The 133212-nt window shown below is 55.6% G+C and overlaps 12 protein-coding genes, 1 long non-coding RNA gene and 1 other non-coding gene across 20 annotated transcripts in view; 6 read left to right on the top strand and 8 right to left on the bottom strand.

The window, feature by feature from the left end:
- The window catches only part of SH2D3C (SH2 domain containing 3C), a 19862-nt gene extending 8249 nt beyond the window's left edge, over window positions 1-11613 (top strand). The window contains exons 1-10 of one of the 2 annotated variants that reach the window (XM_088527950.1): window positions 240-325; window positions 5466-5594; window positions 5899-6347; window positions 7635-7759; window positions 8057-8634; window positions 9382-9497; window positions 9615-9786; window positions 10495-10606; window positions 11072-11278; window positions 11419-11613. In XM_088527950.1, the coding sequence (XP_088384076.1) occupies window positions 245-325; window positions 5466-5594; window positions 5899-6347; window positions 7635-7759; window positions 8057-8634; window positions 9382-9497; window positions 9615-9786; window positions 10495-10606; window positions 11072-11278; window positions 11419-11594 (2145 nt within the window). In that variant the 5' untranslated portion in view covers window positions 240-244 and the 3' untranslated portion in view covers window positions 11595-11613. Of the gene's footprint in view, window positions 1-239; window positions 326-5465; window positions 5595-5898; window positions 6348-7634; window positions 7760-8056; window positions 8635-9381; window positions 9498-9614; window positions 9787-10494; window positions 10607-11071; window positions 11279-11418 lie in introns of those variants that run through there. The other variant, XM_088527951.1, reaches the window with a different exon arrangement.
- Window positions 11614-12011: 398 nt separating this feature from the next.
- On the top strand, window positions 12012-16150 carry TOR2A (torsin family 2 member A). The gene is made up of 6 exons (XM_088528001.1): window positions 12012-12024; window positions 12332-12514; window positions 12935-13200; window positions 14379-14554; window positions 14905-15032; window positions 15640-16150. The coding sequence occupies exons 1-6, from the start codon at window positions 12012-12014 to the stop codon at window positions 15882-15884; spliced, it is 1011 nt and encodes a 336-aa protein (XP_088384127.1). The 3' UTR covers window positions 15885-16150.
- A 2261-nt stretch (window positions 16151-18411) lies between these two features.
- On the bottom strand, window positions 18412-21980 carry TTC16 (tetratricopeptide repeat domain 16). Its single transcript, XM_088528034.1, has 10 exons — window positions 21802-21980; window positions 21481-21571; window positions 21254-21400; window positions 21084-21184; window positions 20882-21011; window positions 20256-20470; window positions 19936-20177; window positions 19437-19578; window positions 19205-19370; window positions 18412-18612 (listed from the first exon to the last, which is right to left on the bottom strand). Exons 1-10 carry the CDS (start codon window positions 21969-21971, stop codon window positions 18412-18414), a joined length of 1605 nt encoding a protein of 534 aa, XP_088384160.1. The 5' UTR covers window positions 21972-21980.
- Window positions 21981-22726: 746 nt separating this feature from the next.
- PTRH1 (peptidyl-tRNA hydrolase 1 homolog) lies at window positions 22727-25237 on the top strand. The gene is made up of 5 exons (XM_088528054.1): window positions 22727-22762; window positions 23416-23635; window positions 23761-23860; window positions 24579-24624; window positions 25046-25237. The coding sequence occupies exons 1-5, from the start codon at window positions 22727-22729 to the stop codon at window positions 25235-25237; spliced, it is 594 nt and encodes a 197-aa protein (XP_088384180.1).
- Window positions 25238-31055: 5818 nt separating this feature from the next.
- On the bottom strand, window positions 31056-36765 carry CERCAM (cerebral endothelial cell adhesion molecule). Its single transcript, XM_088527953.1, has 12 exons — window positions 36654-36765; window positions 35001-35111; window positions 34245-34362; window positions 33954-34088; window positions 33568-33772; window positions 33360-33479; window positions 33067-33143; window positions 32767-32873; window positions 32490-32622; window positions 32289-32416; window positions 32015-32218; window positions 31056-31295 (listed from the first exon to the last, which is right to left on the bottom strand). Exons 1-12 carry the CDS (start codon window positions 36683-36685, stop codon window positions 31058-31060), a joined length of 1608 nt encoding a protein of 535 aa, XP_088384079.1. The 5' UTR covers window positions 36686-36765; the 3' UTR covers window positions 31056-31057.
- Window positions 36766-48621: 11856 nt separating this feature from the next.
- On the bottom strand, window positions 48622-63956 carry URM1 (ubiquitin related modifier 1). Its single transcript, XM_088527948.1, has 5 exons — window positions 63848-63956; window positions 61323-61393; window positions 50526-50607; window positions 49453-49501; window positions 48622-48739 (listed from the first exon to the last, which is right to left on the bottom strand). Exons 1-5 carry the CDS (start codon window positions 63880-63882, stop codon window positions 48671-48673), a joined length of 306 nt encoding a protein of 101 aa, XP_088384074.1. The 5' UTR covers window positions 63883-63956; the 3' UTR covers window positions 48622-48670.
- Window positions 63957-70724: 6768 nt separating this feature from the next.
- On the bottom strand, window positions 70725-79562 carry SLC27A4 (solute carrier family 27 member 4). The gene is made up of 13 exons (XM_088527947.1): window positions 79514-79562; window positions 77032-77198; window positions 76074-76468; window positions 75186-75344; window positions 74742-74811; window positions 74548-74639; window positions 73952-74061; window positions 73326-73535; window positions 72949-73075; window positions 72583-72720; window positions 72208-72372; window positions 71608-71754; window positions 70725-71264 (listed from the first exon to the last, which is right to left on the bottom strand). Exons 2-13 carry the CDS (start codon window positions 77190-77192, stop codon window positions 71107-71109), a joined length of 1932 nt encoding a protein of 643 aa, XP_088384073.1. The 5' UTR covers window positions 77193-77198; window positions 79514-79562; the 3' UTR covers window positions 70725-71106.
- Window positions 79563-79833: 271 nt separating this feature from the next.
- TRNAR-UCU (transfer RNA arginine (anticodon UCU)) lies at window positions 79834-79923 on the top strand. Its single transcript is given in 2 exon segments — window positions 79834-79870; window positions 79888-79923. It is a non-coding gene; the product is annotated as a tRNA-Arg (tRNA).
- Window positions 79924-81973: 2050 nt separating this feature from the next.
- COQ4 (coenzyme Q4) lies at window positions 81974-87020 on the bottom strand. The gene is made up of 7 exons (XM_088528016.1): window positions 86957-87020; window positions 86418-86582; window positions 85822-85918; window positions 84160-84262; window positions 83762-83891; window positions 82757-82850; window positions 81974-82144 (listed from the first exon to the last, which is right to left on the bottom strand). The coding sequence occupies exons 1-7, from the start codon at window positions 87018-87020 to the stop codon at window positions 81982-81984; spliced, it is 816 nt and encodes a 271-aa protein (XP_088384142.1). The 3' UTR covers window positions 81974-81981.
- Window positions 87021-87051: 31 nt separating this feature from the next.
- On the top strand, window positions 87052-90429 carry LOC104572822 (pseudouridylate synthase TRUB2, mitochondrial). The gene is made up of 8 exons (XM_088528033.1): window positions 87052-87157; window positions 87265-87390; window positions 87467-87541; window positions 87805-87866; window positions 88366-88447; window positions 88869-88941; window positions 89461-89597; window positions 90146-90429. Exons 1-8 carry the CDS (start codon window positions 87052-87054, stop codon window positions 90427-90429), a joined length of 945 nt encoding a protein of 314 aa, XP_088384159.1.
- A 3098-nt stretch (window positions 90430-93527) lies between these two features.
- LOC148594084 (DNA repair protein SWI5 homolog) lies at window positions 93528-95825 on the bottom strand. The gene is made up of 5 exons (XM_088528015.1): window positions 95774-95825; window positions 95060-95151; window positions 94803-94924; window positions 93745-93839; window positions 93528-93654 (listed from the first exon to the last, which is right to left on the bottom strand). The coding sequence occupies exons 1-5, from the start codon at window positions 95823-95825 to the stop codon at window positions 93590-93592; spliced, it is 426 nt and encodes a 141-aa protein (XP_088384141.1). The 3' UTR covers window positions 93528-93589.
- Window positions 95779-113326, top strand: LOC104572819 (golgin subfamily A member 2). Its single transcript, XM_088527946.1, has 28 exons — window positions 95779-95871; window positions 96548-96670; window positions 97062-97142; window positions 100220-100354; window positions 101007-101050; window positions 101210-101273; window positions 101736-101795; window positions 102263-102343; window positions 103120-103158; window positions 103661-103723; window positions 103970-104063; window positions 104741-104847; window positions 105441-105499; window positions 105777-105918; window positions 106370-106459; window positions 106650-106757; window positions 106858-106945; window positions 107470-107816; window positions 108584-108697; window positions 109080-109304; window positions 109511-109610; window positions 109698-109786; window positions 110372-110525; window positions 110656-110723; window positions 111146-111248; window positions 111501-111607; window positions 111966-112134; window positions 112239-113326. The coding sequence occupies exons 1-28, from the start codon at window positions 95824-95826 to the stop codon at window positions 112484-112486; spliced, it is 3150 nt and encodes a 1049-aa protein (XP_088384072.1). The 5' UTR covers window positions 95779-95823; the 3' UTR covers window positions 112487-113326.
- Window positions 113327-116466: 3140 nt separating this feature from the next.
- Window positions 116467-128834, bottom strand: LOC148594083 (dynamin-1-like). 6 transcript variants are annotated; one of them, XM_088527945.1, is made up of 6 exons: window positions 128775-128834; window positions 127363-127533; window positions 126981-127222; window positions 126368-126586; window positions 122317-122353; window positions 116467-117088 (listed from the first exon to the last, which is right to left on the bottom strand). In XM_088527945.1, exons 2-5 carry the CDS (start codon window positions 127495-127497, stop codon window positions 122332-122334), a joined length of 618 nt encoding a protein of 205 aa, XP_088384071.1. In that variant the 5' UTR covers window positions 127498-127533; window positions 128775-128834; the 3' UTR covers window positions 116467-117088; window positions 122317-122331. The 6 variants fall into 6 exon arrangements, with proteins under 6 accessions (XP_088384071.1, XP_088384068.1, XP_088384070.1 ...); XM_088527944.1 differs by lacking the exon at window positions 116467-117088 and adding an exon at window positions 117842-118459 and having other exon boundaries at window positions 128775-128833; XM_088527943.1 differs by lacking the exon at window positions 116467-117088 and adding an exon at window positions 117842-118456 and having other exon boundaries at window positions 128775-128833.
- A 1077-nt stretch (window positions 128835-129911) lies between these two features.
- LOC148594082 (uncharacterized) lies at window positions 129912-130474 on the bottom strand. The gene is made up of 2 exons (XR_015913572.1): window positions 130367-130474; window positions 129912-130020 (listed from the first exon to the last, which is right to left on the bottom strand). It is a non-coding gene; the product is annotated as an uncharacterized LOC148594082 (long non-coding RNA).
- Window positions 130475-133212: the final 2738 nt, after the last annotated feature.

Genomic DNA, 133212 nt, shown 5'->3' with positions numbered 1-133212 from the left:
CCCGCAGCGTCGCGGTGCCGGTGGCGCCGGGGCCGGGGCGGCGGCGCGGGGCGGGCCGGGGGCCGGGCCGGGGCCGCGGCGCCGCCCCCGCTCCCGACAAGGGATGAGGTAATCGGGGAAGCGGCTGAAATTGAAGCGCGGCGGCGGCGGCGGCAGCGCGGGCCGGGCCGAGCCGAGCCGAGCCGAGCCGGGCTGCGCCGAGCCGGGCCGGGCCGAGCCGAGCCGGGCCGCGCCGCGCCGCGCCATGACGGAGCGCTGCAGCCTCTGGAGCGCGCTCTCGGCGGCCGCCTGCTGCTTCTACCGCGGCTCCTTCATGCAGGTGCAGGTGAGCGGCGCGGGGGGTGCTCGCTGCGGGGGGGGGGGTCCCTGTCACCGCCGCCGGGGACCCGCACGATGGTGGCGCCGGGACCCTGCGCGTGTCCCCTCCGCCGGCCCCGACCGGGCAGCGCTGACCTTGGTGCTGCGAGGGGGCAGCTCTGCCCGGAGTCCCCCCAGGGGGGGTCGCGTCCAGGCCCCAGGCTCCCCCCGAGGTGACAGCGCCGCTTGTCCCTGTCCCCAGCGCCCCGTCGCACGGGTGCTGTGCCCGCAGCGGCGGCGCGCAGCGAGGTGCGCTTGGAAATGCAAAGCGAGGATGCACGAGGGTCAGGGGGCAGAGGGGAACCCGCTGCAGAGCCCCCCAGGGCGCCCGCCTGCGGCACCGGCCCCCGAGCCCGCCTGGAGCCGCGCGTCTCGCCGGGGCGGCGGGAAGCGCCCGCGTCTCTGAGGGGAGGGAGCCCATTCGCCGGCACCGGAGCACGTGCGGGAAGCCCTTGGCTTCCTCCGAACCCCCCAGCGCGGCTCCAAAGGTGATCCGAGAGCCAGGCACAAAGGAGGGACACGGACCCGAGCAGAGCGCAGCCCCTCGGCCCTTCGCCCCCCGTGCGGCACTGCACAGCTCTGACTTCGGTTAGAAAGAGCTGCCACCCCATTGTCACCTGTGCTGTGACCCTTCCCGCACTGCCTCGGCACCAGTCTGGGTCTCCTGTTTTTGGCCTCCTGCGGTTGCACAGGTTGAGGAAGAGCGAAACGCTGGGAGCCGGCGGCTCCGTTCCCACGCGCACCAAGTTAGAGCTCAGGCTTGTGCGAGCCAAGCAGCTCGGGTCTGAAGCAAGAGCCACCAACACGCTGCAAGTTAAGTGGGTGAGCAGAGCGCAGCGCAGGCAGCCAAGGGAGCTGGCAGCCTCCTTGCCTGCCCCTGCTCCGCGCTGGAGGTGCCGAGCCGTGATTACACCGGGGAGGACGGAGCCCAGAAGCGGCGTTTCAAGTCTTGTCATGATTGCTGCTGAGCTCATGGGGAAGCCGGGCACTTTGGCTGCTAGTCCAGGGGAGGAGAAGAGCCAAAGAGCTGGTTCTGGTGGTCCAAAGGCCACCAAGGAACAGAGCGTGAGGCGCTTGGCAGCGCGGGGGTTAATAGGGTGCTTGCGACGAGCTGCTGCTGCCGGAACAAGGGCTAGACAGGTGGGTGCCTGGTCCTCACGCAGGGATGCTGGTGGGGACGGTCACCCTGGCCACAGAAGGAGCCCCAGGCGGAGCCCCGCGTGCTCCCCTGGCCCCACCGCACCTTTTGCCACCTATCTGTGCCCGAGCGTGCCCAGCAAACCCACACCGAAGTCGCCGTGAATGACTGGAGCGCTTCCAGCTGCCAGCCGCATCCCTGCTCGCCGCCAATGGCAGAGCACCCAGCCTGGGAAGCACTGACATCATTTCTGGCCAATAGCAGCTCCGAAAAGGGATGCAGCAGTCGCGGCCGCCGTCTTGGAGTGAGATAACTAACATATAGATGGATGGAAACGTGTGTCCACGCACGCCCCAGCGCTGCGCCACAGCCCCGCTCCCCCCGGGCAGCCTGGGCTCCGCCGGCCGCGCTCCTTAGGGGCGCTTGTCCCACCTTATAGCGCCCTATGGCCACCAGCACCCAGCTGCATCCCACCTCGGCAGCTGGGCTGCCCCGAAGGGTCGAGATGGGGAGAGGAGGGACCCGCTGGGGAGCCGGGGCCAAGCCCTTGCATCAAGGGCTGCCTTCACCAGGGAGCAGTGGAGGACACAGGATTTGGTGATCCACTCTGGGGATAGATGGGTTGGTGCCTCCTTGGGGGCTGTTCAGATACCCCAAGTCATTGCAAGACAGGACGGAGGGACAAACTCCTGTGTCCTGTAGGCCCCAAGAGAGGTAGGACTGGCTGGTTCGCAGGGACCAAGAGCAAGCCCGTAACAAGCAGCGCCTTCACGGCACCTGGTTCACGCTGGGATTCCCTTGTCACGGTCACTAGATGGACACATTTAGCGCTTCCTGGGCGCGTGGAGAGGTCGGACAGAGCCCAGCGGCGGCTCAGTGAGCGGGGCACCCTCACAGCGGGTGGCACATGGGCCGGTCACCGGATTTGCCAGGACACTGGCACCAGGCTGTCCTGTGAGACATGACCAAATCACGTAGCCTGTGGCCACTAGCCAAGAGCGAGGGGGAAGATCGAGACCCCCATGCCCGATTCGGGCGCTTTCCCTCTACACCAGCCCCGGTGGCTTCTTCCTCCTGATTCTGCTTTCTGGGCCCTGCGTCTGTGGCCAGCAATAAGTCAGGAGGAAAAGACCCTCAGGAGGGGCTGTGGCCACCCTGGATGATCCCCCGATCCTGGCGCTGCGATGGAGCAGCTCTCCGTTCCCGGCCAAGCCACCTCGGCAGCCGCTGGGATCCCTCCAGCAGCGCCTGGCACGGGCAGCCTGCGAGCTGGTTTGGCTGGTGGGGCTGGTTCGGAGCGCTGCTCTGCTCCCGCTTCTTCCCACTCACCTGGAAGAGGCCTCGGGGCTCTGTGCGCAGGCTGAGCTCGCGCCCGGCACCGCGCGCCCGGCCTGGGTGCTGAAGGCAACGAGTCCCTTCGCCCAGAGCCGCGGCTCCTCCGCAGGGCCCCGCGTCTTTTCACGTCCTCTTGGCACAGCGGCGAGCGCCAAGTGGCGCCTTTTGAGCCCGGCGCTCCGACATCCGCTGAGCCGCTGTGAGCCGGCCCGCGCCGCCTTGCCGCGCCGGGGCCCGCGCGCCGGCTCCCAGCCAGCTGGCACCGCGGCCCCTCCGAGGCGCTGCCCAAGGCTGGAATACCGGAGCATCCCTCGCCAGCGCATCCCTATCAGCAGCTTTGGGCCGGCTTGGCTCCCGCACGGAGCGGCCAGGCAACTTAGGCAGTGGCTCTGTGCGTTGGTAGAGCACTAGGAACCCATCACGAGCGGCATCGTGCCCAGGGCTCCACGCAGGGGCTTTTTGGGGACTCTCGCTCCCCAGCTGCAGGGATAGGGACCCTCCGTGTGGCTGGGGACAGCAGCTCATGGCACCCTGTGCTCCCCGGCATCCTCCGTGCCCGGCAGCGGCTCCCGTGCCTCTCCCCAGCCTCCCCTTCCCTCCCGCTCCTTTAGCACCTGGTGCTGGCACCGCTGCCATCCGGCTGCTGCCCAAATCCTGGCTTGGAGATGCCAGGCTCCGCTCAGCTGGTTTTGTTTGTTATCCTGCGTATTTGCATGGGGAGGATTTGGGGAAAACCCAGCTGTACAACACAGCGGAGCGGGCGCTAATCCCCTCTCCGGGGGCAGCATGGGGGGAACGGTGGCTCCCGGCCGCTCCGGGCTCAGCTCAGGCAGCTTTCACTGGAGCAGACCAAAGGGCACGAGCACAAGCTCTCCCGGAGGCAAGAAAGGGAACTGAGGCAACAGCAGCCGCTCCAAGCCCAGACTGTGGTGGTGCGACCGGGGCTGGGGACCCTTCCCCGCATCCAGCCTCGGAGCCGCTCCAGGGGGAGCGCAGCTCCTCGCGGGCGCTCGCCGCAGGGGACGGGCCCACGGAGCGGGGAGTTGCTACAGCAACAGCCTCCGCTCGGCCCCCCGGGACGCGGCTGGACCGCGGCCGCCGGCACCGTCTGTGTGGGGGGTTCCGTGCGCGGCGGCGCGGGGAGCTCCCGGGCAGCAGCGTCGCCGTCCCCGCGGGCGCAGCGCTGTGCGAGCACCAGGGCGCCCCGCGGCCTCGTGTCCTCCCTAGACAGGGGGGAATCCAAGAGCTCCAGGGTCAGCGGGTGCCCCGTGGAGCAGGGATCGAACCTGCTGAGGGACTTCAACCAAGTCCCTCGGGAAGAGGAGCAGCCTCTGCGAGGCAAGGAGCCATGTACAGGGCAGGGGACGTGCGGATGCTCCAAGGGTGCAGAACGGGGCCTTGTAGCCCCCGATGCTCCAGGGCAACCAGCCCCAGACCTTTGGCAGCACCGCAGCGGTGTCCTCAGGAACTGATTTCAAACCAGTGCCCGTCCTGCTCAACGGGGAGCTAAGTTGTGGGTCCATCCTCGCGCTGGCAGCGCCGCAGGGTCTCCCCAACCCTCAGGAGCGATGGGTGGACATGAGCCCCGTACACGCGCTGAGCGACAGCACTGCCCGCGAGCACGAGGGGTGCAGGAACCCCAGGGCGATGCTCAAGGTCCTGGACAAGCATCCAGGACTTGCTATCCAGGGAATCCTCTCCCATCTCCGTGGCGGGAGCCGCCTGGCCCTGGCCGATGGGGACATGGTGCCATCCCTGGGCTCTCCGGGGGAGCAGGGAGGCGAATGGCCCCCGTAGGCTCAGGTGCACCCGTGCGGGTGAGAGCTCCTCTGGATGCAGAGGTTCCCTTGGTTTGTCATTACTATTCAGGGCACCAGCAGGCAAACGCGGCCGCGTTAACCCCTCGGGGGAGTCGCTGTGGCAGATGTGTCCAGGGGGGAGGTTTCCTCCTCGCTAGCTCCTACCGCCGGTGCTCGGGGCAGGCACAGGCTGGACATGATCACGAGCAAGAGGTTTAATCTGCAAAGCGAGGCCCACGCTCAGCCCCAAGCTGGGGCAGCAGGAAAGCTCGTGGGGGAAACGGTGCTCGGGCGCGATGGGGACACACCGACACGTCCTGGAGCCAGCGCGGGGGAGGCTCCTCCAGGTGCTCCCGGTAGCAGGATCCGACCTTCCGCCGTCACTGCCCACCCTCATCCTCTGCCGTGATCAGAGAGCCCACGTGGCAGAGATCCTCCCGGCTCCAAGTCACCCATCCTCTGGGGAATGCACCCGGGCCCCTTCCCAGTCCCCACTCAAGAGGGGTCCCCGCCGGCCCACGCGGGATCCTGCCTCCCGCCGCTCCCCCCAGCTCCCTGCAGGCCCCATCCCGGCTGGAGCCGCAGCCCGCCCGGCAGCAGAGCTGCCAGCGCGGCCATGGGGAGCGTCATGTGGGGACCCAGGAGACACGTGTGGCACCGGCAAGGGGGAGCGCCGGCGCATGGCTCCTTCCCGAGAGCCTCGTGGCCACCCCAGCCAGGCTGGCCTGGCGCTGCCTCTTGCCACCTTCCTGCGGCGGCGATGGGGTCCCACAGGGACTGCGATATCCCCCCGGGAGAGCGAGGACCCCACCTGACGCTCTCTCCCTGCTCTGTAGTTCTCCAAGGAGAAATACATCCTCGACTCATCCCCGGAAAAGCTGCACAAGGAGCTGGAGGAGGAGCTGAAGCTGAGCAGCAGCGACCTGCGCAGCCACGCGTGGTACCACGGCCGCATCCCCCGCGAGGTGAGGGCGGCCGCGCGGGGCGCTTCGGGCTCCCCAGGAGAGCGCCCCAAGGCCAGGGCGCCTTCCTGGAGGGGCCTGGCACAGGCACCATCAACCTGGCATGGGCACCACTTTGGTGCGTTTGTCATGGGCCACCAAAAGAGCAGGTCACACAGGCAACAACCCTGAAGGCCTCTGGCCCCTCATACAGGGACGAGTGGCTGCTCCAAGTTACATTTTCCTTGGTGGGACGCCCACCTTGCCCCCTACCCGGTCCCCACACAGCCCCACGAGTCACCTCTGCACTGGTGTCTTGTCCCACCAGGTGTCGGAGAGCCTGGTGCAGCGAAACGGCGACTTCCTCATCCGCGACTCGCTCACCAGCCTGGGCGACTACGTGCTGACGTGCCGCTGGCGCAATGAGCCCCTGCACTTCAAGATCAACAAGGTGACGGTGAAGTCCAGCGACAGCCGCACGCGCATCCAGTACCTCTTCGAGCAGGAGAGTTTCGACAACGTGCCCGCCCTCGTCCGCTTCTACGTGGGCAACCGCCGGGCCGTCTCCGAGCAGAGCGGGGCCATCGTCTACTGCCCCATCAACCGCACCTTCCCGCTGCGCTACCTGGAAGCCAGCTATGGACTCAGCACCGGGAAGCACGGCGGCGCCCACAGCCCCACCACGCAGAAAGGGGGGCACATAAAGCGCAGGAGCATCACCATGACGGACGGCCTCACGGCGGACAAGATCACCAGGGCCGAGGGCTGCCCGACCAGGTGGGGAGCCGCGCTCAGCCCGGGGTAGCTGGGCCTAGGGACAGGCCCTGGGGAAGGGGCAGAGCCAGCAGCGCCCCTAGGCTTAGGGATGGAAACTGCCACAGCTCGGGCACAGAAAGAGCAGGAGAGACAAGCAGGGAAGGCGCTGGTGCCCCGGGAATGCCTCCCGGGCCAACCGTGAGGAGCCACCCAGCAAGTGCGCACAACACTGGTAGCCCAGGCCAAGGGTTTTACAGGCACCGTGTCCAGGATCGCCCGTTCGCTGGGGCTCATCAGGGCAAGGGAGCAGCTGTCCCGGGTGGACACGAGACCCAAGCCAGTCCTGGCCACCAAGGGCTGCATCCCCGTCCGGGCATCGCACCCCGGGGCCAGCTACGGGAGCAGGTCCTGAGATCAAGCTGCCTCCTCACCCTGCCCCAGCCTTCCCAGTGCAAGGGCAGGGTAAAACACCCCCAGAGGAGACACCCGTTACTGAAAGGGCAGGAAAACCGCTCAGGCTTCCAGAGAGGCACGTGCGATTCCAGCAGGAGAGCCCGGCACCACCCGCCTTCCCTCCCGCTTCCCCACAAGCCGCCTACAGCTGGGGCTGCTCCCCGGCCTCCTCCGCTGCAGGGAGGTAGCGCCCGAGAGCCACCACGTGCCACTGCCCCCGCGGGGGCTCCGGGGCTCGGGCCAGGCCACGGCCTCCCCGCGGGGCTGCCCGGCCACCTCTGCTTTCCTCGGGAGCCCCATGCGAGCCCTGGGCACCTCTCCCAGGCGTTGGGAGCTGCCGCTCTGGGGTGTCTCAGACCTCAGGTGCCAATTCAGCCGCACAGCCACAGCCAGGCAATGCAAAAAGAGGCCTGTTCCCAGCTGTCCCTTTACCCAGCCCATGTCCCCACAGCATCCCCGAAAGCCCCATGCCACCCCTAGCACCCAGCAGTAGCAGCACCCACCACCTCCTTCCCTCCCACTGCTCCCTAGGTACCTCCCAGGCTCATGTGGGCTCTAATTTATACAGGCCCAGCCTGTCCTGCCCCAGCTGCGGGCAGCCTCGCTCGCTGCTCCAGCTGCACTCGTTGCTGCGGCACCATCGGCGCCGCCGGAGCCCAACGCCAGGTCCCCCCTTGCAGGGGGAGCGCCCTGAGGCCCGGCCCAGCCGCAGGTCCCGCTGCGGTGGCAGGTGGAGGCCCACGATGGCCCCAGGGGGTGGAGGGCAGCGAGCTCCACGGCAGCCCCTCGGCGCGGACCCGGTCCCGCTCCCGCTCGTGGTGCCTCAGCCGCCCCCGTGTCGCCCCGTCTCCGCAGCGTGTCCCTCCCGCACCACAGAGACATCATCCGCAACTGCGCCGTGAGCGTGGACCAGATCCAGGACCTCCACTCCCCGATGTCCCCCATCGCCGAGAACCCGGCGTCGCCCGCCTACAGCACAGGTAGGGAGCGCCCCGCGGCCTCCCGGGGGGACGGTGGGGACACAGGCCAGACTGGACATGGCGCTGGTGTCTGGCAAGGCCGAGTGCCAGGCACGAGCGCTGGCCTGAGCACCCGCTCCGGAGCGCTGCCCGCTGCTTTGTCCCCAGCCTGTGCTTGGCCATCCCGGCATGGGGACGGCGCCGTCCCGGCCCCAGCTGACAGTCCTGTCACAGGGACCGCTCGCACACGGGGTTCCCTGCTGGCGTCCCCGGCACGTCTCCGAGCCCTCCCAGCAGCGTCTCTCCTTTTCCCCACAGTTACCCGGCTAAAGCCGCACGGCTGCCAAGCAGCCGGGATGGCGCCCGCCTCGCCGGTCATCCGGAGATCCAGCGAGCCCCAGCTGTGCGCGGGCACCCACGGCAAAGCGGCGGCGGAGCTCGCGCACAGCTCCCACTCCAGCCCCTGCCACGGCTACGCGCGCGCCTCCCCCTCGCCCTCCGTGAACAGCTACAGCGACCCGGACACGGGCCACTACTGCCAGCTGCACCCCGGCTCGCCCGGCAGCAGAGAACGGCCAACTCAGGACGCCAAGCAGCTCCCTGCAAAGAGCTATGTGGAGAGGCTAAAGGTGGAGGAAGGGCAGAGAGGGACTGTGGAGAGCGGCCCCGGCGAGGCGGAGGCCGGGCAGCGCCTCAAGGGAGAGCTGGACTTGAGGGCCTTCGTGCCCCCCGCCACGGAGACGAGCTCGGCCTTCAACCCTGCGGCCTTCCGCTCGCTGCTCATCCCGCTGGAGAACAAGCCCCTGGAGATGGCCGTGCTCAAGAAGGTCAAGGAGCTGCTGGCAGAGGTGGACGCCAAGACCCTGGCCAAGCACATCACCAAGGTGGACTGCCAGGTACGGTCGCACGGAGAGCGGGCGGCACTGCCCAACGGGGCTCCAGTGCTGCTGGTGGCTCTGGAACCTAGAGCTGGTGGCAGGGCTAGTGTGGGAGCGGGGCATCCCTGGAGTGCATCCCTGGGCATGGAGCATCCCTGGACATGCAGTATTCCTGGGCATGGAGCACCCCCCCACACTCAGCATCCCCAGGCACTGAGCATCCCCCACCACGTGCAGCATCGCCGGGCATGGAGCATTCCTGGGCATGGAGCATCCCCGGGCACCGAGTATCCCCCCGCACTCAGCATCCATGGGCATGGAGCATCTCTGCACATGGAGCATTCCCCCACACTCAGCATCCCCAGGCAGTGAGCATCCCCCCGTCACATGCAGCATCCCTGGACATGGAGCATCCCTGGACATGCAGCATTCCTGGGCATGGAGCATCCCCCCACACTCAGCATCCCTGGGCAGTGAGCATCCCCTCCCACATGCAGCATCTCCGGGCATGGAGCATCCCCGGACACCGATTATCCCCCCGCACTCAGCATCCCCGGGCATGGAGCATCCCCAGACATGGAGCATCCCTGCACACGGAGCATCCCCCCACACTCAGCATCCCAGTGTGTCTCTTCCAGGCCTGGGTCAGCCCCAGGCAGGGGGAGGCCGGGCTGGCGGTGACGCAGGAGGGGATCAGATGCCCGAGGCCCCTTCGGCCTCTCCTTCATTAGCAGAGGCCCTAATCTGCTTCCTCCTCCTCGCCAGGTCGCTAGGATACTGGGGGTTACCACGGAGATGCAGCGGCTCATGGGGGTGAGCTCCGGCATGGAGCTGCTCACCCTGCCCCACGGCCACCAGCTGCGGCTCGACCTGCTGGAACGGTAGGGCCAGGGGATCCCTCCGCGTGGTCCCGGCTCCGGGAGCGCTGGGACGCAGCTCGGAGCCGGCCCGGGCCCCTCCGTGTCCCGGCGCCGACTCCTGCTCTGTCCCCGCGGCAGGTTTCACACCATGTCCATCATGATCGCCGTGGACATCCTGGGCTGCACGGGCAGCACGGAGGAGCGGGCGGCCCTGCTGCACAAGAGCATCCAGCTGGCTGCCGAGCTCAAGAGCACCATGGGCAACATGTTCAGCTTTGCCGCCGTCATGAACGCTCTGGAAATGGCGCAGGTACTGGGACGCTCGGCCTGCCCTCAACCCCCTTGTCCCCAAATACGTCCCCATCCCAGGATCCAGCAGGATACGATGCCTCCCCGCCGGGGAGGGGGAAGAAAATGTCAAGGGAAGGGCGTGGGGCCACATCCGCCGGGTTAGCAGAGAAGGGAAAGAGCTGTCCCCTCCTCGGAGCGCGGCCCTGTCCCGCCGGGATCCGCCTGCTGTTTGGTGCCGGGTTTTTGTTCTGCACCGGGCTCTGTTCCTGGGCGGAAATGAATCTGCCCTCCGGTACCGCACACATGGGGCTCAAGGCCGCGGCGGTGGCGGCGGCTCCGGGCCACGCTGCTCCCTTTGGAAGATGAAAGGAGATGAAAATCCCGTTTTAAAAGGAGCCCGGCTGGGAAGTGTCGCTTCCTGCCAGCACAAAGGAGCAGGAAGGGCTGCCCTCGCCTGCTCCCTCCCCACGGCTCGTCCCCAAGGTCACCATGACGGGGAGAAGCTGCCGTCCGGGGCCAGCGAGGGGCAGGAATAGCAGAGACAGCCCCTGTGGAGGGTGTGCGGGTCCCTGTTGCAAAGCCGGGGTGCTGGGGGACGAGGAGGATTGGGGGACGAGGTGGATTTGGGCGCTGCTGTGCGCGCGGTGAAGGCGATGCCGGCAGCCAGGGCTGCGGCGCCTGTCGAGCGCTTCCCATCCAACCCGCTTCCCATCCATCCCGCTTCCAGATCGCGCGGCTGGAGCAGACGTGGGTGGCGCTGCGGCAGCGGCACACGGAGGGCGCCATCCTGTACGAGAAGAAGCTCAAGCCCTTCCTGAAGAGCCTGAACGAAGGGAAAGGTACTGGGAGCGACTCCCCCGCTCACCCACCTACAGCCTTGGGGACACGGGGCAGCTCGAGACGCCCCAACCCTCTCCCAGCCAGAGCCAGGTGCCCTCAGAGGGCAGCCGAGGTCGCCCAACAGGGCCAATGGGCCTGGCAACGGCTGCCCTCCCTTCCCCAAGAAGCGTTTCATAACTAACTGAAACCAGCGGCTGGGCACAAAGCGAGCCAAGCGCCTCCGCCTGCAGGGCCACCAAGTCTGGTCCCAATTGCAGCGTGTGCTGCCCAGGCTGGGAGGAGGGACCGGTGCCCAACGCAGTGACGGCCCCGGGGAACAGAGCAATGTCCAAAGCGCGTCCCGCTTCTGGGACACAGCTGGGGCTCCGGAGGCGGCTGGGCAGGGACGCGCGGGGACACGGAGCAGGGCAGGGACACGGAGCAGCTCCCGCCTTGCCGGGACACATGCGCATCTCTGTCCGCAGAAGGGCCGCCGCTGAGCAACACGACGTTTCCTCACGTGGTGCCCCTCATCACGCTCCTGGAGCGGGACACCGCTCTGCCGGAGCGCGCCGAGCCCTGGGAGCAGGCAGACAGCGGCGTGGAGGTGGTCATGGCGCACCTGGAGGCGGCGCGGACGGTGGCTCACCACGGCGGCCTCTACCACACCAACGCCGAGGTGAAGCTGCAGGGTAAGGAGCGCGGCGGCCCCGCAGCCCTGGCCCCGTCGTGCCCGGGGCGAGGAAGGCACCCCGGGTGCCTCTGCCACAGGCCACGGACCCCGTGGGGTTGAGCCCGTTCATTCAACCCCTCCGTCCCGCTCCCTGCGCAGGTTTCCAGGGCAAAGCGGAGCTCCTGGAGATCTTCAGCACAGAGTTCCAGCTGCGGCTGCTGTGGGGCAGCCGCGGGGCTGAGAGCGGCCAGGCCGAGCGCTACGAGAAGTTCGACAAGGTGCTCACGGCGCTCTCGCACAAGCTGGAGCCCGCCGTGCGCTTCAGCGAGCTGTGACCGCCGTGACGGCGCGACCCGGCCCCGCGCCGGGCGCCAGGAGGAAAAGGGGCCTCCGCGGAGGGCGCCGGGACGCAGAGCAGCGGGTCCACAGGGACTCTGGAGGGGCCACGTGGGACCGGGCTGCCCGCAGAGCGCGGGGCTGCCGGTGCGGCGCCTCGCGGCCCCCCGGCCCGTCCGCTCCGCTCCCGCTCAGTTCCTGCGTGGGAACAGGTCTCCGCGGTGGCGGCGCGCGGCACAGACCCGCGCGGGGTGTTTCTGGGTGTAAATAGCAAGGCCCGTGCGCGCCTGCCCGTGTAAATACGTGTACAGAGCTCGCGGGTGCCCGCGGACAATAAACTTTTATGCTCTTCCTCGGCAGGGTGGTCTGTCCTGGGGGGTAGCTTAAGGGGGGGGGGGGTGGAGCCACCTCTCCCCATGGGGTCCCCTCGTCACCCAGGGCTGGGGCGGGGGCGGAGCCCCGAGTGTCCCCACAGCCGCCTGGGCCCCGCTGCGGGGAGGGCGGGAACGGGGGGGCCCTCCCGGCCACGCCCAAGGCGCTGGCCACGCCCCATACCATTAGCCACGCCCGCTGTCCCTTAGCCACGCCCCTACATCTTATCCACGGCCTTTGCCTCTTAGCCACGCCCCTTGTCCCATGGCCACGCCCCCGTCTCTCACCACCGTCCTTGTTTCTTAGCCACGCCCCTGCCCCTCAGCCACGCCCCCCACACGCCACCCGCCCTGATTGGGCGCAGCCTTAGCCCCGCCTCCCCGCGCCGCCGCGGGGCGCGCCGGGAGCTGTAGTGCGGGCGGCGCCGCCATGGCCGCCGCGCTGGCGCTCGCGCTGTTCGCGGCCGCCACCGCCGCGTGGGACCTGCGCGCGCTGCGCTGCGGCCTCGGCGCCAGCTGCGAGTGCGGCTTCGAGCCCGACCTGCGCGGTCAGCGGCGGGGACGGGGCCCCCGGGAGCAGGGGGGCGCCGGGAGGGGTCCCCGCTGAGGCGCGAGGGGGGACAGGGCGGCTCTGCGGGAGACCCGTTCCTCGGGGGCCCTGTGGAAGCTCCCGGCCCTGCCGGGGATGGGGCAGGAGGTGGTTCCGGGAGAAGGATCCAGGGCCCGGAGCGGGACAGGGTCCCGGAAGGGCTTGGTGACTGTCGGGGGCCCCATGGGTCGGTGCCCGCGGATCGCCCTCCGCCCGGGGCCGGTTGCCCTTCCTGCCCCTTCCCGAGGCAGCTCTCAGGCTGGCGCACAGGGATGGCGCTAAGGAAGCCCTCGGAGCCAGCGACAGCCCCATCACCGTGGCCACAGGCCGAGGTAACGGGTATTGAATCTGCGTGTTCTAAATCTCCGCTTTCTTCCAGGCCTGGAGTGTGATTTGGCCATGAACCTGGTGGGGCAGCCCCTGGTGAAGCAGCAGGTGATGAAAGCCATGAGGGAGTTCCTGGAGCAGCAGAACCCCACGAAGCCCCTCGTGCTGTCCTTCCACGGCACCACGGGGACCGGCAAAACCTACGTGAGCTCCATGCTCATCCGCCACCTCTTCCGCGACGGGCTGCGGAGCCCCTTCGTGCACCAGTTCTCTCCCCTAGCACACTTCCCTCACCACGAGCAGCTGGAGCAGTACAAGGTAAGGGCTGCCTCTGTCCTACTTGATTTTCTTTCGCTGTCTCTGCCTTGGCAATCAGTGGAGATGCATTAAGCCTCTTTCCTGCAGTGCAATAGGAACAAAGCTCTGTGTTTTACTCTCTCAGACAGACACGGGGAAGCGAGTGGCTCTGTGAACAGGCTGGAGGATTCACTAGGAACCGTGATACCTCCTGGCACGCAGTTATCACTTCCACCTTCCCCACCACAGTCCTCCCTGTGATCATGGTCCCACTCTTTAAATATTGACACAGCCCTTTGAACACACATATGCATGAGCGTGCTTCATGCACTGGCTTTCATCTAAAGTTTTCCTATCGCTTTCCAAACAGCTCAGTAGCTGTGAATACCTGGGCATCACTAGACTTTGTAATTCCCTCCCCACACAGCGAGTAGGTTCCTAAATCCAGTACTAGCTCCACACTCCTGACCCTTCCCAACACATCTCCATCCTGCGAGAGGCCAGAAATCCAAACATGAAGATTGGCTGATGAACTCTTAACAGAGTAGGGAATCAGTGTCCTCAGATTTTTTTTTTTCCTAGGCATTTAGAGAATTTATTTTTCTTCTGAATCTGTAGGAAAAAAAACATTGAGTGCAGTAAACCTCACACTGAGGAAAGTGCTTCAATTAAGACTGATAGAGGCCTGTAGGAAACGTGAATATTTATGCACAGGTTGGCATCTGGACTGGAGTAGCTTCAGCCACCACAGAGCCCCAGCTCTTCCACTTCAGGGGAGGCTGCTGTTTGTGCAGCAGAAGGGGAAGGGGCAGGAAGCTCCCCTGGAGCACTCAGTAGCTGAGAGCTGATACACAGGGAAGGAGAAAAGAACATGTAAAACTGTAGGAGTCTCAATACTCAACTTTAGTTCGCTGCCTCCTTCATACTGCTTTAAAACTGTAATAAAAGCTCTATAATGGGCTCAAAAGCAGGTAACAGTTACCATGCCAAGTCTAAAATAGAGGAGGCCTCCTCACTCCTGGCTGTTCCTGCTCTGAGTAGGTGGTGCTACGCCGGGACAAGCTGCTCCCAGCCATTCCTGTTTTCAGCACCATCAGCTCAGCTTGAGCTTCTGTCTCAGCTTCTGCTCTGCGGTAGTTTGAGCCTCCCTCGCCCTCAGGTACATCAGTGCCTTATGCTTTGCTGGATATTTTTCCTAGGAGAACCTGAAGCACTGGATCCAAGGGAACTTGACAACCTGTGGGCGATCTGCTTTTCTCTTTGACGAGATGGACAAGATGCACCCGGGGCTGATCGATGTGATCATGCCCTTCCTGGGACCCTCGTGGGTTGTTTACGGGACCAACTACCGCAAAGCGATTTTCATTTTCATAAGGTAAGAGAAGCCCCTCTGTGTCCAGCACAGCAGCATCACAGGGTATCCCAGCACGAAGCTTCTGACTTGTGCAGAGGTTGGTGCATACTTCAGTGCATGCTTCTGTTTTGCTTCTCCTTTGCCAAGCCTTGAGCCTCTGCAAATGCCCAAAGACCCTATTTTGCTGTAAATAAACAAGGAAGAGAGTCTGAAAGCTCCTGTTATTTGGCTGCCTTTAGAGGAGTTGCTTTAGGCCAGGCAGCTGCGAGGTCCTAGAGTGCACACATGGCTGTTGGGAAAGTCAAATGCTGCCTCTGTTCTGCAGCACCGTTTTCCTGAATATATCAAAAAAGCACCTTGTTCTTTTGCAGCAATGCAGGAGGAGAACAGATTAAGAAAATGACCCTGGATCTCTGGCATGCACACAAGGATCGTGAGGAGATCAGCCTTCAGGACATGGAGTCGGCCATCTCCAAAGCTGTTTTTGAAAACCCTCAGAGTGAGTGTCCCCACAAGCTCCTCTCTGCAGGGAGCAGAGCCCAGCAGAGGGAGCCAGGTCCCTTCCACACAGTATCCCAAGCAGGGGATCCCTGGCACATCCCGAGCAGGGAGAAAGGGCTGGGCGTTGAGGAGAGGGAACTGTGACAACCTCAAGGTTTCCTGGTGGAGGGAAGGAAGAGCCCAAACTCCCAAGCCAGCCTCCCAGCACCAGACCTAGCTAAGTTCTTGGGACGGGAGGTGCATTCACAGCCAGGAGGATGGCAGGCTACATGCTCACTGAAAAAGTACCAAGTACCACTAATACCCACTGCCTACCTAGAGCTCCTTGCTCTGCCCTTATCCAGGCAGGATCCAGGCCCTCTCTGTCACAGGGAGGGGAGCTTGAAGCCTGTCTGCTCAGGCTAAAACCCACCATTCTTGGAGGACAACAAATCTGTTTTGCAGTGGGGAGCAACAGATGGGTACAGCTCTTGCCTTATACAACACAAGCAGCAGGTCTGTCTTCAGCTGAGTATTCTGGCTTCCCACAAAGCAGCTCTTTGAATTCCAAGGTCTGCAAAAACTCTCTGAAGGTAAAACCTTTTCTCTGTTCCTTTGGTTTGCAGGTGGATTCTGGAAATCTGGGATCATTAATGAACATCTCATTGATTTTGTTGTGCCCTTCCTCCCACTGAAGCGCCACCACGTAAAGCAATGTGTCACCAATGAACTCCTCCAGCAAGGCCTGGAGGTACGGCAGGATGTCATCCAGGGAGTGGCCGACAGCATTCCCTACTTCCCAGAGGAAGAGAAAATCTTTTCATCAACGGGGTGCAAAACAGTGTCCTCTCGGATTAGTTTCTACTTCTAGCACTGGCAAGGACTCTCTTCTGAAGCTGCATGTAGAGCCTATAGCAGATGTGAATAATGCTCAGGAGACAACCTGCAGCCTGCTCAGCTTCACACCATTTAGGATGTATATCAAGTTGCAGAGCCCAGGGCTGGAGGGATAAGCACAAGGAGCTACCTGTTACTTCCCAGGAACATGAGTGCTCTCCCTGCTCAACTCTCCTGCCCCAAGGAGGCAGCTGCAGGACACAGTTATGGGAACAAATGCAAGCAATGAGCCTTAAAGCACTTTATCTATTCCTTGGCCAAGTGGTGGCGGATACTGAACAACCCAGTACATCACCCAAGACAAGCTGTGACAAGGGAGGAAGATACCAAGAGGGACAGTAGTGAGGGACAGTCACCTGTTCCTTCTCAGAGATGGCCATCAGTGGCTCTCTCCTCTCCTAGCAGCTATTGAGATCTAATCCCTCAAGATTCTGAGCCCAGAAAAAGCTTTTTTAAAAAAAAAAAAAACTACAACATTTTAGCTATATATATATTTGTGTGTGTGTATGTGTATTTTATTGTGACTGTCTGCCTCAGTTCCTTGGCACAATGTGAAAATGCTGGTGTTCCAACACCTGCAACACACACTGGCCCATGAAGACCTCTGAAAATACAGTGAAATGCAGTGAAAAGTGCTTTTCAGGAAGTTTTGAAGGCAACTTCTTTCCAGTTTCATTTCACTGTGAATTGGTGCTTGCCAAGTCCAGCTACAGCCTCAACCAGAATACGGGTGTAAGGAGGGAAATGGCAACAACATCTGACCTGCCGGGACCAGCTCTTCCCAACGTCGCCTTGTCCATCTTCCCTGTACAGCCTAAAGGATCCCCCTGCAACCTCCAAAAAACTGGAGTCCTACCTCGAGAGGACACTGCCGTGTTGTTAAGTTTTGAATGTTCTTTTTATTCAGCGATGATTTTTCCAGCAGGCTGAGACATTGTTGCAGTGCTGGACTACTGAGCCTCTCCACATCCTTCTGCTCCAACCCCACAGGCTTTGGATCCATTCGGCTTCTAGGAAGTGCCCCTTACAGCGAGTGGACCTGGGGGGACATGGAGACGATCAGTACTGTCAAGCACTGGGCAGGCAGCGCTCACTGCTGGCCGTTGTGCCCTGTTTTAATCCTCCCAGGCAGACGGTTACAGCGGTACAGGTCAGAGGAAACGGAATGAATCCCTCTGTGGGACCAAACTGCCTGGTGGAGGGGTGAACAGGCACATTTAGGAAGGTCCCCAAGCTCCTCCTCTTGGGCCCTGGGTCTCTACCCCACTCTGAAAGGAGCTGCCAGCACTGGGGACCATTCCAGCCTCCTGCTGATGCCAGAGCTCAGGGGACAGCGATGTCAGTCACTATCCAAATGCTGCCTGGGAGCCAGTACATTCAAATATCCTGCCTCTTTTAAAAATGTGATGTGTTTCTAATTTTAAAATAAATCCTTTATGAAATAAATGGTTGGGGAATAGTCACTGACTTGGATTACTGACTGCAGCTGGTGCAGAAGGACTTCAAAGACGTGCAGTTGCCCAGAAACTGCTGCCCAGCGTGCTGGGACTTTGGGGATTTAGAGGAGAGTTGGTCTCTAATTAGTAACTAGAAACAAGCCCTTTCCCCGGGGAGGAGCGAAGTTGCAGCAGGCTGGGGAGCTGCGCTCTGCCGAGGAGCTGCTGTAGGTCCAAGAGAGCCGCTGGTGTCTCGACCACAGCGACACCCAGAGCCCTCTTCCCTGCAGGGCACAGCCCTGCGTCTCACAACGAGCCAGTGGCCACCTCGGAGCAGGGGGCCAAGGCAGCCCTGAGCCCCACGGGCTGAGATCGTTTGTGGGCAATGTCAGCCTCCTGCCAGGAACGAGAAACCAACAGCTTCAAAAGGCTGTTCATTTACCACTGGCTTCCAGGAGGAGCTGGAATAACCCCCAGGCAAATGCAGTTTTGGGCAGAATTAGCTTGCTTTCTCCAGAAAATCCGGGCTATGCCAGGCAGGACTAGACCCTCCTAGAGCCTTACCCCCATCTTCACAGGCAAGGCATGAAAACAGCACAGGAGTGCACCCTGCTGTCCCCACAGCCCCTACCCTCCTGCCACCAGAGCTCCCTGCCCGCCAGCTCACTCACCCGGGCCGCTGTCCCTGTGCATGTGGCTGGCTCCTCGCACAGCTCGTAGTCCCACGTGGCTCCCCTGGCATCCACCGCTTCCTTCACGTCATCCTCCAGGGTGACTGGTGGCCTGGGGCAAGTACCGATGCAGAAATAACACTGTAGCCAAAGGGCAAGCACTCAAAGAGGGACATAATACAAAAAGGACTCAGTAGGAACAAGACGCCTGGCTTGGGAAGAGTTTCCAAGGCCACAGGTGGAAGATCTGGCAAACTGTTCAGGAGCAAAAAGGGGTAAAAATGGCAATTTCGAGAAAATATAGTTCATCTGTTGGCTCTGAAGGCAGCAGAAACATGTCGCTTCCAGAATAAACAAAACCTTCACCCTCACAACCCGCTTTGGAGTCACTGCATTAACAAACTAATGGCCAAGACCCCCCTGCCAGCACGCACCTACTGCGCCCGCCGCCGCGGGTGACGCCAGCCAGAGCCGGGAGCCCTGCAGGGCCCTGCAGCGTTTTGTCCAAGGTGTCCTTAGCGAGGCGCCCGGGCTCACTTCTAAGCACAGCTTGGACTGTCTTTCTTGGAAAGAGGTAGCGCACGAGCGAAAGGACCTGCAGTGGCAACGAGACGAGACCTGCACCTCCTCCCAGCACGCCTGCGCTCATGGAAAAACTCTTCTCCATGGGCAGTGCTAAGCACTGAGCCGCTGGGCTGCCGCTTCCGCGGCCATCGCCCGCCTCACACCACCGGCAACGGCCTCACCGGGACCTGCCCGAAGGGGAAGCCTGGGTTTCAGTGCAAAAAAATACCAAATTTGTCAAAACCAGGCATGGAAAACCATGCTGCTGCCCTCAGCAATATTGCAGCCAGTGACAGCAGTGTGGGGACATGCTCTCTTTATCACAGCCAGCTGCTGGAGGGTTTCTGCCCTGAGTTAAGTTCAAAGAAACAGGAAAGTGACAATCTGCAGGAAGAAAAACACCTTCCTAGTGTCTTTAATGCAGAAATGTCATTAAAACCCAAGCTACAAATGCAGTTGCTTGACTTGGACCTGTACCCTGGCAGGACCTTTGACCCCAGCTGCTGACTCGTGATGCAGAACAGAAGTGTCACTCTTGTCCCAAGGTGTCTTACGGACAGATAAGGGCCAGGAGAGCTGCCCACAGCCCAGGGGGGCATCGGGAAGCGGCGCCAGGGTCCTACCTCGCTGTTAGTGGGGTCGAGCCACAGACTCAGCGCGACATCCTCCTTGGCGTTCCTCACTCTGCCCTGACACAGGCGGCTCCTGGCCCGGCCCAGGTAGTACAGGGGTTTGCAGGGCTCGCACTCGATGGCCGCAGAGAAGACAGCTTCTGCCCGCGGGTACTGCCTGCGAGGGCACACGAGGGTGGGCGCTGCAGCCCGGCTCGCCGCAGGGCGCCGGCCTCCCGCTCACCTGGCCGCCAGGTCCCGCTGGCCCTGCTCGTGCAGCGCCGTCGCGAGGCGCCTCCGCACGCGCCGGTCCCCTGGGCTCAGCTCCAGCGCCTGCTCGTAATCGGCGAGCGCCAGGGGCAGCTCGCCCAGGCGGAGGAAGCAGTCTGCAGGGAAGCGGCAGCTCGGTCAGTGGGAGCGGCTGGGGTTTCGCCGTGGGTTTTGTCTGCACAGAAGCACCTGGTGCCCAGCCCAGCCTGGCCACAAAGGTTTCGGAGCTGTTAAGATGCGCTCAGGGCTCTCACGGGCAGGAGACGCGGCCCAGGCTGGAAGCGAGCGAGTTCTGCTGTTGCTCCTCATACCTTTCCCGGGACAGGCATGTCCCCGAGTTGGGAACAGCACCGAGGAGAACCCAGGCTCTCCCTGCCCAAGCCCCGGGTGCTGCTGATCGACACCCAGCCCCATCCCTCCGCGCCGCACAGCCCCACAGCCCCGACGCACTCGGCCCTGGCCCGGCCACCTACCTCCTCTGTTGACATAGAGGCCCTCCTCGTGCTTCTCGTCTCGCAGGGCCTCGCTGAGGAGCCCCACGGCCTCCTCGAACAGGCCCAGGGCGTAGCAGCGCGCGGCGCAGTCGTTGTGGGTGAGCACCAGCTGCCGCTGGGCCTCGCGGGCCTCGGGGCCGCCCGCGGCCGCCAGCGCCCTGGCCCTGGCCAAGTCCTCACAAGCCGCGCTGAACTCCTGCAGCCGGCGAAGGAGGGTCCCTCTGCGCGACAGGGACAAAAGCGGCCGTGCTGAGAAGCCCTGGTTGCAGCTGGTTGCTCCCCAGCAACACGTCCGCTACCTCAGGACGAAGAGGTCGGCAGCCGAGGGGTCGTTCTCGATGGCGAAGCTGACCTTGAGCAGGGCTCCTCGCAGGTCGCCACACAGGGCCTTGCTCACCGCCTCGGCCTTGGCCTCCCGGCCCCGACTCAGCAGCCTCTGCTTGAGCGCGTGGGCAGCTCCATGCTGCGGCTCCAGCTCCAGGGCTCGCTGGATGTCCTGCTGACACAGGGCCGGCTGCCCAGGACACGGCACCATCAGGGCCTGGCACGCTCCAGAGTGTCCCCAAGCACCAAAAGGCCACCTGGGGTCCCTTGCACAGACTGGGCTAGTGCTAAGCTCTGCATATCCCAGGTCCACCAGGGCTTTCCAATAGAGCTGACTCTAAACTCCAGTCTCGGAGGAGCAGGAACCCCCTCTCCCAACAGGCCATGAGGGGACATGATTGCTGACAGAGCCCGGATCAGACCAGGGTCTTCTCATGCCTCCCGCTTCCCAGGCACATCACAGCTCCTGCACGAAGGCATCCCCTAATTCCCAAAATCCTAAACAGCTTCACCCAGTCAAGGCTGTTCCAGAGACCCCTGGCAGAGTCCCCACGCAAGGGGCACCACAGCCCCTTCCATGCGGGCAGGGAGGTGGCACAACCTGCCCGAAGCGCTCGTAGAAGGAGGCCCGGAGCACGTAGAGGTCGGGGTTCCTCGCGTCTTCCTCCACGTCTCTGTTAAGCGTCTGCAGACACTCCGGGAACTTGTTGAGGGCGGCGAGACACGCGACGCTGAGGGCAGGAGGGCAGAGCTGCAGGGAAGGCGCCGCAGCGGCCGCCGCGCTCGGGGCCGCCCCGCGTTACCTGCCCTGGCGCAGCGCCCTGCAGCGCGGCTGCAGCTCCGCCGCCCTGGTGAAGGCCTCCAGCGCCTCGCAGTACAGCTCCTGCTCCAGCAGGCATCGGCCCTGCAAAAACACCCCGGGATTCGGCCCCAGGCCGGGCGCACGCATGGGGATGGGACGGGGGGGTCTCACCTGCAGCTCAAGGAGCAGGGCCAGGCGCCGCAGGCAGCGCTGGTGCTGCGTGGGGGCCAGGGCAAGCGCCTTCCTCATGTTCAACACGGCCGACTGGAAGTCGCAGAGCTGCAGAAAGGCCTCTGCCCGCTGCTGGTAGAGCTCTGCCTGCGCCAGGACACCCGCAGCGCAGGTCGGCCCCGACCTCGTCCTGCTCGAGCTCCCCCAGCCCTGAGGGGACCCTTTACCCTTTGCGGATCCAAGCTGATGGCTTTCGAGTAGCAGATGATGGCTTCCTCCCACCGGCCGCAAGAGGAAAAGTCCAGCCCTTTCTGCCAGCTGCAGAGGAGAAAACAGAGCAGGTCGGGTCCAGCCACGTGCTCCCGGGCTGGGGGACCGTCACACAGCCTCCACCAGGGCCTGAACCAGAGCCCAGACCCCAGGGGCTGCGGGGAGGCCAGGGGACCACGTAGCCCCACTGCCCTGATGTCCCCTCAGGGACTGACTCCGGCCAAGGGTGGTTGAGAGCAGGACATGACAGGCACAAACAGGGCGACGTGGGCACTTACTGCTCCTGCACCCTGTCCCGCACGATGGCAGGGAGGCCTCGCTCCTCCCGGGGCTCCTCGATGCTGCGCAGACACTGCCGGGGCCCAAAGATCCTCCGCAGGGACCTCTCCCTGCCCTCCTGCAGCTGCTCCTCTGGCACCGCAGTCACGAACAGGCTCCCCGTGTCCATCGCGGTGCCACCTGCGGGGACAGCGCTGCTGTCCCCAGCCCCACAGACCCCCATTCCTCCCTCTGCCTTTGCCCCCTCCACTTCACCCACCACTCACCCCTGGGCCTCCAACTCCCCCAGTGTCACCCTGGCTCCAAGCAGCCCCCGGGGCTGCGGAAGGGAGGTCTCACCTCGCTCTGCCCCGGCAGGAGCAGCTGCCTGGGACCCCTGCACTCCCTCCCGGGGTTGCTAGGAAGGAACACGGAGGGCATCCCCGGAGAGCACCCCAGGACAAAGGGACAGGGAAGGGCCGTGGTGTCCCCAACAAGGCGCTGCAGCACCACGGGCTCCCATTTCCACCTCCCACCAGAGCCAGGGCTCCACGCGGTGCCCCGCACTGGGCCCTGCTGCAAGCCCAGACACGCAGCAGGCAGCTGGGTGCATCTGCCCACTGCCATTGCAGGGCTGCCCGGGAAGGCGCCATGTAAAGCAAGGCCACAGCAGCCAGCACAACCTCAACAGGGACAGCCCCATCGGCTGGGCCTCCCCCACTGCAGAGGAGATGGGGGACACCCAGGGAAGAGGACGAGACACCGGGGAAGAGACAGCCCTCATCGCACAACCGCCTCACAAATCAACCCCAACCACCCGCCCTCAAGCAAGATGGTGGCTCTGCCCTTAAGAAAGATGGCGGGGGGGCGGGGCGGTGCGCGGGGGCGGTGCGACTGACGGCCATTGGCGGCGAGGGCAGTGACGTAAACGGTGGGCGGGGCGGCATGCAGGCGGCGCGGCTGGCGGGGCCGCGCGTCCTGGTGGGGCCGCGCGCGGGGGGGGCGGGGGCGCGCGGGGGGGGCGGGGGCGCGGGGGGAGCGCGGCTGGGGGCGGGGCTGGGACTGGCGGGAAGGGGGATCGAGTCTGCGGGAATCGGGGTGGAGGGAGCGGGGCTGGGGGGATCGGGACGGGAGGGAGCGGGGCTGGAGGGGCAGGGCTGGGATTCAGGGTGGAGGGGATCAGGGATTGAGAGATCGGGGCTGGGGGAGCCTGGGATTTGGGGAGGAGGGCGTCGGGTCTGCAGGGAATCGGGGTGGAGGGATTGGGTCTGGGGGGTCTGGGGGATTGGGACAGAAGGAGCCCTGGAATATGGGGTGGAGGGGATCAGGTCTGCAGGGGATCTGGGATGGAGGGATCAGGTACGGAGAAGCACCCAGGGGTTCTGGTCTGGAGGGGCTCCAGTCTAATGGGAAGCAGATCTGGGGGAGCACCAGATCATCTATGGCGTGGATAGGGTCTGGGGAGCACCGGGACTTCTGGAGGGCCTGAGGGAGAGCGGGTCTAGGGAAGCACGTGAGGGATCAGCTCCAGAGGGGATGGGCTACAGGGAAGCACCGGGGCGATGGAGCGGTTGGGCGGATGGAGCGATCCATGGGGTGCTCCTGGCCCAGCTGACGGCCCGTGCACGGGGCAGGTGGCGGGGCTGGGCAACTACGGTCTGCGCGGGACGCGGCACAGCGTGGGCATGGCCGTGCTGGACCGGCTGGCCGCGCGGCTGGCGGTGGCCGAGCGCTGGCGAGCGGACGGGCGCTGCGGCGCCGACGTGGCCGTGGCCGCCACGCGCGGCCTCGAGCTCGTGCTGCTCAAGCCGCGGAGGCTCATGAACCTCAACGGGCTCAGCGTGGCCAGCGCCGGTGAGCGGGGCCAGCGGAGGGGGCTCCGCCGCGTCCCCCTGCCCTGCAGCCACACGCTGTGGGTTTGGGCCGCAGGGAACCTGTCTCCCCGCTCACTTTCTTGGGCCGTGTTTGTGTTTCTAAAGCCAAGCTGTACAACCTGAGCCCGGAGGACATTTACCTGGTTCATGACGACCTGGACAAGGCCCTGGGGAAGGTGGCGATCAAGCTGGGAGGCAGCGCAAGGTATGGGGGAGAAGGAAGGGACGTAGCAGCATCGCAGTGGGACCCCCCGGTTATGTCCGTGAAGCTGGTTTGGGCCTTGCTGTGGGCACCAAGGCAGTTCCTGGCCCCAAACCGCCAGTGCCTGCAGCCTCGGCGCCAAGCCCTGGCCCCGATCCCAGCTACAGAGGTAACAGCTGGAGGTTTGGGCAGCTTCTCAATTCCTGCTCTGGCAGAGAAAAGGCAGGAAGGCTCCTGGAGGTGCCTGTGGGCTGGATCCAGGCCACCAGCTGCACCACACAGATTTATATAGCAGCCCAGGGCACGTTGCCTCCGCTCCGCCAACCTCAGCATCAGCTCCTCAATCAGCCCCGAGACGTTTAACTTGGGAACTCTTATGCTGTGTGCTGGGGAGCTGGCGGTGCTGGAATCTGCTCCCACCCTGGTTGCGGTGGGATTGCTTGAATTCAACAGCTGCGGTGTAGAAGGTGCTGGGACAGGGCCCTCGGGCGCCTGCGCACCAGCCGCAGCAGGAGCCGGGACGCCCGGGACGTGCAGTCCCAACCCGGCTCCCCCGGGGCCGGCCGCACTCAGCCCCAGCTTGCTCAGACATGCTGCAGAGGCTGGGGACGGGAGCAGCATCCCCTGCCTGGGACACACGGTGACCCCGAGTGCCAAGCACCATCCCGTGCCAGGGGGAATCTCTCACAGACTAACGCTGGGTGTTTTCCTTTCTCTCCAGGGGACACAACGGGGTCCGATCCTGCATCAGCGCTCTGCAGTCTGACGTGAGTGGGCTCCTGGGGAAGGGGCTCTGTCCTGCTGCTGCCTTGTGGCTCGCCACCCGCCCCGTGCTCCTTAGAGGAGCCCCAGCCCCCTTCCCTCCACTCCTTTGCTCATCCCCCCTTCCCTCTGCTCATGCTTCCCGGAGGGAATGGTGTTGGCTTGGCCCCAGGTGAGCACATGGAAATGATCAGCTCCACAGATCTGCCTGGCCTGGTAGGAGCCTGGGGCCCAGCAGAGCCCCCCAAAAGGCCTCTTCCCAAAGTCCTGTTGTTTTTTGGAATCTGGTCTGAAAGCCCATGGGGAGGTGGGGAGGCCCCTTCACTGTCACCCAGGCTCATCATCCCCATGCTGTCTGCACCCTTCACGTGCCTGCTGGTAGGGACCAGCCAGCAGCAGCTCCTCCAGCTGCTCCTTTCTCAACAGGAGATGACGCGGCTCAGGGTTGGCATTGGCCGTCCAGAGGGCAAAACAACAGTGACCTGCTACGTCCTGGGCCCGTTCAGCAGCAAGGAGCAGGAGATGCTGCAGCAGGTCCTGACCCAGGCAGCCACTTGCCTGCTGGAGCACATCCTGCAGAGGAGAGCACCCCATGGAGAGCCAGGGGACAGGGGGTGACACTAGGCCTTGAGGACTCGCGTGGCTGATGGACTGGACACTCTGGACTCTCTTGGGTGACCGTGGTGCTGAGCAGAGTGGGGGTGTCAGGTGTCCTGGCTGGACACTAGAGACTGGGGCTGGACAGGGACTGTCCACCTGAATGGATCCAGGTGGCTCCTCTCCCACACAAACCTCTACCATGGCTTTATAAGACAGTTCTACACAGATGTGAAATAAACGCCCAGCCCCAGCTCGGCCCTGCTCCTTCTCCTGGCGGTTGGGTCCCGTTGTGCTGTGCCCTGCGCTGCAGGCTGAACTCCAACTATCCCTGACTGCTGCTCCTGCCTGCAGCTCTGGGCCATGTCCTCTCCGTCTCACGGACTAGCAGTCTCATCATGGGCTGTAGGAACAGTTCAGAAGTAGCAGATAGATGCATCCCAAATGCATCCCCTCCAATTCCCCCAGCCCCGTCCGGTGTCTCACCGCCAGGCTGCAGCAGGGGCACAGGCGGTTCCAGAAGGGGCAGCCTGTAGAAACGTCCAGAACCACCCAGCGTAGGCCGGAGGTGGGACACAAGTAGCTGCATCTTGACGGGCACCTTGTTAGAAAGCTCAGGGAAGGCTCTTGAGGACAAGACTGAATGCAGCTGGCTGGAGCTGCAAGGCCAGAGGGGAGAGCTGCTCAGGAAAGGGATCAGATGGAGGCAATGCAGCCCCGAAGATGCTCGGAGGAGGGAGGCTGTGTGTGTCCGTGAGAGGGGTGCAGTGTACCTCGTTTTGGGTGCACCTAGTTCCTGGGTCTTGCTCTTCTTCGAAGCCAGCAGCAACCCTGCAGCTGGGGACTCTGACAGCTCCTGCGTCAGCAGCCTGCTCCGCAGCTTGGCCCAGTGGGATTTCCCCGTCTTCTCTAATGGCCTCTGCACAACAACAAGAGGGAATGGGCTGGGTGCCTCCTGTGACAACCCTTGGGCTCCAACTCAGCAGGGTACAAGGCCAAATCACTGTTCTGGTGGGATTGTGCTTAGGAAGATGGGATCACTGACATAGAGAAGGAAGAGATGAAAGGTTGGACACAGCTCTGCCAGCGGGGCAGGTGCAGCTGGGGAGGGAACATCACATCTTGGCCCCCAGCCTCTCACCTCCCTGAGGTCCCTGCTGCTGATCCTCCCCTTGCTCAGGATACTCTCCCTGCTCGTCCTGGGCTGGTGCTGCTGTTCAGGTGGCATCTTCCTCACCGTTGCTCGCGAGTCCTCCTCCTCGCAGCTGCAGGAGCAGAAGGGAGAGGCACATGGTCTGGAGCAAGGGAGACATGAGCATCCCGTGTCCCACATAGCTTTAGGGTGGGCTGTAGCATGGAGGTGTCCCCCACACGCCCAGGTCTGCCTCTTCCTTGCTTACTCCCTTCCAGCTCTTTGGAGCTGTTTCTCTCCCAGTAAAATGCTGATCTCAAGGGCTTTAGCAAAAATGTGGAGGGATGGGGTCCCTTTTGAGTACTGTGTCTCTCTTGTCATCTGGCTTCTGTAGGCTCCAAAACCACTTTAGCTTCATGGAAAAACAGTGGAAATCAAGAGCTGCCTGGAATTTTATACCTCACCAACACATGAGGTCTGCTCTCACAGAGCTGAAGCAGTTGGCCGCGAAGTTTCAGGGCAGCCCTCACAGTTTTAGAGTTGGATTTTTTTTTCTTCCCTCCAAAACACTGGAGTTTTCAATAATGGGGGAAATTCTGGCTCCTCCTGGCAAGACCTGCTGTAGGTCTCATGCCAGACTGGACAGCCCAAGGCACATTTTTTTTTTCCCCTCCACCAGGGCTGCTTCCCAAAGGCCCTGGCCTCTACTTGGTAGCTCCTGTCCAGGCTACGTAGCCTGTGGGATCTGCTGGGGCCAGCCCCACGGAGCGAGCAGCCTCGCACCCACGTCCCAGCGGGCGAGAAGGGAGCGAGCGCCTTGCTGGCTCTCCCGTACCGCAGCAGCGCGGCCGCTTCCTTCAGCTGCTCCAGCTGGCTCTGCACCTTCTTCCACTCCATCTCGTCCCCCAGTCCCTGCAGCATCTCACATAACGTGGTGAGCGTCGAGATCATCTGCAGCCAGGAGGCAGGCAGAGAGGCAGAGGAGAGATGTCCTCAGTGTCCCATCACGTCCCCATGGTGCCATGCCACCCTTGCTTACAGTCTCTTCCCCTCCCACGTGCTCTGTCTCAGCACTGCAAAACTGCCCCGGTGCTCCTTGCACCCTACACCGGCTCCCCGTGGAGGGGGTTGTGCCCGGCCATGCCAGCCCTTTTGCTCCCCTGCCACCCCTGCCTGGGATGTGGGCTGGGACCTTGCGGTTGCAGACCAAGCGCTTGGCCATCTCCTTCTCCCTGTCCTCCAGGAGATCCACTTGGATCTTCAAGTCGCGTGTGGTGGCCTGGAGCTGTTCGTTATCCTTCAGGAGGTCCCTGTTGTAGCTGTGCAACCTGCCCAGCTGCGCCCTGAGGGCCACGTTCTCCTGGATGACCTGTTGGGTGGTCTCAGACATCCTCCTGTGCGTCTCAGTTGCCAAAGCTTCCACTCGCTGCTCCATCTCCTTCATCAGGCTGCACAGAGAAGGGGACACAGCCCCCAAACCATGGGTGAAGGCAGCAGCCAAACCCTGCAGGGCTAAGGCTGCAGCTATCCCCACGAGTACCCACCACCCTGCAGGATGGGGCCCACCGCGTCCCTCACAGCACTTTCCCGAGCACCTCCGTGTCACCCCTCTTCCAGCCCTGATCCCAGCTGCAGGGAAACCAAGGCACGGCAAAGTGACAGGAACAGGAGCAAGGCTTGGGGATGCCTCTCATCCCCAGACAGACCTCTCCTTGTCCACCATTGCCTTCTGCTCCAGGCTCTTCACTATGGCCTCGTGCTTCTCCTCTTCCTTTTTCAGTTGCTCGTTCAACAATGCGATTTTGGCCTGGAGCTCTTCGTTCTGCAGCTTGAGCTCTTCCACCTGCTCACCTGCCAAGGAGACCCGAGGGGTCTCTCGGCCAGGGCTGCCACAGGGTCCCAGCAAGCACAGCAGTGACAACGCTCACAGCGAGCCGGGACGCTGCGCCCACCCTGGGGCTGGTGGCAATCAGGGTGCCCTTGGCACCCACCCAGCAGCCGGTCTGATGCGCCAGGCAGGGGTGGCAAGAGGAGGTGGCGCTAGGACCCTGCCGGGGAGCTCAGATCTCCCCCTGGACAAGGGCTGGGTGCCTCGTTTCTGAGGAAACTGCTCCTCCATCCCAGGCAACCCTTGGTTTTCAGCCAAATCCCACCCTGAGCTAAGCCCACACGGGCCAAGGACAGGGGGACATTCAGCTCCACACGGAGCAATGAGGAGCCAGGGAGGGCACAAGGGAAGGGCGGCCCCAAGGGCCCCCCGCACGTTACTTAGCAGCGATTTCTCCGCCGTGAGCTTGTCCTGGATCTCCTGGCAGACGCGGTAGGCCTCGGCGAGCTGCGCCTCCAGCGCCTCCTCGAAGGCCTGGCAGGGGTCCTGCGGCAGCGGCTCGCGGTCGCACAGCGCGGCGATGCTGTCCTCGCGCCGGCACAGCGCCGCCAGCAGCGCCGCCTCCGCCTGCCGCTGCTCCTCCAGCGCCCGCTCCACGTTCTCCAGCGGCACCGTCTGCCCGCCCGCCATGGCCAGGCCCTGCCGCCCGCGCGCGCGGGGCCCCGAGAGGGGACACGGTCAAGGGGGACTGTGTGCCGGCCCCGTCCTGCCCGCCCGGCTCTCCTTGAGCCCGGGGCTCCTCGCGGTGGGGACGGCTGCCAGGAGCTCCCCTGGCTCCATGTACCGCGGCGACGGCCCCAGCGCTCCGGCCCCGGCAACGCAACGCCCCAGCCCCTCGGAGCTGTTCAGACAATCCCTCCACGAGGGCCGCGGAGCAGGAAGTGCTAATCCAAAACCGGGGTTGTCCCTGCGCCCTCCTGCTACATCTCTGCAAGGACAGGGGATGTTTTCCCACCACCATCCCTATCGCTTAGAGGTTTCTCTTCCCCCTCCTGCAGCACCAGCCCCATAGGATCAGCTGCCCTCACTAGGGCAGTGCAAATCACCCCAGCGCATCCCGCTCTTGTCCCCAGCCCTGGGAGCATGAGGGAGGCAGAGATATGGAGCCATGGGAACTCCTTCCTCCTTCTCCCTCCCGCTTTCCTCCTTCCTTTCGCTCTCAATGGGTTTTGCTCCCAAGGGGACCATCACACACTGAGGGACCACCAGGCCCTCACCAGGGAACGGCACATGGGACAACACTGCTCAGCGCAGCCAATCCCCAGGCACAACCGCTTGGAAAAAAGTCTGGTTTAATCCTCCCTGGGTTTCAGCCCCAGGGTGACACTGGCAAGGGATGAACCCGGATGGTGGCAAGGGACAAAGCTCACCACCTAATGAGCATCCCTCCTTTCTCCAGCACCTGCAGATCCACATGCAACGTCCAAGGAGTAACAAAACAGTAACACACAGCCCGCACCCAGGCTCGACCAGCAGCCAGTTCTCGGGAAAACAACCCCAAAATCCAGACGGGCAGGAGATGGTGGAGTTTCTTGTTGCTCCGGACTCTCCTGCTCTCCCAGGAAAATATGTCCCCAGGAGGGATGGAGCTTTGTGGTCCACAGGTCCCTTTGTCAAGCATGGGAAGAGCTCTGGGGTTTTGCCCTTGGGACAAATCCTGTTTTGAGGCCGGCCATGTGCAAGTTTGAAGGACCATGGTAGTCCAGCCAGGATGACTGTGTCTCTCAACCACAAACAGGCAGAACCAGCCACGGGGCAGCGGCCCCCGACGCTCCCACCTTGGTCATAGCACCATATTCCTAGGAAGAAAGGGAAAGCCCCGTGATAGTGGTCAAAGCCAGGCTGGTTGCAGGGGGACAAGGGACCCCTGCCACCCCCACCAGCCTTGCCTTCAAGTACAGAGCCACTGCAGCACTCGGTGCCAGCAACCCACTGCAGGCAAGCGCCTGCTGAGTCCAAAACACTGGAAGCTCTTCCCACCTTCCCACTCTTTGGCTCTTCCGCCAGCCGGGCAGCCAGGGTCACTTCACACGGCCGAGTGTGAAGAAAAACAAACTCCCTGGATGCCGCAGCATCCACCGCCCCAGCTCTGCCTCCGCGCGGGCCTTGGCGGCCCCGACCCTGGGAAGGAACCACCAGGGCAGGCGTGAACGGGGCTCTGCCGGCTTGTTAACCCCCAGCTTGTCCCCGTCCTCCACCGTGTCCGCGCCTGGAGCGGAGGCCAAGGGGGGATCGTGTCCCAGGCTCCCCGGTCTGGCTGCTCCCGGCGTTGCTACCGGTGCTGCCAGCACGAGCAACCCCAGACCGTGTCGAGGAAAGTCTGACCCGGTGTTAACCATGGCAGCGCTGCCTTTGGCCGCAGAAAATGCTGATGTCGGGATGCTCCTCACCCTGCAAAATCTCTCCTGGGAAACAGGGCCCCAGATGCAGGGCAGGGGCACCCATTTCAATATGTGTGGGAGAGACAACAAGGACAAGGACCTTCGGGGTGAAACATGTCCCTACAAGAGGCCCCAGCACTCTTCAGACTAAGGTGACTTCTGCAGAAGGTGAAGGAATTTTAACCCTTCCTTGCTTGATGGATGTGCTGGGAAAGGCACGGAGATGGGAAGAGCAGGAACATGGTCTCCTGTCCCCTCTAGCCCCACTCAGAATGAAAAAACCCGGAGGCTGAGATGCCTCCAAACACGGCGCACACAGGGAGGTGCTTTCTGGCTTCTCAACTCCCGCCCGTCTCCTCCCCAGCTCCTCAGGAGCCAGCAGTGAGGACAAAGGGATCAGACACGTGTCCCACGGCCGCTCCCGGCAGCCTCGCTCACCATCAGAGCTCGTCACGGGCGGCCGAGCGGAGCGAGTGGCCCACGCCGCCCCGCGGGTCCTTCAGGGTCTTCTGCGAGCCGTTCCAGCCAGTTTTCTTGGAGTCATCGTCCCAGATGGTGGAAGTCTCCGTGTCGCTCAGCCAGTTGGTGTCCCCGGCGTAGTGGGTGGGATACACCAGGAGGGGGTGAGCCGAATACACCAGCAGGTCCCGCGGGGCAAAGTGCCGCTTGTAGTCCTCACTGCGGAAGGCAGAGCACGCCCAGGAGAGCAAACCCCAACGCAGAGCGCGGCTCCGTGGGGAGAAAAAGGGCTCAGAAAGGAGCACTGACCCCCTGGGGCTGGGCAAGCCACCCCCTGGGGCAGGCGATGGCGGGGAAGACGCTCACCACCACGACGGAGACGGGGTCCCGGGTAAGGCCGCGTGCCCGGCGGCGCGGCCTCCTCCCTGCCTCTGAGCGAACGTCTCAAACGGCGGCCAACGCGTCGCGCTGGGGCCGGCCGCCCTCGAAGGCGCTGCTGCCCCGGCCGGGCCTGGCCAGGCGCAGCCAGGGGCCGAGCTCCCCGCTCGTTACCCTCTCCGTGCCCGGCGGGACGCGGCTGGCTGGGGAGCAGCACCCTGCTCCATACGGGGACGAAGATGCCAACCGCGGGGCAGAGACGCCCCCTTGGCAGGGGACACACCAGACTCGGGGGGTCCTGGGGCGCTGCTCCCCCTGAGCCGTGGGGCTGAGATCCCCGGCTCCATCTGCATCGTTGTTCCCCCTCCCGTCCCGCGCCGGCACAGGGCCATTTTCCAGCGGCCGGCAGCCAAGTGCATCCAGGGGGGAATGAGCTCATGCACGCAGATGTTTTCCTTCGGCATGAGTAACACCGGGAAGGACGGGGCAGGGGGAGCGGGCAGCGCTGGAGAAGAAACACGCGTCCCTCGGCCGCCGCGGGCCCTGCTCGCGCTCCTTACTTGGGGTGCTTGTCGTACATGATGGGCAGGAACTCGTCCACCGGCAGCATCTTGGACAGGGGCTCGGCAGCCAGCAGCTTGCGGGCGCCTCGCTGGGAGATGGCGTAGGCCAGCGTCCAGTAGGAGTAACTGGCCACCACCAGGTTCTGCACGCCCTCCACGGGCACCTCGTCCTCGGCATTCACCTGCTTGCGGCCCAGGTAGCTGCGGGGGGCAGCGCCGTGAGGGCCGGTAATGGGTCCCCCTATGGCCCCCAATGCTGCCCCACACCTACATGAGGTCCCAGTCCCGCTGTGCCTGCTCCAGCTCCTCCATGAGCTGCCGCAGCCGCTCCGGGAAGGACACCTCGAAGCGCACGTCGTCCTCGAAGACCACGGCGCGCTGCAGCCCCCCGGCCGCGATCTGTGGGGAGGGCAGGGGCGCGTGGGCCTCGGCGGCCCGTTCCAGCCCCGCCGCTCCCGTGGAGCCCCCGTACCTCCTTCCAGACGTGGTAATGGCTGAGGAAGCAGCCCACCTCGCCCTTGGTGAGCGTGCGCCCGGAGAAGGGGTCGTAGTAGCCCGGCAGGAGGTCGATGCCCAGCACCTTGATGGCGCTGCTGTTGAGGGTGCTGCGAGGAGAGGGGCCGTGTCGGCGACACCACCCGTGCGCCCCGTAACTGCCTCCTGGGATGGCACCAGAGCCAGGGCTCGAGCCCTCGGCCAGCAGTGCCCCCCGGCACAAGGACGTGGTGTCCCCACCCCAGCGTGGTCACCTGCCGTCCACGGCATCCACCACCCGCGGGGCGATCTCCAGCTCCTGCAGGGAGGCCAGCATCCGCTGGCGCCGGTCCGGCCTCCGCACCAGGTTGATGAGGAAAATCTAGGGAGGGAGCGGAGAGTCCTGCCAAGGGGGAGCAAGGCAGCCCGGGGTGGACAAGGGGTGCCGGGGACAACCATGCTGCCATGCTCGGTGGGGAGATGCTCAGCAGCAGGACACCTGGCCGAGGAGCAGGAGGAGGGATGGATGCAGACGCAGATGCTGGGGGGGACGTGGGGGTCCCTCGGGCACTGACCTCGTCGAAGCCCATCTTGGTGAGCGGCTTGGGTGGGAGGGAAATGTGGCTGGAGCGCTGCATCGGGGGGCCGTCCACTGCAGGGAGACGGGACATGGAGCTGGAGGGAGCCGCAGCCACGGCCTCCACACAGCCAGGAAGACCCACGCCAGCCAGGAGCGCCCCTGAGCCGGCAGAGCCAGGGACCCCACGCGGCGTGGGCAGACAGCAGGGCTGCTGCGGTGCCATGGGGACAAACCCCAGCTCGGGGCAAGGGGACATCCCCAGGAATTCCCTCCCCCACTGGCGCTCACCCATGGCTTCCAGCGTGAGATGCACAAAGTTGACACGCTCGTCCTCCAGCGTCTGGTGGGCCTTCACGGGGACGTTGATGTAGCCGAAGCGCTGCTGGTTGCACACGTGGACCTCCACGCCTGTCGGACAGGGTGCGTGAGCAGCTGGGGCCACCAGCCCCACTGCCCAGCCAGTGCCACTGCCCTCCCCGGGACACCGGCCCCTCACCAGCAGCCTGGCACGAGTAGGCGAAGACGATGATATCATCAAAGGACCACGTGTAGTTGGGGTGGGGAGGGTAGAAGGCCAGCTGGGACGTTTCCTCCTTCCGCAGGTCGATCAGGAACGTGGCGTAAACCATGGGGACAGCGAAGCAGCCTACGCGCTGCCGGTTCTTCGTGGGGAAGTAGTCGGCTGTGCGGCGGTAGTAGCCCTACGAGACACACCAGCGTGGTGCCTTGACCATCCCATGGGCTGCTTCCGCACGCGGCAGCAAGAGGAGCTGCAGAGATGTCGTTCCCGAGGACATGGAGCAGCACGGGGCCGGGACAAACACCAGCAGGGCTCTCTGGGCCAGCAGCAGCCCCGCACAGAGCCCGGCACCCATGTCGTACCTGGGGCGTTATCCCACACCAGAAGTTGGAGTAGTAGGTCTGGGAGTCCAGCATGGGGGCGACCACCGACTTGTTCTGTGCCATGAGGAACTTGAGGGTCTGGTTGTTGGTCAGGATGCTGTCCGTGTCCACAAACTGGGGGCAGGACACACATGCTGGAGCTCCAGATATGCCACCCCCAGCCACAGCTCCCACCTCCTACACGATGCATTTGCCCTGGAGCTGGGAGGGCCCAGATGGCTCTGGATGGGGGGTGTCTGGGTCTGCTCGCCCCATTCCCGGTTTCCTCACCAGGATGTAATCAGCCCGCTGCTCCCGGGCAAAGGTCAGAGCCTCCTGCTTGAGCCGCATGAGGTTTTCGTAGCGTTGGTCGCTCCAGTGCTTGGGCCCGAGCTCGTCAGGGTAGGAGCTGCGCCGGGCAAAGCAGGGGTTAACGGCGGTCGCTGGGAACGGCTGAACTCGGCGCGTCCCGCGTGCCGGCTGGCTGAGTCAGCCCGGCCCGGCGCAGCATCTGCTCCGCTGCAGGCTGCTCCTGGCAGCGGCCGCGCTCGGGAGAGGAGGGATTGGGTGGGTGCCCTGTCCCGGCCCCCTGCCCGTCCCCACGGGCGGTGTGGGCTCCTGGGCAGGGAGATGGGGGGAGACACGAGCCCAGGGCGCTTTTATGCTGGGTTGGCTTCCCGGCAAATGCATTCCAGGCGGAGGGGCCGGTGGAAACAAGCCCTCGCTGTCTGTGCGTAGGGCTGGGGCCTCCTGCCCCGGCACGCGATCCGTACGGTGCCGGCGGCTCCGGGGAGCACCGTGCCGGCGGGACAGACCGCGCCATGCCAAGGGCAAAGCGATTTCCAATGCCAGCGAACCCGTGCCTGGAGCCCGGCCTAACGTAGGCCAGAACTACCCCGAGCTACAGGAGGACAACGGAGCATCTTCTACGAAAGCTTTGTGGGGCCAAGCGCCCCAACGTAAGGAAACGGCATGGGGAGAGGCTGGAGGTGCTGTGGTCTGGCAGCCTCTGGGTGCAGGGAGCAGGATGGGGTCCGGCAGCCTCACCTGGGCTCCTCCTCCGCCCGCCAGTGCACCGAGTGATAGTCCTTGCCCACGGCCGCCAGCCACTCGTGCAGCATCCCCGTGGTGTTGTCCGAGTTGTGGTCCGTCACGCACCTGGGAAGGGGCAGGGGCGTCAGCTCAACCCCGGCACCCTGGCCCCAGCCGGCTCCCCTCCATCCGAGGGGATTCAAAGGCCCCTGTACCCAAGTCCCTCTTCCCAGCACTACAACCGCTCCCACAGCCCAGACGCTGACACCAGCGAACGACGGAAAATTAACGTGTAATTTGAAGTAATCACAACGGCGCTTGCAAGGGACGGCACACACAGGGGAAATTGCTTCCAAATTGCTGCCTTGCCGGCCGCAGTCCCGGACAGGGCCGGCCGGCTGGGGCCACCGGCGCGCAGCTCTCCTGGGCCCGTCCTTGTCACAGGCTGCAATTAGCTCCCGCTGAGCTTTGCCCGGCACTCTCCCGGTGTCCCCTCACCCCCTTGCACCAACCGGCTCCAGTCCTGCTTGCCCAGGAGCTGCTCAGCAGGAGGCTCCAACCGCGCCGAGCCCGGAGCGAAGCCCACGTTGTGCTGGGGGCCACCCCCGCGTCCCCAGCGAGGGGACCCCAGCGGTACCAGCTCTGCAGCAGACTGGGCTCCGGGGTCCCCTGTGGCCGGAGCCGCAGGGGGGAACCCCAAGGGCAGCGGCAGAGCCGGGGCCGCCGTCTCGCGCATCCCGCTCCGGCGCAGGGCTCGGCAGCACCAGGGAGCCGCGCGCGGAGGGCAGGGAGATCAGATGCTCTTGAAAAAGCGCCGGCCACGGCGGAGGCTGCGGGGGGCCCCAGCCACCCCTCCTTCATCCTTCACCCCTTCCCGCCGGGACCCCCCTCCCCAGGCAGCCCCCGTCTCGCGCCCCCACACGCGGCGGGAGGAAGTTTCCGATGAGCTCAGGCGAGGGGGGATGGCGGCTGCAAGGACGGGCTGAGCGCAGGGGTAGGGGGACCTGCCCCCCTGCCCGCCCCCAGCCTGGGAAAGGGTTTGGGGGGGGCTCTTGGGGGGACAGGGCCAAGCCCTGGGGGCACCTTGCAGTGCCCCCCGCGCTCTCGTCCCCTCGCTGGCCCCACGGCTCCGGAAGGGGAAGGGCAGGGGGGCTTCCTGCCTCCGTGGCCGGGGGGCAGCGCCCCAGCACCGCCTCTGCCATGGGGCAGACCCCCGGCTCCCCTCTCCCCACAGCCCCCACCCCTGTGCTGGGCTATCCTGAGTCTGGCATGTGACAGCCCCTGGCGCCACCTCCCCACAGGGCCCCTGCTCCCCACAGGGTCCCCGTCACCCACAGGGGTCCCTACTTCCCCCCAGGGTCCCTGTTCCCCCTCCCAACCCCCCAGGTCCCCATTGCCCAAAGGATTCCCTATGGTCCCTGCTACCCCCACGGTCTCCCTTGCCCGCCATGGTCCCTTTGGGACGCCCGTGCCTACAGGCTCCCCATTACCCCAGAGCCCCCTTCCCCTGAGAGTGTCCCCAGGGTCCCCAGTGCCGCCCCAGCCCTCCGACAGTCCCTGTTACCTCCAAGCCTCCCCATTCCCCCGCCATCCCCGGGGCTCCTCTGAGGCTGCCCATGGCCCTAGGGGTCCCCGTGTCCCCCGGGGGTCCCCGTGCCCGGCCCCTACCAGAGCGCGGTGCTGGCGGCGGGGAAGTCCATGCGCTCCAGGGCGCCCAGGCAGTGGGGCAGCGAGTGCTGCGCGTTGCGGGCCAGCAGCGCCAGCACCAGCCGCGGCGGTGGCGGGGCCCAGGCGTCCGGGCGGGCCGAGCCGGGGGTCGGGGCCGAGCCCGGCAGCAGCAGCAGCAGCAGCAGCAGCAGCAGCAGCAGCAGCAGCAGCGGGGCGCGGAGCGGCCCCGCGGCGCCCATGGCGGAGCGCGGAGCTCGGCGGCAGGCGGGGAAGGGGCGGGCTGAGACCCAGCGCACTCAGCGCACCCCCCGCCCCCGGCCCCGGCCCGGCCCCGCTCCCCTCCCTCCATCCCGGCCCGCCGGGACCTCCGCGGAGGGGGCCCTGCGCCCCCCGGCTTGTACCGAAGGAAATAGCAATGCCGATAATGAAATAAAAGTAAACTAAGTAAAGCAAAATAAAATAGAACAAGATCAAAGTATAATAAAAATAATACTAAAATAAAAATAATATTAACATAAAATAAAAGCTATGAAGTGTCCCAAATACTCTGGAACTTGTGTTCCCCCCTGGTCGGGGTGGCCGGTGCCTCCGCTCGCCCATGGGCCCCCAAGCATCCGAGTAGCTCGGTGGTATCGCAGCAGCTGGGGGGCCCGGTCGGGCTGTGGGGCCCATTGGTGCCGTGGGGCTCGCGCCCCCCGAGGCGGAGGGCTCGTGGGAGGCGGCCCTGGCCAGCCCCGTGTCCCAGCCAGCCCACAGGCTCCGAGAGAGCCGGCCAAAAACGCTGCTTAACCACCAGAGCTGTAAACAGCGTCGGCCGCTGCAGGAGCAAGCGCGGGATGGGAAAGGGATGAATCCCAGTGAGAAGTGCGTGTGTGCACCCCCACGCCAGCTCGGTGCCCTTGCTCGGATGCTGATGGAGGCCCGAAGAAAATCCAAACCTTCGCCCAGATCCCGTCGGCTCCAGCTCCCCACGCCTCATCTTTGCTCCACTCCGGGTGATCTCTGAAAAGGGACGAATTGTTCAGGATGGATTTGGGGAAGGGGGATATTGCCCACAGCCCCCAGCAGAAACAGGACCTCAGAGTGGAAATGGAAAGAAAATGCTGCTGGATGGGTCCAGGACGCTGCAGTCCACTCTCCCACTCAGCCTGAGGCAGCCAGCAGCTCCATCCTGGGAAGAGAAAACCCAGTGTGCTGGGAGCACCTGGGTTAATTATGCTCCTGGGGGTTAATTATGCCTGAGGAGGAGCATCCACAAAGCAGGAAACATCTCCCTATGGCCATCAGCATCCACAGACTGAAGATGCTGTGAGAAGCGGTGGGATTCGCAGTGGGGGCCCGGGGACCCCTTGGCTCCGGAGGGGCCCCTCACCCAGGGGTGCTGCCAGGTGGGCCCTGGTGTCCGGGAGGAGGGCAGGGAGCCCTGCCCGGGCTGCACAGGGTCCGTCCCCACAGGCCTGGCCACCCGCCTGGCCGTGCGCGGGCGGCTGCTGCCACCTCCTGGCCCCAGCGCCACCGCACGGAGCCCAGCGGCACCAATAAATAAAGGGATTTTCTAGGGCTGGTGTCCCCAGCTGCAGCCTGGACAATCCAGCAGGTCCCCCCACCAAGTGAAATAAGGGCAGCATTACTGCCCCTTGCCCTGGGGAAACTGAGGCACGGGCAGCCGAGACGACCATCATGCAGCCACCACAAAGGAGCTTGCAGAGCCCAAGCCTGACCCAGCCCAGCTGAAGTCACAGTTATTCCCAGCAGAGAATAATTACAATTTCCCCCTTTTTACTGATGAAGATGAGGAGGGTAGGATGAAGTGGGCGGCACATGCACACGCGCTGCACGCTGGCACACACGCTGTAAGCACCCCCAGCTCGCACACATCACATGCACATGCAGGCCGGGAGCCTTTGGCTCAGAGCATCTCACACACCTGAAAATAAATCACCTGGGGCTGTCACCACTGAGCTGAGCTGGAATGACATTGTGCAAGCAAGTCTGGACCGTGCAGCTAAGCGCTGAGTGCAGGCTGTCCCCAGGCCTGCCGCCGTGCCCGCGCCGCTGTCCTGGGGCCGGCCGCTCGCTGGGCTCCATCTGCAGGGACATGGGATCTCGGTGGCACCTGCAAGAGCAGCAGTGACGTGAGAGCCGCCGGCCGCGGCAGAGCCGAGCAGCCCCCGAGCGCAGCAGAAGCCCCTTCCCACCCCAGCGCCTGGCCTGGACACCCTTAAAGTCCTGATCTTATTCAGCTAAGCAGTAAAAATCTCTTTTTTTACACCTGTAGATGTTTATTTTTTTCATTAATCTCTCATCGTGCAGCAGCCCCCCACACACACGCATTGGCGATGTCTGCCCGGGATGCTGCAGGCTCCACGCAGCGCGGTCCAGCTCCGGCTCCGGCTCCGGCTCCGGGACCGGCAGGTGGTGCCCGCGGCCCGGCCTCGGCGCCAGCGCAGGATTGGGCCCAAGCAGCTCCCAGCGGGAGCTGGTCCAGGCCAGGCATCCCCCTGCATCCCGCTGCAAAGAGCAGATGGCAGCGATTTCCCCACACGGAGGGAAACCCCCTCCTGCCCCTCAGTGACACCGGCACTGGCTGCACTGGCTGAACTTCCAGTCAGCGCAATTTTTTTTTTTAGAGGCATAAAGTTGATTTTGGATCCAGAGCTGGGATTTCCGCGCCATTTCCGGCCCTCTTTCTCCACCTGTTCCTTGAAATTTTCTTTCTTTTTTTTTTTTTTTTTTTCATCAAAACCTTTGGGAAGCCCCAAACATTGCCTGTTTTTCTCATTTTAAAAGGCTTAGAAGTAGTTGCAGAAAGCAAAGAATAATATATAGAAAAAGAAACACAAAGTATGTGTATGCGTGTGCTGCGGCGGGGACATACAACCCCTCCAACCTTCCAACACTGTCTATTGAACTGATTTCACCTGCTGAAACTGCACCTTGCAGCCCCGCTGAGACCCGCCAAGCTCGTTGCACCTCTTGGGCAGCCGTCGGGACACACTGCCTGCCCCACGGTGGCACTGGTGCCGGTACCTGCCGTGGGTTTTGCCCCCTCCAGGTATTTGGCAGCTGGGGCTGCCCCCCAGGCTCTGCTAAAGCCATCACTGGAGCAGGCAGGTTGTTCCCTTGGGGCCATTCCCAACACGATGGTGATGCTCTCCACTCGGGATACATTCGACACACGGTTTTCACCCCTCTCTGGCCCCAAACAGCTGTTTGGCCCTAAAATTGTCCTTTGTTTTCCTCCTGGTCTTAGACCCGGTCTGCAGGTGCCACTGGTCCTGGGAATGAGGACAGAGCCCTCGGGGCGCAGGGAGGCGCATCCCACAGCAAGGGGAAACTGCAGAACGGGGCGGCGATTCCGGGCAGCCCCTGGGGGACACCCAGCCTGTCCCGCGTCCCCTCGCACCCACCCAGCACCCAGCCCGTCCCCGGGACGCGGCGGGTCCCGCGCGCCCGGGCAGCTGCGGCCGCAAACAAAGCGGGCGCCGGCACAATGTCCCTCTGTGCGTTCCCAGATGCTGACCGCTGCGGTGGACAGCGGCCCGGCCGCAGGCATTGAGGGGCCGTGCCAGGCCCCTGCTGGCAGGGGACAATGTTGGCAGTGATGGAGAGTAGGTATTTCAAAAGGTTTTGTTTGGCGGCTGACCCGCCGGGCCGGCGTGACCCCGCCGCCCCCCCACCCACCCGGCCTCCTCCGTCCCAATAGAAACCGGCCACATTCCTGACCTCGGGGGGGAAAAGTTTAAAAACTCCTAGCGAGGAGACAATAACGGTGTCATGGCATTGATTTAGGAGCCATCACAAAGGCGAGACAAAGGCGCTCGGCGCTGGGAAAGGGCCTTCGGCTCCCGGCTCAGGAGCGGGGCTCCGTTATTGTGCGCCCAGAGCTCTCCTTACGGGCAGGGCGAGTGGCGAGAGGTCCCACTGGGTTCCACCGGGTCCTACTGGCTCCTACCAGGTCCTATAAGGTCTCACCAGCTCCCACCAGGTCCCACTGGGTCCCAACAGGTCCTACCAGCTCTTATTAGATCCCAACTGGATCCTACCATCTGGCTGCACCAGATCCTGATGGACCCCACCAAGTCCTAAGGGCTCCTACGAAGTCCCACGAGGTCCCACTGGGCCCCATCATAGCCTACAGGCTCCTATCAGGTCCTACTACATCCCACCAGGTTTTACTAGGTCCCATCAAGGTGCTAATGTGTCCTAATAGGTCCCATTGGGTTGTGCTGAGTCCTATTGGATCCTAATAGGTCTTATCAGGTCCCACCAGGTCCCACCTGATTGCGCAGGCTCCCAGGAGGTCCTACCAGGTCCTATCATGTCCCACCACATCCCACCAGGTCTCACTGTGTCCCACCCCATCCCGCCGGGTCCCAGCAGCTGCTGTCCCAGCCCTGCCACCCACCCCTAACCCTCCCTGCCACAGGGACATGAGTCCCCCAGGCACTAGGGCCAGTGTCTTCAAGGGGAGTTATCATCCCCAAGGGGGGACCATGAGGGTCAGAGCGGGTCATGGCTGTGACCTGAGTCCTGCCAGACGAAGCCGAGGGCTCCCGGCTGCATCCCAGACCTGATGGGGAGCTCGGAGCCACCCCAGGCTGGGGGCTTTGGCCAGGCCGGGCACCCGCACGTCACCCCGGTGCTCCCCACACCTCGGTGCCCACATCTGCTCACCCATGGGACCACCCTAGAGAACAACCCAGAGCTGGGCACATGGCTGGGACACACGGGTTGGTGGCCACCAGAGCTGCCACCACCCGCGCTGCCTTCCGGGGGGGACTTGCAGCCCCGCTGTCCCCAGCTGTCCCCAGGGCGGCCGAGGGCCGGGCCATGAGTCCCGCTCTGTGCCCGGCTCAAAGGCGCTTTGTGCGCCCAGGCCCCGTGGGCGCCCGGCACCGCCGGCACCGGCACCCGGCACCTCCGGCACCTGCTCCCCGCTCCCGCATCCCCCGCGGCCCTCGCCGCTCCGCCGGGAGAGCCCGGGAAGGGCAGGCCAGCGGCTCCGACTTACGGTGTCGGCCGCCCGCGAGGCTTGCAGCTTCCCGGCACCGCCGCGCTCCGTCACCGCTCCGCGACGGTGGCTTTGATTTTATTTTTTTAGCAGGAGAAATATTTTTCTCCCGGCGCGGGACGGCACTTCCGATGCTGGAAACAAGTTCATTGGCTTTTTTTATTTGCGCTCACTCTCCCGCTCCCTCCTTGCCCTAATTTCGCTTTTTTCCTGGCAGCCTCCGGGAGGCAGGAGCTGGCGAGCGGAGGCCGCGGTGCTGGAAGCGGCACCGCGTGCCGGAGCAGCCGGCACAGCGCCGATGTCCCCCCGCTCCCGGCACCGGGGTGACCCCCGTGCCGCGCACAGACGGGAGCACGAGGCCGTGGTGGGCGATGCAGGAAACCCGCTGACATCGTGTTGGGTTTTTCCTTTTTCTCTCTCCCCTTTTTTTTTTTTTTCCAGGATGAAATTGAATTTGCAGGCGACTTCCGCCGCCCGCACGCAGCCAACGCCTCCGGACAGCGCGCGGGCACGCGGCTTTGCAAGCAACGCGAGGGGCCGGGCCTATCCCACCCCCCTTTTAGGGGGTGCAGAGACCCCGGGGCGTTTTATTGCAGCCCGCGGGCGTTATCCGGCACAGGCACCCGGTCCGGAGGAAACCCGAGGGCTGTGGGGCTGCAGCTCCCCGACCTCCATTGCTCCTTTTGACTCGTCCCTCTTAATTTTGTTTAGAAACTTGTCAGGCCGCTGCATAAAGGAGGGGGCAAGATCAAGCCGAGCTTTTCATCAGTGTGGGAAAAAGTATCGCGCTAATCCATATTTATTGGTGTAAGGAGCCAGGGGGGGATGAGCGGTACCCTAATGGTCAGGAGCAAGGGACAGAAGGGACAGTTTAAGGCTGCCCTTTGCACAGAGGTCACATGTCACCAAAAATCTTTTGGTTGTCTCAGGATTGGTTACATTCTGTTCTCTCTTTTTTTTTTTTTTTTCCTTTTTTTTTTTTCCGATCGACGTTGCCAAGCAACTGGCTAAGACCGGCCAAGATATTTTCTTTATTACAAGTGGAGCAGAAAGCAGCAAGGAGGGGAAAGATAAAAAAAAAAAAAAGAAAAGAAAAAAAAGGGGAAAAAAAAAAGAAGGGAGAGAGGAGAAGTTTAGACAATTAACATTTATAGGATCACATAACTTCATTAACTCAGCTGAGATTTGGAGGAGAGGAAAAACAAAACGCGGCCGGGGTGGCAGCGGGCGAGTTAAAGCAAGTGCAAAGGGTGGCAGGTCTAGTGGCCACAGCAATGCCGGGGTGGCCAGGGCGGCCAGGGCCCCCCCACGGGACGTCTCCGATGTCCCCAAGGCGCAAGGTCCAGGAGACCCCATGGAACCTGCTCGGGGGCCCCGAGGTGTCGCTAGTGCTTTATTTCCATTTTTTTTTTTTTCCCTCCCCTAAGTCCTGGTTCCTTTTGGTTTTCTCGCGCTCTGGGGCTGTTATTAATAAGGCCGTGAGGAGCCGCAAGGCGGCGGGAGGAGGGCGGCCGCGCGCGGCTCGTCCCCGTGCCGGCCAGCCCGGCCTCTGCGCGCGCACCGAGCGGCGGCTCCTCCGCGTCGGCTTCGCCGGGGGCTCCGTGCGCGGATGTGGCCCCGCGCTGTCACCTCCCGGGGCTCCGGTGGGTGCCCAGCTTGCAAAGAGCCCCCGGGGTGGCCAGGAGGGAGTTCAGTGGAGAAGCATCCCTGCCTCCAGGCCGGCCCCAACTCGGGAATTCCAGCCCCCAGCCCTGGGGCCCTGCTTGCTGCTCCAGCCTGGGGGGACCGGCAGAGCGAAGGGTTTGCCAGGTGCCCGAGGTGGCCTCATCCTGTGGCCAGCGTGGCCTGTGGATGGGGACGCCGTGGCTGTCGCTCCGAGGATGCTCCGAGCATCCTTGGGGCTGCAGTGCTGCTCTCCTGGGATGAACCGTTCCCGCTCCCCACGTGGCCTGTGCGAGGAGACGGGACCAAGGGAGGAAGGGCAGGGATGCCCTAGCGCCCCCCAGCAGGACCCCCTGCTCCCCTTGGTGACACTGGGAGCACCGAGGGCCGGTGCCGGGCGCTGCTGGGTGAAGGAAGGGGCAGCCCCGGCCTTTCCCCTCAGCTGCCGGGACCCTGGGCTCCCCCGCAGGCCGGGGCCGGGGTCTGGGCTCCAGAGAGGCAGCAACGGCCCCGCTCCCTCCTGGCCCAGGGTCTGTGGCTGCCAGCCCTGCAAGGCAGCAATATTGACTGGGGGACACAAGGAGCGGTGTCTCCCCATAGCCCTTTCCTGCCACGGGGCGCTCAGGGAGGCACAGGTGACCCCAGACCCCCCCGGGGACCCTGGCACGACGCCCCCCGCCCCCCCCCCCCCCCCAGGCAGTGCCACCCCATCACCCACAGCAGCAGGGGCACCCCCGGGACACGTCCAGGACAGGGGCGGGATGGAGGGGGCACAGGGGGACCCCGGGCTGCGGGTGCGAAAACGCGGGGGCCGCGTGGGGAGCAGCCGGCGCGGGGCCCCCCCACGCGGCGGGGCGGGGGCGCGGGCGGCCCGGGGCCGCGGGCCGGGCCGGGCCGGGCCGGGCCGCGGGCGGGAGCTGTGTCTTTAAGAGATGGCTGGCTCCAGGTTGCAGCTGCTGTTTCTGTGCTATAGAGACAGTGGAGATTCATTACTCCTAAAACACAATGGGCATTTATCACCCCGTGGTGTTATTCAAATCCAGTACCAATTGAAGGTCATCCCCATTCTTTTCTCGCCGGCTCTGCAACACATTTATTGTTGCGCCGTTCAACTCAAAAGCCCCGGCCGGCCCCGGCGCAGCCCGCAGAGCCCCGGCGGGCGCATCCCTCGCGGGCGGATTTGGGAGCCTCCCGGGCGCATCGGACGCGCAGGACGCGGCGGGCGGAGCAGGTGCAGCGCGGGCGGCCCCGCTCGCCCCGCCGCCACTTTTCGTCGCCCCGTGGAAAGTCGCGAGCGGCGCGGGGCGGTCGCCGCGTCCCCCCCGGGCCGGGCCGGGCCGGGCCGGGCCGGGCCGGGCCGGGCCGGGCAGCACCGGAGCGGCGGCGGGACCGGGCGCCGGGATGTTCCCTCGCTGCAGAGCGGGGGAAGCTGCTCCCAACTTCTCGAGCTGCTCGGTGAGAAGGGGCTGGGGGGAACGAGCCTGGATTTTTTTTTTTTTAATCTTTTCTCTCTCTCTTTTTTTTTTTTTTTTTTTGAGGGGTGGTTTGGTCCGTGCCCCCCCGCCGCCCGATTGTGCGTTTGTAAATCTTGGCAATCTTTTTTTTTTTTTTTTTGTTTTTGTTTTTCGTTTTTTTTTTTCTAAGTGGCCGAATTTGAGGGCTGGGCGGCTGGAGTCGCTTCCATCCCCGCGGCCCGGGGCGCCCACGACCGCCGCCCCCCCGGGGCCCGAGCCCCTGCCCGCCCCGGAGGCACCCGGCGACAGATGAACCAACGGGTTTCGTTTTCTGGCTTGTATTTCCTCTTCGTGATGGTTTAATATTTTTTCTTTTAATTTTCTTAATTTTCTTTTTTTTTCTTCTTTTTTATTTTTAAGAGGCTATAATTCTTCTTTTAAATTTTATTTGATATACATATATTTAGGACAGATAATAAGGGAGTTGATAAAATTAAACCCCTTGCTGTGCAATGAAATCGGGATGAGAAGCACCATGGATGGGCTAGAAACTTATTGGGGCCGAAGCAGCGGCTCCCTCCAGCTCCGCGCTGGCTCCCAGGGCCGCGGAGCAGGGACCGGAGCGCGGCCGGCAGCGGCTCCATGCCCGCTCTGTGCCCGTTGTGCTTGTTTTCCAGGCTCCAGCCGGATGCCCTGGAAGATCCTGCGAGCTCGGGACAGGAATCTCTGCTCCTGATTGTCCAAACGCAATTCTTGTGCGATGGCGACATACGAACCAAGAATTGTGTCTGGACATCTGTAGCAGAGATTTCAACTTCACCGGCTGGGCTTCAGGAAGGGAACGGAACTGGAGGCAGAAAAAAAAGGACCTTTCTCCACGGATTCTGTGGACATCAAGGTAATAATTTTCCGGGCTGCCGAAAGGCGCGGGCGCCTGTGTAAGCCTCAATATGATTTCAAGGAAACTGAATAAATACGAGTGGCGATTCCTCACCTCTCAGCTCTGCCGGGCGTTTCAGTCCGAATGCGTCAAATATCCGCCGGGTCAAGCGCCGCTCGCGGGATCCTTGCGGGCAGCTGGGCCGAGCCGCCGGCCGGGCACCGGCACCGGCGCCCGCGTTTCGCCGCGATGCCGAGGGGAAGGAGCCAAACGCGCCGGGCAGCTGCCGCCGAGCGCCCCGGCCCTGCGGTTCCTTCTTGGTTTATCCTTTTTTTCCCCCCGCCCGCCCTCTTAATTGCTTTTTAATTTAATTTAATTCCATGCGCCACGGTGGAGACCCCGTCTCTTTCAAGGGCCCGGGAGGAGGTTTCCACTGCAGGAGGGGAAGGCGAGAGAGGGATCCCCGGCTGCCCGGGACCTCCTCTTCCTCCTCCTCCCCGCGGGAGGAAGGCAGCCCCGGCCCTGCGGAGGCCGCGCCGAGTCTCCGAAGCGCCCGGCACCGTTGGCGCTGGGGCCGCGGGCAGGGACGGCAGCAGCGAGCGGCCCTGCACCGGGAGCACCGGGAGGCCGCCGGTGCCGCGGGAAGGAGCCGGGCGGCAAACGGAGCCCCGGCCTCGCTCCGAGCCCCTATTAAACCACCGTCGGGAGGCTCCGAACAGAGAGGCTTTATGTCGCCGCGAGCCGAGCGCCTCGGCCGGGGCTGCCAAGGAAACCCAGGAGGAGGAGGGAAGCATTGCAAGAGCCGAGCAAAATTTCACCCGCTGTAGGACAAAGCTGGAGGCAAAGGATGTTTTTTAAAGGCTTTTATTTCAAAAACTTTTGCTACAAGATTTTGCTGTATCCTTTTTCCCCGCCTCCCCCGGCGCAGCTTCCCTCACCTCAGTATTTCTAGCTTTTCTAGCAATGATTGGCAGCTTTTACTACAGCTAATCCATGTGGGTCTACCTGTGCCAGGAAGGGGAATAGCACTTCCAGGGAAGGAGCTCATCCTGTCAGGAACCGGCAGCCGGAGGGGATGAGAGCAGAATAACCCGGTCTAAGGCGAAGAGGCCGTTTAGTGGCAGGGCAGACGGCAGAGCTGAAGATGAACCTGCCTTTTCATGCAGGGTTTCGACCCGTTTTGAGGTGCTCGCCACCCGTTTGGTGCTTTTTGGCTGGTTCCTATCGTCCCCCGGAGCTCCCCTTGCTTTGCTGGGGTGCCCAGCAGGGCAAACAGCAGCTGAAGCCGGGAAGGAAAAGAGGCTCCGGCCCGCGTCACTCACCGATGCAGCAAGCTGGACCCGAGGTGCGACAGCTGGAGTTGAAAAAGGGCAAATATTATTTAATTACCAATAATGCTCTTTGAAGGTAACGCTTCTCAGACGAAACAGCATCGTAGTCCCGGGGTACTTTTAGTTATGTAGGTTACGATAGGGTAAATGTGCCAGAGGGGAGAGTCGGGATTTTTTTTTTGCAGCGCCCTCTCCCTCTGAGCCAGAATAGCCCATGTGCCGGCGCTGGGGCTGCCCGCGGTGCCGGGGCCAGCGCGTTGCGTCGCGTGGGTCACCGCAGCCGCGGGCGGCAGGAGAGCTCCGAGCCGCGCGGAGCGCCCGGGGCTGCGGGCGACGCGCTGCTCGCACGGGAACGCGCCAGCCCACGTGCTCTAGAAGCCGGGTATAAACATGGGTGAGGAGGAGAGGGGAGCGCGAGAAGGACCACGCACGGAATCCCGGTGGGACGCGGCTCAGCGCGTTTGGGACCCGCTGGCACCGGCGCCGTCTGCTCCGACCCTCCCCTGCGCTCCCATTGCAGCCGGCCGGCCAGGCAGGCCGTCTGTCCAAGGAAACCTCTGGAAAACGGAATGTGTCCCCGTCCTGGCCGCACCAGCGTCCGTCACGCTCCCGGACTTGCTCAGAGCTGGCACCAAGAAGCCACCCCTTCCCATCGGTGGAAAGGGTTAAAAGCCACTTCCTTCCTTCCTTCCTTTCTTTCCGGGTTTCAGCATTTTCGCTGCGCGGTTCAAGCCCTCGCGGCCCCCCGGGCTCCCCCTCGGTGACGGCTGGTGACAAGCGGTGTCCCCCGGGGAGCAGCCGCCGCTGCGGGAGCCTCCCCACACAGCGCCCGGCCAACGCACCCAACAACACGGAGCCTGAGGAATCCTGTCCGTCACGCTGACAGAACCATAACACGTTGCCCTTATCAATCTCTACCGTCTTGGGCCCGGCCTGGGTTTATTCACCCCCAAGCTACAGGGTTATAAATTGGTTTTGGTCACCGGCTTGTACTTTCCCCTCCTTGGGCTCAGGTATGAAGGAGGCGTCAGGCAGCAGAAAAACAAACTCCAAAGTGTAACGTTCCTCTCCCGCTGCCCATGGATAATTAGCAAGACAAGCGCAGAGCCGCTGCAGAGGTCGTTCAAGCTGTAATCTCCACCAGCTCGTGGAAAAGCTGGTGAAGTTACCTTTTGTTTCCTTGCGTTTCATGTCCCACCCTTCCCCGATCACTTCTGGGGCTCAGTGCAGAGCCTATACAAAAGACACTCTAATAAATAAGCATTGTGCCGAGAAGAATCCCAGCTCCCGGCACAGGCATCCAAGCAGCACAATTCCCCCAGAACGTCTCACTGCCTGAAAGACACCCCGTTCTGCTCAGTTTTCAGTGCCCTTCTTTCCTTCTCTGCAGGAAAAATAAAGCCCCGCACGCAGGAGGTGCTCTCTGCCTGACAGGGTACCTGGAAGCGCGGTCAGGAGAGGCGAAAGAACAACCAGGAGCTGGAGGCTGTTGTGCTGCGCAGCAGGCTGCATGCTGGCAGGGTTTTATTTGGATGTTTAGTAACGAGTGAACTCACAGGGAAGACGCAGAGCCTGGGCACGGACAGGTCAAGGGAGATTTGGGCAGGTTTAGGTTTTGGCTTGCTGGTTTTTGTGCCCAAGGGTCTGGATTTAAGTCCTCTTGTTTTTCCAGGAGTTCACCCGCCATGCAATGTCGAGATGAAAAGCACGTTATCCTGGTCCTGGAGTTTATAATCCAGCTCGCCCTGCAGGCCAAGAGAAAAAACAAAAAAGGGTTTAAATGTCACTTTGAAAGGCTAACTGCAAAGAGAAAGCAGCTCATAAAAAGATGGGGAGCGTTAGGGAGTGCAGCGGGGAAACACCAAGGATTTAAGCCTTAAAGGAAGCAAAGGTGAGAGATGAGACAGGGAGCTGACACGTGTCATCCCAGGAACACGCCGCTTTCTGGACCACCGTGTCGACAGAACAGGTGGTTGCCTGAGGCAGGAAAACAGTCAGTGACTGTTTATTGCCTGAGCTCCACGGCGGGCCAAGAAGGGAAGGTATTAACCGCTTTGGGTAGAAACCTCCCCCGTGTTGTCCTGCCCAGCTAAGCAGCCACCTCGCGCTGGGACGGGGCTCTGTCACAGCGCAGGGCTGGGACGGCGCCTGCTGCCCCCGAGCTGTTCTCCCGAGCTGGCTGAAAGCAGCGCAGCTCCCCGACGTGCAGAGGCTGTTGCCAGAGGTCAGGGAGCAGGGCTGATCCCTCCCCACGCGCCGGCTGAGGAGACTCCGCAGGGCCGGAGCAGCTCCAGGCTTTCCAAGAGCCGCGGGGGCGCAAAGCGCGGGGAGAGATCCTGGTTCCCCCTCAAATACTAGATGCTTGGGTCAAGAATCAGAGACAGCATCTCTGAGAGCAACCCCAGAACAGACAGAGCAGGATTTGCAACAAAGAAAGGCCAAGTGAAGGAGTACAGACCATTAGTTCCCAGTCTGCGTCGTTGATGAGCACCAAAATCCCTGGCCTCCTGCAGAACACAGAGAAATAATTAGGATACAGGGCTGCTAAAAAAAGCTTCACAAATAGTTAAGAACAAGGGTTTAAAGAGCAAAGATCACAAGCTGACTGCCTGTAAAGTCAACGAGAGAAAGGGATCCTAGCACAGAGGTGGAAACAGGTACAGTCCGTGCCCTTTCTACATCAAATAAAGAGGAGGCAGGAGCAATCCCAGAGCTCATTTGAATCAAAATGCACCATTCCTGAGGATGCTCCGAGATGACGTTTCCATAGGATGTAGAAAAACCAGGTAATTAAAACCCCCGCGCGGCAGCGGAGCGCGGAGAGCCCGAGGCGGAGGCAGGGGAGGCTGTTCCGGTGCCCCTGCCCAAGGCAGCGAACACCCCGCTCCACTCGGAGCCCACGATCACAGGCAAAGGGATTCCCCCTCTTTGATCCTCAGTGTCCTGCGATTGTCTCTCCTGTTACCAGGGGACCTGGCACACGCTTCAGCTCACAAAGACCCGTGACGAATGTTAAACACCCCCAGCGCCACCCCGCAGCCCGGCACGGTTTGCACAGCTCACTCTGCTCCATTTCTCTTGTTTTTTTTTTTTTTCCTCCCTCCATGAGGTTGGCCCCATTTTGACAATAAAAATACATTTCCCAGAAGAAACGCGTGCTGGCACTTCTCCGAGTGACTGCCTCAGTCCCAGTGATGTCAGCAGGAACGGAGAGACCTGCTGGACTCCTGGAATCGAGGATACCGGCGCGAGCAGGCGACCACGCGGAGAACGCAAAGCGCACGTGTGCGCGCCTCGGATTTAACATTTAAGGACCTGGGCTGCAAGAGACAGACAGGTTCTCTGCAAAGCACCACAAGATTCACCTTGGAATTCCTTCCGAATCAATGAGACACCCTCCTCCTCATCCCGTAGCATATCCCATATTTTCACAGACATTAACTTCCTTTTTACAACCAGCATAAAAAATGTATCACCAACCGCAGGGATCAACAGAGAGACACAAGAAAGATCCACAACATTTGTACTTACACAGATTCCCCTTGCATAAATAATTCCTGTCGTTCTTTCAGCAAATTCTGTTTGATCCACTGGAGCAGGTTTCTGATGTCCCCTGGAAGGAGAAAGGACAGCAGTTTAGGTTGCTGGTGGCTCCTGGTGGATCCCAGGACAGTGGCTATCCACAAAAAGAGGGATGAGGAACAGGCAGGAGAGGTGGGAGAGCTGCAAACCTTCACCCACAAGAAACAGAAACGTCCCTGACTGAGTGGAGGGAGCTCCAAGCCCCAGGCTCTGCCCCAAACCCTGCAGGGAAGGTCTGGTCCTTCCCAGGGAAAGGGCAATGCGGGAAGGCCGATCCTTTCCCTGGACATTCCCTGGACCAGGACAGATCCCTCCTTTAACGTGCACATGTTAAGTGTGTCCCCAAAACGACCTGGAGTTAATGCTGAGCCGCCAAACACGGAGGTGATCCCGGATGTCCCCAGCCCCTTAACACACCCCATGCCCTGCGGATTCCGCCGCTACCCAACAACCTCACGTGGAACTGCATGGGGGTTCAAGTAGGTTTTTAAAAACCCAAAGGAGGGAGCCTGGCCACGAGACAGGGACGGGCCCAGTGCCCGATGCGACGCGTCCCCGTGGTGGCCGCGCGAGGAACGCGCCGCTCGCCGGGCCCCGTCCCCGCGCGTCCCCGCGCGCCGCCTCCCCCGGCACAGGCCGCCCTCCCGCTGCACTTCGGGGCGAGCTGCTCCCTTATTAAAGCTCAGCCTTTATCTTTCCATTTCAGGAGGTGACAGGAAGGATTTGTCTTCATGTAAAGGGAGGAGGAGACACTGCGGGCGGGTTTTTATAGTATCAATTTTACTTTGTGAGGCAAAAACAATTTCTTTAGCGATAGCATCAGTTAATTTCCTATTGGAGAGGTGAGAAGCGACGGAGGGGGGGCATAATCCGTTCCAGGGTTTCGGGAAGCTGACAAATTGCCACGCGGAGTTCGCCAGCATTCACCTCGATGTTTTTACCATTCCCACAAACCGCTCCATCGCCCGGAATCCGCAATCAGTTGTTCTCCTGGGGCTCCTCTGAACAGCCCTCCGCAAGGCCTCGAGAGCCGGGTTTGTTTTGGAAGCTCCCTGCACGCCCGGATCCGCAGCCCCTTTCGGGAGGGCTCGCTGGGGCTCCCTCCTATGGGATAAGCTCATCCAGGCCACGGGAAGCCTTTCCTGGCAGACAGAGCTACAATAGAGCCTGGCATCCCATTCCGCAGGCATTGGCTTGGCAGGTGGCACGTGCAGCAGGTTGGCTCTGCCTTAAACGGGGATGCGCCGGGATCATGGATATCGCCAGGAGGGAGCAGAGCTCCCCCGTCGCTCCGTCCGTGCCGGGGGTTTTCCCTGCACCAGGACGCAGGCAGGTGGATATTCCGGCCACAGGGACACGGCTCCGGCCACGACGCAGGGATCTGCCCACGAACCTGCATCGCCGCCTGGGGCCGACCTGAGTTAGGAGACGGAATGAACCGTTTCCTGCTGCTTCCTGCCCCGTGCGGCAACGGGAGCCAGCGGCGCCCAGCGGGCACCGCTCCGGGGGCTGCCCGGGAGGCAGCAAGGAAGAAAGATGGAGAGAAAAGGCAGGAAGATGGAGAGGAGCCTTCCGGGGAAGGAGTGGGCGGCGCGGGCCGGCGGCCGCGAGCTGTTCCATATTTATGCACGAGGACGCACACAATGAGCGCGGCCGCAACGAGCGGCCCCTTCCACGGGGACCTCTCCGGGGAGATCATTGAAACAGAAACACGCGGCGCCGGCTGGATAAAAGGCAGCCACCTAAAAGCGGCTTGGATGGAGGGGACTGATTTATTGGAGGCCGCGCTGGACGATTCGCCCCTGCTCCGTCCATAATAAATGTTATTTTCAGCCCCACCTGAGCCTCTGTTCATTTATTCCTCCCCTAGAAGTCATATACACACGTACTGGAGAATTAATAGGAAAAAAAAGTGGTATCCCTGTGCATGCCTGGAGCCTCCCTGCTGCAAAGAGCAAGGAAAATGCAGACGCCATCCCCACAGCCAACCTGGGGACGTCACGTTTCCAGCTGCTTCCCCGGCGCTGATTTTTGCCCACCCTCATGTCTCCACGTTTTGTACACACCAGTTTTACCCAAACCAATCAATTATAAAGGATGAGAAGTGACCAGCAACGCACTAAAACCGTCTCCCCCAGGGAGGGTGTTGGAAACAAGATTACTTCAGCTGCGAGCGGTTGGTGGGGGAGCCATCTCGCAGTTCAGCCTCACTGAGCAGCTCCGGATCCTGCACCTTATCGTGATGGAAACCAGCAGCAAATTGTGGCAAAACTGCTCGGCTCGTAGCTGACACACGGGTCCTTCCTGAGACCTTTTGGGACGCGGCGCTGCGGGTCTAACCTGGTTTCCCATGGGCTGAGGATTTGCCATGCAAAAATCAAACCCTCTGGAAATGACTTAAGAGAAGGAAAAACCATGAACCCAACCACGCGTCACATCCATGACAAGGGAAACCATCGCTACAGACCCAGCAGCTGCAAAGTCCTGGTGCTGCCGTCACGGAGAGGCCTTTGCTGGCGCTTGGTGACAGGGACCGGGCGCTCTGGCGCGCGAGGGAGGCTCAGGCGGCGGCTCCGACGCTCCGGCACCTCTCCCTTAGGGTCACCAGTTCCAGCCCTGTCTCGTCTGGACGCAGGGACAAACGGCTTCAGGTGCCTGCGGCACAGGACAGACCCCTCCAAATTCTCGTCAAAAAATGATTTAAAGCTAATTAAGAAAAGAAAAAATAGAAAAAACGGCAAATATTGGAGAAAACCGCTTCATTCAAGTGCCCAGACGGGAGCTCAAAGCCACGATACGAGCATAAAACAAATCACCCAGTGAAACGCCGGGCGCAGGATGGCCACGCGTGTGCTCGCAGTGCCACAAAGCCACCGTGTGTCACCGCCGCGGGCAGGACGCGGAGCTGCAGCGCGCGCGGGCACCAGACCCGGCAGCGCCGGCTCCGGGTCAGCCCAGCTGCGATCTGAACGTCCCCGACTGCGGCAGCAGGAACCGCGGAGGCCGCTCAGCTCCCCCGGGCGTCCTCCGAGGCCCCTTCTCCTGCCTTATCCCGGTGGTGAAGAGTCTGTAGAGCTTCCCCTGCAAGAGAACCGAGGCCTGGACTCCATTTCAGCACCGCCTGGAAAAGGGCCTGGGCTCATTTGCACCCTCAAAACCGAGGCTGAATTCCATAGATCTTTCCCAGCTCAATAAAACCTCCCGGGCCTGACAGATCCATCAGTGATAACTCAGCAAAGAGGGCGCTCACTGTGTGCAGAGAGAAAACAGGTGCCTGGAATAAGAAACATCGAGCTGGATTTTACACTGGAAAAAACTCGCACTGGACAATAAATGTGCGGAAACGCAGGCGGATTTTGCACAAGCCGGTCTGTAAGAGCGGCCGACACGAGCACGTGCTGGGCTAGCAGCGAGCTGCAGAGGCCACTGAGGGATCCACGACACGCAGGCACCTCCACCTCAGTGCAAATCCACACAGAGACCAGCGCAAAGAGCCGGGAGGGCAGCCGGAGGGTGCACTCACTGCCCCGGCCTTGCTGCAGAGCCGAGAGCTTATTTCAGCATGGAAACCATGGAAAATTCCCTTCTGGTCTGTAATAAATAAGATATATGCAGTGTGGTCACTAAGGGGTCAGTGCTAGAGAGCACAGGCAGTTTTCCCGGGCCGCCTCGCGGGTACCTCCCTGTGGGGTACCATTTCTTTGACCCAGGATAAGATCGTTTATCACAGTGCCCAGGCCGAGCCCCAGCGCTGGGGTCACTAACCGCGGCGAGCGCCGCTCCACCCCCGGCGCAGCCCCAGCCCTCACAAAGCCCCTTCCCGGCCGCTCCTCTCCCGCGATCCCTGCGGATCCACCGTTCCCATCTCCCAGATGGGAACCGTGCGGCAAAGCGGACAAGGATGCGCCGGGAACGGTAGGAGAGGAGCGGGCAGAGCTCGGAGCCACGGGCAAGAAGGCTCGGTGCTACTGCAGGCTGAGGAGCCAAATCCGTTTGCTGTGACAAGGGCACAAGGCGGTCCCGGCACATCCCAGAGTGGGCAGTGACTTAAGTGCTACAAAAAAATGAGGAGGTGACCAGGGTCAGACAGAGAAAATCCCAATCATTGCTCTCATCTGCTCGTTTGCAACAGGAGAACCTCAAGGCTTTGGCTTCTGTGATTTTTAATCACTTTACGACACCCTCTTCTCCGATCCCAGCTGGGAGAGACCCCTTAGCAATGCTCCTCTCCGTTTCCTTGTGTCCACGGGATGGGAAGACATCACCAGGGGCTTCCCTCACGCACCCGTTGGCAGAGGGAGGACTCCCGTCCCAGCCATCACCCCGTAACTCTCAAACATGGGATTTTCCCCCAGCTCACATGAAAATCCGCCCCCAATCTGGCAGCAGGAGGACTCAAGTCCAAGGGATCCCCGAGCCCATTTGCTGGCCAGCAGGAAGGCTCCAGATCCATCAGCTCCTGTCACAAGAAAGCAGCTCCAAGCGGATCCTCCGGGTAAACCTAATCCCTACACATTTCCCAAGTCAGAGCATCTAATCCTATAACACCCGATGCTATTGTCACTTCAGGCTCCCAAATAAATGCCGGTGCACCAAACTGTCTCTTTGGATTAGGATCACAGATCACTCGTGCTGCTCCAGGGTCTTCCCTCTTGTTCTAAATCGTGAGAGGAAGGAACCAGGGAGAGCCTGAGCTCTACCCCATGGGCAGAGAAGGGCTGAATTAGGGATAGACATCAAAAATTGGGGCCTGTAAACAATTCTCCTGAAAGTTTATCCCTCCACTCCTGCAGAACGATCCACAAAAGACCATTCCAACTTCTGCCCACTCACATTTTAGAAAGCTTGAGCAAAGGAAGTTTTCCACCAAAACCCTGACAAGATCATGCCATGGGCTGACCCTTCTTGCAATTGAGAACCTTCCGAGCACATGCTTCAAATTGCCATTTCTTCAGTCCTCCCTATCCACCCATGCTATCCATGACACTGCAGCTCCTGTGCGCCCTTCCCTGTGACAAAGATGACCCCTCACCTCATCACTTTGCCATTCATTTTTCCTGCTTACCCTTGAACTGTTGCTGGATTTCTATTTTAAGGTGCTGGGGAAGACAATTCAAAGAATGTGTTACTGCTGGTGGGCATCGTGCCCAGCTGAAACCCACCCAAGTGCAATTTCCCGTCTCACATTTCCCTGGCTTTGGGTTTTTTGTGTGTGTACAGGCACACAGAGGGTTGGGAGCAGAACCCTCCTGCTGTCACAGGAGCTGCTGTGGGAGCGCAGAGCCCGCGAAGCACCGTGACTGCTCATGCAGAGCCGGTGCCGAGGGATTTCCCTGGCACTGCCCGGCGCGCAGGGAATCCCCTCTGGCACGGCCCCTCGGAGCCACCTCCTCACCCCTTCCCAGCCTCGCTGGGGGCCGCCGTCCTCTCCGCCGTGGCGGATCCGTCTCGTTTCTCACTAGCTGCCGGGATTTTATTCCCCTAAATACAGAAACCACGAGGCGCCCAGCCCTCGCCTCTCACTTTCAGGCTACGATTTTGCTTTGCTGCTCTTAGACTCTCATCCCCGGCGAGCACCATTAAACCGATTCCCGGCCACCCGACCCAGCCACCCCCCCAGATACTCCAAGCCCCTCAGTCTGACTTGAAAGGGGAAAAGAAAGGGCCAGTGAGATGATCAGGGTAGGGGGAGAAGGGGGGGAGGATTTACAAGTGAATGGAGGTAAGAATGGAGCAGTTTGTGGGATAAAGGGGCTGCAGAGGGAGCTTTACAGATGTGCAGAGGGACGGCGGCTCATTGTTTAATTAAGCAGAAAGTGGCTCTTTTGAAAAGCAATTTTGCACAGGAGCTCTGAGCTCAGCAAACAACTCCTGCGAGTGAGGGCAGCAGGAGAAAGGAACAGCTGGCCCGGAGCCGTGTGAACCGCATGCTAAGCGGTTTAAAGGGCCCGGATCCTCCGCAGCGCCGGCACCGCAAATCCCAGCGACAGAAAAGCGGGAGCGGGGCGGGGGGCGGCGCGGAAGGGTGATCCGGAGAGGTGTCCGCAGGGCGGCCGGGAAGCAGCGGGGAGAGGGCGGCTTCGTGGGCGCGCGGGAGCCGCTTTGGCCCTGCCGGGAAGCGCCTTGCACCACGGGTCGGGATGAGCTGCCGGGGCTCCCGGGAGGGCGCTGGGATCGCTCCGCGAGGATCTCATTTGCTTTGGCAGCCGGGATCGCGGGGCCGCAGAGCCGGCTGCGCTCGCGGACTGCAGGAGGGAGCAGCAGGTCCAGGGCCCAACGCTGCCTCCGGCCGAGGTCCCGTCCCGGTAACTCCCAAATCCCTTTTCCTCACCAGTAAATATTCAATTACCTGCTCGAGAGAGATGCACCAGTAGGGAAGAACCCAAGTCCTCCAAGAGCTGCAAGTGCCATACTCTGTGTGGTTAAAAAGGACTGGATTGCAGGAAATTCCTTCAACTAACGTTTTATTATTGCCCTTCCAATAAGTCGCTTCACTACCAGAAATATTTCTATTCCTTTTTTCTTAAAAAAAAAAAAAAAAAAACTAGGAATAATAAGCACAGCAATAAAATTACAGAACAGCCATAACTTATCAACTACTAAATACTACCCAGCAATAGTCCTGGGCATTCCCAGGCAACCGATGCCAACTTTCACTCCTGATTTTACACACTGCTTTGGCAGAGGTCCCCAGGCGATCCTGAACACGCGCTGTATTTTTTAAATCCCTGCCTGTAACATAGGTCTGATCCCTCAAGATCCCTCAGCTCTTCTCCGAGATGCTGCTGCACAGAGCGGGGCCTCTGGAAAGCCGAGCTCCCGAGGAGCAGACCATGCTCTGCTCTACAGGGATTTGCACATAAGCAGCACTCAGATTATTTTAATTTCCCTCTAAAAAAAAAATAAATAAAGATCTGATTAGCAATGTTTTTTTTTTCCCTGTGGTTTTGGTAAAGGGAAACTACAGGCAACTACCAAATCACACTGATTAAAAATGCATCCTTGCAAACTTGCGAGTGCCAGAAAACACAGCGAATTCCTGGCTGCTCCAGACGGTCCGAGCGATCCCTGATCGCTGCTGACACTTGTAACCGCTGCTCCAAAACCAGGAGCCCGATCACCAGAACAGCGGGAGCAGTTCCCTTGGAGCTGGAATCGGAAGGCCTGGACCCGCGGCCGAGCAGCACAACCGCCAGCCCCTCGCGCACGCAGCGGAGAGCGCGGCAGCAAGGCCTTGGAAACACCCTTCTCAGCACCACCCTGCTGAGCTACACCTAAAATTACCACCACAAGGGTTAAACAACGCCAGGTTTTTCCTACCCTTCCAAGAGAGGCAATGCAATTCGCGGGGCCACAGACAAACCCAGCAGTGTGAGCCCCAGCGAGATGGAGGAAGGAGCTCCGACATGGCTTGCAGAGCAGCCATACAATGATCTATTTGATTACTGAAGCACTTGGTTAAATTACTGTGGCTTGTTTCAGGAAGAGGCTGCCAAATACATTTTCAGTTTTTAATTTAGGGTTTCTCTCTTTTATGCTCCATTGTCTCTAATAGCCTCTTAGATGCTTGAAAATAAAGTTGATTTCCCTGCCAATTTAATCCTCTCTCCATGTGACAAATATCGTTATTCCCGCTGCTGCTCTCTCCCACACACACACAGTTTTTATGCAGAATAAGCCAACGGGGCATTAGTGCCTTTAGATCCTCTGACAACATTATCAATGAGATCATCAAAATATTCAGCAATTTGGGAAAAGATTCTTGTTTAACTGGAGGTCTTCCTTTGCAAACAGATTACACAGCCCTGCATAAAGTGTGGCTTATGTAAAACTATATGCCCAGACAGATATATCACACCCTTTTAAATTCCTAGCTGGCAGCAACTTAAACACGCGGGCTAAACCAGCTCCACTTTGGAAATCAGGAACTGCTGCTTTGCTGACAGTTGTAAGGATACAAAGAGGCCCCTGGATAACAAAAATAGGTCTTGCCACATGGCTGAACCCCTGGGGACTTGCTCTGGTCCCATTTGCAGTTTCCTTCCTTCTGCCTTTCCTAATCCCCCCAGGAGCTTGTCTCCAGGCACCAGAAAAGGACACAGGAACAAATCTTCTCAAAAAAAGCTAACTGGATTTCGAATCCACCCACTTTCCACCTAGTGTCTGTTATCGGGAAATTAGGGAAATGAGCACCCACTAATTTGTTAAAACATTACTGTCATTCAGAGAACGCTGCCCTTGTCAAATATGCACCACAGGCTGTTTTACTCAAGTCTTTGTAGGTATTTGTGCAGTAATTTTCTATCTCCATTCACCTCCAGGATATACATTTTAAAATGCCTAAACAATTAAAAAATAGGTGGGCCCATTGTCCCAGAGAGAAGCAAAAAGGAGGACAAAGACAAAAATAATCTAGAAAGAAAGGAAGAGTGGGTAAGAGAGGCCAAAACTGCCAAAAATAAGCTTGACAGCTAATGAAATCAGTTAAAATAGGGTTATAAGTGCATGTCTTCAAGCAGTATTCATACTAGAGGTCTTTCCCCAGAGTGTTAGCTGATGAACACACAGGGTGAGCAAGGAGCTGGCAGCAGAGCACACGGCTCAGCGGCTGCTTCTCTCATCAGGGTAATCCTGGCTGCACGAGGACAGCAACGATCATACCTGCCATTAGATATATCTTTATTTACCCAGACAGATGACTTGCAATTCCTTACTGTGAGTGGAGATAGCACGAGGTACACTACAAAATTGCCCTGATTTACCAGTTGCTTGCTTGCATTTCTGATCCAGTTCAGTGGTTTCTCAGCTCTACAATACAATTAGCAGGAATACTAGGACAGATTGCTCCAATGATCCGTTTTGGGGCAGTTTCAGACATTAATTCCGTGTCTGACTGCTCACCCTTGTGCTGGATGTAACTATCCCTGTAGCAGGAACTGCAGAATCCAGTGCCTGCTCCTCCTGCAATCCCCAACCAGTCCTAAAGAAACCAACCTGTCCTTCAATAGGCACAAAAACACCAGACTCTCAATCATGGGAGCTCAAAAGTGGACGCACTGCCCGTTGTGCAGCTCCTGTTACAGGGATAGCAGCGCCTGAAAAACAACGCAGCATGAACAACCAGAAGCAATAATCTATTAGAGCAATCTGGAATAAACCACTGAAGATCCTGGGTTTGAACTCTGAGAGAAAAGCAGATCGTCCGGGAGAGGTTTAGTCTTTAGGATAAATCCAGCTTCTAGTGAAATCTATAGAAATTTTCTCATCAGCTTCAAATGGGAATGAATTAGGCCACATACAACTGCACCTGGGACCTCCATCAGGTCTCAGAAGAATCATTCTTTGGCTGTAATTCTTCCCTTCCCCTGACAGAAATAAACAGCTCTTGTAATAACCCCGAGTATCCGAGCGTGGTTTGGATGCTACCAATGCAGTGGGTGTCTGAGTAGCCTAAGCTTACAGAGCACAAAAGAAAACGATACTCTGCCTCCCACCCCCAGCAAGTTTAAAAGCCAACTAAATGAGTGTTTTGGCATTTCATCTTCCATGTAAGGATCTTAAGTACTTTAATAGTGCTAGAATTCCACGTTGGAACTCTCTTGTGGTGCATGAGAATATCACTACTACGACAGGGGAAAATGAAGCAACACGACTGAATGCACTAAAGCAAATCAGCATCAGATCAAAGGGTGGAAATCAAGTTTCTGGATTCACAGTCCTTGTTGTTAACCAGAAGATAACACGCTATTTCAGTGCTTCGATCACACTGGAATTACACATATTTATGTCCAAGCATCAAAAGTGTTTGGACCAATCTCTACTAACCAGGTTGGACAGAACACTTCAGGCTCGATGTTTATAACACGTAGATTATGGTGTTAACCATTCATGAGATATTAGCTGATAACATTCACTGGTGCTCTGTATTATTTTGAAGTCTATAATCCTGCTCTCTAACAGCATAAAATGTTTCTAGCTGGAAGAATTTGAAACATACCTGAAGCAAAATTATGTTGCAACTGAAGTATGCATACACATAAGGAGAAACAAGAGAGCTAGCACAACACTTTTCTGTATTGATACTCCAAATCACGAAATGGAAATTATCACTGTTCATCACTGGGGTACTCAAGTCTTTAGCTTAACAGCATCTTATTTTTTTATTGCAGGAAAGGCTATGAACAATATGTTGAGCATCATGTTCAAGCATTAGTTTTGCCATTTACAACTGCACAGTTAATTTGAAACAATTATACAAACTTAAAAGTCAAACAAGTAGATAAAATATATTCATATTACTTTCCTGTCCACACGCACACATGTATGTAATATATATATGCACATGCATATGCCTTTTGGAAATAAAACAGGAAAAGGAAAACAGGGAGGAGGGAGAGTCTATTAAGGTGGTTTTAAAAATCAGCCAAGATAAACATAGATTTGCTGGAAACATTCAGAGTTTGTTGTTTGTTCAGATGGGGGGAGGCAAAAGCCTTAAGGAAGGACTTGTTTCATAATTGCTGACAGGATAGGAGAGGTATTCAGATGATTTCTGCTTTGTATTTGCTTTGAAGACCAACCATCGACTGCCAAGAGATCTGATCAATAACATGTCTGAAATTGCTTTTAGAACACAGTAATTCTAGTGGCAAACGAACTAAACTGCTGTACAAACCATCATTGCTGTGCACATGAATTTCATTTGCTGTCATTCTTTTGACTTATCTAAAAATTTCTGATACTCACAAGGCTCTGGTTGACAGGGCAAGGTCACCTGATGTTTTTTAACACCGTCAAACAAGAGTTCTGCACCACCTCTGAAAGGAAAAGAACAAACCACTGAGTTTGTGTTTTATCTATTACAAAAGGGCCAATTCACACAGATGCCGCGATAGAGAACGGGAATGACACGGTGTGTTCCGGATAGGATTCTCTGTTGGTTTTCCTGCCACAGACTGCAAGTTCCTAGGGAAAACTGGCATCTCCTGCTGCGATCACATCTCTCAGCCACAGGCCAGGATCCCGGTGTGCCAGGCATCTTCCCAGCAGAACAGGAAGGTGGCAACGTTCCCAAAGAGCTTTCAAACTGTCACACAGCATCTAGGGCAAAAGCTTCCCTTTCCCTTTAGCTACCGACACCGCTTCGATTCCAACAGTATTACAGACACCGTAACCACCGTCGCTCTCCTGCAACACCTTCCCGTCAGGAATCTCAAGGCCTTCCACAAAGCATGAAAATCCTAACGTCACTGTGGAAAATAAATATTTCTCCAGTTTCCACTTGCAGACAGAAAGAGGAAATGACTCATACGAGGTCACACAGCAAGAGAGATGCGGAGCCAGGAATCCTTGAGTCTTGGCAGCCCCTTCTTGATGTAGCTACTACAAAGCAGCCCCTCGCAGGACAGACGTGGACACTGGGGGAAGCATGCAGAGAAGTGACAATAACTACAAATTCAATTTAAAAAATCTTTCTCTACTTAACAGCCTGGTTTGAAGTCCCATTTCTGACATTCAGATCTTACTAGGCGCCGGGCCTTAGACAACACAGAGATTGTCTCTGCTACCAGAGTTCTTTACAAAAGAACCAGGATGAGCAAAATATAGAATATGGACAAGTTCAGCTGAACTGCAGCTCAGAAAAAAAAAAGGGGGGGGGTTTCACCCCCAAAATGGTGTCTGGTTACCTAATTTCCTCAGGCTCTTGAATTTTTGTTTCAGTTTCAGAACTGCAACTTAACAACCCCTAGCTGGTGCCTTGCGTATATCCGCTACCTAGAAAAGGAGCAAATCTAGAGGTCTTGAGCTCTCCAAACATAGTTGTTCATCCTGATGTTGTGCAGCTGCAGGTCAGGCTCAGTCCTAGAAGCAAATTGCAAAGATAGTAGAAACTCTTGACACCAGACTGAACGGGAAAGCTCAAGTTTCAACAGCAAGGAAACTCCAAAAGTCAACAGAACCGATTACTGGATATTCAACTGAGATGGAGAAATGACCCTTCCCTTTCAAAGGGCATCTCACTGGAGCAAAACATCCTTCCAATTTAAACTCAGATACTTTAGATAACATTTCTTGCAAAAATACATTCAGGAAATCTTCATCGGTGCCTTGCATCTCTCAAAAACTGACTCAATATTCAAAAAAAAAATCATCACCTAAATAGTAACAAAAATACATCCAGACATTACTGATTTCCTTTAAATTCGATATCTCAAAGCGACCCAGTAGGTTTTCTTGGCTCGGCAGTGGTCGAGCACAACGGAATCCTTGTTACGCCGCGGGCAGCATTACTTATATGCAGCAGCTCTCCTAAAGGGCACTCTGTTGGTGCTCTTCCACCAGCTCACAAAAAATAGTTATCTGGAAATTGAAGCAGCAATTATTACCAGGACCCGAGATTCACGCAGCAGAACAAGTCACAGTAATTATATGAAAAACATTTTTTTATGTAACGAAAACAAGGTCACGCTTTGTTACAGCGGGAAATGTAGATTGCAAGATAAGGTCCTTCTGTAAGGCGCGAGCTGGGGAGAACTCAGCTGTGAGTTGTACATAGAGAGCTCATTTATGCATTTCCAAGGGAAGCAAAAATGCACCTCGCTCTTCTGGGAAAATTTAGGAGAGTTACTGCAGCTGGAAGCAGGAAAGACTGAGGAAAGGCTTCTTAAGGAGAGGGTATTTAAACGGTTATGACATTTCTGCGTCTGTGAAGGGGTGGGAAAAAAAATCAAGTAAATAGCTGCCTTTTAGCTATTGCTAAAAGGGGGCTTTAACAACCTAACACAGGAATCACCGCAAACATTCACAGACTTCCAAGGCCGGCGCTTGGAACACTGAGACTGCAGCAACTGAGACCTGAAAGTTAGAATGTTATGAAGAATTTGGCGTTTTATATTAGGAAGAAGAGATAAAAGAGGGAGAAGAATTAAAAAGGCAACGAGGGCGCAGGCAACGAGGGCACATGGGAACGCGCGGAAGCGCCGGCGGGAGAGTTTTGTTGCTGATTTTAATGGGTAAAAGTGAAGAAAAAAGGGTACGGGGAGCCCTCCGGGCCGGGCCCCGCGGCGCTGCAGGGCCCCGCGAGGCCCGGAGCTGGGGAGGCCCCCGGGGCGGCGGAGGAGGCGGGAGACGCCTACAGGCCCCGGCGCCGCCGGCCGCGCTGGGCCGGGCAGGGCCGGGCAGGGTCGGGCAGGGCCGTCCCGGAGCCGCCGCCGCCGCCCCCGGCCCGGCCGGACCCCCCCCCGGGCCCCTCCCCCCCGGCCCGCGCTCACCCGAACTCCACCTGCAGCGACACGGGCGCCGCCATCTTGGCGGCGGCGGGCCGGGGAGGGCGCGCCGGAAGTGCCGCGCCGGCTTCCGGGCGCGCCGCGTTGCCTGGCGACGGCCGGGCCGGGGGCGGCCAATGGCGGCGGGGGCGGCCCGGGGGCAGCGGGAGCGCGGCCGGGCCTCGCCGGCCCGGGGGGTTGTGTCCCTTGATGCGGCGATGCGCAAAGCGCAAAGGCCGCGGCCCTGTGCTCCGCCACGGGAACGCACGTTATTCTGCCTCGAGTGAAAGGTGTTTGTGAAGAGACTAACAATAAATTCCTTATTCCTCACTTTAAAGTCGTTATTCTGCTTTAAGTCCTTGTCTCACGTTGTCCGTTAGTGTCCTAGAGGCACGAAGGGAAGGGCTATATCAGGCGCTCCCCGACACTGCAGCCAACCTGACCTTCGCTTCCTGCCTCGTGCCGACATTCCAGTGTCTCGCAGGAGCGGCCGGGCTGGGATTAGTGAGCGCTGCCCCTGTCACCCGCCTCGGAAGAGGCGTTTTGGCGCGTCGGGAAGCACGGGGCACACGGGCGCGCTGCTCCGCGCGGTGCCGCCGTCCCTCGCGGGCGCCGGGGCACCTTCCCGCCCCGCGCCGAGCGCCGCGGTCACGTCTGCCGCCTGCCCGGTCCTAGGGGGGGACGAGGGGGCCCTGCAGCGCCACAGTGACAGCTGGGTCCCCCCGCGTGACACGGAGCACGCGCTGTGCCAGGCAGCGCCGGGGCAAAGACGGCAGCCCCTGAACCCTCCCTCCTCCGTCCCTCCGCTCGCCGGGGCTTGAATTTAAATAAAACACGGACACGTAGCCGCGCCAGATCCCCAAATGTGATATATACGCATATGCATAGCGTGTGCTATGTATGGGGCATAAATCTATGTGGACAGACTGCTCTGCGCTTATGCTAAAGGGGGTCAAAGTATGTCTAACCCCGAGAGCAGAAGGTGATGGGGTTTGTAATGGGCTTTTGTTCTCGGCACAGATCATTCCCCACGCTGGGCCAGGGCCCCAAGAAGGGTCTGTCTGCGGCGCAGATGAGCGCTGCCGTCACTGCCGGGCTCACATTATTGCCGCAGACTGAAGCTGTTGACCGTGGTCTTCGTCCAGAAATTCTAGTTGTATTTTAGACATTTCTAAACCCCAGTGTCTTTGGGTATCTCAGATGCACAGCCCAGGACATCGAGCTAATTGTGTGGGAAACTGGCTGAGGGGAGAAAAGCCTCAGACAAAAATCTGATTTCTTTCTTTCTTCACTTCAGAAACGGCTCAGGCACTATGTATGTAGAGGATCTGGCAATCTGGATTTCAGATCAGTGTTTGTAGATATATATGAATTCTTCTTTTCCTTCCAGAAAGCTTTTATGAGGCCAAGTAATAGGAGAAATGGTTCCTCCATGACTCTCAATTCCTGAATTACAGAAATACAACAGAATATTACATATTTAGTGTTAGTGCTTACCTATAAAAGCAAAAAGAAATAGGTACAAAAATAAAAATAAAACAGTAATAATGTTGAAGTGGCACATTTAAGCATTCAAATTTAGTTACCATAACAATTGTCCTAGAAAAATGGCCAGTAAGCATATGAGAGAGAGTTGGTATTTTTAGGGACATTGTGTGTTTGGGAAGAGGAGCAATTCCTGTCTGCGTATGGGGCTGAAATCAGAGCATCATCCAATTCTCTGGCATATGTTTGGGAATGGCAAAGGAGCTGTATAATCTCCTTGGGAAAGTGTAATGCTGACAGCGTCGTTTCTGAAGTGCCGTAAACGTAGATGGTATTTGATAAACAAGCACACAAAGAAAAAAAAAATGCATTAAGGCACCGTTCCGTTGAGGACCGCGCTACCCTGAGGCCAAGCTCGGGGAGGTCTCGCTGCGCCGGCCTCACGGCTGAGCCTTTGGTAGGAAGGTGCCCAGGGTAAATCTGCCGCCGGGGTCCGCGCCGGAGCTCCCCTGCGCGCCAGGCCCGGGCAGGAGCCGGGCAGAGCCCCCAGCCCCGACGGCAGGCGGCAGCCCCGGACCTGCCCAAACAAAAGAGCAGGTTGCAAACAGGGCTGTGCCATAAAGAGGGTTTAATTGCTTTTGTCTCAGGCCTTTTCCTTGCTCTTTGGGCGCTGGTCTCTCCCTTGGAGGGCAGACGACATGGCGGCAGCCCCTCTGCGAGGGTTTATTCCGCGGGAAGCGGCTCGTCTTGCCCACATTTCACCGGCAAATGCGGCTCTAAACAGAGCAGGGCCTGGCGCTACGAGGAGATGTTCTAGCAGGGCGCCTCGGACTGACGATTCAATTATTTTTCAATAAAACATCAGGGGAAGGCGCAAACAGCTGCTCCCGTCCTTCCACGCAGCAAGTCCGACTTCACGGGGAACAATAGCTGGCGAAAGGGGAGCCATCGCCGGGCGGCAACAATGGGATCCCTCGCTCCCTGCCGCCTTTGTTTGGTTTCCCAGTGGCAGTTTTGAACCCGCTCCCTCCATGGGGAGAAAGGAGCCGGAGCGGGGAGGTGGTGGAGGGGGGTAGGAAGGGGAGAGGGGGAAGCAGGCAGAGGGGAAGGAGGGTCAGGGGGAGTTAAAGCCTTTTGCAGCCTTTCTCTGCCATTCATGTGGTAATTGGGTGTCAAGCAGAGATCAGTAAGATGGAGGCCGGCCTCCGTGCCCGGGTTAAACTGCAGCAGAAAGAAAGCGGGAGCTGAACCGATGGAGGCCTGAATGTCATTAGGGTGGGAGGAAGCGCCTCTCCCCCAGGAGCCCTTCTGCCGGGCGCTGGGCCGGGGCGGCCGCTTCCCATTGAGGGCAGCCCTGAAAGCGGCCAGACAAAGCGCGCGGGCGGCCGCACAATGCGGCACCCCCGGCCCGGCCCTCAATAGGCGCCTCTGAGCGGGCGTTTAACCTCCCGAGTCGCTGAAAGCGATACTCAAAGCGCGGCGCGGCCGCCGCCGTCACCTCGCGCGGGGCCCTGCGGCTTGGCCGCGGCCCCCGTCTCCCCAGCGCCGCCGTGGGGAGGCAGGGCTGTGTGGGGGGACGCGGCCCAGCAGGGAGCTGCAGTCCCGCTTTGGGGACCGTTGAGGGGTGACGATGGCCGCCCGCCTCCACTGCAGCCCTTGGCACAGCCTGAGCAGCCCAGCCAGCCCTGAGGCTGCCAGGGCTCGGCCTCACGGCCAGCGGGAGCGGGAAAGCACATTGAGCCCTGGGCGATTTAGGACAGTCGCGTTCACCATGTGAGGGACCAGCACGGACAGGCCCAGCGAGGGCTCCTGGCCCTGCCGGCGGCCCTGACCGTCCCGCGCTATTCGTCCCTTCCAGAGCAGGAACCATGAAGACGCTCCGTCCCTAGCACAGCCTCCCTGCCCCAGGAGGACCGGCCGGCCCTTCCCGCCAGCCCTCGGCTGCTCCCGGTTACAGGAGCGCTCAGAGGACTCGGCTATTTACATTTCTAAAGGGCGCCCCAGAGGACAGGTCCTGCTCTAGTCCACGCTATTTCCCCCAACCACCATTTAAAGGCGACGCAAGCGTGGCGGCGCGGCAGGCGCGCGCCGTGTCCGCCCGCGCGCAGCTTTCGGCATGGAAAGAGTGCGGGGGAGCCTCAGGGACAGGGGCTCCTGGGACCGCCACAGACCTTCGCTGTGGCAGAAATTCATTTCATGCAGAAAGACGACGAGCGCCCTGCAGAAACCCTGCTGCGTTTAGGCCAAAACGCTCCCCTTTGCACACCAGGGAAGGGCCCGGCTGAGCTGGTAGCTCAAGCTGACACGACAAGCCAACCAGAGGGAAATGGGCAATATTATTTTTTGTAATAATTAACATTGTTGTCACTGTCTAGGAGGAAGGAGCTGTGGGAAGCAATCATCTCCATGATGAAAAGTGCATTTGGTTTGTAAAGCTCTTTGGCTTTGCTGAAATTAATAGGCTAATAATAACCCAGAAAGGGATTTTAATGTTTTCTGTGTGCAAACAGATTCTTAAAATTTTTAATTAAAAAAAAACTCTTACTTTTTATATAGTACTTTCACCTATATACAGCTATTGAGCCAGACTTGAGCTTATTGATCAAGGGCGGCCGGGGCTGCTCCCACCCCCCAGCACCTCCAAGATTATTGATCAAGAGAGAAGTCTCACAAGGTGCCTCTAAGCATAGAAAGGGGATTCAATGAACATCTTCCCTTAAAAATAACCTCAAAAAAGAAACAGAAAAATCAGAATAAGTTTAGGGCTTGGCTGCTTCTTTCCAAACACTTCCCAGCTGGAAGCGTTTTGTCCCAGCATTGATTTCTGGATCAGTAACGCACTTGTACTTGTGTTCCTGGGCTATCTGCTGCTGAGGCACTTGGGCTTGGGCTTAACTTTTTCCTGGGAACGGGAGGCTTAAAAAACACTCCATGGCTGACACAAGCCAGCGGAAAATCTCTTCGTTTGTCTGGATCTTGTAGCATGTGTCGAGGCATTGCCAAGTACGACACCACCATCCTTGGTGCAGACCGCAGCCAACGGTATCAGTTATGCCCTGCCAGCAGGGAAAACAGCTATTACTTTTAACACTCCGAATGCTCAAGGTTGGCACCTTAGAGCTTTCCTACCCGTCCCAGCACATGGGTGAAGAGCAGAGAAGCTCCCCACGCTCTCTGCTGTGCCCCGTGAGCTCTTGGCCAGCTCTGTGCCCATGACGGTAAAACCTGTGCTTTGCAAATGGGCCTCAGCTATCCCCAAAACCAACGGGACAAACCAGTTGGGCTTTGCATCAGCTACTTGCATGGAAGTAATTGCTACACTCACAAGTTTCCCCTTCCCTTTACACCTGCGTTTAACATGCAGTGGCCCTGAGTCAGAGTTCGCTTTGAGCTTAAAACCAAAACAAACCCGAGATGAACAGCCTCCACAGACACGAAGATACAGCACTAAGCCTTTCGCTGCAGCACCTTCCCCTGCCTCTTCTAAGGGTTATTTAGTACATAAGGAAGCACAGCTCTCGCTTCCAGGAAGGCAGAGGAGCGCTCCCATTCCTCCCAGCACCAGCCCAAGCCATGCACCTCCCCGGGGCAGCCACATCCCTGGTGCCGGAGCAGGTCCCTCCACGCGGGGCGTTCGCCGTGCCCAGCCCGCCCTCCTCCGGCGGCTCCAAGAGGAACAGGGGCCGGGAGCAGGACCGGAGCATCTGCAGCCACCTCTGTGCGCCCTGCGCCTGCCTGGGGTGGCATTTCCACCCGCCCCGTCCTCATCTCCCTCCCCACGTGCAGAAGGTTTTAAAGATGGGCCTGGCAGCGAGGAAAGAGAAAGGAGAATGGGAACAAAAAAGCTTGTCAAGGAAGCCAGAAACTGGAGCTAGGAGATTAAGCTTGGCCCAACACGGAGACAGGAGGCAGCAGGAAGAGGAACAAGAGGACAGAAAAGGGGAGAAAAAAAAAGCCAGACTGGCCAAGGAAAAGTGAGGCAGGTTGGAGAAACTGGGATGGCAACACTGTGGAGAGGACAGCAAGAAAGGGGCAGTGGGGAGTAGGCAGGGGGGTCTGGAAGGGGTCTCATCAACAGTTTCTTCTCACACGGGCATCAAATCCAGCACCCGCTCTGAGATGAGCTAGAGACAGACCCAGCACAGAGGGCCCACGCGCTGGAGTGGCAGTTCCCAGAGTGGTGCCGTCTTCCCAACCACAGCAGGACTCAGCAAGAGGTAGGAAACTCCAGCGTAGCCCATACTCGCATTTAATTGTGAGGACAGGACAGACTGGGGCAGGTGGGTAGCTTGGTGTGGAAGCACAGCTGAAAGAGCAGGCACACCCTGCCCTTGCAAGAGACACACAGGTCATTTTAAGGTGTAACTCTGCCAAAAGCACCAAACCGTAAATAAAAAGAAAAAAATAGAAAACCCAACCGAGAGTTTTATCTGAAACAGATGTTTCTGCATGGTCTCCGAGGGTGGAATCAGACATTGCTGCTGAGGCTGTTTCACATCAGACACAACGCAGGGAATTCACAAAGTGCAAGTCAGGTGTTTGACACAGACGTTCAGTTCGAAGCCAGTCTCCCGCTGTGGCAGTGGAGACTTGCAGAAGACACAGAGATCGTGAAGTTAGAGGCTCTCACAGGCACCGGCCTCTGGAGGAGTTTTCCTCCTAGGAAAGTTGCCTCCCATGTCCACAGCGCAGCAGGAGAGACCCAGGAGCCACTTGTGTTTCTCAGGTGCTGTGTACATCTAAGCAAAGCCAAGCCAGGCCCTTCATTCCCACTCTCCCACCTGCTCTCTGCAAGGAAGAAAGTGCACGAAAAAACAAGGCTGCATCCACAAAAGGTGGCAGGAAGAGACCCAGAGAGGTGTCCACAGCCAGCGGAGCTCGCTCGCATCCTTCACCGTGCAGCGAGGCCACAGGGACGTGCGCGGCTGCGCCCAGGCGGGAACAGGAGACGCGGTCCCAGACAAGAGTGTCCCGTCTCCCTGCGAGAGGAAAGGGCTCTCCGAGACAGGACAGGCCTGGGATGTCCCTCCACCTACTGCACAAGCCCGGGACACATTCAAAAGTATGGACAATAAATTAAGATTAGAGAAAAAAAATCAGCGTGTATAATATATATGTGTGTATATATATACACATACATATATATACTTTTATATATATATATACGTATAATGTGCGTGTGATTGTGAAAAATAGAAATGTCCTCCCCAGAGAGAGCAAGCCATGGCAGCAGCACCTCCGTGTCCCTCCCCGGAGCCCAGCACTGTCCTGCTCCCCGTTCATGGGGACGGGGCACACAGAGGGCAGGGCTGCGCCTGGCACCCCGTGTCCCTGTCAGCCGGGACAGGCGCTGGCACCGGGGAGGAGCTTGGTGGAGGAGGAGGGACGAGAGAGCCCAGCACTGGTCCTTTCATGGCCTGCGCCAGGAAGGGCAGGCAGGAAAAAGGAGGGGGAAGACGGGAAATAAAAAGGAAAAACAACAAAAAGGACTGGCAAGGGCAGCCCATCCCTCCTCGCCTGGCTGGGGCCCTGCCCCTCCCGTGGCACAGGACCACCACCACTGTACCAGTTAGGAAATAAAGCCATAATGAGTGAATGCTTTGGTGTGTAACCGTCCCTTCCCCCGGCACTCCCCCCAGCCCGTTATCTGTAAAACTTGTCAAATGACAATCTCTCGCATGCCTTTAGGTCACTCCTTGAACCTTTCCTTCCCCAGCGCCTGCCCGGTCCCCACTCTGTCCTGCAGGACATGGGGAGGCGCCTCGTTGGAGCCCCACAGGTCACAGCTTCTGCTGGCCCGACTGGATCCTCTTGAATGCCTCCTGGTCCAGGGGCAGGTAGCGGCCTTGCCGGGAGTCCAGGAAGTACAGCCTGTCCTGCACCAGCGCGGGGTCGAAGCCCTGCTTGCGCAGCTCCACTTTCTGGAATTTGAAAGTGCCTGGAGTGGGGAGAGAAGAGGGAGGAAGGAGCTGTCGGCTGCCTGCGCTCCCATCGCCACCCCCTCGCGCTGCTGCTTTGCGCACTGTCCTGCACAGCACGGCTGGGGCAGGGAGCCCAGCTCCCAGTGCCACCCCGACGCCACCCTGGGACACCCAGTGCCAGCCACCACCCCCAGCCTCGCGCTCCCTCTTCTCTAGGTCACTGGTGAGACCAGGAGGGCTCTACGAAGACATTCTCGCTCCCTCTGTCCCCAGCCCTGCTGCAGACTGGCCACAAGGCACCCGAGCAGCTGTGCCCCCTGCATGCAGCAAGGCCCCACCGCGGCCCACGCTGGGGCTCACTTGTCTTGGAGACTTCGTGCAGGAAGCGCAGGAAGACGGGCTGCGCGTACAGCGGCAGCGCCTTCCTCAGCTCGGCAGCAAAGCTCGCCAGGTCGCAGGAGTTGTCCGGGTCAGCGATGGCTGCCATTCCTGCCTTCCCTTCAATCCCTGTGGGATGGAAAAGAAGGGAGATGCTACAGGGCCAGTGTGTCCCACAGGGTATTCTCTTCATCTGTCCCATGCCAGAAAGGCCCCTGGCAAACACCCGGCTTTGTACTGTAGCGTTGGCATGTCCAGCTGCGTCACCCTCTGTGTCACCACCCTGCGGCTAAGGGTACCAGCGACACCCAGCGGTCATAGTCACCTCCTCCCAGAGGAGACACCTGCAGCCTGCCCGGGAAGGACACAGGGTCCTTGCACCCTGGTCAGAATCAGTCAAACCTCGGCTGGAGAGAAGATTCCCACTAGTCACATCCCCAGCGGTTCCCCCTGGCTTGTAGACACTGAACCTCAGTCCAGCATCTGGCAAAGGGACACAGGGATCTGGGCACGCAGGACACGCTCATTCAGGTGCCCGGGCCCTGCCTGCCTCCACCCAGCCTCCCCCACCACGCTGGTTACCTGGGACCTCCACCCCGTAAACCACGACGTCCGTCAAGCTGAGGATGCGGCTCAGTGTCCCCTCCACCTCTGTGGTGGAGACGTTCTCCCCCTTCCAGCGGAACGTGTCCCCAGTGCGGTCCCGAAAGTACATGTAACCGTATTGGTCCATCACCAGAACATCCCCTACGGCAGAGTGAGGAATAGACAAAAAATGGGGTGTCAGAGAGTCCAGAAGTTCCCCCAAAGTGTCTCAGGGCAGCGCCTGGGACAGCTTGAGGTGGGAAAAGGGAGGCTCAAAACCGCCAGCTCTTCTCTGCTCACCAGTTTGGAGGTGGCATCCACATACCCTCTCCTCCCCCCTTAGCAGACACGGCAGGGCCCTGCTCGCCTCACCTGTGAGATAAGCAGCATCCCCCTTTGAAAAAACATCCCTGGCAATTTTCTTGTTGGTGGCTGCCTGATTCAGGTAGCCGTCGAAGTGCTGCAAGGGGTTGTTCTTGACAATGCGGCCCACCAGCTGCCCCGGTTCCCCTGCAGGGAAGGGAAAGGGCATAAATAGGAGGGAGGAACAAAGCAAGCCCAGAGAAAAAGGTTTTGAGCAGGCTTGGTGCTGAGCAGAGACTCATGCTGAACTAAAATACCTTGAAGAATCTAATGAAAGACTCACACAGGGCTGAGGAGACACAGGAGCTTAGAGCTGGACTCAGTCTCGAAGTCTTTTCCAACCATAATGATTCTATATTCCCCAGTTGCCCTCACCTGGTTTGCAGCGGATGCAGACACCATCTGGTCCCCGGATCAGCTCCATGGTGTCTTCATCCACCCTCACCAAGCCGATGGGGTACACACCTGGCAGGATCCTGCTGTTGAAGCCGCAGGAGCCGACCTAGGACAGAAGGAGCTCTGAGCCACGGGCAGCAGCGATGTCCCTGCAGCCCCAAGCCTGCTGCCCACCCATGTCCAGGACCGAGAGCTGGAATCATGCAAGAACAGCCAAAACCTCTCCAGGAAGACAGGAACCCAGGGGAGGCCTCTTGAGCAAGAAACCAGGAGCAAACAGCCCCACTGAGTCATCATTCCCCTTTCCCAAGCCAGGGGAAACTCTCTAGGGCCCAGGAAGGGTGGTGGGGCCTTACGTTGTTGTCGAAGTTGCCCAGGCTGCAGTTGCACTCGGTGGCCCCGTAGAACTCGGCCACCTGGGCGATGCCGAAGCGGGCCATGAACTCCCGCCAGATGGACGCCCGCAGCCCGTTGCCCAGCGCCATGCGCACCCGGTGCTGCCGCTCTGCCTCCTGGTAGGGCTGGTTCAGCAGGTAGCGGCAGATCTCCCCGATGTACTGCACAATCTGGGGGCAACAAGCAACAAGGACAAACTAGGACCTTCCTCCAGACCCCAAGGTCTTTTTTGGGGGTGGTCCTGAGGGCAGGGAAGGAACAACTAGCCCAAGATCCACTAAAGAGGCCAAGGCAAAATCCAGGAGGTCCCGCTAGCTTGTCCCCCATCTATCCCTTCCTGGGACATCCTTCTTCAGTCTCCAGTCTGTAAAACCTACCCCTGCGGTTAATGTTGGAGCGTGGGAATGGCTTGGACATGTGGAGTTACCACCCCAGGTGGGAAGGAGATGGCCCCACCACCTGGAAAGGCAGTAGGGGACACAGGCAGAGCTGGTACGGGCTGCCCTTGCTTCCAGCAGGCCACAGAGGTGCCCAGGCTGCTCTGCCAACCCAGCTGGCTTGGTGGCCTCTTGCCTCATGGCCTCACCGTACAGTTGTACTTCACGCAGTCCTCCCAGAAGTGCGAGGCCGAGAACTTCTTGCGAATGACAACTGTCATGCCATGGAGCAGGCACTGCCCAATCCCCACGATGTTCCCTGCGGAGAAACAGCCAGAGAGACCTTCAGGCCCCACATCCCTCCAGCCCAGTAGGCATGGGGACGGCTTGGCAGGGCGAGGTGGAGGCCTCGTGCCATCCCAAAGCAACAAGGGCTCATCTACCCAAGGCCCCCAGGGCCACAGGGGCTGGAAAGGGGACAGCAAGACCTGCAAGAACCCTTTGCACCCTGTCATCTCAACGTGTCTTGGCCTGCAAGGTGGGCACTACCACGCCACTCCCATCACTTTCCAGACGGAGCAGCAATAAGGCACAGCCACCCCAAAGCTAAACAAACACACTCCCCACTCCAAGGGCCAGTTTGATCACTCCCAGCTCCCAGAGAAGGTTTCAGATCAGACAGGCAGCCCCCCCCAGCAGCAGCTGGGCTCTCCCTGGCACAGAGTGTCCCTGCTGCTCCGGCCTGTGCCCTGGGCTCGGCAGGAGGGAAGGGGCAGCCCGTGGAGGCAGCGCCAGGGCCCGTTACCTGCGGCGTGGTAGAGCGGGAGGCAGTCGTACAGCACGTCATCGGGCCTCATGCGGAAACCGTAATAAACCAAGTTGGACATGCGGAAGTACCTGGGGAAGGGACAAAGGGACATGTCAGCAGCAGGGCCGGAGGCTCTAGGCTGGCACTGGGCAGAGCCTGGTCCTCTTCCTCCCCAGAGCCCCCAGCCTCACCTGCAGTTCACTACAATGGCAGCCTTGGGCATCCCCGTGGTGCCGGAGGTGTAGATGTAGAAGAGCTTATCTGGAAAGCCAAGAGGACACAGGTCACATACCCAGCGTCACTATAGCCTATATGGAAGCTGGCTGGACAAGGAGGTGGGAAGGTGGCAAATTTATGCACAGGGGTTGCACCAGGTGAATCAAACACGAGCCCTGAGCACACCGGGTTCATCTTGGGCAGCATCGAGCCCATGGGGCAGGGGTTAGGAACCACACGATGCAGCCTCACGGGTAGGGCCAGGAACCGGAGTCAGACCCATCTCCAGTACCCCAGGCCCGGCAACGCTGGCACCCCAAGCAGGCCCTCCTGGCAGTGAGGACACAGCCAGCAAACTTGGCAACCAGCTGATGCGCCAGCACGAGCGTGCGCCTCGCCCTCCAAAACTGACCACGTACCCAGGAAGCCCTTGTCAGGGGCGGGTGGCTGGAGTCGCTCAGCTCTCTCCAAGAGGGGATCCAGGTGTTTTGCACCGGGAATGACTGATTCGGGCCTTTCTTCACCGGACCAGAAGAGATGGATGGATTTCTCCAGGGAGGGCTGCACTTCCTGCATGGCTAGGAAAGCAAAGGGAGGAGATGGAAAGAGGCCGCGGCGTGGACACAGCACAGAGCTCCTGCCCTTCCAAACTGTCTCAGGGAGACGATGGCCCGGGGAGCACCACCCTCCCTGGGCTCTGTGGTGTCCAAAAGGTGCCACAACCTTCCCAGGCAGATATTGCTCCCCTTGCCTAACAGAAGCCAGGGGCACAGCCCAGGCCTCCCCAGAGGCTGGAAAAGCTTGTTCTTCTGCTCTCCCCAGCCAGAACTTCTCGGATGCCAATTTAGCCAGAAGTCTGTCAACACCATCAACCTCAGAGGTGTGGGCTGAAGCACCTCAGGAGCTGGAGCCAAATTGCTGCTTGCTGAGAGCCGCAAAAACAAGGAGGAGCATCCCACGTAGAACAAGGGGAGGCTCATCCCACATAGCAGGACAGGCCTAGCCCTGCCCTGGGGTCCATGCAGGGAATGGACCCTGGAGAGCCACTATTAGCACAAGGAAAGAGCCTTATACCCGTGCAGGTCTGCTTAGGTGGAGCACTGAGCCCCACATCCCACCCATCTCCAGTTGCCACCCAGTGGCCAACCGACCAAAAAAGGGCACCTCTTGGGTAACCCACCTGCCCACTCTCTTTAGGAAAAAAAGAGATCTCTGCCCTGTGGTGGAAAGGAGCACTGGACCCACAGCCCTGCTCCCCCATGGCCCTAGCCTGGCTCGTTCCTAAGGCATCTGCCTGCCCTCCTCACCTTCCATCATCTCCACCCCAAAAACCACGGCCTTGGAGCTGGAGATGGTGATGCAGTGCAGCAGGGCCTCCTTGCGCAGGTGGGAGTTCACCAGGGCGGTCTCCACGCCGATCTTGGCCAAGCCGAGCCACATCCCCACGTACTGGTTGCGGGACTCCATGAACAGAGCCACCACGTCCCCGGAGCGGAAGCCTTGTCCACGGAAGAAATTGGCCACGCGGTTGGAGTACTCATCCAGCTGCCGGAAGGTCCAGCTCTCGCCCGTGCCTTGGAAGATCAGCGCTGTCTTCTCCGCATACTTGCTCGCTGTCTTCTGGAAGATCTTGGCGATGGTGTTTCTCTCCTTCACGTGCCTCCATACCTGCAGCTTCACCCGCAGCAGGACCAGCCCCGTGCTGCCAACAGGAGGGAAGCAAGAAGGCAGCAGCTCAGTTGTCCCTGCAGAGCTACTTCCAGCAGCACAAAGACCTTGCTAGCAGCGGCAACAGCCCAGCCTGCTCCAGGCCTTGCTCTAGGTCACCAGCAGCTCTGGGTGCTCCCCTGAGCAGTGTGGGCACAGCTGGGGTGGACAAGCCCTCTATAAGGATATTTACAGACAGGAAGGGATGAGCTTTGAGGGGTTACACAAAGGGACGTCCCCTCTTCCAGAGCCTCAGGTGCTCTCCAAGAGAGGCTGTCCTCCCTCCCAGGCGCACCCTGGCACTGGCTCAGGGCCAGCCCTGCCACACTGCCACACCCGCAGCTTAAGGGACGGGGTGAAGTACAAGGACAGTCACTAGACTTTGGAGCTCAGCTGAAATGTGTCTTTCCTCAGAAAACTTTGCCTGAGGGTTGGAACTACCTGGGCTGGACAGGACGAGATCTCCTTCCAGATGGGCCAGGAGCCAGCAGGGACCCAGGGAGACAGGGGCTGCACTCACACCCCGGGGCAGGGGCCCATCCCAGCCAGAGCACCTACGTGACGTCTCTCCGTATTGTCTTGAAGAATATGAAGAGGAATTTCCATCCCCCGGATGCTAGGTAGAAGGCAAAGAGAGCAGGAATGACCTGAGCCCAGGACAGCTCCAGGCTGACCCTGAGGAACAGCAGCAGCGCCGCGAGGGCAGCCAGGCGCAGCATCGTGGCCTGCAGAGAGAGAAACCTCAGATTGAGACCACTCGCACTGACCCTGTTGTGACAAACCCACAGGGCAGGGGACGCACTGGCAGCCCCCGTTTCCTGGGAGAGGCCCTGGAGTCACCGCTCATCCTCTAATGAGGATTCAGCTCTTTACAGCAGCTGGAGCACGGTCAGGGCGAGGGACCCTGTGCAGATGTTTAAAAGGCACCAGGGAGACACCAAACAGGGCAAGCTCAGCTGGAAAGCTCAGCTCATTCTGGGAAAACCCAGCTCCAAACTCCTTGCCCCAAGGATCCCTCTGCCCCCTAACCCAGTTCTCCCAGGCCCTCTGCAGCATCCGCTCTCCTGTGAGCCCGGCTCTGGGACAGTCACGGCTGGCTGCAGAGCTTGGCTTCACGACAGCTCCAACAGGAACAGCGACAGGAAACACAGGCCTTTGAGCTCTGCTCATGTTTGTAAACTCTCTGTCCGAGGGCAGCTTCCTGGCCTGGCCCTGCTGGAGATGCTGCCAGAGCAGATCCAGGGCAGTGAGGCCAGACACAGCAGTGTCCTCGCGTGTATTCCTGCCCCGGGGACAGCGGGCCCAACGGGGGCGTCTCTGCTGCGAGGGGCATCCCGGCCCCATCTCCTGCCACGAGCCAGCAGCTCACCCTGATACTCCTGCCCTGCGACAAGCTGCATCTCTGTCCCCATCCCAAGCACAGCCCAGATGTGGCTCCAAGGCTCCCAGGGAGCCACCAGGCTCTTTTCAGGTAGCAGCACCAGGTAGAGGAAATGCAACAGTGGCAGGACCCCTAATGCCACCAGACCGAGGTCTCCTAGATAAAACTGATCCTTCCTGGCATGCACAGGGGTGAAAAGGGAAGGAAACAGCCATGTGATTTCCCTTTCCCTCTCTAGGAAGAAATCAAGCTGACAGTCCTGGGTCTCCATAGCTAAAAGTGGGAATACTTGGCTGGCTCTCGCTCCGGCTGCTCTGCAGTCCCCAGCATGAGGGCAAGAAGCCTCTGACAGGAGATGCCAGAGGGACCGGAGCCAAGGCAGCAGCAAGTCACACAAGCTGCCTCGTATCCAAGCCATAACCCGGGAGCAAGGAAGCCTCTATGGACGCATAAGAGCGCCTGGACGCTGCTCCCCCGCGCAGAGACTGGGGATGTCCCTCAATCCACAGCCCCACTCGTGTCTGTGGCCTTCGAGCTCTCTCTACCACAGAGCTCCCAAGCTCAAGGTCCCCAGGCCACAGGGTTTCTTGGCCTTTACCAGAGTGGGACCCCCTGCTTATTCACCCTGGATGCTCTTTCTGCAGTTCAATGGGGCAGCTCTTGGACCCTCACCAACTGCTGGGGCCTCAATCCAGAACCAAGCCCTTCCCGACAAGCTCCACATTGGACAGGCGACCACGGAAGGACATTCCAACTCCCGCCTGAAGGGACAGGCCCCCATTATCTGCTGCTCTCATCTCTCCCTCGTGCCAGCCAGCCAAGCAGGTGACACCCAGGGCATCCGTGCCAGCGGGGCTGGAGGTGCCGCTGATAAGGATTCAGGTCCTCTTCAGCAGCATCAGCACAGAGAGAACTGAGGCCTGTGGCTCTGCAGGCAGCTGCTACGGTGGCAGCTGTAGGGATGCATCACCCGGGCAGAGATGGGGAAAGGGATCGGCCCGGGAGAGGCACAGGAGGCAGCTCAGGGGACCTGCAGCTTCAGCACTGACCTCCAGCACTAATGGCTGCACAGGCGCGGAAAGGCTCTGGGGCCTCCCTGGAAGCAACTCCTGGAAAGAACGGCAATTCCTCAACGCTTGCAGGGGGACTCAAGGCCCAAGAGGGTCCCCGGCCCCACCACCTGGACGGTGCCCTGCTCCTGCCCCAGCCCAGCTCCTACCTGAGTCCCCGTCCCCTGCTCACACCCAAGCCTGGATGCAAGAGGCAGCTCAGGAGCTGGGACCCCGACAGACTTTGTCACCAGCAAAGACGGGGCCTACTTGGCCACCATGGGGAAGCCCAAGGAGGTCCCCAAAAAGGGACATCTCAAGCGCACGCAGCAGCGCAAGGAGAGGCTCCAAGGGAGCTCGCCAGGGAGGCACTCAGGGAAAGGCCCAGGAAGGGGGCGAAAGGAAGAGGCCGCTCGCGCAGGGCCCAGCCGGAACCCCGAGGGGCCCGTGCGGGGCATCCCCGCCGGACAAGGCCACTGTTGGGCGAGCGGGGGACCACAAAGCCACCCCCGGCGCCCAAGGCTGCCCCATCCCGCCGCAACCCCAACTCCCAGGCATCCCCCTCCGCGAGAGCGACGTGAGGAAGAAGGAGAAGGGCCCGCCTTCTTACCGGGCTCCGGGGCACTCCGCTGCGGCCCGGCCACCTGCGCCGCCGCCGGGAGCGGGAGCGGCGCCGGGGCGGGAGCGGGTCCGCCCGGCGCTGCGGCACGGGGCGGGGCGGGCACCGCGCCGCCCGCCGGGAGCTGTAGTCCCGCCCGGCGCCGCCTCAAGGCGCCTCCGCTCCCCGCTCCGGGCTCCCGGTCGGGAGCCCGGAGCGGGGAGCGGAGGCGCCTTGAGGCGGCGCCGGGGTCGCCTCAGCGGCGGGTCGGTCGCCTCAGGCCGCCTCAGAGGCCGCCTCAGCGGCGGGAAGCGGCGGCGCCGCAGTGCGGCGGCTCTGTGGCGCAATGGATAGCGCATTGGACTTCTAGCGCCGGCTCGGGAGCCATTCAAAGGTTGTGGGTTCGAGTCCCACCAGAGTCGTATTTTGCGCGGGACCCGATCCCCATCCGTCCGCGCACGCAGTGTAAGAGGAGAAATTCAAGCAGGAGGGGTCTGTTTCCTTGCCTTTAGCTATCGTTTTTTAAAAAATCTGCCATTTCCAGGGCAAGAATTTAATGGGGAAACACATGCGCATTGATGTCTGTACATCAGTATGGAGGGCTCTCTCCCAGCTCCACACTGTGACGGTCCAGGAGTGTAAAAGCCTCGTTGGACCTCGGGAGCGGCAGTCGGGAATGATGGTGACACCATTCAGAGGGAGGGACATAGAAGGAGCTGATTTTCCTTCCTCTGCCGCACCCGATTTCCAGCAGGAGACGAGGCCTGCGCCAGATGTGCTGATGTCAGCACCCGGCACTGCACCAGATGTGGCCCGGATGTTGCAGGATGAGGCTGTTCTGGGCCTTTAAGCGAAATCTTGCGTTTGTTTGATGTGGCTGAAGAATTCCTGGGAGAAACTCTGCTATTTGGGAAGCAAATCAGCATTTACTTCCCCAGATGCCAAATGCAACCAGCCCCACATTCCCGAACAAGCCGGCAACAGGGGCGCAGGAGGCCGAGCACGGTTCTCACCCCATTTTCACTCCTCTAAACAGCCTTTGCTGAGGCTTGTGTCTGACCCCGCAAAACCCTCCGTGCTCAGTCCCTTGGTCACACCTTTATTTCCAGATAAGCGATTCTGCTGAGCACAGGAGGTTTCAGCTGCTATCACGTCCCCTTTGCTCAGAACACGGGGCCCGTTGCGAGCAGCCCCGTGCGTGGCGCGGGAGGAGGCAGGCGCCGCACGCGCCAAATAAACCCAGCCTGCCACAAACCCCACTGCTTCGTGACTGCCACTCCTTGCGTTCCCCTCGCTGTCAGTCACAGCTGACAAACAACAGAATGTTTCCTAAACTGTGAGAAATAACCTTAAAATCGCGTTGTTTGCTAACAAGGCGCACACCCTGCTTTGCAAGAGGTCACGCTCCTGCACATCCCGTGCCAGCCGGGGAGGTGGGAAGGGGTTGGTGCATCATCCCCTGCCCTGCTAACCCCAGGCCCCTGTCCTGCTGTTCAGAGCTGCCACGCGCTGCTTCGTCACCCTCCTTCCGGCTGCGGCCACCAACAAAGAACAAGAGGTCGGTTGGGCAAAACAGGGATGAGGTTTCGCGTCAGATCTCTGGTCAGAAAGGGGGAGGGATAACGAACCACGAGCTCCACTGTGAATTTTATTAATTGAAAAGGCATTTCGACACAGCCAGCCTCTGTGGACAAAGACCCACCTGCCTCGTGGCTCTGTCCTAGCACTTGACAGCGCTATGAGCCAGCCTGGAGACCCGGTTAATTAACTGAGACAGCAAACCGCTTAATTAACCAGCTCCCGGACACAGCACAGCGTGAATGGCACGAGCAGCCTCAGCTCTGCCCCTCAAAGATTCAGCCCCTTCTTCCCAATCACATCGCTTGGCAGCCAAAAGGAGGGGGACGATCTCGATTGAAAACTTGGTGCCACGGTGCAGATTGGGGCCATTTGGTGGGGAGGGCCTGCAGGCCTCCAGCAGAGAGAACACCCGGGGATATTCCTCTGCCTGCTTGCAGCAAGAAAAGGGAAGTGGGGCAGAGCCGCTCGGCTGGGGCACACGCTGTACTGCAACACCCACGTCCTCTGTGTGTGTCAGGACACGAGGTCACTGTGGCTGAAAGGGCTCCCTGAGTGCATCTGTGAGCCGCCCTGCGGGCACCCGTGCTCTCCAGGGCCTGGGACACCCTGTATGGCCCAGCAGGACAGAGTGGGCACAGTGCAGCATTGGCTCTTGCTGCTGCAGGCACCAAAGCTTCCCTGTGTTTGGGAGCAGCAGGCTCAGAGCAGGCCCCACGCAGCCGAACGCAGCAGGGGTCAATTCTGCCCTGGCACAGGGAGCCGCAAGAGGAGGGGACCCCTCATCAACAGGAGGGGACCTGGAGCCACGGGGGCCGTGGTGGCTGGTGGCAGAGCCACGCTGTGTCCTGCAGCACGGGGGGGACGCTGGGGACCCCATCCCCTCCGCGATCCTCGGGCTCTCACACGCGCACGGCCGGCGGAGGGAAGATGCCGATCTCCTCGCGCAGGGAAGCCACTGTCTGCTCCCAGCGCTGCTCGTAGTAGATGTTGAGGATACAGTTGGCATTGCGCCCGCTCCGAATCGCCCAGGGAATCAGCTCTGTAGCCAGGACCTGCAATTTTCTGGAACAAGAAGCGCAGAAAGGGTTTGATTTGAGCCTCCAAGTCCCGATACCAGGCAGACGCCAACCTCCCTTGCCCACAACACCTCCAGCCCCTTCACCCTTCCAGCAATCCTGCTGCTCATCCCAGGGGACACCGCGCAGAGGAGGACAGCGGGCTGGGAAGGTCACAGCCAGACACCAATCCCAGAGCAGCACAGGGCTAACAGGCGACCCCAGCCCTGCATCGAGCCCTCGGCACGGATGTGCTGGGACGGGCAGGGCTGCCAGCGCGGGGAGCCCCGCTGGCTCCGTGCGGTGCCCGGCGCTGGGTGTCCCTCCCGCTGCGGGCACGGCAGGGAGGCAGCTGCACGCAGGGACACGGGGGAGGAAGGCTGGAGGCAGGTGCAGGATCACGTCCTGCCTCATCGTCTCCTGCTTCAGCGACCAGGTGAAGCCTCCCGAAACCACCGCGTCCCCGGGCCCAGTGCCAGCGCAGCAGGCACACGCCAGGGATCGCCGCAGAGCAGCGGTGTCACCTTTCCGCTCCCCAGAGGACACCGCAGAGCGTCCCCAAGGCTGGCACGTCCCCGAGGCAGAGGCTCCCTCCTCGGCGGAGCCCGTCGGTGCCTACCGTGTGTTGAGACGAACGGGGCCGAAGGCTGCGCCCAGGACGCACATGGGCAGCCCTGTCTGGATGGCCTCAAACCACTTCACCACAACCTCCCCTGCGAGGACAGGACACGGGGACGTGGTCAGAGCTGGCACCCTGCTCAGGGTGCCCCCTCTCAAGGACGGCTGCACATCTGCCCCCCGTGCACACAGCAGGATTCGGAGCATCCTGGCCCCCAGGCCTGGCTGTGCTCTGATCCCAAGGCAGGGCAAGACTCATCAGGCATCGCCCCCCTCCAAAGGGACGTCCCAGGCCCCAGGGAGCAGCACGGAAGAGCCAAAGCCCCCGAGCCTGGGAAGGGCCTTGCTGGGTGAGCCTGGCTCCTCCAAACGCTCAGCAAAGCTCCCCACCAGCCCAACCCTCCCCCACGGCCCTCCCCACCTCCGAGTTGGGAAAGACCTTTTCCAAACATCCCATCTCAGCCCCAGCCTGCTGAGAGAGACCTGAAATGCTGGTTCCCCCGGGCGCCCTGGCACGGCTCGGCTGGGGCTTGCTCCTGAGTCAGCCGCCCAAGGAGAGCAAAGGGCACAGCCACAAGCAGATAAGAAGCTACCATGAACCCCCCGACACAAACACACTCCTGCCTTGGCTCAGAGCTTGCGAAACTCCCCTGCCTCGGTGCCACCCTCGCTGCTGGGATGCAAGCACCGACCCACGCGGTGCCCGCGCCTGTCCTGGGCTTGCCGCGTGCCTTGCCAAGCAGGGCAAAGGTGACGCAGGGCAGATGTCCAAGGCCCGTGGCCTCTGGGCCGCCAATGACACAGGGTGGTGATGATACAAACCTCCCCACACCGCAGACTGAGGGGCAGGGAGTCCAACCTGCTCAGGGCCCATGAGAGGGGGCCAAGCACCCACCCTGGGTTCACAGCACAGACCTCGGAGTCCCGGGGCTGGACTGAGCTCCCCTTGGCTCCCTGCTCAGCTCTGCGCTCCCGGCGCTCACCCAGCGCGGTGGTGGGTGCTCACCCAGCATGTTGGTGGGCATGCCCAGCATTGTGTGCATCAGGTCGTGGACTTCCCGGTACCTCTGGATCACATACGCCAACTCTTCATCATCCACAAACTTGGCCGGCATTCGCGTGTCCGGAGAAACCTTCTGCAAACCCAAAGAGATCCAATTCAGGCACTTCTGCCTGGGTCAGCATTGCAATGAAAACCAAGAGCCACCCAAGCCTAGCACGGGTGACATATCCACGTACCCAACAGCACAGCCCAGCCTCCCAAGTCCCACTTCATCAACCCATTCATTTTCTGGGGGCTCCCTACGGGTTGCTCCATGACTCCAAGCTCCCTCTGGTGCTCACAATGCTCCTGGCTCTGGGCTCAACTACAGCCATTTGTGCCCTGCAAAATCCCCCACTCACATTGTCTTCCAGAAACCGCAGGTATTCCCGGCCCAACGTGCCATCCGGCAACCGCCGCAGCCCCTCCACGTCCAGGGTGGAGAAACGGATGCGAGGACGCTCCCTGAAAGCAAAGAGCAAGTCACTAAGTCTCTCAGGGAAACACTTGCATGTGGGTGACCTGGAGAAAAAGCTGGAAACCACCATTCCCTGCTCTGCCCTTCCTGGGTATTTTCCTGCAGATCAACCCCAGCAGGGATGTCACTGTCTTTATCTTTATTGATGGCAGTAGGGCACAAAATGCTGAAAGCAACTGCCTGAAGCCTTGGCAAGAGCAGGACTCTCATCTTGCTCCCCTTCAGCAACTCCAGTTGGAAAAGCATCAATCTGTTATGCACAGTGACCCTGCGACGCTGCCCTGCTGGCTGGCAAACAGCCACCGCTCCTCGCAGCAGGGCCCAAGGGAGCGGGAGCTTCATTGCCCCTTCAAGGCAGCCACAACTTCAAAGGAACAACCCTGAGGAGGGAGGGAATTGCTCTCAATTTTTCTCCCTCCTGCCTGGGTTTTCATCAGGAGCCACGTGGCAGCCGTGCACAGGCTGCTCTCCAGTCCGGGCTGCTGGCAAACAAAAGCTCCTTCGTTTCTGCCTGCAGAAGAAGCTCTTCCCCTGTCAAAGCCTTGCAGTGGATCAGGGAGCTGCTCAGCCAGGGCTAAGCAGGGCTGGCAAGAGCTTTACCCTGGCTTCAGGCACTTCTTCGTACTTTCCGTGTCAAAGGGACCTCAGCAATTCAGAGGATTAAACACTAAGCAAAACAAAAGGTGGGTGTGCACAAATTAGACTGCTGCAAATCCCTGGGACACCAGCGGGTGCACAGAAGAAGTGGGAATTTCCCTTTGCCCCAGTGCTCCCTGCGCTCGCTGAGCAGTTTCTCTAGGGCTCAGCCCCCTCTCCTGGTGCCCTGGGAGCTTTGCCGTGGAGTGGCTGGAGCCCCAGGCAGGATCAGGCTCTCCTGCACAAACACATCAGAAACGGCAGCCTCTCCCCCAGGCGCTTCATGGTACAGCTGGAGCCCAAGGCACCGCAGGCAGCAGACACAGCACGTAGGGAGAGAAGGGCAGGAAATAAGCAGCAAGATGATCTTGGCTAATAACAGGCTCACGATGTCCTTCCTGGTCCCCAGCCTTGCTGTGCTCAACAGTTCCGTGCAGGCACTCAAAGGGATCAAACTTAAAACCAACACAAGAAGTGTTCTTATTTCCCAGCCTTAGGAGGTGTCATTGGGCTACCTGGAAAGAAAGGACAGAGGTGTCTAGAGGAAAGCGGAGCAGCAGGTGATGAAGTCTTCAATGCAGGGAGATGCAGCAGCAGGCACAGGGGAGAAAAAAAACACACCATGACCACAAATTTTATCAGATCTAAGAGAGAAGGTGCCTCCCAGTTACAGCAGCAAAGCAGGACAGCACTAGTGCCTGAAATAGGCCTGGGCTCCTGTAGCTTTTGTGCTCTTCTCCTGAGGCTTTTGCGATGTTAAAATAAAGCAAAATAAACAATCTGGAGGATTAAAACTAACAAAATGCCTGTGTCCCTCTTAGGACAGGGACTCTCCTTTGGCAGGGCCCAAGGTTCATGCTGGGCAGGTGCCTCAGTCCCCACCACAAACCACGGATGCGGAGGGACGCACTGGAGGACGCGGGAGCCTTCGGGGTCATTCTTCATCTTGTCTCGCAGGTTGGGCAGGACAAGGCAACCCGTTGTCTCTCCCAAGACTGCCACCATGTCTGAAAGAGAGCGCAGGATGTGACCCAAGAGCAGCAGACAAGCAGCATTAGAGGTGCTGATTTTCACAACACCCAGCTGTCCTCATCCGCAGGTGAGGAAATGAGACATCCCTTTGGGCAGGAGCATGCAGGAAGCTTGTGGCAAAGACAAGGGCTCAGCGTTGGCGCTGGCCATGGATTGCCCACGTCAGGGTTACGCTGCTTGGTCTGACCTGCAGGGAGGGACACGGGGGCAGACATGAGGTGTTTCCAGGCCTGGGAGAGCCGGATGCGGCTGGATGGCATCATTCTCGACAGGAGAATTTTTACGGGGTGCAGGGGAATCCTTCACCCCTCTTCCCCTGCCTCCTGCCCTGCATCTCCCCATTAACAAATGCCTCCCCCAACAGAAGGAGAACCCAAATCCCTCAAGAAACCCCCAGCAGCGACACAGGCAGGAGTTGCTGGATGTGAGTAGGTGGATCCTGGGTGGAAGGAAAGCCACCGTGGCTCCGCTTACCGTGTCTGTAGGGGTCATAGAGGGCCACGAGCGCGGAGCCCGCGGCCAGCAGCGCTTTCTGCAGCGGGCTGGTGGGGATGTGCCCGGGGTAGAGCCGGCAGCCGCCATCCTGCTCCCCGGCGTATCCGTCCTCCGCCGGCTCCGCGTGGCTCCAACGGACGCTGCCTGCGGAGAGAGTCCCGTGAGGGCCGGCCTGGTGGCCCCTGGGTGCAGGCTGCGTCCCCTGGGGCCTGGGCGGGCGCTCGCAGAGGTGGCGGCACCAAAATCTGGGGCAAGGGAGCAGCGCTGCTGCCCGCTCCTTCGTGCCCGTGCGCTGGGGGCGCGGAGGGCACCACAACTCGGGGCAGGCAGAGGCCGCCTGGCGAGGAGCCGGCAACCCGCGTGCCGAGAGGCGCTCGCGGCGCGCACTCCAAAATGGGGCAAAAAGCCCCCAAATGCGGGGCGAGCAGCTGGCCGGGCCTGCGGGCTCCCGGCGAGGGCTCCCGGGGTACCCGCGAGCGGGGCCCTGCTGCGGGCGCCGCGACGACCCCGCCACTCGCCTGAGGCGCCGGGGGCCGCCCGCGGGGCCCGCGCCGCCGCCGCCCGCCTCAGCAGCGCCAGCATCGCGCCGGAAGCGGCGGGGCGGAGCGCGGCCATGGCGGCGGCGCGGCGGCTCCCGGCCGGGCTCTTCGCCGTCTACAAACCGCCGGGGGTGGCCTGGGAGCGGGTGCGCGGCGCGCTGGAGACGCGGCTGCTGCGCGGTGAGCGGGGCGGAGCGGGGCGGGGAGAACGGAACCGAACCGAACCGGGCGGGACCGCGATGGCGCCGCTCCTGCTTCATCCCCCCGCTCCTCTCTGCCCCTCGCAGAGCTGAACGCGGCGGCGCGGCGGCCCCCGCCGCTCCACGTGCGCTTCCTGCCCGGCCCCGCCGACGGCACCGCCGCGCCGGGCCTGGTGGCCGCCCGCGTGCCGGTGCTGGCGGAGCATCACCTCGGTAAGAGCCGCTACGGGCCGGGGGCACCGGCACGGCGGGGGCAGCGGCACCGACCCCTCCTTCCCCCTCGCCGCAGTGACAGGCCCGAGGTTCCGGCGGCTGAGGATGGGCGCAGGGCACCGGCTGGACACCAAGGCCTCAGGTGTGATGGGTAGGTTGCTCCGTGATGACTACGTTGCTCCGTGATGGGTACGTCGCTCTGGCCCTGGCTCATGGTGGCCCAAGGTTTCCGTTGGGAAAAGCCAAGTGCCCCTGAGCGCAGCAGTCTGGGAGGTCTAAGGGCCTTTTCCTGCCGTGACCCCCAAGGCAGGAGTTTGTCCCTGCTGCTGTGGGAGGGGGAGGAAAAGTTGCCTAAGTGATCGGTGCTGCCAGCTCAGTGACTTTCAGTGGTTGTCACCATCTCCTGTGTTCCAGTGCTTGGCATCGGCCACGGGAACAAGCTGCTCACCGACCTGCAGAACTGCCACCTGAGCAAGGTACGTGCTGGCTCCGCACCCGCTCCGACGGTCCCGCTCCCGTCCTGCCTTGCTGCCCCAAACTTGTCAGAAATGGCAGCAGCGAAGAGGAGGTTAATGTGAGTTACCCAAGCGTGGGGCACGGACAAGCAGTGAATGAGGGATAATAAATATTCCCTTGGAGGCCAGGCACTTTGCGCTCTGTGCAGCCATGGTACATCTTAAACCGCCTGAGACGAGACCAAGGAACCTCAAGGAAGCGATTTGAGGAGGAAGAGGTTGTGTTGCTGTCACAAAGTTGACTGTGATTCTCTTTGTGAGCCTCAAACCCGCCTGCACTTTTCTGGGTCCAGTATCTCGCCCTTCACATGAGCACCTAGACCCAGCCCTACGTCCGGAGCACCTTGCTCCCTCTTACTGCAGCATCATCTTAGTCTGCGCTTTCCAGCAGCTGCACAGTAGAACGGGCAATTGCTTTCAGTCCTTCTTTCCTAAACTGCACTCTTTCTTCTTCTTGAAGGTTTACACTGTTGGTGGGCTGTTTGGTAAGGCCACAGATGACTTCTCAGACACGGGGAAGCTAATAGAGAAGACAACGTTTGGTAAGAAACTGAAGGGGTGTTTTTAAAATACCTAGAGCACGAAACAAATAGTATTGCAACCATGCAACCAGAAGCAAAGTATTTAATCAGATACAATGATAAAAGGTATGGCTTAAATGCTTTCTAATCTGTATTCATGCATGCCCCAATAGTCCATCTGTGCTAAATAAACAGCCCTGCACAAAACCAATGTGAGTTCTGACTACAGTGCTTGCTACTGGAATGGGTGGGATCCGGATCTCCCTGCAAGCCATATCTAGAAATGGTGATTTTAAGCTTTCATTGAATTATAGAAAAAATAGAACAACATTGTTCACCCAATTAAAAAAAAAAAAAAGTCTTTTGTAGTCCTTGGCATGCTACAGTGTGTAGAAACCACTCTCCTCTATGTAAAACTTTGTTGCTACCTTAATATTTGCAGATCATATCACAAGGGAAAAGCTGGAACGGATTCTCGCTGTCATTCAAGGAACAAATCATAAGGCCCTATTGATGTAGGTATCCAGGCGTGAAATGCAGCTGACCTGACTGCTCTTTGCTAATCTTTAAAACCAGTGAGATATATATATATTTTTTTGTCCTATGAAGTATGTAAAAGCTGGAGTCCTAGACTTCACCTAGACAGGAATAACTCCTCCTAGACAGAAGCAGAGAGAAATTACTTTTAGTGCTCAGTACTCTGGTGAAGAGCTGCAAATTAGTCTCTTTATTGTATTCTGAAATCTCTGGTTACATTTTGAGCTATTAACTAAATTAGGACCTACACTTTTCTTCTCTTTTGCATACATAGCCAAGTATCTTCCTTCCACACTCAGCTCTCCCATTGCCTTAGCTTGCATATGTCATAGCATTAAACTATGTGCAGAACTTTGCAGAACTTAAAACTGCCCATGTGTTAAGAATAACATTTGCAGCTCTGCTTCATTTTGTTTAGAGAACTCTGGAATGTAATTGGATAGATGTACTAAATGTCTGTTTTGCTCCCTTTTTATTTTTTATTTTTCTTTTCCCAGGTATTCAAACATTGATATGAAAACTCAAGAGGCCTATGAGATGGCTGTCAAAGGGTTGATTCGCCCCATGGGAAAAAGCCCTCCCATAATCACAGTAATTCGATGCCTCCAGTTTGCGCTTCCAGAATTCCAGCTAGGTAGGACTGGTGCAATGTGAATGAGGGAAGGCCAAGTACTTACTGCAGCAAATTAATTGATAAACTTCAGTTGCTTATCAGTGGCATAAGCAAGATGAGTTCGTGAGAACTATGAAGAAAATTTTTTGTTATCCCAGTATTTTAATGTAACGTTCAGGGCTTAGCCTGGACTTTTCTGGAGTCTTATCTCCTACTTATTTGCCTTGTTAAATAAGGTACTTGCTTTAATTTCATTTGAAATACCTCAATCTATGTACTGCTTTCCTCTATCTGTGGCTTTGTTTTCTAAAATATTCTAAAGTATTTTATATTCTAAAATATATTTTTATATTCTAATATATAAAATATTCTAAAATACATGGTTGGACATCTGCAATTCAGTAGAAAATCATGACTTACCTGTACTGTATCTTAAGCAGTCCTTAAATAGTGCTGAAAGGACTAGTTCATCAACATTGTGTCCTATAAATGAGGTCTGGATTTACATACGAGGTCTGGGTTTGTGTAAATGCTTTGCTGCTGCTCAAGGAATCTCTCTGTCCTTCTAGAAATCCACTGTTTGCATGAGACTCAGCAGTACCTCCGAAAAATAGTTCACGAGATCGGTCTGGAGCTGAAGTCATCCGCAGTGTGCACCCAAGTGCGGAGAATCCGCGACGGAGTCTTCACCCTGGATGACGCTCTGCTGAGAACACGCTGGAACCTGCAGAGCATCCAGAATGCAATTTGGGACTGCCAGCTTAAAGTGAAAACCGAGATTGAGAAAACCCTGGCTCCTGAGGATAAAAGTGATTTTCATGACGCCGAGATGGCCCAGGCTGCGGACAGCTGAGCGTGCGTGTGGCCCCTCATGGAGGGACCATCCATCAGTGATCTCTGTGACACAATGAGGCAGCTCCACACTGACAGAATGATGGACAGCAGAAGGGAAGAGGTTAACTGCAGTTTACTTCCACCCTTTTCTTGAGATGACTTTAATCAGTTGGGTTTTTTTTTTTTCATTGACAGGCTGTAAAAATTTTTTTAAAGCATTGCAAACAGTTCATTAACAGGAGTTGCTGTGCCAAAATTCATGTTGACTTTGGGAACAGCAGGTTGCCAAGGGTTATAAAAAAATCGATCTCCAAATTTTTTAGCAGCAGGAAGTAGTGTCTTACAGAGCTGCAATCCCTTTACTGCACTTGTTTGCAACTAGCAGCATAAACTAACTACTGCATGAATTTTCCTTGTGTTCTTGTAGCACACTATTTTCTAAACATTAGCCTTGCTTTCAGATTTCAGACACATAAGAGCCCAAAATTCATCAAAAGAGGGCTGTACAGAGGAAAACACAGCTTAGGTGAACAACGAGAAGAAATTGTTATATCCAACCCAGGCAGGTGAAAGAGGCTTGAGATAGGAACTGATGCATACGATAAAAACACAAGAAATAAACAAATCTAAAAGTGACATAAGGGGAAAGAGGCTCTTTCTTGGTTCAATACATTGACTCAAAGAGCATGTGCTGCCTATTTGATGTTTTGGGGGGGGTTAGAAACCAAGCTTGTTCAGAGATACATGCAGCTGCATTCAGACATTGGCTTGTGACTTCTATCCTTCAGCAAAAAACTGTGATACATCTGTACTATAGATTTTTATTTATCAATTGGACTTAACAAAAAGACTGAACAGAGTAACACTTTTCTATAAATTAAAATCTGAGGCATACTTGCTGTTATTACACTCAGTATTATTTTATATATAACATTTTCTATATAGGTAAAAGATATAATTGAATATATGTATAACTGAATATATAGAGCTTGGAGACCTACTTATAATACATTGAGAGCTTCTAGGAGCAAGAAGATATTTGACCTATTCCTCTTCTGGATTTGAGTAAAGTCAAACATATTTTTTTCCTCAGAGCCATTAAGGTACAAGGAGTGACTGGGATGAGCAGTAAGGGGGCTGTGACGAAGGAACTGCATTAAGTGGTAGGTTCCAGTGCTGCCCTGAAGCCTGCCAGAAGTCATTAGCTCCAGCCCTGGAGCCTTTGAGTTGTTCCAGGTCTCCTTGCACTGTAGTGGGAAGAGCAGCCAAAGCGGCAGCGGAGCGGAGCTGCCGCCACGTGGCACGTTGTGCTGCCAGCGGCAGAGCCACCAACGCTTGCCAAGGGCAGCCTGTCTGCACTCACTTCAGCTGGCCAGTGTTCAGTGTTTTCATCCCCTGTGGTCAAGGGACAAGCTCAGGGCACCTTCCATGGCCAGTTGGCTTGTGCTAACCCGAGTGTAACCAGTCATTGCAGAAGCCTGAGATAAGAGCTGTGCTGAACACTTTCATGCCTGTCAATTTGATCCCTAATGTTCCTACAAAAGCAGGAAGAAAATAATAGACTTCAGTCCTGTCCTTAACTTCCAACACCTTAAGTCACTTTGCTGGTGGAATATATTTCCTGCCATATGGCTCTCAGCTACCACAAAATGAATGGCTTTCTATACATGCTTATCCTTGAAATAAGAAAACCCACAAATTCAGTTGCTTGTACTATTGCCCAGCTAATATTTTTAGTTAGAATGTTTCTGGATAAACTAACTTTTCTGCATAGAAAGAAATATCAGCCAAAGCACCAACGGTGGCTTGGAAAACAAAGCTGACCATTTCTCAGTTGTGGCATTCTTGTAATCTTTCTTCCCCTCCTTAAAGCTCCTCCAAAAAAAAAAACCCAGAGCTTTCTAGACTTGGCAAGAATATACCTGTAACAATCCCCAGTTCCCTTGTACATGGCCACAGTTACATATTCTTCAGAGAAGAGCAGTTGCACATCACAGAATCTGTATCACAAAATGGACAAACTCTGTCTCCCTGCTTTAGATCCCCTCCCAGTGATGCTCCCCATTCCCAGTGATGCTTCAGAACCAGCCCAAAACTGAGCACACAACAATAATTCTCTGTTCTTAGCAGCAGCCTTTTTATGACTCTTTCTGATCTCCAAGCACCATAGGCAGAGGGGACACCCGCCCTGAGCGAAGGAGGGACGACAGCCCTGCAGTCGTTACAGTTGATCATCCAGAGCTGCACGAAAGGAGCCAAATTTAGCATGTACAGTCACCCTCAGTCCCAAAGGCTGACAGTGAAACATTAACGTGCTCAGCATAATTGTGTGTTTAGGACACTGCTCGCTTTCACAGTGACTCTGCACTTCAAAAAAAGCAAAAGTAACTCACCACTGACCCCTTACAGGTACCAATACAGCAACACTGTCTCCATTAAGAGCCCTCAGAACAACAGCTCAATAATAGATGTTACAGTTGTCTTAGAACACAGTTGGAGAATTTGTTCCCAAGTTCTTTTACTGTTTATTGGCTCTTAACTGGAATTGCTGAGAAACATGATAACTGCTTTATTCAGGCTAGACAGCTTAATACGTCACATTTTGCTGTTTATTTACTACAGAAATGATGCAAAATTTCTAGCTACCATATCAGTGAGGTACAAAAATGCAAAGAACCCAATTTGGTAGTTCAAACAAGCAAACAAAATTACTTCAACCTTCTTTCCTCCCCACTTCTGAGACACTTTTCTTTCAAGCAGCTATTACATTGTATATTCTTCTGGCCTCACCTCCCCCGTGCATTAAAATCTGCTTCCACCTGCAGATTAGCATTTCCAAAGAGCATCATGGAAAGGCAAAAGTTCAATGGGAAGGGACTCGGCCTCAACCTTGAATTATAATCTTTCCCATGGAAATAAAGAAGTGTTGAGCATGAAATAGACAAAATTGAATTTATACAAAATACCACATCCCCAACAACTGTTTTCCACACACGGGAAATGGACAATAATTTTGCCATTTTCAGAACAACATCGAAAAAGAGCTGTTAAACATACGCACTCTTGGAGTCTACATTCTTTCAACTCCTTCTTTTATCAGATTTACAGAGATATAACACCAAAATCCAGTGGCCAGTAACAGGTGTCTTTGCAGGACACCATGGTCTTCCGGATCAACACTAGTCGCTGAGCTCCAGATCATACTCGGGGTATAGCTGCTTTGTGGTCACCCCTCGAATAACAGCTAGAGAAGAAAAACATTTGTAGAAGCTTTTTTCTTTCTATATAGATGAAGAAAATACTAAGAAATTTTCAACAGCATTTCCTTTCTTACCCAGCTTGCCTAACAGCATCTGTCCAGCATCTTTAATATCATTATACTCATGGAGTAAAGAGATATGTTTCTCCAGCTCTTCCAGACTGTAGCCTCTACAAAAACAAATTCAGGAAGGTTATAAAAAAGTGATACAGAGCAGCTGCTGCTGCTATACAGCGAGTGATACCGCTGTTGAACAAGGATATGTGAGATACCAGAACTTGCCATTACCAAAAAGAGAACCTGAAAGCAGAAGATATGTCTATAACGTTCCATAAATGTGAAAACTACAAAGGAACAGATTCTCATTTTTTTTCTCCATATCAAAACTTCTCAAAGAAAATCCAACATAATTCTCTGAATCAAGGAGAAATGAGTAAGTTACCCTGCTTAAAGACAGGGCAAAAACAAACGAACAAACAAACAAACAAACCAACCAACCAAAAAAACCCACCCACAATTCTTTCCTCAAGCCATACTGAAAAAATCCCAAGTAATAATAAGCCACAAAGAATCCCATTGAAACAACTGAACTATATCCTGTAGGTGCCATCCATCATGTCAAAATGTTCTGTGGACCATTTGCTTGTCAGGAAAACACTCCTGCTTCTTGAATGCAAAGGTCAATACTTCAAACCCTCACTTCAAACACAAAACAAAGGAGTCTCACGTCCACATGGAACAAGGAAAATTGTTTAATCTGGGACCAAATTGGGCAGGTCAGAACCACAATCTCCAATTTAAATTCTGCACAATCAAGTATTTTTGGTAACATGACATGTGGTAGCATCCCGATAGTTAAAATTATTTACTTCCACTTTACAGCAACATCTGAGGTTAAAATTATTCTTAACCCAGTTCTGATTCTTTTTTTTTTCCTTTACCAAAGGAACAGTAAAAATGATTCCTTGCTGCCTTTAACTGGTCCCATAATCCAAAAATACTGCAGTGAACATCATATAATGTCATGATAAAACCACCAAAGTATCAGATCAGCTCTTAATTCCAACTCCTGGCCTACATTTGCTTTTAAAAGGAAAAACACTGAGGTCTCACTGAGCTTGCTAAGAACATACTCAGACAAAAACTGTGCGATTTCCTGGTCTAGAGCAAGGTCCTTCTGCTTCAGCTCTTCGATTTCATTCTGCAGGGCTTCCTCACTGTCTCCATTGGGTTGGCAAGGCCTTGGAGACGGGACCTATCGAGCACAGAACACATTTAACACCGCGGGGGACAAACCATAAACGCAGGGGTTAACAGCCCCAGAGAGGCCCCGGGGAGACGGGAGGCTGCCACCGCCACAGGTGGAGGGAGCCGGTACGACGGGTCTCACCGGCGTCTTGAAGGCGGCCGCGCCGCTCCGCCGGGCGCCACCGGGGGTCCTGGGCAAAGCAGAGGGAGGCGGCGCGTCAGAGGCCGGGCCGCCTCAGTGAGAGCGGGGGCATCGCCGCGGCGCCCGGTGGGGAGAAGGGGACGGGGGGGGGGGGGCGGAAATAAGGGCCTGGCGGGGCCAAGCACCGGCTCCTACCTCCTCGCGGGCGGCGGGGGGGCCCCGCTGCGCCCCGCGCCCGCCGGGGACTCCGGCAGCGGCTCCGCCAGGGCGGCCGCCTCACGGCTGCGGAGCGCGGGCTGCGCCGCGGAGCACGCCGGGAGTTGTAGGCGCGCCGCGGGGCACGCCGGGAGTTGTAGGCGCGTCGCCGCCGCGGGGCACGCTGGGGCCGGTAGTTTCCCGCGCACCGAGGGGAGCCGCCTCCAGGCTCCTCCACGCCCCCCCACCCGCCCTCAGCCCGCGGCCCCGCGCGGGACGTTCCCCCGCGTGGGGCGAGAGCGGCGGCGGTGGCAGAACCCCAGTCAAAAGCAAAGGCATCAACCACGGGGCGAGGCAGCCCGGGCCGCACCCAGTCCCCAACCCGTGCGCCCCTCATCCGCCCCCGAGAGCCCGGGGAAAATCCATGTGTCCCCGCGGGGGAGCGGAGGGCGCCAGGGCACAGCCGGCCCCGCGCGGGGCCGCCCCGCAGCCAGGGCCGGGGCGGAGCTTGGCGGCCGCCTGCGCCGCTCGCCCTGCGCCGGCTGACGTGGCCCGGGCCCGGCGCGGACATGGCGGACGGCAGCAGGCAGAGCAAGCTGGCCGCGGCCAAGAAGAAGGTGCGCGGCGGGGCGGCAGCGAGGCCGGCGGGCGGCGGGGACGGCAGCACCGGGCTCCGCGCGCCCCGGGACGGCGCCGCGACGGGGAGGGAGGCGGTTCGGGCTCGGCCCGCTCAGCGCCTTGTGTTTCGCGTCGGCCGCCGAGGCCCGGTACGGCCCGGCCCGGCCCAGCCGCGCTGCCATTTTGGGCCCGGGCCCGGGTCCGCGGGGCGCGGAGCGGCCGTCACGGTGCGATGGCGGCGCCGCTCCTGGCGGGAGGGAAGGTCCTGCTGTCGGGCGCTGCTTCTTCACTTGCCGTCCAGCGCTCCCTGCATTTATTCCGCTCACCTGATTGCTCTGACAACCCCTATCGGGAAAGACAAAACCAAACATTCATTTCCTTTCTGTTGCGGTAGAGGATGTCAAATTCTCCCCCATTACTGAATGTCATTTACCACATAACGAAGCTGTGCATTTGCACCTCGGAGCCTCTCATCCCAAACCCATCCCTCAGTTTGACCTTCTCAGCTTGTTCTGAATCTTTTTGGGGAAAACGGTTTCTCTGGCGACTCTGAAGATAGTTTCTCATGTCTTTGCACCTGATCTGCTGTCTTACCCTGTGATCTTATTCATTATTAGTTGACGTTATAGAAAGCACATTCCATGTGAACTTCAGCTTCTCCTTTTCTTTCCTCAGCTGAAGGAATATCAGCAGAAGAACAGCCCTGGAGCAACTGTGGGAGCCAAGAAAAAGCGAAAATCTAAAGAAGGAAGCAGGCCTGAGACTCCCACAAATGACGACCGACAGTCTCCAGAGAATGTGAGCACCTTGCTCTCCCAAATCGTTTGCCGCCCTGTTGTGCTTTGGTTTTCCAAACAAACAGATTACAGCTGGTGGAGGGTTTGCCAGCATAACGCGAATGCTTTAGATGAGTGGTTTAGATGCTGGTATTGCCAGTTTATGATGTGAGCTATGCTGGCTAGTGACTAAAATTACTTGCAGGTGCATGCGAGAGTCAGGGTTTAGGGTGAAGCAGTGTTTGCTCATACAAGGAGCAGAGCAGCCCTGGATATGTCCTGTGCTGCTGTTTCGACCTGTATCTTCCTAACAAGCTGGAGGGTGCCAGCTTCTGCGGCTGCCTTTGATTGGTATTTTCTCGCTGTCCTTTTCTGAGCCGTTTCTCTTTCCACTTTTCTTTCGCCTCCTTTAGATTCAGAACATTCTGAAGGTGCTGGTGTCAGACCTTAACCGCTCCAATGGGGTAGCCATACCCTCATTGGACAAGAGGAAGGTGAGGCAGTGCTCCGCGGCCCTCTCCGTGCCTTGCTTTGTCCCTTCTGCATGTTCCAATTCTGCTCACATCAACTTCAATTTTCGAGTAGAGCATCTGCTCTCAGTTGCTTGAGTTCTTTTTTGCCATTTGTGTTAACATGGAGCTGCTTCTTAACATGCTTTTCCACTGTTTGTTTGTGTTTCCTTCTGGTTTGTGTCAAACTTAACATGTGAAGAACCTTGTCAAGAACTTTTGCTTGAGACAGTCAAGCCTTGGGGAATACCAGGAATTTGGTGTGAAGCAATTGAACAAGGAGTGACTGCTTTGACTATATAATGCTTTTCCAACAAGTTGTAGCAAAGGGACAGGAAAACCTGTCTGGCACTAGGAAGAGGTTGTGTTTTCCAGTGTTACTTTGCCTGGTTCGTGTGCTCTGTTTCCCAGTGCCTTGTTTCTGAAGGGCACGTTTCTGCTCATCCCTAACGAAGGAGCTGCCCTGAGTAAGCTATGTAGTTATTCCAGCCAACCTGTTTTGTGCTGGGTGATGAAACTTGCCCAGGCGATGCACACCCTGGCAAGTGCTATCATTTTAAATGTGCTCAGGCAGGAAGTCAGATATTTTAGGTCGAGCGTTTATGGCCTGCAGTGGCTTCATGTTCCCTAGCTCCCGAAGATGGAAGGAAAGACCTCAGTAAGCAATGACTGTGTGTTCGGGAGCAAACTTTCAACAAACAACCTGGTAAAAATTATTTTAGATAATCGGTTTACTTAAAGCTAAAATAGTGATAGAAAGTTAGGAAAGTCAAATTTTATAGGCCAAAATTTTCTTCCAAGTTTGTTGCTCTGCTTTCCATTTTCCCTTGGGTGCGCCATCATTTTGACTGCCTACTTCTCCACCCTTATTTTCAAACTTAGTTGTCACAAAACAAACTATTTACTGTATTTACTGCATACCCACTCCTCTCCAGCCATGAACTTAGCCATAGCAATCACCAGGAGCGTTGGATGGTTGCAGGTCAGGATGGCTGTCACAGTGCTGCTGTTGTCTAACTGTGCCTACAGCTTTAGTTGTGAAAATGGAGGACTTATTACTTCAATTTGTCCTTTTTTTTCCTCATTTTTTTTCTCTGCTTCCTCAACATGGAGAAGTATGCTTTTGTTTCAGGATATATTAGGCTGTTACAAATGCCTATTATCTTGGAATATGGTTTGTGCGTTTTTAAGAATAACTTAAAAATGAGTCTTTAATTGCCATCTACAATGAAAGAGTGGATTTCTCTTTCCAGTTACCATCTTTGGAAAAATCCTGAGTCACGGAAATGCTGCACAGAAACTCACTTGATGGGAACGGGGCAGAAGGGATGATCATTAGCATCTGAGCTTGGGCTGCCACTGGCATCTTAACATAAGGCAGACCCTCCCATCTCATCCACTTCAGCCTTCTGGCTGTGAAATAGAGAAAAGTGGAGAAAATAGGAGCCTTTGTGCAAAAGTAAATAGATCCTACTATGTGCTAGGCAAGGCAGAATTATTTTTTTTATTCTACATCCTTAGAACTTCCCAGTACATGATTTTCAAATAATTATTTTGTTCCTCACTCTCTGTCTCCAGTGAATTTGGTTGTTCTTTTATTTATTTATTTTTAATTTTGAAAACTTTTTTATTTTGGGGGCAGAAGGCAGGAGTTCTGTGGACAAGATGTTGCTGATTGTTGCATTTTGAAGTACTAAGCAAAAAGAACGTCCTGGTCAGGAAAAGCTAAGGAAGTGCTTTTGAGATATATTGGGTAAGATACTCCTGCCTGTCTGGGGTTCTGTATTGGCAAATTTGTGACCCGAAAGAAGTGAAGTAGCTCGATGCTGGAAGTGGTCTGGGAGTTCCTGACCTTATCAGCATCTAACATATGTTGCTCTGTGAGAGCAGAAGTATCTGTCCTGCTGGGAAGAATATAAAAAAAACCTTTGTTGCCTCTGCAATCTTCCAGCTCCCTGCTTACATTAAGTCTGTCCTGCTCCTTCATTCTCCTGCTGTTTGAATCATAAATGAAGTGCTGAGCAAGCACACAGGGAATACCAGGAGCCACCCCTGGCCTTCCAAGCAGTCATGAAGGAGAGGGGAAGGGAGATCTTTAGTTTACTGTGAACTGGCAAGAAAGCTACTGGAATGAGAAGAACCTGAGATGGAATTGCAGGGAGCAGCAGAACAGCTGTGGGGTTAAATGCTGATAGTAGCTGATCTCATTTGCTTTGCAATGCTGTAAAACGGTAGTTTACCATAGCTAGATGATGAAATATGACAAATAGCCATAAAATGCTAGAAAACTGCTCTGGGTCTATATGGGTCTCTCTGATACTGTTGAAGATAGGTCAGAAATTGCCCAATTCACTGTGGCTTGGTAGAGTTGTCATCAGATGCTACTGCTCTTCCCACAAAGGCTGGATAAGAACTGCACAGAAAATGTTTTGGGGCTTCTCTTTTCTTTTTTTTTAGATTCTTTTAGTCAAGGCTTTCATAGGTCCATAGGCCCTTGTTCCCAGCTATGTTGAATTTGGCCTGTTTATAAATCCCCGTTCCTAATTTTGTTGTTTCTGGCATTGCCACAAGCTTTACTGAGTATGAGGCAGAGCTCTGGAGTCTAACACAGTTCTTAAGTAGTTCCTAACTTGTTCTTTTTCCATATTAATTTGCACGTAGTGATCATTGTTTTCCCCAGAGACATCTTGAAGGTGGCACTTTTCAAAGCACAGTGACTATATCTGGCTTTGCCCTTCTTCAGGTTTTGGCAGATCTTTCTAATAAACCTTGTGTCCGTGCTTGGCTGATGTTCCTGCCCCATGTTAAGGAGGTGAATTTGATTATGGGCAGCAGCCGTTCAGACTGGTTCTTCTGGGACTGACAGAATAGGGGACAACGTTTGTTACTCATGGGTTGATGCATTCACTTTGCTCTGGGAAGAACACAGATGAATTTCCATGTGTTCCTAAGCGAAGGATTATCGCTGTTGTCCGGTTTTCCAGGGGAGGCCGCGAGGCGCTGTGCGCGTGTTCCTCCATTCCGTGTGTTGGCTGTAATTCCTGTGATGTCTTTTGTGACAGGCGTTCTTTGACAGCGACGCTGCCCCTCGCAGTGCTGCACAGCTTGCCGCCGATGTCCCCGTGCTGTCTAACAGCACCGCTCTGCCTGGCTGTGGCTCTGCTCTGCCTGCTCCACGCAGCGTGCAGCTCACACAGGTTTGTGCACGCTCACCTGGTGGGTACCACCACGCTCCTTCGTGATGCCACTCTTTTTGCTGAGAAGGTCTTCATAAATCCAATGACTAACACAGAAGTTTTCTTTAAAAAATACTGCATTCTCCACTCGCCATCAACTGTGAGAAGGAGGATTGTGCCAGCGAGCACATGCCCTTGCTTCTAGTGTTTCTATTTTCTGCCCTCTTCTCTCATATTCCATGCAGAAAGCATCCTCAATAAGACAGAAGGTCACCAGCTGGAGCAATTTGCATTTCCTCATGCTATTTAAAGATTCACAGAATCACAGAATGGTTGAGGTTGGAAGGGACCTCTGGAGATCTAGTCCAGCCCCCCTGCTCAAGCAGGGACAACTGCAAACTTCCCAGCAGTGTTGATTATACTAATAAATGGTAATAACAAATGTAAAGCCCGCAAGGCGCAAAGCCCTTGATCAATCTAAGAAATCTGGGCCCTCAACGCTAAGAAATTATGTGCAAGCCAGTTCTGAATGGGTAGTTTTGAGTATTTATTTGGAAAACAGTGATTATAGGGACTGCAGAATTTGAGACCAAGGGTCTGCCTTAGTGACACATTCACAGGAGTGATCCCATCCTTTCTACAGGCCTGTACATTTTTGTGTTTTGCTCCACAGATTCATGAAGCTGAAGATCGTAAAAATGCCTTGGATGAGAACAGGTGAGTGTCTGTGTGTGTTTAATAAACGGCTTTGCAGCAGAATTCCAAAGTGTCCTGCAAGCTAAAATCATATTTTTCCCCAGTGCAGTTCTGATCGGGGCAGTTCTCTGAAAGAAACTTTTATCCAAAGGAATAATTATTGTCTGTGTTTGTTCCCAGGTCTCTTTCATCAACAGAAAGTCTCCGCCAGTTGTCCGAACAGCTCAATGGCCTCGTTTCTCAGGTACGGCCTCATTTTATTCCTTTGTCCTATTAATTCTTGTGATGTCTGACATAGGGCTTCAAGCAGTCAGCTCAAGAAACACTTCTCTACAGAGGTGTCTGCAGTTGTACTTCTGAACAATGAGATATTTAAGCGCTGAGAAGCAAAAGCTATTGTTTTAGGAATGTGAAATTCCAGTAGTAGGAACAAGAGCAGAGTGGGATGAATGAACAGCACGTATTCATGGAAAGATGCATTCTTGATTTAGTGGCAAAGAATACGAAGTAAATCTGCATAAATCACCTCAGTTTGTCAAGGAAGAGTCTACCTCTGTTAGCTAGAAAAGCGTTGCCCTTGCCTGTGTGTGCTATTTTGAAGTGAAAGCTGCTATAAGAAGTAATTTTTGATAGTTTGTTCTAACTTAATAGTTAGGCTTGTTGCCTTGGGAAACAAAACTGACTTATTTGATTGGTTTTCTTCTAGTCTACATCATACGTGAATGGGGAAAGTGCTGTTTCTTCCACAAATATTAAGGAAATGGAAGTAAGTTGTCCTCCGCCCATGATTTTTTCCCCCCTAATTTGCTGCTGTTGATTGTTTATTGGGATTGTGTGCTTACAGGGGTGTAATGAGACCTAATTGAATGCATAGTTCACGTCTGTTGCTGTCGCTGTGGTCGTGGGCTGTCATGGTTGTGGTGAACAGTTGCAGACCGGTATCTGAGGTGTTTCTGGATGGGGGCTGGGGGTAATTTGGCCTCCATACAACTGCCGTCCTTAATCGTGATTCACCTTTCTGTGGAAATGAGGCCTTAATTGGAACGGACACAACATCTTGTCATCCCAGCTATTTTCATTGAATGTGTCTTTTCGTTTCTTTGTTTGGAGAATGTGATCGTATCAAACTGTGATAATGATTTATTCTTCTGTCTTTTTTTAATTATTGCTTTTTCCTCCCCCTTTCCTCCTCTGCCCCTCCTTTTTCTCCTCCTGTCTGCATGTGCCCGTCAGACACGTTACCAGGAGCTGGCAGTAGCCCTAGATTCCAGCAATCTAACTAACAAACAGCTCATTACAAAGATAGAGGAATTGGTAAGAAACAATCCAGCTGACCAGTTTGTCATTGTCTTTGCTGCTCTTCCATGCTCTCTGGGTGTCTACAAGGTTATCGGTTCTCTTGTAGTGCCACAGGGAAAGCTGCTGACACAGCCTTTTGTAAGGGGAAAAAATGGGCTATGTTGGAAAACATTAAGAGGATGAAAATCTGAAGCTACTTTTGAATGTATTAGCTCAACTAAGGAATGTTTTTGTTTTGTTAACTTAATTGTGCTCTGTTAATCTTATGAGGTTTTTCCTGGACGATAGAAGAGCTTTACTTGGGTTTCATTCTGAATCCCTGAAATTCAACAGAAACAGAATTCTGGTACTAGCAGAAGTGTGAAAACCTGTTTCTGCAGGTGGTGATGCTGGTCTAAATATATTGACAGAGTGGGAGCAACAGGGCTAGGAGGGAGCCCGGGGCTCGTTTCTGGTCATATTCTCAGCTTCTCTGGCACTATGAATGAACCGCTTTGTCCTGCAGCTTGCATGGGTGCCTGTTCCTGCTTAAAAGCCTTTACTTCAACAACACTGCAAGAAATTTAGCTAAAAGGACTTGTTTCAACCTGAAAAGAGGCTTGCTTGGTTTGAAGTGCTTTTCCTCATTTTGTTCTCCCCTCAGGTTATTCCTCTCCAAAGCATTTTCCAATGTATCCCATGATCCCACTTGTTACATTATTTTATTTTGGTTTGTTTTTTTTCCCTTTTTGTTGTTCCATCCTCTTCCTTTTCCTCTTTAATACTGATACAATAATTTTTTCCTCCTTTAGAAACAGCAGAACCAAGAAACAATGAATCAGCTGGAGAAGGTAAAGTGTGTCTCATTTTTGGATAGAGACCAAAATAGGTTATCTACTTCTCTGAGGAGTAGAAAGCACAGTGGGCTGTGATACAAGCATATGGGATCACGTTTTACACTAGCTTTGATTTCATTTGTAGCACAGGGTTGAATATCTTCCTAAGATAGGCCTGGCAGGTAGCTTTCTTATTTTATCAAAAAGGATAGTACTTAAATCAATGAGTACTGGAAGGCCTGGGTGGATGCAGGACGTTACAGTCTAAGTCCTCCCTGGTCGTTTGCATTCCAGGCATTGCCACGTTTGTGTTAGCATAAGGAACCTCCCACTGCCCTGTTAGGGTGGATATTTACTGAAGCACTTCAAATAGTGAAGGCTGAAGTAGATTTAAAAAATATTAATTAGATGCTGGCACTACTGCCAATGAATTACTGCTTTTTCTATTACAAATAAAAATCAAAAAGGGTTAAATATTTAAAATTTTGTGTTGAATAGGCATCATTTGTTTATACAGGAAAAGAAGGAGTTTGAACAGAAATTTTCTAAAGAGCAAGCAGCATTGAGGGAGCAGCTGCAGGTAAGGCAGAGCCTCCATTTCATAACTTCGCCTGTTCTACCTTAATTCATTTCTGGACTGCTGACCACTCGCCGTCTTCATCCCGAAGCCATGTGCGTCCGTTCAGGAAAGCTGGGCGAGTCAGCCAGGCTGTGTCCTTAACTGCAGGGCCTCTTTGCCTTTAGGGAATTACCCTTTTGTGGCAACAGTCTCTTGTAGTTCCAAGCAAAGACATTTTGCACTGAGCTGACTTTTCCTTTTCCGAAGGTTCATATTCAGACTATTGGAATTCTAGTTTCTGAGAAGTCTGAGTTGCAGACGGCCCTTGGACACACTCAACAAGCTGCGCGGCAGAAATCAGGTAACCATCCCCACGCTGGTTCTACCCCAAGCTGTTGGTTAAACTGTGGATTGGAAGTCACAGGCATGAGAGTTGCTGGCTGCCAGCTCACAACACTTGCTGACTCCTTAATGAGCAGTATTTGGCACCGTCACTGCTTCTGTCATTATAGCTTTCCCCCCATTAGAGCATGTTAATCCCATTGCAGTTGAAGTTCTTTTGTGCATAATTAAAAGTCCTGTCAGCCCTTTTTGGGCCAGTGACTACTCTAGACTGCTCCTTTCTTATTCTCTTCTGATTTCTTTGAAACTTTGTTCCCCTTTCTCTGCCCTCCCTCCCACCCAGCTCTCATGTTAATGTTCGTTTTACCCAAGCTTTTAAGTCGGAAGTAAACTTGAGTAATTTATTCTGTTGGGGGAAAAAAAAAACACCAAAAACCCACACATTGCCTCCTAGTCTGCAAAGGCAGTTTCATTATCTCCCTCTAAACATGAGGGAGGTAGTTATGGAGAACTTTACAGCCCAGCATTGCTAGTGAATCACCAGTAAAGCCAGGAATGGAACCAGGTCTCCTGATTTAAAGCTTTGTGCTGCCCTCTTTGAAGTGTGTAAGAGCTTATTAACGTACTAGAAAGTGCTGTTCAGCCAGTTCCATGAAGCTCTTTTTGGGCTGGTCTCAACTGCTCTGACTCGCGCAGGAGAAGCGGAGGACCTTGCTGCTCGCTTGCAGGCATCGCGCCAGAGGGTAGCAGAGCTGGAACGCACCTTGTCCTCCATCTCTATGCAGCAGAAACAGTCAGAGAAGGTACGAGTCAACTCTGTCCATGCTTAGCCCTATGCTCTGGTTTTCCCTATTTGCTTATCCTTGCTTAGTGAAGAGGCAGAAATTAGCCTTGTTAGCAAAGCCGTCTCTTCTCCAGTGTTGTCCCATTTTCTGTGACCTCTCACCATATGGTCCAGTTGCCGTCTTCAGATCTGCACTTTGCTTGATCAGTCTTGCCAGCTCCAAACAACAGAAGCCCAAATGAGACCTCCTCCTGGGAGGGTCATGGTCCAACAGACATTTTAGTATTGATACTAATCCAGAAGTTTGCAAAAAAAATAACCTCATGGTCAGTTAGCAGCATTACATTTGACAATACCTGAGCAGATGAATTCCTGGTGAATTCTTGCTTTGTACAAAGTCTGATGGGGTGCTTGGCTGCAGCACTAGCCAGCCTGCCATGCCTGCAGAGGAGGTTCCAGGCAAAACTGTCCTGAGGATTTTGCTCAAGTTTTGGCTTTTTCCACACTAGCTGATTTGCTAAAGGTGAAACTAGGCAATCATTGAATATTTTGTGTTTGATTCATCTCCAGATTCTAGCCAAATAGTAATTTCCTTTCCTCTGTTTTTCCCAGCATAACAAAGAGTTAGTAAAGGAACGAGACAACTTGAAACTGGAACTGTACAAACAAAGGTGAGTCCGTTCTATGTGTTACTGCCAAGTAGTGCCAACTTCTTGTAAAGCAGTCTTTGTAACAGATGGCATACTGGTCACCTTCTCTAGTGCACAACAGATCCTCCTTCCTTTGAAGGAGTGTACCAGAGATAATGGTTTCAAACTTCTCAGTAGTGCCACAAAACATAACAGGAACAACTTGAAGTTGGGTATTGATGGTGGGGAAAAAAACGTCATCTTGTGGCTATTATAAAAATCATTGCCTTTTTTTTTTTTGTTTGTGCCTTTCTTTCAGCAAAGGTAGTGAGGAACTAAAGCAGCAGAACTCAGAACTGTCAGAGAAACTGCGCTCCCTGGTTTCTGAGAACTCAGCCATGAAGCTGGATATGGAGGATTTACATAAGAAACTGGAAATGGCTGAACTGATGATCCAACAGGTGACCATAATTCTTCTAGGATGTAGGTGTAGATTTTACTGGTCATTGTCTTTTGGAAGGAAGGCACAAGATTTTATGAACACCTCTTCGTAGTAGAAGGCCATCAGTGAGGCCTGTGAGGAATAAAAAGTCCACACTCCAGGGAGCTGGAGTCAAAGACATTGTGATAGTGATCTACTAAAACAATGTTATATGCTATAAGGTGAGCAAACATATGAAGTGTGAAAGTATGAAGTGTTTTGTCCTATTTTCCTGCTTATATCCATGCCCAGCCTTTTTGTTATGCAGTCCCCCAATTAAGCAGGGGTGTTGTCTGAATCCCTGGCAGAGAGAGGGGAATTGGATAATGGCAAATTTGGGGAAGTTAAGGCAAGCAACCAGTTAGAGGGGGATGCCCAAGCCAGCTGTTAGTGGTTCACCATTTGCCATAACTTTGTTTCTTTGTGGGCAGTTCTCAAATCAGTCAGGGAGTCTGGATGCCAACCAACAGCTGCAGATGGCACTGGAGGAGAGGGCGAGCCTGGAAACACAGATTGTTCAGGTGAGGGGTTGTATGGAAAACGCTGATGATCCAAATCCTGACTTCTGTAAAGAAACCTGTGTGGCAGAAGGATGCAGCCTGAGCTTTGTGTTAACACTGGTTTCTTTAAGCTTTAGCCCTTAAACAGTGACTGGTAAGTTTATTTGGCTGATACAGTTTTCTTTGTGATTTGTTTCTTTGTTTTGAACAGCTCTCAGAGTCACTTCACCAGTTGCAGGCAGAGAGAGATCAGTATGTAGAGAAACTGAAGGAGGAGGGGAGCATTTGGCAGCAGCGGGTACAGCAGCTCTCTGAGCAGGTAATACCAGAGGCCGTGTCAGAGCTGCATTTGATTAACACAAGCAGGATGCAGTGCATCGTGAGCACTGTTTTAACTTACCACCTTTGTGGTTGTGCAGGTTCACACAATGGCAGAGGAGAAGGAGAAACATATGACCCAGATTCGGGAGCTGGAAGCCAATGTTACAGAACTGTTAAGCAAATCAGGTAGGGCTTTTGAAATGCAATTTCATATTGCAGAGTTCCAGCACCTTATCCACAGGTTACCTACACATGGTTCAGGAACTTCTGCACACCACGTACGAGTAGATCCCTGAAATCATGAGGACAGCTGCTCCTAGCAGACAACAAATGAACTAATTCACATAATTGATCAGTAGTCTGTTTATGTCTTTAGTCTACCTGTACTGTCTCTAGTTTCTGACTATATGCTGTAAGCCCCTGTGTCCCTCTGCATGGCCTAGGAGACTGAGAAATCAGAGGAGACTGAGAAGGCAGAGGTTTGCTCTTGCTTGGACTGTAAGCGAGTTAGCAAACAGCAGGAAGCTGCACTTGGTTTGGGAATGTTTTTTTCTCTTTCATTCCTCAGTGCCCTGCTCCTTCTGCAGCAAGGGCTGGATAGTGGAGCTGGTGATATATTCTGGTTTATAAAGCCATGCAGGTTGTGTAACACTGTGTTATTCAAGCATTCCAGCCTTTTGACTGAGCTGCTCTCGATTCCATTTCCTCAGCAGCTAAGCCCGTGGATACTGAGCCTTCCTCACCGGCAGGGCCCACGGAGGCTGAGCTGAGCCTGCGGGAAGAGGTGCAGCGGCTGCAGCAAGAGAAGGAGGAACTGCAGGGGCAGTACCAGGCCCAGGTCCGGGACAACGAGCAGCTGAGCCACCTCAACAGGGAGCAGGAGGAGCGGCTGCTGGAGCTCGAGAAGACCGTGCAGCGATACAGCGAGGAGTCTGTGGACAGGCAGCAGATCCTGGAGAGTATGCAGAGTGACAAGGCCACCATCAGTAGGGCTCTGAGCCAAAACCGGGACCTGAAGGAGCAGCTGGCTGAGTTGCAGAATGGGTTTGTCAGACTGGTAGGTCTCTCTTGCCACCACTTCCCTTGCTGATGCACTTCTGTTAGAGCACAGATGTAAGAGCGTGGCAGAAGCGCTCTCCATCTTGTCCTCTGGGGATGGCTGCTCCACCTCCTGCGATCTATCTTGCGCTGCCAGGAGGCTCCCTGCAATTCCCTACTCCCTTATGCTCTGGTAGATGAACCAATATATTTGCCAGAGCAGTTTTTCCTTCTCATCTTCTATTAGTCAGGCTGTTTCGTTCCTCCTTTTTTCCTTTGAAGACACTGTTTACTGTTCCCTGTATCTGCTCATGAGGAATGTCTCCCAACAGTCTTCTCTCCTGCTGGTCTCATTCTTATACTTCCTGGAGCTGAATCGTTAACCCTGCTTTTTTTTTTTTTTCTCCTCCTTTCAGTGTAACAGCTTCCTCTTTCTGAGCAAGGATAGCCCTTTCTGAGCACCTCACCTTGGTTTTGAATGTGTATGACTCTATTTGGAATTTCATACTGCCCATCTGCTTGGGAGCTGACAGGCTGTGCCATGTGCCAGATCTCTTCCTTGGCTCTATCCCAGCACTGATCCCAAGGCTCTTTGCTCGCTCTACTTCTGTCTTCTGAACCTTCTTCTAAGTTATTTACTGACCTGAGCAGTCGGTTAACGACACAAGTGCCACTGTTCACACTCCAGAATTCTGCACCCAGTATTATCAGGAATTTTATAAAATGTAATACGTGTTTATGATTGTTGGGGCACTTTTCTTATATGGTGGTCTTGGATTCTTGCAGACAAATGAAAACATGGAGGTTACAAGTGCCCTACAATCAGAGCAACATGTAAAGAAGGAGCTGGCCAAGAAGCTTGGGCAGCTGCAGGAGAACCTGGGGGAGCTCAAAGAGTCGGTAAGGAAGGGCAGTGGGAGAGCAGGGCAGGAATGTACTGGTTTATACAAAGTACAGCTGGCAATTCACCAAACTGATGAAAAGATGGAAATCAGTTTTGCAGTGATCAAGCTGGGAGCCTTCCCCCATCATCTGCTATCTGATGTGTGGGTCTGGCTTGTGGGGGCAGATGGTGGCGGGCTGCCTGGTTGGTGACTTTGGGGCAGTGACATTTGGGATCACACCACATGGCTTAGCTTTTCTGACAGGATAAAGAGTGGTGTCCATTGCTCCAGTCTGAAAAAGAACAGCACAGGGTGGTGATTTATGGAGAAAGTCTCTGCCACCTCGTTAAGTGCAGCAGGGCTGAGCTTTTGGTGATGGTTTGATCTTGTTACGCCAGCTGGAGCTGAAAACCCAGGAAGCTCGGGGGCTGCAGGAGCAGCGGGACCAGTGCTACAGCCACCTCCAGCAGTACACGGCGGCCTACCAGCAGCTGGCTGCCGAGAGGGAGGAACTGCACAAGCAGTACTTGCTCCAGACCCAGCTCATGGACCGGCTACAGCACGAGGAGGTTCAGGGGAAGGTGACTGTGGAGATGCACCTGAAGGAGCTGCAGCAGACTAAGGTAATAGTAATACAGGGCTGGTGTAAAAACTGCAAGTTTAACTGCACTGTATTCTGTAAATTATAGGTGAATGATACATGGCTGGAGTAAAAGCACTGTTTTTTCTTTCTGTTGCTACTGCTTGAAGATCTGGTGATTGTTTCAGTCTGGCTTGTGCAGGTTTTGGTGTAGAGCACTTTGAATGATCTGCTGCTTTTCTTTTACAGGAAAATCTGGAAGCTGTAGCTAAGGAAAACAAAGAGCTGCAGGCCCAGATCAGTCAGTTAGCAGCAGAGCTGGATGGAAGGATATTGCAGCGAGTAGAAGGTGAGTAGCTGCAGGTGATCTCTGGAGAGCAGATAGAGCTGGGTTCTCTGGGGTATTACTTCTTCGTTCACCTTCCTGCTTTTCCAGGAGATGGAGTTGAAAGTGAAGCAATGATCGAAGAAAACCAAAAATCTTCATTTGTGATCCCAGAGAACTTCGAAAGCCACGAAGAAATGGTGGGTCTCAATGGATAGAAAAGCCTTTGGTTTTAGTTGTAAACAAATGCTTAGGAAAGCAGAGTTTGACTCACAGAGAATACATGCACAAAATAAGCTGTTTACCTGCTGTGCTCACTACCAGCTCAAGCAGAGGTGCAAGGAAAGTGTAATGGTCCCCTGTGCACAGCAGCAAGAACCAGGGCTTCTACAGTACCCTTGAAAGGCGGGCTGGAAGTCCTGCAGTGGCTTTATCTAATTATGAAAATGGTTCAGCTGGCAGAGTAGCTCTCTAATTATTGTGATGTTGTTTCAAAGAGATTTTGGAAACGGTGTGGAGCATCTCATATATTTTTCTGTAAGCAGACACATAATATTGTGGGAGCTGGAGCTCAGATGCAATCTGCAGAGCAGCAGTGATTCACACTATTCAAGAATGAGATGCAGCAGTTGCTAATGCGTTTAGTTCCAGGCTAGTTACTTAGTACTTTGGTTTTCTGCCCATAAATAAAATGGGGTAAATTCAGCTGTTAGTCCTGAGATGCACAATTGCTGGTGCTTCACACAGGAGAAGCCCTAAAGTGAAGACTCTGGAATTCTTCCTAGGTTGCTTTCTTGACATCTGCCATGACCCAAGTAGAGAAGGAGCGAGAAGAGATGAGACAACAACTCACTGCTCAGAAACAGCAATGCAGGAGCCTCCTGCAGCAAATAGCAGCTCTTAGGCAGGAGCAGCAACACAATGTGACAGTGAGTGCAGGTAACGCTTGGCACGGTTTGCGGACAGTGGGAATATGGAGGCACATCTTGGCCACCTGGTTCTGGCCTGAGAAAAAGAGAGAGTGCATCGTGCCCAAGGAGGAACCATAAATTGAACATCTCCCTTGCAGATTCCTCGATGGATACTGTTCCAGTGGAGGTTCACGAGGCTTTGAAAAATGCCATGGAGAAACTACAGGTGAGCAAAGGCTCTCATCTCCTCGCTGTCCTACCACCCTGCCTAGCTAGACTTTAATCTAGTATCAGACCATCCTCTAGCACGCAAAAAGAAATTGGGGGAGAAGTAAATAGCAAAATGTTCCATAATAATAGGCTACTTCCTAAAATTGTTGCTTGTCAAATCACTTAGAGCTGTCTGAGCATGACTGCAGTTGGGCTGACTCAGCAGAAGGTTAAAGGACTCTTGTTCCATCGCCCTGTTTCCCAAAATATAGGGAGATGCTCCTTTATATTCTCTACCTCACTCCTCTTCCTTTCTATGACCAAATATGAGAAAAATGGAATAGGAAGCAAAATTTGTTCGTTATGCTCAGACCAGTGGGAATGAAGGGTGAACTGTGTGTGAGCAGTTCAGGTGGCTGATCCGGATTCTGTGTTCAGTCCCGTTTCACAGACCTGATGCATGAGAAAGCTGATCTGAAGGAACGGCTGGAAGAGCTAGAACATCGCTGCATCCAGCTCTCCGGGGAAACGGACACCATTGGTATGTTTAGGCAACACATGCACAAGCTAAAGCTCCCTCAGTGCATTATTTGTGCAGGAGAAGGTCCCCAACAGCTCTTGGAGTGGCAGCAGCTTAAGTAGTTCAAGTGTCCTGATGTTGCCGAGTTTGGCCAGACTTCATTCCTGGGTTGGATCCTAATGCCCCAGAGTTTCTATTAACAAAGTTTCTCTGTTAAGGCTTATATACAAATCTCGCTAACACTTATTCCTTAATGCTTTTCTTGTGTTTCAGGGGAATATATTGCATTATATCAGAGTCAAAGGGCTATCCTGAAGCAACGACATCAGGAGAAAGAGGAGTACATCAGCAGGCTGGCTCAGGACAAGGAAGAGATGAAGGCAAGGAATCTATTCTAGCAGTGCTCCAAGCAGGGCACACAATAATAGGCAGAACTGGGAGGACTTTCAGACTCCCAATCCTCACCCGGTGTTTCTCAGTTAAGTTTAATTTTGACGCTGCTATTCTGGGGACAGAGGCAGGACAGTAAACTTTTAAGTACCTGGAGGTGGCACTTGAAACCCAAAAGGGTTCAAGTCTACCACTAACTTAACCATGAGCACCTCCCTTGAGGCTCAAACTGCTTTAGGAAGAGCTGCCCTTGCAGGGGATCTAAGCTGTCTGCAGCTGAGCATAGTTCACCTTCAAAAGGCCAGAGACATGTGCACGCCTCATAGATTTGCCTTTACCTTGGTGCAGGTGAAGTTACTGGAGCTGCAGGACTTGGTCATGCGACTGGTTGGGGAAAGAAATGAGTGGTACAGCAAGTACGTGGGAGCTGCTCAGAAGCCAGAGCTGCCGGCAAGCCCGGACGAGCACGCGCTTCCCGCGGAGAGGCGCCTCGAGCTGAACGCCACCGACGGAGAAGGTGAGCGGCAGCCGGAACGAGTTACAGACTAGAACAACCTGAGGGTTTGGTGCTGTGTATGGAGGGGAGGCATCACCTTCCTGTCTTGTCTGTGTTCCTTACAGGACTACGAGAAGTGAGTTTATCGGATGAATCGGAACAAGAAGCTGTTCATCATCAATCCAGTTTCACCCCCCTTGACAGTAAAACTGCTCAGCCAACCCAAGAGGACCCTACAGCAAAGCAAATAATGCAGCTTCTCAGAGAAATCCAGAACCCTCAGGAGAGGCTGGGCTCCCTGCCAGAAAACCCCTGCATTCCCTTCTTCTACCGGGCTGATGAGAATGATGAGGTCAAAATCATGGTGGTTTAAGTGACACTAATCTTACTTAGAGCAATTTTCTATGAGCCTGTAAGGACTTACACCAACTTGTACTTGACCTGTACCTCTGCCCAGTACCCTTGGTCAGAACAGATATCTGCTTTAAAGACCTGAAGAAAGAGGGATGGCATCGGATGGAACTCGAGCGTCAGACCTCATCTTCCCTCCCCTTTCTTCTGTTACATGGTGGGCTCAGAGCACAGGTGGACTAGAAGTGCTCACAGGAGGCAGCTGGGCCAGCACCTGCCCTGGGCCAGCTCCGGGCTGGGGGACAGGGGATTCCACAACTTCTGGCAGAATTACTTGATTGCTTGTCCTTTATCCCCACACCACACCAGGACTCTGCTGCTGGCAGCCAGCTCCCCCCAGAGACTCAGTTCCCCCTGCCAGGACTGCAGGCTGCCTCCTTCCTTCCCAGGCTCCCGGAGCAACGTGCTCTGGTAACAAACTCTTGGGATTCTGAACAGTTGGGTTTGTTGCACACTATGTATCTTAAACTTCCCACTTTCCTCTGCAGCCTGCCTCGTGTACTGTATCTGAAACCAGCCTTGCCATTCTCAAACAGCCAAAAGATACAGGCTTCTGGCTACGTAGGCAGGACTACAGAACCATATATTCTCTTTAGCTAGGGGGAAGGGACCTAGGGTTGCCTTTGGAGTCTTTTTGGTTACTTGACAAAGCTTTATGTGGATGATTGGGAGTGGGGTGGAAATGTAACTGCACTTTGAAGGATGGTGTGTTCCAATTGTATGTGTCTGACGGTTTTATTTATTAAAAATGGGAGAAATGAGTAAAAGGAAACCACTTAATAAACCTGCTTTGTTTTGAGTTTCTGGACTGTGGGGTTCTCCATCACTTAAATTTCCTTTTCTCCCATTTTGGTAAAGAAAATGCAAGCTGAGTGCATTAAATGCACAGGGGGTAGAATTTAAAGACCTCTGCCCTGGATGCTTATCAGAATTAGAGGCATCACCTGGCAGTGCCCTGAAACAGTAGGCTAAATTCTACCAGGAGAGCAAAATGTGTTGGGAAGTGGCAGCATGGGCTGTGCAGGGCACCTTCTGACAAGGCATGTATGTGTCAGAGCCAAGTGCATAGGGGTATCTTCAGACTCAGTCCTGGGTTCAGGCAAGAACTACCTGCTGCTCCCGGTAACATCAGCAGCGGCCCTTGAAAACCTGCTGGGGCAGGTGGAGGGAGCTGGCTCAGTGCAATCCGCATGCAGCTAGTGCTGCACTGGCAGGCAGTGCTTCAGGAGGTGAGAGGTGCAAGCACAGGAACACAGTATTGCAGGTTGTCTTTGTAAAATACAGGTTTTCCAGCCTTTCTTTATGTCTGACTTGGTCAAGCTTCCCTTTTTTTGTCAACACGATAAAAGAGTTTTTCTCCTACCACCAAAAGCAGACAAGAACATTAAAGATTGATGCTGATGTCCACATGCAACTGAAAAAGGTAAAGGAAACAGGCTCTATGTTCTCCTCTGAACATACTGAGGGAAGATGAAGCTTTTTTTCTTAAACCTCTTCCTTTCATTGGAATAGTTCTGGTGTTGGCTCTGTGTTAGAGGCCAGCACCCGCCTCAAGGCACAGCACTAGCACTGTGGGCTCCCCCTCCTCGCTGCATGGTTTGTGTACATACACATCTGTGTAACATTCTGTATAGTCCTTGAGAAGAGACCAGCCTTTTGCAGTGTCCACACCTGCATCATAAAAATAACTGTAATGGGCAGGGCTATGATTTAATACAGAGCATTATTGTTACAAATAGAATAAATATTTATTGGGTGTTCTCATCCAAAACTGTGAAGGAGAAAAAGGCTATTGAAGTTTTGCAGGCTGTTGCAGAGGTGACCTAATGCTGTTACAAATTTGTTTTCTTTCTGAATAAACTTATTCAGATGGGCACTGACTATATGTATTTCTTCCACTCAGAGCACCTGGAGACTTAGCTAGAAAAATGAAGTAAGTTCAGAAACAAAATCTAGCCCCATTCCACAACATCCTGCTCCAGCATGGATGCCCTTTTCACTTTGCTCTCCTGGACCACTCAGAGCAGCAATGTTGTTAAATCTTACTGCTTAACAGGTTGAGACTCCTGTATTTTTTAGGGTGATTTACTGATTGTGTGGAGAAATTGATTTTTTCTGGATTCACATGCTACACTTGCCCTGGGTGTCCATTAGAGGCTGTTTTAAACTAAGAGCCTCCCAAAGACAGATGAGTGCTCTTAGTTCTTACTTATTTGACAATATAGCAGGCTAACCTAAGGGCAGGGGGAGCCCCCGTCCCTAGAGGCCAAGTCCTGCCTTCGTGCCTACCCCGGGCACACACCTTCCATATGAGCCAGTACCACACATCTATATAGTGACTTGTGGATTTTATGACATTCTTCACCCTGCTACTGCTGCAGATCAACAAATGCTTAAGCTACCCTGCTTAAGGTAACTGGTTGCAGAGACGTTTTTATTTTGTCCAGTATTTCACATATGACCCTAGATTGTGACTTGCTTTCTAACCCTGCTCTATTTGGAAGTTTCCCTGATCCCACCTTTACTGGGAATGGATTCAGAGCAGACACACAAGCAGCTAACTATGGTCCATCTGACACAAAATAGCTTTAAATTGGAGTAACTGAACTGCCCAAACACCTTGGTTTTGAAAAAAAAATGGAAAAAAAGCTTCTTAACAGCTCTAAGTGTCAAGCAAACAGGAAATGGTCTTTAGGACCGTTCCAAATAGATGCAGAAGGAGACAGGACATTCTGTTAAACAACACGTTGTAAATTAATGGGACAGGAGTTTTTACTCTCATCAACCCAACCTTTGGCAACCAGCAGATCAGAGGATTCCAGTTTTTAAAATTAAGGCTCTAATATTTAGTTGAAGACAGCCACGTTGTTTCAGCTTTTAAAGGTCCTCTGCTCTTTAGAAACAACCCTGTACACAAGCGCAGGCATCGATGGCCAGTTCCAGTGCAGAGCAACCAGGGGCAGTGCAGGGCAAGCAGTGCTTACGGCCTCACGTGTGTTGGGAACTTACATCCTCTACAAACATGCAAGGACAGAAATAACTGGAACACACACAGGAAGCAGCCACTAGGAAACTACTCTATTCCTCCAATCCACAACAGTATCAAATATACATACATGTTTAAGATTTTTAGCTTATTAAAATCTTAATATAGAGACTCCACGTGCAACCAGCTAGCTGGCAGCACTCGGTGGTGCATCAGCACCCGGACTGAAGTGACCTAAGACATCTGCAAGGCCAAGGATTTTCTTCCACAGCAAGAAGTGCTCAAGCCCTGTTAAACTATGACATAAGGAACCCACTGTAATTGTCGAGATGACAGCGCTAAATGCAGGGATTACAGCAAAACAAAACTGCTGTCAGGGTGAGTGCTGCCCTAAGACCTGCAGCTCTGCTTTGGCCTGGGCACAGCAGTGATAAGGCTTACCCACTTTACTGCAGGGCATAAATGTCACTTCAGATTAATAGTAAGTATTAAGTTAAAGCTGGCCAGGCATGTCTCATACTATCACTTTAGCCTGTATTGTAAATATGGCCCCAACAGATGTTGCTGGCCAGAGAATTTCTCCAAATCCACACCTGCTTGCTGCGTGCCACAAATGTGCAAGATCCCTTCTCCAAGCCAAGCACCCTGTCAGCAGCACTCCCACCTTGTGTCCGTCCAGTCCTGAAGCCCCTCCATGCACTTTCCTTTACGAGGGAGAAAGCTAACTAACTTCAACATCTGAGGAACTTTATTCACAGCTCCTGGTCACCAGTATCGATGCACATCTGCTTTAAGTCCCTTATTAGTGATAACACCTGCATGCACAGGTAGCTTTTTAAGCTCTACGAAATGAAAAGATTAGGTTATTATAATTAAATACAGTCCAAAAGCCACCCAGAAAAAAAAAAAAAAAAAGAACAAGAGAGATGGTTTTATTCTAGTCATAGAGTCCTTCATTATACAGAAATGATAGTTTATTTCATTCAATAATCAAGAGTGACAGGTAGATCACAAACTGCATCACAGCTACTACCAGCACTGAGACAGTTCACCCACAAGTCTGGGGTAATACAATAACCCAACTGCACACAGCAGAGAATTCAACAATCAGCTCAAAATTCAACGTCAGGATTTGGTTAATTTTCAGGTGTAATATATATATATATATGCATGTATATAGATATTCTTTCCCTACTTAAGTATTTCCTAAAATCCACATGGAAGCACAAATGGCTTTAAACACCTGGACATATATAGACTTTTTTGATCTTATATATATATTTATAGATATTTATAACAGTAAAGATATGTTTCTCATTACTACAATATACTTGTTTTAACTCCTTTAAGCAGCTGGGAGGAAAAAAAACAAACAGTTTCACTACAGTCACATCTGATACGTGTGTGCGTGTGTGTGTGTGCCACGAAATACAAACAAAACAAGCCATGAGATTCGAGTCAGAGCACTCCAGGACAGAACAGCTAAGAGCAGGCAGAGAGTCTCAGAGGGAGCAGGCCTACATGTCAAATGGTGGTTTGGGACTCTCCGGGCGGGAGGGACTGGCCTTACCCGGCCGGCTGGAATTCAAAGACAAAAAAAAAAAAAAAAAAAAAAAAAGAGGGGAAGGAAAAGGGGAAGAAGCAGTAAAACAAGAGTTAAAATACAGGAAACAACCAGCATCAGAACAGCAGAGGATCCAGAAGAGAAGTCAAAGGCAGCAGCACTGAAATAAGGTAATTTCAAACTAATTCAGGCCTGTTTGGAAGCCTGTTAACATAGGTGGCTCATTTAGCTCTGGTAGAGACATGTCATTTAGCTCTGGTAGAGACATGACATCTGAAATGTACAGGGTTGATAGATTTTTTTTTAATTATTATTTTTTAATACATGTAACATGAAAAGTAAAAACCAAACCTTAAGATGATGAGTCGTGATCAACAACAGTTACAAGTTTCCCCAAACACGTATCATCCACATGCAAGAAGAAAAAGGCTACGGAAGTCACCACGGTACCCAAAAAACACTGAGAGATGTGCTTATTCCAAGCAGAAATATTTTCAACAAAAACGTTACACAGCAAACTCCCTGAAAAACATTTGGTTGTCCATTTGCAAGGGGGGAGCAGCAGCTCTATTGCCCTCTCCCTGCTGCGTTCAGGGACGTCGGCCCCGAGGGAGGACGCAGGACAAGTGCTGGTGCCACCAGCGGTATCTCCTGGGCTCCTGCGGAGCGCGGGCAGGTCCACGTGCTCCCTGCCCTGCCGCGGGAGCAGGACTGGGCCGGTCCATCGCGTTCCCCCCGCTCACTCTCCCTGCCTCGCTTCGAGCTAAAGTTGATTGCACTGTTCCCAACGTGAGTTTTTGCACCTTAGAAGTCAGCTAATACACAGGACATTTAATCTGGTCCTAACAGTGTCACGTGTTTCAACAGCATTTTTTTTTCTTCTATGTCACATTTTTGTCTTCTTAACTACGAGAAAAAATAGCTACAGAGCTACAGATCAGTGCTAGGTGCTACAGCTAACCGATGCAGGCAGGACACTTATCCAGGCTAGACCCAGCAGGTGAAACAACTGGCTGGACAGTCGCCCCTCGGGCTTTGGGCCGTCCCTGCAGCTGGTCTCTGCAAGGAGCCTGTGCACTTCAGGGGTCCGTGCCACTGAATGGAGGCTACTCTACACTCACAAAGCAATACAGGACGCACGAGTGAAGACGAAGAGCTCGATCACTAGGCTAGTGCTTTACGACACACGGGGAAGGGGCGGTGGGAGGCAGAGGGGTGGGATGGATGAGAGGAGTGACTGTGGCTGCGGGAGGGAGGGTGGAATGGGAAGCCGCCAGCACGGCATTCGTCGCCAGCTGTCTACAGCCTCGAGTTATAAATCTAAGAGGGACGGTTCAGCCGGTCGGATTATGGTAGGTCGAGTAGGTGAGGCAGGGCCCCTTCTGCTGTGAAAAAGCAGAGAACAAAACAAGAGAACACACACCGTGGTTAGCACAGCAATCGCAGTCCATCACACATGCTTCTCCACCTCGCCCGAGCCAGCGAGAGCAAAGGCCCCGCGGGGCGCAGACCTCCTGCCGCTCCGCACGCAGACGCACGGCGTGAACCGGCCTCGCGCTGGCACTTCTGCCCAGCATGGATCCCCCGCAAGGAATCCGCTGCGTGGCTCGTTTGGCTTTTTCCCTCTGCGAATTTGGAAGTCGGGCAGTTATTGCCAGTGACTGAACTGGCTCTGGCATGAGAGTTGAGAAGCATGGACAACAGTGAGCTCCTGTATCAAGCACATGGCAGTCACACAGCATGGATGGGGGCCCTCTCAGAGGTGCTGGCAGAGGTTCCTGGCTGGTTTGGGAGAGAGGGGGCCTTATACCTCTGGTTCCAACATGGGACACTGATCTTTTATATTAAGGTCAAACTTGGCGCTTTCAGCTCGCTATTCGGGGGCCCAGCAAATGCAGCTTCCACTAAGAGGACTTTGGCCACTGCAATTCAGTTGCATTTCAGCTCTCTTGCTAGTGTCTTAGCCAAATAAATGGGCAGCAATTTAATCCATGGAGAAGACAAACATTTAAATGTTCCAAGATCTCTTCTTGTAAGGGACTGTTAAGAAATAAAAACGTGGAAAAAAACAAGGACACAACCCCTCTCTACTGCTTTCAATCCATGACTAAAAAGATCACTTCAGACTTAGAACACAAGATTTGAGGAAGTCTACCCATAATGAGCATGTGTTCTGGTTCTTTGGTTCTGTTCTTTGCCAAAACCAAACCATGTTTTTCTGTCAGGATACACTCCCTGCAGTGTCTGCAATGTAACAGTGTATCAGAAGCGACAAATTAAATTGTTCAGCACAAAGTCAGGGTAGTTTCAGTTCAAACTGCCTGAAATGCAAAGAGCAAACAAAACAGGATGGGAACCAGAGAGGAAGATCAAGCAGAACTCACAGGTAAAGCCTCAGTAATTCTCCACTGGCAGGTTTTATGCTAATTTAGATTACACAGAATCAACTGAGTACTGGAAATGAAGGACCTCCCAGTATAAGGAGAGTAGAGGAAAGCACAGGGGGGAAAAGAAGAAGGTATTTGCAATAGTGCAATAATTGAGAAGTAGAAGAGCTTCACACTGACAGCACGTCCACACTGCTGTTGGTGCCAGAGGAGCTATATTGCTATGAGATGCTGCAAACTCCACCTTGGCAAAGGGACAACTCGAGAGAGCAACTCTACTGCCCTGCTTATTGGATCTCAGCAGAATTTACTGCTCTCTATCAAGCCGCAGATTTCAGCCAAAACAATCATGACCATTTGTTCCTTGCTTTGTATAAGGACACACTAAAAAAGGTTTCAGAAAGTTAATCACTGCCAAGTGGGATTTTTTTTTTCTCCTAAACTGTAAGGAGAAGTGAAATGGGGACTGTAAGGCCCCACTGCCAGCCTGTCACTCACAAGTGACTCTTCCAGCCAAGCAAATAATGATGGGATTAAGCCAACCTGAAAACTACAACCACTGAAGCAACACTACCACCCAGAAGGAAAATCTGCAGCAAGATGTTACAGCTTGCAGTCTGTCACCTTGAGCTTCAAGCACATGTGGGATCCACGCATCCACTCTCAAGGGTGCTCATGTATAGGAGCAGCCAAGTAGCCATCTAACGACTGCTACTGACACTGGAAAAATCCTACAGACTTCAGCAGTATATGGGTTTGACCTTTAATGAGACACTGCTGCACTGTCATGGGTATTGGAAGGTGTTTTTCAAACGCTGAAAGGGCTTTTTGCATTTCAGGAGTTTGGACAGGTTGCCCAGACAGTCTCTCTGGATTCAGATGAAAAGGATGCTTGAAGTCACTGGACTACATAATATGTTCTGGCAACAGAGGCTACTTGACCCTACCAAAATAAATCAGGCTGAAAGAAAAGCAGAAATCAGATAAATAGCCTGCTCTTTTTATAATGCAGTAGGATGGCTTTGCACAGATATTCTTGTTCCTCTCATCACTCAGTGACTTGGGAATGAGCCTGAGGAAACCAGTTACACTGGTTGCCATTTGCCTTTATGCCACTATTTCAAACCATACCCCAACTAGAACATTGACCTGGGCATTTCTAGAAAGCAATGGGCTAACTTCTGCTGCTAAGGGCTTAACCAAGACTGCAACATGCTACATTTATTCTCTTGAGCAGCAGAAGTCTGATAGAAGTTTATTATGACTATTATTATTTTTTTTTATTTCCTTGGTGCTCTTTATGCCAGAGTAAGAACAGAGAATGCTCCGTAACAGTGAGTCCCAGAACATGGCATGGACAAAAGCAAACCTCTTTTCTGAGGTTTCCCACCAACATGCATGTTTCCAGGGCTGCCTGCAGTAGGCAGAGGATTGCGGGAAATTTCCCATTGCTCCAGCACCTCTGCAGAATGTCATCAGCGAGGAGGGCTGACAGGTGACACACGTCCCCAAACACCAGTCAATCAGTCACCGTGTCAGGCGGATCCACGCGGCACCTCCCAGCTTTAATGACAGTCAGAAGCAGCAGGAACGGAGGCACCGCTTGCCCTAAGGCAGGGGCTAACTGAGGTGGTAGCTGCAAAGCCCTGGGCTGACGTGGGGGCTGATCCAGGGCTGTTCCTGTGCAGATCCTGCCCTCAGCACCCGCTGCCCCGCTCTGCCTGACGTTACCAGCAGGAGCTGAAGGAGCTGCACTGCTCTGAGCCGGTCCTCACCGGGAGAACCAGCATCGACAGGCAGGGAGAGCTGGCCCAAGAGCACCCTACATCCACCCTGTGCTGCCCTCACTTCCCCTTTGTCGGTAAGGGCTGGAAGTCCCCAGGAAAAGGGCTCAGGAGGAACCCTCTTCACAGCCCCATCCTTCTCCCCTCACCATTAACAGGACTGGGAAGAGTCGGTCCTTGAATGCTGGGCCAGCATGACACACTGGAGCCCGACCCGATACCTCGCTATGCCACCAAACAAGTGCAACGGTGCAAAATGCAGGGTGAGACAGGACAGGGAACAGGCAGGAGCCCAGGACGGAGAGGCTGGAGGCTACGGGTCACTAACTGCTTTTCCACCCTGTGGTGGGAAGCCAAGGAAGGAGAGGGTCTGAATGGAAACTAAAAAGAGACTGAAAAGGAGAAGGGCCAGAAGGAGGATGAGCAAAGGAACTTGGCTTCTAACTGCAAGGGTGGGAAACCAGGGTAACAGGGAGCACTCAAGGTCACAGCAGACCCACTCTGTACTCAGACACGGGTGTCCTGATATTAATGACCCAAACTCTTCCTGCCATCCACGAGCACTAGGGACACAACGAGAGAGGAACACTTCTCTGGGCAGACACAGAAATATAAGATGAGGAGTCTGAACAAGCAGCTCCCCAATTCCATCTCAAGGCTAACTGAGCTGACAGATGGAAACCAGAGCAAACCCGAGTTCGTTCAGCCCACCTCCTAGTCAGCGTGGATTTAGGCCAAATTGAAGATGTGAGCTCTTTAGATCCTGTTCCAGAATTCACTCCCCCATCCTCACTCCTCTACCTGCAGGCAGAGGAAAGTTCCTCTCATGACCTTAAGCCAGCGACTGAGGCTCTTCCAGCTCCCTGCAGCTCCAGCAGCTGCTGTCTCTGATCAGCCACTTTTCTGTTCAAGACTCCTCCCTTTATGGGATCCTGGCAGAGGTGGTTCTTTGGACAAGGGACTCTGTTACTAGTACAGGAGCTAGGCAGCAGAGGCGAGCTGCAGAGCAAGAGTGATGGAGGATGGGGACACAGTGACGCATGCATTGCGGGGAGAGAGTGCAGAACGTACCGTGGCCGCCAGTCCTCAGGGGTCACTGATAGTGATTCTGAAAGACAACACGAAATCAACAAGGCAGTTCAGACAGTTCAAGGCAGAGGCCACGCAGAGTGTCGGGCAGTGGGACAAGACAGGCGTGCGCTTGCACAGACAGAGGCAGCACTCGCGCTGGCAGAGCCTGCCCGGCTGCACTCGCTCTCACACTCACGGCCTCCCTGCACTCACACACACAACCTGCTGCGTCGCGCTCGGGGCCGCGCTCGGAGCCCTCGCGCTGTTCACACACGCGCCGGCTGTCGCTCACTCTGCAGCTGGACACGCGTCACGCGCAGTCGCACGTCTGGGATGAGAGACCCCAGCACCTTCACACCTGCAGGACACCTCGGGCTCGGCACTGAGGCTGGGGGCAAAGCGGCAAACTTGCTCTGAGCTGATTCAAATCTTTTTGAACACATGAAGTGTTAAGGAGTTGAAAAGCAGCTCAGGAAAGAGAGAGCTAATATGCTGTTATGAGCCTACAGTACCACTCAAGAAGGAAAGAAGGAAAAGATTTTTTATTTTAGAGGCCACAAACTATTAGACCAGCTACTCTGACCTCCTGAATAACATGGGTCATAAAATTACATGACATTTTCCTTGTAGTGGTACTCATCACTCATGTCTTTCTTCCTTGGATATAGCCAATGATGGAGAACTTGCTAGTGCCTTTAACAAAATTCTCCGGAGGTTAAATCATCCTCACTAAACCCATCTTATTTCTCATTTTAACTTGCCTCATCTTTCTCACCTACAAGCTTTGTCAAACTATTTTAAACTGAGGAAGCTCTAAATGCCTGCAGGAATACCTTCATGGGTATTTTTTCCCAATATTTTTAGAAAAAGGATTGTTAAGTGATTCTAAGTAGAGTCAGTAAATCTCACCAGCTGAATCACTTTCCTCTGAGTCTTTTCAGAAAGTGTCGACTACAGAAGCAGGTAAAGTATTACCATATCACTTACATGATCCATCATTTCCTATTTGAATATAGGAAAGTTTACCGTGATCCTTTTTACCAGAGCATCACACAGGCAGCCCATTTTGAGTTGCACATTTGCTCTGACTCTTGAACCCTTTTCCAAAGTAGCTGCTTCCTGACAGTAATTGACACTGTCGTCCTCCTCTTCCACTGACATATTTTACCTCATATAACTGAGACATTCAGAAAAAAAAAACAAAAAACAAAAACAAAAACAGATTTTAAATACAATTGAGGTGGCCCCAATCAGCCTGTATTACTTCTATATTGTCATGGCTCATTCTGCTAACCTGTTTCACCTGCTACCTTCCCCTCAGTAGTGAGTTCACTTTCTCTTGAATCCCCTAGCCAACGTACAGGACCACGAGTGTTACCATTAACCCTGGAGGAACGTCATCAGACACCTCCTCCCTGGAGGAGGATTCCTCACTGATTGCTTTGAAGGTTCCCACTTTACCACTCCTTAATGATTTAAGGCATCCTTTTCTGAAACAACATAGTGTTGATTTAGTTAGTGTAGTACAACACTAAATCAGCAAATTCACAAACTTAAATCCATCTCCATAAGCCACATTGATTTGCTGTAATAGTTTGTTCTCCCATTGAGCTGACTGGATATCGTTTTCTTTCCAAGACTGAAATGTCATGCACAGCCTCCAGCAGATGTACAGGCAGAACACAGTCCTTGCACACAAACAGGACCTTATGTTATTTCTAACTGTCAGTTAGATGCATGTCAGCACCAAAGGTGATATGGGCTTTGGCAATGGACTGAAAACTGCTACATTTGGGGGCCGGAGTGAGAGCTGTTAGGACTGTACCTATCCTTAGGAAAACCTTCCTGCAAAGGAAAGGACCACAGAGTATTTGTACACAAAAGCATATGCATCTATTCAATTACATTTATGAAAAAGAAGCCGAGCAACTCTGTCTTTCAGTTCATCATACATGAAATCAGACACTCGCACAAACTGGAGGCACAAACGCACACCACAATGCTCCATTGACACCAGCGTGCATGTGCATGCAGAATACACCCAGCACCACCATGCACCTATAGCTCAGCACCCTATAGCACTGGCTCCTACAGCAAAGCCCACTCGCACGACCTACAAGAGCTCCATTTCACACTCAGGCAGAGCAGTGTAGTCCAGTTAGCAAGGGAAATGATGGGTATTAAAAAAAGCAGCAGTGGAGATGGTATTTGTTCACCCATGGCAGAAGGACCCAAGTCCAAGTGCTAGCAGGGAACATTTTTATTCTATATACAGGAGAGGAAGAGAAAGAGTCCCTTGCCATTGGAATTTTTCTTTTGATCAGTAAACTCAAATGACAAGCTGCATATCAGGATCCGGAGGAGTCTATGAACAACTGGAAGAATCAAAGAAGGGAATTGGAGAACAAGCATGAAAACTTCACAACTTCTGGAATTACTTCCTTAGCTCCAGATCAAGGCAGTCAGCAGCATTCAATCCAACCTGCCATCTCTCCTTCTAAAGGAAGGGATTGCTCATTTAACTATGAAATCATTTCTTTCCTGAGCTTCACTGTGGTTCCCATCCTTGCTCTAAACCTTTCTATTCCACAAAAAAATTGGATTATCCAGAAGAGCCATTAAGGTAAACTAATATAGACTTCTTTGTAAAAAAAGGCCACTTTTTAGCCCACTTGGGAAATCCTATCATGACAACCAGGTATATAGAATATTTTTCATGAGTGAAAAAGTGAAGTTGAGTGAGGGGGGAAAAGATGGAGACAAAGACACGTAAGAAATATACTAAAAACAAAGAAATAAACAAAATATAGGAAAGCAGGGTCACAAAAAGCAAGAGACAAGTATACAGCAGAAGCATGCTGACATCCACAGGATTGCAGTCCCTGGGGCAACAGAGGCAAATATGAACAGGCTACTGAGGGAGCTGCATCAAGGCACAGATGGACGACTGGGGCAGAGGCACCAAGAAAGTAAAATCATGTGCACAGAGAATCAAAAACTGGTCTACAATCTCTTTGTACTCATCCACTTCTGGGCTGCATACAACCTGAAGGAGGAGATTTTTTCTCCAAACAAGCAGTGCCTGGCATGAGCTGGGCAGCCTCTGCCCTGTAGCATCACCACCCACAGCAGTCTGGGTGTTTGCAGAGAAAAGGGAAAAGCTTCAGACACATGACCCTGGCACCCACTGACGAACAGTTCTTTCCCACAAGAGAAATGTATCCTCATGTGTGTCATCTAGAGTTTGTGGTTTTGTTGATTCTTTACTCTATCATTAATTTCTCTTCCTCACAGGGGGACCAGCTACCCAACATGAAAACATTCCTGGTTACAGATCACTTCCTAAGTCCTATTTAGGAAAAGTGCAAAGCTGCACAGGGTATAGTCCCTTATTGCTCTGAAGTGTTTATAAAATGACTGAATAGGAAAGGGATTAAGTTTCCTAATGGGAAAGCAAAGCTGTGTCACTTGAACCTCTAGACTGGAAAATGTGCTTGAGTTGATTGCAGAAGCAGTAAATATGTCCACACATAAAGGGCAAAATTCCATCTCTCCCACTAGTAATCTTGCAATATTCTCCTAGACAAAAAGCATCTGGGGTCCTAGATGAAACCCACTAACTCACCTTGAAACATCCTGCTGCAGGAGAAAAGGGCAACTTTGAGTCTCAGGGACTCCCTACACAGAGGGGAACTGCCTTGAAAGGTGTATGTTCACTCCAGTCGTGAGATTTTCTGGTGACTTATCTCCTACTAGTGAGATACAGCTGTCAGGCAGAAAGTCCTCTTCCCCCAACTTCTGAGTGAAGGTTTGTGCAGAAAGAAGGTGGTCTCTCTACCACAGAGAGCTGCCTCCACCTCACCTACAGACTGAACTCTCAGTGGGCAGCAGTGCTCCGGGCTATTTAATACATCCCAACAGCCAAAGACTTTACTCACATCGAGCCTTGGATTCTCACCCTAGGACCCAAGGCAGCTGAAGTACTGCCAGAACTGCTACCCCCAAGCTGGATATATGCCCCCTCTCTTCAGGGGAACCCCTCAGGACTTACCTGGGAACACCAGGAGGAGCACGGTTAGGCCGAGAAGGAACCTGAGGCGGGGGCCCAAAGGGATCAGGAGAGGCACCTGGCCTGGAGGGCACGGGGGGGGCACCACCCAGCGTGGACCCACCAGCAGGAGGTGGCCCAGGAGCTGGGCCTCGGGAGCCAGGTCTGGCGGGCGGAACAGCGGGCGCTCTCCTCTGGGGCGTGGGGCTCGATGTGGGAGACCTGGCAAACACACAGAGAAAATTCAACTGCAGCAACAGGCCTGGGATTCCACTGGGCCACCACCAGGTCTGCATATGCTGCCTTCACTGTTCCATCTTTAGTCTTGTGTCACTTTATACACCTCCCTTTGGCTTTCCAAGGGTCACACTAGGCTCCAGCTTGCTTTCGAAGCTATTTCAGGCCCCATCTAGTCTCAAGATTTAGCAGCCTCCACATCATCTATAAAACTTTAGTAATCCTGCCTAGTTCAAGGCCTAAAAGCCTCCAAATGCAAACTCTGAGAACTCTCCAAGGAGAGGAGGGGAGCAGGTCTCCCTGCGCCAGTAGGAGGCCCCAGGTAGCCATTAGAGGCATCAGGCAGGTCTGTGGGGCTCTCCCCCTGAGCCTCTGGTACCTGCGTCCAGACGGTACGCTCTGCACCTGCAGCCAAGAGTCGTCCACCGGTGGGGGCATTGGGGTGCTGATGGTGCTGGTGTTGATGTCCCCGATGATGTTGAGGGCCTCTTTCAGGGCATGGTACATGCGCAGCATTTCGTCACGCCGCTGGGCCTGCTCTGCCGATTCCTCCATCAGTGTGTTTTGGTCACCACAGGAGTACAGGTTTGCCAGCAGCTCTGAGTGGATAAAGTCCTTGGTCTGTAAAGGAGCATGAAAGAGTCAGTTCCCACATTTCCCCCATCAAAAACTTCCTTTCCATCCCCACCTTCAGCTTTTCTTTATTCATTCTTCCCCTCTCTAATTCACCCCTTCTCCATTAACCACCATGAGATAAGTACATTGTTTATCATGAGGTGCATGATAGTCTTCGGCATGAGGTCTCTGATGGTTTTGTTGACAATTGCCATGTAGGAATCCACCAGGTTCCTGATGGTTTCCACTTGTCTCTCTAGCTGAGGATCCATGGAATGCATGAAGTTGTCTGATCCATTCTCCTCTGTTTCACTGGCCTGCAATGAGACAGAAATGCTCAGTACTCCATTATAATACAAACTTAGTATTTCGTGACACAGCTAAGTGAAGATAAGGAAACATGCAGGAAGTACAGACTACACACAGAATATTTAGACGTGCATTTCGAGCTGTGATTGCCAGGGCACAGCTCAGCTTGTACACACTTCTCCAGGTTGGATCCAAGGGACAGTAACAGTAAAGCTGCTATAGTTGCCAGATGAAGTTATTATATAAAGCTGCAGTTAAAGGTAAATGCAATCTGGATTCCTGACACTGGCTCTAGTGGATATTCAAAGCTATATTTTTACTTACTTTCCTGAAAGGTTCTTCATTTGAGCTGTTTTCCACATACAAAGACAGTTTAGAAATGATAATCACTCACCATAAATTAAGCCTCAAGGACTGAGGCACTGCATCTTTATCCTCATTACACAAATGAGGAAACAGATACAGAGCGAGAAGATAACTACCCAGACTGCAGGTTCATAGAATAACTTAAAAGAAGTCCTCCAGATCACCCAACTACAAATTCTGCATCTTAAAATTGCATACAACTTTTCCTCTGTACTAAGCAGAAAAATCTTTTTGGTTCTGCCTGAAATGCATCATTTAGCTTTCGGTAATGCAAAACCTCGACAGCAAACAATCTCCAAAGATCATCCATTTGGGAACAATTTCAAAGCAAATAAAGCATGAAAGTCTTTCCTGTGTTTCTCAATGCACTATTCAAAAAACCCCGATTTTATAAGAAAATATCTCATTTAAACTGCTTCAGTCTGAAGGACTTGCAGCAGCATAGGAAACTGCATTATCATCATTTATTTGGGAGAACAAAATAGACAAGAAAGGGCACATTCTTTTCTCTATTTGAGCTTTTCCTGGGAGGGTCTTGCAGACTCTCAAGGGAATAGAAGACCTTGCAATCCAAGAAACATTAGGTAAAGGAAGTGGAAGTCAAACAAGACAGCTCAAAAAAAGCACACACGAAAAATAGGGACAAAAAAACCCACAAAGCCAAAAGTTTTCATCAAGATTCAGAAATCATATAAAAAGAGAGAAATAAAGAAAAAAGAAAAACTCAGATCAAGCACAGAAACAAATGGCAGCAGTCCAACAGAAGTTACAGCAAGGGAGAAGCAAATGCCTCTCGGGAAATGGTGACAAAAGGAAAAAACAAAAAGAGAACTATCTGGCAAGAGCCCCAGGGGACAACACAGGCAGAGAAGATGAGACTTACTTTGTCCTTGTCCTGGCAGGCCAGTTTGAGCACATGTAAAAAAAGTTAAAACAAAAAGGGACAAAATAAAAAAGCACTTTAGTTGGTCTCAGACTTTGGAGAAGAACCTCTTTATATCACTGAACAGAGATGACCATACCCACTAAAACCACACAAGTACCTCCATTTCCCTGGAACACAAGCAGATGATCTGTTTGCCTAAGTCAAAAATCAGTATGGGAACCTTTGCAAAGGAAATTGTTAGCAAAGAAGGGCAAGTTACTTACCTGCAAAGGCTATTTGTTACTCCTGACATAGGAAGTTGAGACATTCATAAACCAGATATCACCCTGCTCCTGGGTCAAACCACTTCTTCCCTCACCTATAGGTGGCAAGTGTCCTTTAGGAGCACATGTTTAGGATGCTCAGTCTGGTCCAAAGCCCATTGAAGTCATGTCACTGATAAGGCCCAATATCCTGAACTCCCAAATTAAGTGTTGTTTTTTTTTTTTTAATCCTGCATCAGTTTGTCAGGAAATGAATTAGGACCAAAAAAAAAAAAAAAAAAAAAAAAAGAAAACACCCCACATGCTCCAAGTTTAACAGGAAAGATGAATGCAAAAGGTCTGCTGGAAGCGACAAACCTCTAAACAATTATTGCTTTTCTAACAGGGAAACTATTTATAGACATTTCCCCTTGCACAGAGGAACAGGAAAGCTTTGAACAGGAGCATATCACACTTCCCTAGAAGACACTTTCAAAGCAAAGCAGAATGATGATGATAGAGTCGAGGGGCAAAGCTATGGAGAGAGATGAGAAATGTTGCTCAAGTAGTACAGTGAGATATCTACAAAGCAATTAAAAAATCCCAGAAAAAATGGAAGCACCATCCCTGGTAAACATCTGAGTTTTATTGCCAACAGAACAAGAGATCTAGAAGGGTTCATCAAGGCAGTCATTGCCTGCTTTCTCTCTACTTTGAGGATGCCAGTTATATTATTCCAAACTTCCTCAAAGGAAGCACCAAAACATTGAAAAAAAAATCTAGACTTGTTCCAGAATATTCTCAGCCATGGAAAGAGACAGAAATTCACTGGTTTATTTTTGAACTCAAGATGGAGGCCAGTTCTCCTCTTTCTCTGCCTGTCACTTACCCCAACACGCTCCGGGTAGACTCCTGCACGAAGGAAGGAAGCCTTCCAGCTATCCACCTCCTCCTGGGTCTCACAGGCCAGCTCCAGCTGCCGATAGTCCTTGTAAACATTCCTGCAAGACAAACATTTTACCCTTTTCCATAGCAAAACAGGCATTTCCCCATATTTGACAAACATATTAAGTAACAAACACATTCGCCTATCATTTTCAGTCAGATACACTTTTAGTCCCTTCCTGGCTGAAAATTAGGGTCACACAGTAGATCATGCTTTGATGGAGAAGGAAAACGGAACACAGCTGTAAGACCAGAAGGAATGAAACCAGAGTTAACAAGACTCCCTCCTGCTGATCAGCCTTAAAGGATATGCTCTACCTCCTTGGACTCCTTCCCATCTGGTTTTATAAAAAACTCATCTCTGGTTTCAACAGCTTGGGGTATTTGGAGATTTCAACGCACCTTTGTTCAGTGTTGAAGAGGGCAAAGATGTGTTTGCTGGACATGAAACCCTTCTCGACATCTCGCAGTTTCAGGTTATCCACTGGCAGCATATATTTCTTCTCTTTCTCCTGAAAAGGGGATGAGTAACAAGTCACTCACTGCCCAGAAGTCCCTATTCAGTCAGCAACACAGATCCCGTATCACCACAGGGGGGCATTCCCAGCCCAGGCCCCCTGCTCCCACAGGTCAGTCACGAAATATTCTAGAAGTGCCTCGTCTCAGATGACTTAAAGCAACCACTTTTCAGAGTAACAGCATCCACAGCCTTATGGTTTGGTTCCTATCTGGTGCTTCCAACCAAACATATAGGATAAGGCACCCAAAACCCAGCCCTTTCGGTTCTAGGTGCTCTCTTTAATGAAAGAGGGAAACAATTTCTGAATGCTAATGTCAAAATTAAAATCAAGCCAGAAGTCATTTTCTCCCCTTTCTTTCAAATCTGGACCCACATCAAATTAACAGAAGGGAGTTTGGTTTGAGGTCCCCACTTCAAATATCTAGGTCCCAGCTGGATATTATACCCCAAAATAACAAAAGAGGGAGCCATCACACTGATCTCCAAAAGGCAGAGAGCATCTCTCCAAGACACTGGGGGAAGTATGGCATACTTGGGTGCACATGTGACCGTCCCCTTCTGAGCCACTAATGCGTCTGTAAGGCTCTCTTGACTGGAACAGCAAAATGTGATTGCTCACGGGAGAAATGGGAAGGGAAGTACAGCCAGTGAGCAAAGATACTAAAATCTTACTAGAAGGAAAATCTAAAATCTAAGTAGAAGGCAGGACATAGCAGCAGATAAAGATGATGAAGGTACTGAGCTCAAACCCTTGCAGGATGGCAAGTCCAGACTTATGTCCTCTTAAGCCTCAGTTAAATAGACTCATGTTTGCCAAGGACAAGCCCTACACGGCTCAAACACATCCTAAAGAACAAACCATAGTTGCAAACATTGCAAGCATTTGCATAGCCAAGAACATCCTAGAAATCAGTATTTAGGAAATACAGAAACATATCACTGTACACACAGCCGAACCCCCATTCTCTTCCACCAAAGACAGTGGGCTGCAAAGCAAGAGAAGTCTTCAGCTCCAGCTTGCTGTTGCTTCCAGGCATTACTGTGGTGCCTTAGGCTGAACTAGCACCCACGAAGTGCAGCACGGCAACTCCTGGGTCCCTAAGCAAGCCAGTCCATCCTGCTGCTGCCCAGCGCAGCTGGAATTCCCTGCATACCCCTCCAGCAGGGTCCCTGGGCTGCTCAATGGGGAAGTCTATCAGGGAAAAGTTATTCCTTAGTAAGAGAACCACATCATTCCATAGAAATTGAGCAATAAAGTCATAAAAAAAATAGTCAAGTGATAAGGGCATCCCATGTCCCAGATGTGGAAACACATGTTCTTTGCCAGAGCTGCTTTGCCTTTCCCTCCTTCAGGGCTCTTGCGTAAATGCTCCCATGTGATCGACACTCTCTCCGCCCGCTGATCTCTCCGTATGCCAGAGACAAGACCCGTGCATCCGTCTGGCAGCACAAAGCTGGAGTTCTTGGCCTTGGAGGCAGCACAACCACCCTCAGTCCCTGCGTTTCGCAGGGCGCTGCTCAGCGCAGGAGCCCCTGCTGCTCTCCATCTCCCCACACCTCCCCCCTGCAGATCCCCCTTTCAGCCTTTCCAGCGTCTCAGTTTTCAGTCCAGCCTGGTTTATATCAACACTCTGACTTCATTTCCTGAATGCAGAGACAGGAAAGTGTGGAACGAGCTGCCAAGGGCTGAGCCTCTCAAAACTTTGGCTGAGCCTCCTGCCCATATGTTAGCAATCTGGCAGTGTGTGCTCTGGCTGAGCCGCATCCTGGCCAAAAGGGGAAAAGGGCTCCTCTAGTTTAACAGCCTTGGAGGGGGAAGAGAAGGAAGAGGGGGAAGAGCCAGCACGCACCAAAGTGGAAAAGGGAGTTTGTAGAAGACTGTATTCAAAGCCCTCAGCTTGATGCCAAGGGGCTCAGGTTGCTCATGAGGTATCTCCTCTTGGCCACAAAACAAGCAAAAGAAGAAACCCCCAAATAATACTCCCCCCCCCCCACTGCAACACATACACACACACACAGAATTACTGCTCAGCAGCAGAATATAGATTCTGCAAAAGGAGTGCATTGGCTGTGAAAATCTGTACAGCCACAAGGCCAACGGGAGGTAGAGAAGAGGTAGCAACACCCAAACTGGCAGCAGGAGACTAAACATGAATGCTGAAATAGTGACTGGAGAGCACTGTGCTCACAGCGTTAGCTATCCCTGATCCAGGTGACTGCTCCTGACGGGAATCACGGCACTCGCACGAAGAGCTGCAGAGATGGCTGCGAGCTACTTGCGCAGGCAGCACACGTGCCCGAGGAGCAGCCCTGGCTCCCAGCAGCCAGGACACGGCCCTGGGGCTCTGCTCTTCACACCTACCCCTGCACAAAGACACTGCCAGCAAAGATCACAACCCAGTCACGGAGCGTGAAGCATCACAGCAGGGGAAGAGAAAGTGGTGCTTCAGTTGCAGCTTGATGATCCTGCACGTACCTTTATGGTGGCCAAGTTCCAGACGTTGACTTTGGCTACAGGCAGTAGTAGTTTGCACTATTATCTGAATATTCATTGCTATCCTCTAGATAACAGCCCCCGAGAAGCTCAGAAAGCTCTGCAAGCCAACGTGAGCCAAGGCAGCGCCTTCATTCAACAGGACTCTCTCAACAGCAAGTTACATTTTCCTGCTCTCTTGGATACATGTGAAATGAAGCTGACAGATGCATGTGTAGGCTCCCCTAAGCCTGG

The sequence above is a fragment of the Tinamus guttatus genome, unplaced genomic scaffold, assembly GCF_059628265.1.
Source record: "Tinamus guttatus ecotype Peru unplaced genomic scaffold, ASM5962826v1 Tinamus_guttatus_pri_ptg000297l, whole genome shotgun sequence".
Taxonomy (NCBI): domain Eukaryota; kingdom Metazoa; phylum Chordata; class Aves; order Tinamiformes; family Tinamidae; genus Tinamus; species Tinamus guttatus.
Note: the sequence above shows the minus strand (reverse complement) of the source record. Positions and strands in the feature narration are given on the sequence as shown.

Coding starts and splice junctions, on each gene's coding strand:
- TOR2A (XM_088528001.1), top strand. Junction 13,201..14,378: donor AGCAGCTGGAGCAGTACAAG/GTAAGGGCTGCC, acceptor TATTTTTCCTAG/GAGAACCTGAAGCACTGGAT. Junction 14,555..14,904: donor GCGATTTTCATTTTCATAAG/GTAAGAGAAGCC, acceptor GTTCTTTTGCAG/CAATGCAGGAGGAGAACAGA.
- TTC16 (XM_088528034.1), bottom strand. CDS start 21,971: ATGGACACGGGGAGCCTGTTCGTGACTGCGGTGCCAGAGGAGCAGCTG. Junction 21,185..21,253: donor CCCTGCTCCTTGAGCTGCAG/GTGAGACCCCCC, acceptor GTGTTTTTGCAG/GGCCGATGCCTGCTGGAGCA. Junction 18,613..19,204: donor TCGACCCCACTAACAGCGAG/GTAGGACCCTGG, acceptor TTGCCACTGCAG/GTCCTTTCGCTCGTGCGCTA.
- PTRH1 (XM_088528054.1), top strand. CDS start 22,727: ATGCAGGCGGCGCGGCTGGCGGGGCCGCGCGTCCTG. Junction 23,861..24,578: donor AAGCTGGGAGGCAGCGCAAG/GTATGGGGGAGA, acceptor CTTTCTCTCCAG/GGGACACAACGGGGTCCGAT. Junction 24,625..25,045: donor TCAGCGCTCTGCAGTCTGAC/GTGAGTGGGCTC, acceptor CTTTCTCAACAG/GAGATGACGCGGCTCAGGGT.
- CERCAM (XM_088527953.1), bottom strand. CDS start 36,685: ATGGACTTCCCCGCCGCCAGCACCGCGCTCTG. Junction 34,089..34,244: donor AGCGGGCTGATTACATCCTG/GTGAGGAAACCG, acceptor TCCTGCCCCCAG/TTTGTGGACACGGACAGCAT. Junction 32,874..33,066: donor CCAAGATGGGCTTCGACGAG/GTCAGTGCCCGA, acceptor CTCCCTCCCTAG/ATTTTCCTCATCAACCTGGT.
- URM1 (XM_088527948.1), bottom strand. CDS start 63,882: ATGGCGGCGCCCGTGTCGCTGCAGGTGGAGTTCGG. Junction 49,502..50,525: donor TTTATGCAAGGGGAATCTGT/GTAAGTACAAAT, acceptor TGTGTTCTGCAG/GAGGCCAGGGATTTTGGTGC. Junction 48,740..49,452: donor ACGCAGACTGGGAACTAATG/GTCTGTACTCCT, acceptor CTTGGCCTGCAG/GGCGAGCTGGATTATAAACT.
- SLC27A4 (XM_088527947.1), bottom strand. CDS start 77,192: ATGCTGCGCCTGGCTGCCCTCGCGGCGCTGCTGCTGTTCCTCAGGGTC. Junction 72,373..72,582: donor GGATGCTGCTTATCTCACAG/GTGAGGCGAGCA, acceptor ACTCTGCCGTAG/GGGATGTTCTGGTGATGGAC. Junction 71,265..71,607: donor GCACGAAGTCTCCAAGACAA/GTGAGCCCCAGC, acceptor TCCCCACTCCAG/GCACTTTCAAATTCCAGAAA.
- COQ4 (XM_088528016.1), bottom strand. CDS start 87,020: ATGCTGGCGCTGCTGAGGCGGGCGGCGGCGGCGCGGGCCCCGCGGGCG. Junction 85,919..86,417: donor CTATGACCCCTACAGACACG/GTAAGCGGAGCC, acceptor GCTCTCTTTCAG/ACATGGTGGCAGTCTTGGGA. Junction 82,851..83,761: donor CATGCCCACCAACATGCTGG/GTGAGCACCCAC, acceptor CTGTCCTCGCAG/GGGAGGTTGTGGTGAAGTGG.
- LOC104572822 (XM_088528033.1), top strand. CDS start 87,052: ATGGCGGCGGCGCGGCGGCTCCCGGCCGGGCTCTTCGCCGTCTACAAA. Junction 87,867..88,365: donor AGAACTGCCACCTGAGCAAG/GTACGTGCTGGC, acceptor TTCTTCTTGAAG/GTTTACACTGTTGGTGGGCT. Junction 88,448..88,868: donor AATAGAGAAGACAACGTTTG/GTAAGAAACTGA, acceptor TAATATTTGCAG/ATCATATCACAAGGGAAAAG.
- LOC104572819 (XM_088527946.1), top strand. CDS start 95,824: ATGGCGGACGGCAGCAGGCAGAGCAAGCTGGCCGCGGCCAAGAAGAAG. Junction 105,500..105,776: donor CTGGAACTGTACAAACAAAG/GTGAGTCCGTTC, acceptor CCTTTCTTTCAG/CAAAGGTAGTGAGGAACTAA. Junction 106,460..106,649: donor TGGAAACACAGATTGTTCAG/GTGAGGGGTTGT, acceptor TGTTTTGAACAG/CTCTCAGAGTCACTTCACCA.
- LOC148594084 (XM_088528015.1), bottom strand. CDS start 95,825: ATGTCCGCGCCGGGCCCGGGCCACGTCAGCCGGCGCAGGGCGAGCGGC. Junction 95,152..95,773: donor GCGCAGGGCGAGCGGCGCAG/GCGGCCGCCAAG, acceptor GCTCTCACTGAG/GCGGCCCGGCCTCTGACGCG. Junction 93,840..94,802: donor ATCGCACAGTTTTTGTCTGA/GTATGTTCTTAG, acceptor TTGTTTTTGTAG/AGGCTACAGTCTGGAAGAGC.
- LOC148594083 (XM_088527940.1), bottom strand. CDS start 127,497: ATGCATTCCATGGATCCTCAGCTAGAGAGACAAGTGGAAACCATCAGG. Junction 127,223..127,362: donor TGCACCTCATGATAAACAAT/GTACTTATCTCA, acceptor GCTCCTTTACAG/ACCAAGGACTTTATCCACTC. Junction 118,460..126,367: donor GCTCCTCCTGGTGTTCCCAG/GTAAGTCCTGAG, acceptor GCTTTTTCACAG/CAGAAGGGGCCCTGCCTCAC.